This window comes from Eumetopias jubatus, unplaced genomic scaffold (assembly GCF_037043125.1).
Source record: "Eumetopias jubatus isolate StellerSeaLion01/CBP00866 unplaced genomic scaffold, mEumJub1_p1.0 scaffold_5, whole genome shotgun sequence".
NCBI classification, from domain to species: Eukaryota; Metazoa; Chordata; class Mammalia; order Carnivora; family Otariidae; genus Eumetopias; species Eumetopias jubatus.
The window spans coordinates 11043967-11188145 of record NW_028274811.1 but is presented as its reverse complement, the minus strand read 5'-3'; the positions used below and the strand labels follow the sequence as shown (position 1 = coordinate 11188145).

At 42.1% G+C, this 144179-nt stretch overlaps 2 protein-coding genes across 3 annotated transcripts; both read left to right on the top strand.

The window, feature by feature from the left end:
- The first annotated feature begins 34985 nt into the window (after positions 1 to 34985).
- CCDC112 (coiled-coil domain containing 112) lies at positions 34986 to 62648 on the top strand. The gene is made up of 10 exons (XM_028093024.1): positions 34986 to 35190; positions 44724 to 44845; positions 48397 to 48518; positions 51605 to 51694; positions 53662 to 53737; positions 54151 to 54541; positions 58298 to 58711; positions 60451 to 60546; positions 61294 to 61412; positions 62233 to 62648. The coding sequence occupies exons 1-10, from the start codon at positions 35074 to 35076 to the stop codon at positions 62273 to 62275; spliced, it is 1590 nt and encodes a 529-aa protein (XP_027948825.1). The 5' UTR covers positions 34986 to 35073; the 3' UTR covers positions 62276 to 62648.
- A 2821-nt stretch (positions 62649 to 65469) lies between these two features.
- Positions 65470 to 119309, top strand: PGGT1B (protein geranylgeranyltransferase type I subunit beta). 2 transcript variants are annotated; one of them, XM_028093033.2, is made up of 9 exons: positions 65470 to 65625; positions 74850 to 74968; positions 88281 to 88348; positions 93359 to 93510; positions 94878 to 95010; positions 100527 to 100572; positions 108186 to 108370; positions 113177 to 113285; positions 117786 to 119309. In XM_028093033.2, the coding sequence occupies exons 1-9, from the start codon at positions 65486 to 65488 to the stop codon at positions 117965 to 117967; spliced, it is 1134 nt and encodes a 377-aa protein (XP_027948834.1). In that variant the 5' UTR covers positions 65470 to 65485; the 3' UTR covers positions 117968 to 119309. The 2 variants fall into 2 exon arrangements, with proteins under 2 accessions (XP_027948834.1, XP_027948835.1); XM_028093034.2 differs by lacking the exons at positions 65470 to 65625; positions 74850 to 74968 and adding an exon at positions 86793 to 87020.
- The last annotated feature ends 24870 nt before the right edge of the window (positions 119310 to 144179 follow it).

Below are 144179 nucleotides of genomic sequence, written 5' to 3'. Positions count from 1 at the left end.
AATAATATATTCCCCAAAATGTGCTGTGTCTTCCATCTGTGTTTCTCATCAGACACATGTAGGACAAAAAGGCCATTTCATAAACCACCTACCCACCGGGAGCTTAGACTGGTCATCAAAAGGATGAGGCATCCCAGAGGCTCAGTGCCCCCTGTGCGCCACCATAAGGTCTCTCCGGGTAATGCATCTCTCCATTTCCCGGACTGTGCGTCTGCAGAGCCAGCTCCCAGCTGTCGGAGTGATCAAATTCTAGAACTTTGGGCATGCATCCCAGCTCCTCATGTTTTTGACTGTAAACGGATCACCTCAACAAGGATTTGTAGTGCTTAAACAAAACACACTTGTTTTCTTTTTATAAAAAGATTTTATTTGAGAGACAGCACATGCACGTGCACATGTTGGTTGGGGGAGAGGGAGAGAATCTTAAGCAGACTCCCCACTGAGCGCAGAGCCTGAAGAGGGACTCGGTCTCACGACCCTGAAATCCCGACCTGAGCCAAAACCAGGAGTCCGACACTCAACTGAGGGCACCACCCAGGCACCCTGAAAACACATTTACTTTTAACTAGCGCTGTTTCTGGCACATTTTACACACTCAGTAATTACTTATGCCTTTCTTCCCATCCCTATTAAAATAGAACAGATGTTTTTCTCCAAGAGCTTGTCAAACTGTCACTTTTGGGTGGCTAGAAAGGACCAACCATTTCAGCGAATCTTGAACTCTAACTGTTAGCTGCAGAATCACTTGAGAAGCTAGTTAAAAATGCATTTCCCCAGGCCCCATGCACAGAGATGTTGCACGAATAAATCTGGGACGGTGCCCAGCAGTCTGCATTTTTAGCAGACTCTCCAGGGGATCCTTTGGGTGTTGGGGATGTGTGGACCACAATTGGAGAAACGCTGTCTCCGATGTACCAGACTGTGCTGGGCTCAGCGGTCTCTCTAGTATGGCTAGTGTCTTTTTTTTTTTTTTTAACCATATTACACAATGAAAATTGGCTTTTCAAAGTGAAATGTAGAGCAGTGGCAGAGGGGATCCACCAGGGTCCCGGAAGGCAGCTCTGCATTTCTATTTGAGAATCTTTGTTTGCTCCTTGGGGACCTAGAGGTGACCCTGTAGATAAAAAGTGAATTTTCCCGTGATTAGGAGACTTGATCGTGGTTGGAGAGAAGAGCCATGGAGGAGTGTTCTCACTGTAACAGCACTGAAACACACAAAAGTAAGGGCTTGTCCAAGAATAACAGAAAGGACTTTATGAAACCAGAAGAACACAATCCGGGGGCACCTGGGCAGCTCAGTCGGTTAAGCATTGGGCTCTTGATCTTGCTTAGGTCTGGGTCTCAGGGTCGTGAGTTCAAGCCCTGCGCTGGGTCTGTTGCGGGGCGTGAAGGCTACTTAAAAAAAAAAAAAAGATGGAGAAGAAGAAGAAGAAGAAAAGAAGAAAAAGAAGAACACAATTCGCTAATGTGGTCAATGAGTATTCAGGTTATTATACAGATGAATTCAGAAGTGGTGTTTATAATTACTCGGGAATGAACATAGAGCCTCAGCTTCTTGCTCTGTTCATCTACAATGCTGATATCTCCTGTACTTGAGAAAACTCGTATGCAGGTAAAATTGGTAAGAAATGTCCCGCCCTCTTTCAAGATATAATATTGCACGTGAAGTGCCTGGTGGGGAATGGCTGTCACTCCTTCCCTACAACACGGGCCTTGGGATAAATGGGGTATCGTGGCCTAGTCCCAGCTGGCTATTTCTAAGCAATGAAGTATTTCTGTGACAGAGACTCCGTTCCTAAGGGAAGCTCCCTATTCATTATTCAAATCCATACACATCCCTGGAATGGGTTCAGCAACAGAAGATCCTTGCTTTAGGATGGTGAGGCATAAATAGTTCTGTAGAATTGAGTGCCCGTCTTATCTCATAATATTGAAGGCACTGGAATGTAGCTGTGAAGCAGGTTTCAAGCCGTTGTACTGTTTCTTGGGAGAAAAAATGACTTTAATTCATCCCTCCAAGGTCTAATGAATTTAATTGCTCCTATTTTGAGCCTAGCTTCCACCAGTCCGCCCAGTTAACCTGGCTGTATTTAAAGGAGGCCGGGGAGGATCATCAAGTCAATGAAGAAGTCAACACTCAGAAACACAAAACGGAAAAACAATGTTGATGAAATCGGCTTTGGACAGGAGTGGCGGACCTGGGGAGAAGTGTGACATCTCCGGGCCATCCTAAATTTGCGAGCGAATGTGGACACGGTGATGTGGAGGGACTGCTTTCCTTCACAGCGCCGAGGGGAGAAGCACCTTGCTCCTCAGGTTCTGAAGGAGACAATCTCACACCCCCCTGCCGTCCGTGGGGAGGAACGCCTTCCTCCAGCACCTTCCCAAATTCCATAGCAGAGGACAGACAGTGTGTGCGCGGTGCTGGAAACAGAACGCTGTCTGCCAGGCATTTTCCATCTCTGGAACAACCCTGACTTTCCCTACATACTACTCTGCCCTCGTCCTTACTTAGATGCAGCGGTCCAGCTGTCCGTCCATCTCCTCCTCCGGCCCGCTCAGCCTCGCTGTCCCGAGATCTCGCTCCCCGCCCTTTCCCCAGGGTCACTAACAGGTCTAGCTTCCTGTTCCCTCTGTCCAAAACTTACCAAAGGAGAGTGAGGAAGCCCAGGGAGCTTGTGGGCACCTGCATCTCTGTGTGTGTTTGTGAAAAGCCCTGGTGTTGGGAAATCAAGCAATTATCACCAGCTGATAAGTTAGGAATGCTTGTCATGTGCCCCGCCTTGTCCTAATGTATTTAATCCTCGCATCAGGCCTGCGTTTCTTTCTCTTTTTTTTCATTAAAGCTTTTATTTATTTTTTATTGGTCAGAGAGAGCGAGCACAAGCAGGGGGAGCAGCAGGGGTACAGGGAGAAGCAGGTTACCTGCTGAACATGGAGCCCGATGCGGGACTTGATCCCAGGACCCTGAGATCATGACCTGAGCCGAAGGCAGACGCTCAACCGACTGAGCCACCCAGGCGCCCCAGGCCTGCGTTTCTTAGGTCTTTTCCAGAGAAGTAAAGCAAGGAAGGGAGAGGGGACGTCGCTTGCCCAGGGTGCCAGTTTGCAAGGCTTGGAGCCTGGCCTGGATCCTCAGAGTCTGAGCCTTTAACTGCTCTCGAAATGAGATGAACCGACAAGTTTCGCTCAGCCCCCGTTCTCCTGGCCAGACCTGACATGGACCGTGTGACTTGAAAAAGGAAAAAAAAAAAAAAAGTAGGGGAAAGAGAGCACTGTGGCTGCTTCTTAGAGGCAAGAGGACTGGCTTGGCTCCCACCTGAGAACCCCTGCGGAGGAAGCGGACCTGGGGGTCTGGCAAATAGACATCCTTCTTTCCAGAACACACAAGGCTCTTAGAAGAGCAATTTTCACTGCACTGAGCAGAACTACATCTATGAAGAAGATTCCATTTCCCTTGGAAGGGTAAGGACCCCTGTCACATGTTGGGGGGTGGGGAGGAAGGTCATCATCTTATGTCCTGCACCTGTTCGGCTTCATTCCCCAAAGCAGAGGTGCTCCAACTACCCCCCCCCCCCCCCCCCCCGCCAGTGCCCCTCTGGCTGGGCAGTGGTCTGGAGGTGGGAGGAGGAGCTGCCGGGGGCGGGGGCGGGGGCGGATTTTCCTTCTGTGAGCACATGCGCCCCCCCGCCCCAGGCCCGGTGTAGCAGTGGGAGGGGGCTCCCCACGCTCAGGGCAGCACCTCCTGGCCCCCAGGTTCCCCTTTGTTAATATGTCCTGGGGTCGGATTCCAAGTGCAGAGGAACACAACAGGCTCTAAGTTACTTCAGATAGATACAAACGCTCAGAAAAAAAAAAATCACTACTTGTTCGTTGCCTTTGTCTTTTCTTCTCCGGCACAGGCAAAGAGCGGGCGCCTTCGGCTGTGTGCGATCGCAGTTCACCCCCTCCACGGTGTTTGTCACCATAGCGCTTCCAGTAGTTTCCAAACTGAAACACAAGGCAAAGCTTGCTTATTTGGGACAAGGAGAAAAGGCAGTTTTGCAGAAACAGAACCGAAGATAAAGTGCCTGTTTATGTTTTTTAGTACGTCTGCATTAACGTGGAGGAGCGGGTGATGAGAGCACACCAGGTGATGAACCGTGGTTACCTCGCAGCGGGGGTGACAACAGAGAAGCAGCAGAGGTGGAGGGTGTATGCATATTATTTAGGTTTTCTCTATGCTTCTTTTTATCGTTTCACTTGTCAGGGTAAACAGGTATTATTTTGTAAATTAAATCAAAATCAAGAACTTTTTTTTAAAGATTTTATTCATTTATTTGAGAGAGGGAGAAGCAGGCTCCCCGCTGAGCAGGGAGCCCGACGTGGGGCTCGATCCCAGGACCCTGGGACCATGACCTGAGCCAAGGGCAGATGCTCAACTGATGAAGCCACCCAGGTGCCCCAAAATAGAGAACATTTTAAAAGGAATAAGTGGACTTCCATGTGTAGGAAGCTGGAACAGACACGCCTTTCTCTATCCTTCCCACTAAATACAACTAAAAACTCTAGACATTATATATAAAACAAAGATAAAAGACTCTGAAAGGTGACGAGAGGAGGTGGACAGTCTCTGGGCAGCAGGGATCCCCCAGAACAACTTGGCATTGGATTAACTGGGTTTTTTTCCTGCCCTCCTGCATCTCTCTCTCGGAGCTGAAGATGCCATCCTGCCAGGAAAAGCTCGCAGGGACAGACACACAGAGGCCCAAACAAAGCCTGCTCTCTGTAGCCAGAGGATGGGGAAAAGGGCAGCCTAGCAAGGCAGAGAACTTTGACATAACTTTACCATTTTACCCCAGCCACACACCACAGAGAAAACTGGGGCCCCAGCGCAGCAAAGGTTGAGCGAGGGCTTCTGCCTTCCCCAGGCTATAAGAAGGTGGTGGAGACTCCCCTCCATGGTGTTTGTAATCATCATGCTTCCACTGATTTCCAAACTGAAATGGTGAGTTTTCACTCTTTTCTTATGGCTGAGTAATATTCCACTGTAGATACGCACCACCTCTTCTTTACCCATTCATCAACTGATGAACACTTGGGGCTGCTTCCATAATTTGTCTACTGTAGATAATGCTGCAATCAACATGGGGGGAGGTATCCCTTTGAATTAGTAGTTTTGTGTTTTGGGGATAAAGACCCAGTAGTGCAATTACTGGATTGTAGGGTACTTCTGTTTTTAAGTTTCTGAGGAAACTCCATACTATTAAAAACTTTAATTTTAAAAAAAATTTGCACAATACATGAGTGTATTCTAATCTGTTTTCAAAGTTCAAACTTGGAGTGCCTGGGTGGCTCAGTGGGTTAAGCGTCTGCCTTCGGCTCAGGTCATGATCCCAGGGTCCCTGGATTGAGCCCCACATCGGGCTCCCTGCTCAGCGGGGAGTCTGCTTCTCCCTCTCCCTCTGCTGCTCCCCCTGCTTGTGCTCTCTCTCTCTGTCCGATAAATAAAATCTTTAAAAAAAAAGTCCAAACTCTATAGAAATATGTAGAAGAAGGCAATCATGGCTAACATCCTTTTAGTTTGATATACATCCTTACAGACAATTTTATGTCCATTTATATAAATACATATTTATAGATCTACATTTAGAAAACTACCCATTGAAATTTTTTTAAATATAAGTGGCATCAGATTTTTGGATGGTTCTACTACCTTTTTTCAAAAGGTTTTATTTATTTATTTATTTGAGAGAGAGCAAGAGCACAAGCAGGGTAACCGCAGAGGGAGAGGGAGAACCAGGCTCCCCGCTGAGCAGAGATCCCAACGCAGGACTCAATCCTAAGACCCTGGGATCATGACCTGAGCCGAAGGCAGACGCTCAAACGACTGAGCCACCCAGACACCCCTTAAAGCTTTTTAAAAACACATTATCATGCTTCTACATGCTCATACATGATATTTACAGTCAGTACAGTTTTTTCCCCACTGTTATGAATATGTCACACAATTATATCATAAATCAATCACTCTCTTAAGGACATATTGTTCATACTCTTTTTACATGTGTACAACTATTTTTCTGGGGACAATATCTAGAATGGGAATTTCCTGATTGAAAATCATGCACCTTTAAAGTGTTGATCCTGGGGGCGCCTGGGTGGCTCAGTCGGTTAAGCATCTGCCTTCGGCTCAGGTCATGATCCTGGGGTCCTGGGCTCGAGTCCCACATCGGGCTCCCTGCTTGGTGGGGAGTCTGCTTCTCCCTCTCCCTCTGCCCCTCCCCCGCTCATGCTCTCTCTCTCTCTCTCTCTCTCTCTCTCTCTCTCAAATAAATAAATCTTAAAAAAAAGATAAAATAAAGTGTCGATCCGTTCTGCCACATGATTGTCAGTGGAGTGTGGACTGATGTGTCCTCCCAGTTGTGTGTCCCTGTTCCCACATGGGGAACCCAGCATCTCTGAGCTGAGAGCACTGGCCAGAACAGCTCCCACCCACCCCTGCAGCAACCATCTCCAGCAATGTCCTCTGTAGTCCAGTCCTGTCTTCTTTCTGCCTTCTGGGCGGTCCGCAACACGTCCTCCACGTCATGGTAACTCTTGTCTTCTAGCATGGCTGTATTACTTATTTTTTTTAAAGATTTTATTATTTGAGAGAGAGAGAGAGCGCGCGCGCGCGGCGCGCGGGGGGGGGGGGGGGAGGGGCAGAGGGAGAAGCCGACTCCCTGCTGAGCGGGGAGCCCGATGCGGGACTCCATCCCGGGACTCCGGGATCATGATCTGAGCCGAAGGCAGTCACTCAACCAACTGAGCCACACAGGCACCCCAAGTATTACTTATTTTTTAAAATATATATCCTGTTAATTGAAAGGGTTTGGGGAGGTGGGCACGTGGGCTCAGTCTGACATCATGTTTTCATCTTCCACCTCTCCCATATGGAGGGTGAGTGGTTCAGAATCATCAAAAGAGAGGCCCTGGCTCTGAATCTTTACATAGAAACTCTCTAGGAAATTTTCCTCTTTTGGAAATCTCTGACCCTGAAATCCACCCGTGGGCTCTGTGAAACATCATCTGTACTGTTAGTTTTTCTGGTGAATGCCTCTAGCTGTGGGTCATGGAACAGAGGATGGAGATTTTTATATCACCCTAATGGATTAATGGCTCGAAATCAAATCCTGGCAGAGTATCAAAGACTCACATCAGAAACACAAGGGTAAAAGTTCTCTCTCTTGAAAATGTAGAATTGTGAGCTTGTTTGTTTTTTTTTAAAACGCTGAGTATATTTATCATATTCTTTTAACCTAAGAACCCAAAAGAAAACCCCACAGTGCCAAGGAAAAAAAGCCTCCAAGGAATAAAAAATCATTTTGGAAGCAATAAAATATCCCTTGAAAGGTTTGCTTGTTTTAAAGAGCAGCTAAATGACCTCATGTTCCATACAAAATTCTCAAATCTGGACACAGGCATTCTGTTTTCTATTTAAAATCCTGTACAAGAATCCAAGCAAATGCTTTGTCCTGCTGCTGTAATACCTTGAGCTACCACAGGATTTCATCTGCTCAAATCAGCAGGAAGTTTCTGGCCACAAACCCCACCCTCAAGGTTGGATCTCAGCAAAGCTGTGAAGTAGAGAGATTATTATTATTATTTATTTTTTTTTTTTTTAGCACCTTGGTTTCCCAGTTTGGACAATCTTTTTCTTCTTTGTGTTTTCTTCTGTCTCCCAGCCCTTAAAAATGTAGATTCTTTATTAGATTTAGATGCAAATGACTGGCATTAGCTTCAACTTTTTACTGCTTGGAAAATACCTGCTTGTTAACATACATGCTATAGTTTTGGAAGCCTGGAGTGAGCGAGCAGGTGTGGAGCAGGTGCGGCAGGACTATGGGCACCAGAACATTCCAAGTGGGCAAGCAGGTGTGGAGTGCCTCCTTCATCTGCACCCCTGGGTGCCACTTCCAGCGTCTCACCAGGGCTTTCATCCAGTTGTGGCCGAAACAGGATGATACTTCTGTGCCTCTTAGGTTCAGAGACGAGGTAGGAGTCAGCTGGGCTTTGAGCAGTAACTGCTCAGAGATAAGCCTCTCAGATGCCTCCAGGGAAGGAAAGTGGTGAGAACAGGTGGGACCTTGACCCCTCCTCTACCTTCTTTTTAAAAAAATATTTATTTAAGAGACCGCGAGAGAGGAAACACAAGCAGGGGGAGTGGGAGAGGGAGAAGCAGGCTTCCCGCCGAGCAGGGAGCCCGACGTGGGGCTCGATCCCAGGACCCTGAGGATCATGACCTGAGCCGAAGGCAGACACTCAATCGACTGAGCCACCCAGGTGCCCCTCTCCTCTACCTTCTTCTTCAACCAAAACAATCCCTGTTTGTCCTTTTTTTTTTTCCCAGTGTAAAATGTTGAAGAAGGGAGTTCTGTGTCCCAAATAAAGATGGAAAACAATAGTGAAGGTGATCACGTTCTCTGGAATGGAAAAGGGCCCTTCTTCCCGCTTTCTGGAGCTCAGGTGAGTTCAGTATACAGTGGCCAAGATGAAGTAAGTCTCAGTCAAAGAAGACTTTGGGGCACCTGAGTGGCTCAGATGGTTAAGCATCTGCCTTCGGCTCCAGTCATGATCCCGGGGTCCTGGGACCGAGCCCCCCGTTGGGCTCCCTGCTCAGTGCAGAGCCTGCTTCTCCCTCTCCCCCTGCCATTCCCTCTGCTTGTGCTCTCTGGCTCTATTTCTCTGTCAAATAAATAAAATCTTCAAAAAAAATTAAAAATTAAAAAAAAAAAAAAGACTTTGGCCACAAGTCACATCAGGTCGAAGGAGATTGTGGCCTACAGCCATCCCCCAGCTCAGGCTGCACATTCCTAGGGAGGGGGCCTCGGGGGCAGGAAAGATAACATAGATGAGAGACATTTTCAGTGACCATGGAAAATCAGACTGTCGCAAAGGACATGTTGTATTTTAACCAACGCCCCGAGCCTCAGTGTCCTCATCTGTCAAATGGGAATGAGGATAGGCCCCTCACAGGGCTGTGGGGACAGTTGAACAAGTAATATGCAAAGCTCTCTGCCCAGCGTTTGGCCCGCGGTCAATGCACATGCGGGCTGTTGTCACTAAGCATATGCTGGCCTATGTCCATCTCCTTTCCCTTCATGGGGGAACCACGTGGCGCCCAGCTGGACAGGAAGTGCTTGGAGAGCATTATTCTTCTCAGCCCATGTCCTCCCATCTCTCCAGCCAGCACGGTGTCAGGCGGGTAGTGAGTTCTCAACAGATACTTGTCCGTTGACTCCTAAGCTCTGCAGCTGAGCTCAGGCACCCCCTTTCCTCCTGCAGCCCCTGAGGTCCTGTGGCTCCACCTGCCCTTGTTTCTCTTTGCTCTTTTATAGAGAATGCCACCTGCTTCTAAGCACTTTCTGATTTTTTTTTTTTTTTTTTTTTTTTTTTTTAGAAAAAGGCGTTTCTGTGATTTGATCTTTTGGTCTGTCTACATGAAGTAAAGGAAAAGAAAGGAGAAAAATCAAGTTTTTTTAAGTGTACCTTTTGAGTCCACCCAGTAAGAGCTTGTTTTTTTCTGCTCTTAAACTATAGGATATTAAGGGAAAGAAAATTTGGTTTCACTTTGCTTTAGATTCTCCACCTGGAAATAAGAAGGAGAGAAACACGTTTTTGAATGCAGTGGCGATTGTCTTGTTTTTATAAGATGATATCAATAAAGAGACACCCCATAAAATGTATTCAAGAGAAGGGACATGAAGAGGTTTACATTCTCCTCCACCACTGGGTGAATTTTAAGTTAAAGGTAGATCTGATATAAGATGAATTTTGTACTCTGTCAGATAGCAAAAGAAATCATTGAATTAAATCTTAAAATATGCATAATAGATATTAGTTAATGTTGAACTCACAAAGGAGTTTTCTTGTTTAACATATACTTTATTTTTTTAAGATTTATTTCTTTATTTGAGGGGGGAGAGACAGGGAGAGGGAGAGAAAGAAACCTAAGCAGACTCCCTGCTGAGCCTTGAGCCCGATGTGGGGCTTGATCTTATGACCCTGAGATCATGACCTGAGCTGAAACCAAGAGTGGGATGCTTAACCCACTGAGCCACGCAGGAGCCCCAGTTTAACATATACTTTAAAAATAAATAAAAATAAAATAGTACAGTCACTTGGGGATACCGTGTGTGAGTTTCCTGAAAACGAAACATGCACTTTGTATCATCTAGCAATTGTGCTTGTGGGTATTTATTCCAGAAAAAATGAAAATTTATGTTTATACAAAAACTTGCCCATGCATACTCGTAGCTTTATTCACAGTATTCCCAAACTGGAAATAATCCAAATGTCCTCCCTTGGGGAACAGTTGAACAAATTGTTGCTTATTGCTACGTCCATACTGTGGACCACTCCTCAGCCAGAGAAAGGATGAATGCCAGATAGATGCATCAGGAATTTTGTGGAGGAAAGAAACCAGTCTCAAAAGGTTACATACTGCCTGACTTTTTATTTATGTGACATTCTTGAAGGAACAAAATTACAGAGATGGAGAACAAATCACTGGTTGCCAGACGGGAAGGAGAGAGGCCTTAGCTATAAAGGGGTAGCACAAGGGAAGCTTGGGTTGATGAAGCAGTTCTATATTCTGGTTGTGGTGGTGGTGACACTCCTCCACACCTGTGATAAAATTGCAGAGAACTACACACACACACACACACACACACACACACACACACACACAGAACAGCATATAACACTGGTAACACCTGAATAAGCTCTGTGTCCTCGGCCAACATCAGTGTCCTGGTTTTGATGTTGAACCCTAGCTCTGCAAGGTGATACAGTTGGAGCAAGCTGGGTGAAGGGCACATGGGACCTCCCTGCACGGATATTTTGCAACTTCTTGTAAATCTGTAATTCTTCCAAAAATAAAAATTTAAAACAAAAATACGAAAAGGAAAAGTAGGAGTTCTGTGCAAAATAAATTTCCACTGCAGACATTAGTTTTTCTCTGTAGACATATCTAAAAAGGGAGCCGTGTGGTATTAGAAATGATATACAGAACGTGAGCCTTGGGGGCACCTGGGTAGCTCAGTCAGTTAAGCTTCTGACTCTTGATTTCAGCTCAGGTTGTGATCTCAGGGTCGTGAGATCGAGCCCCACATCCAGCTCCGTGCTCAGCGCAGAGTGTGCTTGAGCTCCTCTCCCTTTCCATCTGCCCCTCCCCCTCCTCATGTGCTTGTGTGCTCTCTCTCTCTCAAATAAATAAATACAACCTTTAAAAAAAAAAGAAAGAAAGAAAGAAAGAAAGCTTTGGGGCTCAAAAATGTAACCCAACAAACTTTCTCTTTGACTCAGCTTGTGAACACAGATGGGAGTCGGTTCGACCATAAAAACTTCACTCTCCAAAATAACAACTAAATTTGAACTCCCAAGGATTTTGATTGATCTCTTAAAAATCCAAGAGAGCTCCCAGCATATCTGTTAAAGAACACATATTTTCAGAGGAAGAAAACGAAGCATGAAGTTTCTCCCTGAATGCATTCTACACACTACAGACTTGCTGTTAAAATTCCTTATTCTCCAGAATTCTCTGTATTCCTTTCTCTTCTATTTGATCCTTGTAATAATTGCATGAAGTATGTAGAGGAAAGGACAGATGCAGAAAAATCCTAGGCTGCTAATACTGCCATTTTTCTATGAACTGCCGAGATGATCACACGTAGCCAGATGCAGGTGTCCCCAGTAACTCAGAGGCCACCTCCCGGGCATCCCTCATATATGACACCAAAAGGCCACAAAAATGTGAAATGACTTGACAACTCCTCCAAAGCGCTGGGCTGATGTAAACGTTGTACTGTTTGGTCCATTCCATTCCCCAACGTTTTATTCTCCTTATTACCCTGTGAGCTAGGCATCTGATAGGTAAAGAAACCACATCACTCATAAATGTGCAAGTGAAGCCTAGAGGTGACTGAGTCTGGGGCTTGTCCTGGCCCAGCCACACTCGTGGTGACTTGGCCGTCAGCTTCTGGAGCCATGATGCGTGGGTGTGAATCTCAGCTCCGCCACACATGAGCTGTGCCACCTGGGTCGGTTACATGACCTCTCTGTGCCACAAGTCCCTCATCTATAAATTAAGGGCGATTTTGAGGATCAAAGAACTTCGTGTATGTAAATCACTTAGGAGTCATCAAGCTTGTCCACGACTTTGGACAAGCAATAGCCTGCTGCCTGTTTTGGGAAATTAGGTGTTATTGGAACAGGCCCACGCTCATTCCTTATGTGTTACCTGTAGCTGCTTTCTCACTCCAACAGCAACATTGAGCAGTGGTGACAGAGATCATGGCCCAGAGCGCCCAGAACATTTGCTAGCTGGTCCTTCCCAGAAAAAAGTTTGCCATCACCTGATTTAGTTGAATACGTGGCAAAAGTTAAGTGTTCAGTAAGCATTAGCATTTTGTCCCTGTTGCTGTCAACGTTCACACGGAAGGCTTGGAGGACAGACTCCCCCATCCACTGAGGGCCCGGGCACAGTTCATACGTCAAGTGATGTGTGTTCCGATCATAATTCACTTAGAAAACCCATACAGCTGGTTGTGTCTCAGGCCTGTGTTATGAGGGCAGCCTCCTGGTAGAACAGGTTTCTCCTTACTGAGAAAACTGCAGAGTCACTTTAGTTAATCTTTCGGGTTTTTGTTTTGTTTTGCTTTGTTTTGTTTTGTTTGTCTTGTCAAAAAATCAGTTTGGGGCATAGTTGCAGCATGACTTTTCCAGGTCTGACCAACCCATGCATTTGCAAGACAGCATGAGACAGTGGACTGCGCCCCCACCAACCTGCCTCCCGGCCACCTGCTGGGTCCCCAGGGTCATGTTCTCTGCGGAGGGGAAGCATCATTACCTAAAAGGCCCTGCTGTTTAGGCAGTCCTCCCTGGAGGACTCCCCTGTCCCTCCCTTGAGTAAACCCCTTGAGTCACCCACTGAATTCTCATTTTAGCATAGGATCCAAATTCCATGACCCTGCTCCAACTTCTTCTCTGACCTTAGTCTGCCATTGCTCTCTCCCGCTCGCTCCCCTGGGCTGACCACGGAGGCCTTCTTTGGTCGCTAACCCTTGTGCCTGCTTTGCCCCCTCTTCTCCCTCGTTCCTGCTCATGTTTTTGGGTCCCAGCCCCAGCCAACTTTCTCTGGAGATCACTCACTCACATTTTCCAGCACTCCTTCCCACTTGAGGTCATTCATCACCCTCATCACCAGCAGAAAGGATCTCGTTGATTTGCTTGCTGACTCCCTGGCGGTCTTTCTGCGCTAGCACCTAAGCTCTGGGAGAGCCTGGAATTTCTCTTACAAAATCGATACTTGATAAATAGTTGTTAAGTGAATGAATGAACGGGTGAGATTTTTAACCACACAACTTAAAAAAAAAAAAAACTGGCTGAGATAGAAGATAAGAATGCTTCAGGGAACATTTATTTAGGTCAAGGAGCAGTATGTGGTTGGAGCGCAATCAAGGGACAGAAGACTGTGTCAGAACTATTTGGAATGTGCTTTCAAAATGTCTTCTTCTGATACACGCTTCCTCTCTCCTGCCATTTAGGCAGCTACTTGGAAAGTCTGCGGAAATATGTTTTAACCAGCAATTATACTCCTCCTTGTTAATCTTCCTCAAACTGCCCATAAAACCAGCAGGTGGATGCAGTTGCCCTGAGCACTGAGTCCCCTAAGTGCCTGCAGGTCATCATTCCCTTCAGTGTCTCTGGGATCATGGTCAAAAAGCCAAGTCCCTCCTTCAGAAGGCGAATGCAGATATCATTTATGAACACTCTTTGAACTTTCGGTTTATGGCTCCATTTCCTGTATTTAAAAAAAAAAAAACATATATGTAAAGTTGGGGCACCTGGGTGGCTCAGTCGGTTGAGTATCTGCCTTCAGCTCAGGTAATGATCCCAGGGTCCCTGGATTGAGCCCCATGTTGGGCTCCCTGCTCAGTGGGGAGCCTGCTTCTCCCTCTCCCTCTGCTGCTCCCCCTGCTTGTGCTCTCTCTCTCTCTCTCGCTTGCTCGCTGTCAAATAAATAAATAAAATCTTTTAGAAATATATGTAAAGTTATTAACATAGAAAAAAGACCGTTAAGGAAAATAACCTTGCACCTCAGAGTAGTTCTTCAATATTTTCACAAAAAGTAAAAGTAGGCTTGTCGTAGGGAAGAAACGATGTCGTTAGCCCTTGGAAAGCCCTCTAAGAGAGTTCTATTTTTTTTTAAGTTTTATTTATTTAAGGAATCTCTACACCCAACGTGGGGCTCGAACTCACGACCCCGAGATCCAGAGTCGCACGCTCTTCTGACAGAGCCAGCCAGGTACCCCCAGAGGTTTTTTTTTCACTAGTACTAAAATTAGACAAACATTCCACACAGAATGAGAGATCTAAACAGCCCCTTAAATTACCTACACTAGGTTGCTGTGAAAACAGGCATGGGGGGCGCCTGGGTGGCTCAGATGGTTAAGCATCTGCCTTCGGCTCAGGTCATGATCCCAGGGTCCTGGGATCGAGTCCCGCATCGGGCTCCTTGTTAAGCAGGGAGTCTGCTTCTCCCTCTCCCTCTGCCTTTCCCCCTGCTTCTTCTCTCTCTGTCTCTCCCACAAATGAATAAATAAAAATCTTTAATAAAAAAAAAAAGAAAAGAAAGAAAACAGGCATGGGGCCCTGCAGGATCCACTCTGAGGACCAAGCATGTCCAGTGCATTTGACCAACCATACATGGATATCATATTGAAAATGTATTTAAATTAACATACAACATAAAATGCACAACATAAAATGTGGAAAGCTCTGGAGGAGCTTCAGAAGTTAAAGGAAGGGGAGAATTTAAGATAATTCATTGGATTTGGAGGAAAAAAATGCATTTTGATGTAAGAAGCTCCTAAGTAGAGACCTTCATTTCTAGCTCATACATTGTTTTTTCAGTTGTGCAGTAAAAAACCTTGCTGCTTCATTCATTTGTTCATTCATTCATTCATTAAAAAATGACTTTTTTTTTAAGATTTTATTTATTTGAGAAGGAAAGAGCAGCAGAGGGAGAGGGAGAAGCAGGCTCAATCCCTCGATGTGGGGATTGATCCCAGGACCCCGGGATCATGACCCGAGCCGAAGGCAGATGCTTAACTGGCTGAGCCACCCAGGTGCCCTTAACAATGACTTCTTTTTTTTTTTTAATTTTATTCATAATGCAAATGAAGCATGGTCATCGAAGAATGCTCTGCATCAGAGGAGGAATTCTGGGCAGAGGTATGAGGCATTGACACTAAGGATTCTTCTTTTTTTTTAATTAATTAATTTTTGTATTAACATATTATTTGTTTCAGGGGTACAGGTCTGTGATTCATCAGTCTTACACAATTCACAGTGCTCACCATAGTACATACCCTCCCCAGTGTCCATCACCTAGCCACCCCTCCCACCCCCTAAGAATGACTTTTTTTTTTTATTAAAGATTTTATTTATTTGAGAGAGAGAGAATGACAGATGGAAAGCACGAGAGGGAAGAGGGCCAGAGGGAGAAGCAGACTCCCCGCTGAGCAGGGAGCCCGATGTGGGACTCGATCCCGGGACTCCAGGATCATGACCTGAGCCGAAGGCAGTCGCCCAACCAACTGAGCCACCCAGGCACCCCTAACAATGACTTCTTAACTACTGATTATGTACCAGGTGAAATTCTAGGCTCTCACAGAACTTATGTACTAGTGAAGCAAGACAGGGAATTATCAAATAAGCAAAAAAAAAAAAAAAAAAATTTCCAGATTTTAAAATGGAAGTTCTGAATGTCAAGCAAAATATCTGAAAGAATTATAGTCTTGACTAATCTTTAATATTCTTCAGGTAAATTTAACATCTCTCTGGACAGACCTAGGGAATATTAACTCTGGCGAGAATTCTGAATTTCGCACAGACACAGATTTGAGTGAGAATTTCAAAGCAGGGCAGGCGAGACGTGTGTCTTCTGGGAGGATTACATTTTTATTGCACCGAAAGGATTGGGCTCAGATTTTATGGAAGCAAATTAAATGTAGGGCATTCGTTCTCAACATGGAATGAAAGGTATTTTCTAAATGGAGTTTATCAAATAAAATAAAATTTATGTATTTGGTGCAATAGAAAGATTAGTGTTTCATGGAGTGGGACATTTTGTGTTCTCCACAGAACGCACACTGAAGGAGAGCCCACCTGTACGGGAAAACGTGGGGCCTTGTTTGCAGATTGCTTGGTCTCTGCTAGGTGCGGGGACCTTATTCACACCCTGACCTCACTTAAACCATGGATATGGGAAACAAGGGGCTGATTACCAAATGGAGAGGGTTTGGGGAGCAGGCAAAATATGCAAAGGGGATTGAGAGGTTCAAATCTTCCAGTTATAAAATAAACAAGGCATGGGAATGAAAAGTACAGCCTGGGGAATATAGTCAATAATATCGTAATAACTTTGTAAGGTGACAGATGGCGGCTACATTTACCATGGGGATCATTTTGTAAATGTGCAAAATAGTGAATCACTATGATGGACACCTGAAACTAATAGGATATTGTATGTTGATTATACTTCAATTTAAAAAAATTTTTAAGATTTATTTATTTGAGAGAGTGTGCAAGTGGATCCACAAGTAGGGGGAGGGCCAGGGGGAGAGGGAGGGAGAGAGAGAATCTCAAGCGGACTCCCCACTGAGCACAGGGCTCAATGCAGGGCTCCATCCTACAACCCTGAGATCATGACCTGAGCTGAAATCAAGAGTTGGACACTTAACTGAGTCACCCAGGTGCCCCAATAAAAAAATTTTTAATACATAAATAACCCTGACAAACAACCTGACCAGGCAGGTAGGGAAAGGGAGTTTAGCAATTTGCCCATGGTTGCCACACCTAGTAGGTCTGCAAGTTTAGACCTGCCTCTGGGGTCCATAAGCACTAAACCACTTTCCTGGGGTCTCTCTCTTAGTTGAGAAATGTCCATTAAACTTGAATCTGAATCAAGAGGGCGTTATGGTTCATTTGGCTGTTTCTTTAAAGCGAAGTGCTCAGAGCCACTGGCCAAAACCCTAGGGTCTTTGAAGGGCTCGTTTTGACAATGCCCAGCAAAGGTGTTTGGTCTTCGTGCCTTGGTTCCTCACTGTGGATCATAATGCAAATGAAGCATTGTCATCGAAGAATGCTCTGCATCAGAGGAGGGCTTCTGGGCAGAGGAATGAGGCATTGACACTAAGGATTCTTTTTTTTTTTTTAAGATTTTATTCACTTATTAGAGAGAGAGAGAGAGCACAAGGAGGCAGGGCGGCAGGCAGAGGGAGAGGGAGAAGCAGACTCCCTGCAGAGCAGGGAGCCTGATGTGGGGCTCGATCCCAGGACCCTGAGATCATGACCTGAGCTGAAGGCAGACGCTCAACCGACTGAGCCACCCAGGCGCCCCTACACTAAGGAGTCTTCTAACTTAACAATTTTAATTATGAAATATTTCAAATGCACAGAAGAGTACAGAAAATAATATAACAGATGCCTGTGTAACCACCTCCAGGATTAAGGAGATGCTAACTGCTGGGGAGAGAGTGGGTGCATTCTTATGCAGTCCTAAAATTTCCTCCTCTGTGAAGGATGCTGACGTCCTGACACATTCCTGGTCTCTGGCCCATGGGAGGTGGAGGGTCTGCCCTCACTGGCAGGTTTGCCAACGGGGACTACTCATGCTCAGGGTTGTTCCTTGCTCCGTCCTTCCTCTTAAGAGCATGCTTGCCCACCGAGAGCATAAGCTCTCCATGGCTTTCTGCCAGGTAACAAGCCAAGTTTCAAAGGCACCCATGTGGGGGACCCTTTGAGGGTCCAGCCATGTTGGTGACTGGATCAACACTTCTGTTTCTGGGGCTCAGTATTTAGAATTACAGAATTCCACATTTCCATCATTTGTTTACTTTAGTCATAAATATGATCTTTTGTTGTTGATTGGTCTGACTCTTTTATTTGACTCAGAATTTTGGTGGGAAGAGGGGTGCTGTTTTGAGGAACCCTCAAACCGCAGCATTAGAATCTAACCATGCCAAGAGCCCACCTTCTTAAAATGAGTAACAGTTACAGGTGCACTGGGTGGCTCAGTTGGGTGAGCATCCGACTCTTGATTTTGGCTCAGGTCATGGTCTCAGCGTCCTGGGATTGAGCCCCGCGTCGGGCTCCTCGCTCAGCGGGGAGTCTACAGGAGATTCTCTTTCTCCCTCTGCCCTGAAATAAGTAAATCTTTAAAAAAAATGAATAACAATTACAGTTACAGCTAAAGCTCTCCACCCACCTCATTTGCCTTTCCTTCCCTTCCCGGTGCTGACCCCTAACCGGAATGCTCCCTTCCCATACAGGTTTTTTTGTATTTTTACTATATTGGCATATGTCTGTAAACAATATTATGTTGTTTCATGTGCTTTAAAATTTTGTCAGATGAGGGTGCCTGGGTGGCTCAGTTGGTTAAGCGACTGCCTTCGGCTCAGGTCATGATCCTGGAGTCCCGGGATCGAGTCCCGCATCGGGCTCCCTGCTCAGCAGGGAGTCTGCTTCTCCCTCTGACCCTCTTCCCTCTCGTGCTGTCTCTCACTCTCTCTTTCTCAAATAAATAAATAAAAATCTTTAAAAAAAAAATAAAATAAAATTTTGTCAGATGATACCATCCTGTGCACATTCTTTTGTATCTTGCCTCTTCTGGTCATTATTGGTTTTGAGATTTTTCCCTATCGATATACATGGAGACTTCTTCGTTTCGTGTTTCACTGTATGAGTAAACTGAAGTTGTGTTCTCCCACTTATTTTCCTCGGAGTGAACAATGCTACGGTTTGTTTTAATTTGCAGATCTAATTGGCTTTATTAATTGATTCAGGCGCCAGGCAGCAGAGGGGAGCCCCTGAAACATTATCATTGATACGTTATCTGTTTCTGAGCACAAGAGATTTTCTAAGGCAGATACCTCTGTGAGTTAACACACGCTGGATGATTTAACAGACACACCCTGAAATCTCGATGATGTAACATAAGGGAAGTTTGTTTCTTGCTGATGTGAAGTCCCAAGTCCGAGGTGGGAGTGAGGAAGGCAGGAGAGAATTCTGTTCCAACAGAACCATTCCGAGACCAGGCTGAAGGACGTTCTGCCTGTTCGGCAGCATCCAGCCAGAAGACAGAGAAAGGGAAGGAGTGGGGAAAGTACACGAGCTCTTTACCCTCCTTGGTCCAGATAGTACACACCTGACTTCTACTTACCTCCCACTGGTGAGCACCAGTGCACCTGCCTGCAAGCTGGCCAGAAAATATTGACCCACTGCCTACCAAGCATGGTGTTTCAAATGCAGGATTAGAATCCAATGCAAGTAAACTTAGTAATTGTCACTTGAAATTAAGGGAGAAGGGAAGGCACATATGACAAGACCTATCCTCTATTTTTCCTAAGTTAATTCTGCTCGGTCTGGTTTTGGCCTAACGCACTGAGGGTACGATCCACGCCATTAAAGAACAGCCACTCCTCCTGAAAGTGATTCTCAGAGGGCTGCACACCCCACAGGGCCAGGACAGGTAGCCTTGAACTTATTCAAAGGGCCACGGGCAAAGAGGAATGGAGGAGCAGAATATTCCCAGAAATGTGATCACAGAATGGTTTCCTTTAGAGAAGCACCTCTTTATGAATTTATTAAACATACTCTTGCAAGAATGATTCGCTTGTATCCCCTCTTGTGACCAGTTTATTATTTTTTTTTAAATATGTCTGTGTGTTCTGTTTGGGGAAGAGTTCTCTGGCATAGGGCCGTCTGGCCAGCTAATGCATTACAATGTTTCTGAGTAGGGGCGCCTGGGTAGCTCAGTTGGTTGAGCATTGGACTCTTGATTTCAGCTCAGGTCATGATCTCAGGGTCATGAGATCGAGCCCCACAGGAGGCTTTGCGCTCAGCACAGAGTCTACAGGAGATTCTTTCCCTCTCCCTCCCCCTCTGCCCCTCCCCTCTCCCATCCCCGCTCATGCACACACACTCTCTTAAAATAAAATTAAAATAAAAGTTTCTGAGTAGCCTGACCTAAACCTAATAGAGTACTCTGTTTCTTTGCCATCCTAACGTAAAGGGTAGCATAGGAGAACCACGGGGAAGGAGTGTGGTGATAGTATCCTTTGGTGATTCTGAAACACACCCCAACCTAACACCCACACTCACTTACTCAGCCATCCTTGAGGAATCAATAACTCTAAATCAAAGATGGCTGGCGACGATTGGTCATGATAACCTTCCATTCAAGAGGGAAGTTAAACCAAATCAAAAGTAAATTTCACCATCTTCTTCTTAATGGGCAATAAGGGGAAAAAATTACCACAACGGTTTTAATAATTTGTGATCCTAGTACAATACACCTGGGATGCAAGTGGTTACTTTAAGGAGTTCTGCTCTCCAAAGATTCTGGTGGGTTTTGCCTTACATTTTTGTTTTTCCCACAAACTTACTAATCAGCCTTATCAAAAGGAAATTCGTGACATAGCTCAACGCTAAGAGACCAGGGAACAGACTTGGGGCTGGAAATAGTGACCTGGTTCCTCTAGATATTGCAGGAAAATTACGGATTTATAGGTCACTGTTGTTGTTGTTTTTTTCCCCCTACCAGAAGTGGCTAACTAAATTAGATTATGGCCTGCAGGTCCTTCACCTGTCTCTCGTACAAATAAAATTTCCTAAGAGTGCCCTTTCGGCCCTACACGTTGGATGACTGGCGCAAAAACATTTCAGCTGGAACAAATTACCTTGTTTTTCTGTTTCAGCAGAAACTCGGTTCTCTCAAGTGGGGGGCAGAGGGGTGGTGATGTGAAAATCTGCTCAAAGCCAAAGGTGAGTGATAAAATACAATAGTCTCTAAAAGGATCCCTCTGCCGCTGAGACCCCAGAATCCTATGATTATAGCATGTGGAATGGAATTCAGTGAGATCTACTCCCCGCAAACGAGCAGACCGAGGATGAGAGGTCTGTCGGAGCTCGAAGATAACCTCAGACTTATTTTTAGGTTCTGCGAATCTTCCAAGGTTCTCGATTTCAGAAACAAAACCCGCTCTAGCTAGTCGAAGCAGAACAAGAATGTCGTTACAGGTTTAAAGTAGCCATCAGGATCTCAGTGAGGGCCACAGAACCTGCTAGAACCCCTGGCCATGGTCCCGGGAGGCAGCGGCCTCTCCCCGCCACCTGCCACAATGGCTTCTGCATATAGGTCCCCATGAGCTGGCTCTCATCGGCAGAACCTGGACCCTCCATCCTCAGATTGAAGATGTCAGGAGGGTTTCCAACTTCTTTGGAGAGCAAATGCTACAAAATCAGGACATTCTCCAAACATAAAATGGGCTGAAAAGCAATGGGTGGCCAAAAAAAAAAAAAAAAAAAAAACATGTCAAATGCTCACTTTGGTAAAGTAGCATCACTCCGGCTTCTGCTTAGGTGCCTGGAGGGACTGAGGCACACCTTGCTGGGCAAGTTAATGACCTGCAGGGCAGACTCTCGACCCGTTGGACATAGGCAGTGGGAAAGAGCCGGCAGAGAAATTTTTTTCTTCTCTTGGGCACCTGGGTGGCTTAGTCAGTTAAGCATCTGCCTTCAGCTTAAGTCATGATCCCAGGGTCCTGGGATCGAGCCCCATGTTGGGCTCCTTGCAATGAGTCTGCTTCTCCCTCTGCCGCTCCCCCGACTTGTTCTCTCGCTCTCTCTCAAATAGATAAATAAAATCTCAAGAAAAGAAATTATTTTCCCTTCCTGTCTCCTGAGGGACTGCCTTGAGATGCTGTAGTTTCTTTGGTTTTGCTGAACCCATCCTGGGAGAGGGAGCATTCACCTCTTGCAACAAATAACAGACTGACCAGCCTCTCTCGCGTTTGCCTGGGACTCCTTACCTTTTCCTTCACTCTCGCTTCCCTGGGCTTGCATCTCCCTACAAAGGGGCAGCTCCTAAGCTTTTCCCTTAGGCTTTGGTTTCTCAGGGAACCCACGCTACTAGAGCGGCTTACGGCAGGTGCAACACATTCTCCCTACTCCTAGCTGGGTCTCAATGACCAGCTTCAATTATTTTCCCTAGAAAACTAGTAATAGACGCTCATGCTGATGTATACACGGGCATTCGCCATACCTGTCGCTCATGCTGGAGGCTTCCCTTCTACTCTCTCACTTAGTGTTGCCTTATGCGCAAAAAGAGAATTTCTTATTGGTAGATTAGGGTTGGGAGAGTGGGAATGGAGGAATTCGCTTGCCAACTCTCTCAGGGTCCCTGAGAGTCTCCTAGCTTGTGGTTGAAACAGCCTCTTGCTTTGTTAGAGACATGCTGACTTTCTTTAGGTTCCCTAAACCAACCATCGTGCCCTTCCTCAAATTGTTCTCTAAAAAGCTCTGCTTCCTCTTCTCTTATTTCTACAACTAAATGCTTCCTGTCCTTGAAAATTAAGCTGGGGCGTGTCCTGTCCTTAAGGAAGCTCTCCCAAAGACCCCCCCGACCATGACTCTACTTTCTGTTGAGCTGTGTATTCCTATAAGGCGCTGTGCAGCATAGCTATGTGGGCCATAGGGGACTTCAGTGATGGTTCTCATGGCGTGTCTACCCTCAAAGATGATCAGGTTCTTTGGGGCCAGGACCATGTCTCATTTGGCTTTGTAGCCCCAGCTTCGAGCAGCGTAACAGGCACATAATGGTTATTCAGGAAAAAGCTGTTCAATGAATGCCTACAGTTTATGAGATAACTGGCGGAGTAGTCCCAATTGGAGTCCCTGTGCAGCGTCATGGTGGTGCCTGGAAAAATCCCCTTTCTGAGCCCTCCTCCCGGTAGAAGAGCTGCTCCACTCTTCCACCCGGGTGTGAAATAGTCACACTGCACTGTTATATACTCATTCATTTATTCATGGATCCATTTAGCAACATTGACGCTAATAGTGCGTCTCTATCAGGTCTAGAGTTGCAAAAGTGCACAGAGCAAAGATCATCCTTCACGGAGCTTGCATTCTAATGGGCAAGGCACACAAACATTGTAATCTGTATTCAGGAATTGTTTCTTTCAACAGATATTTCTTAAGTGCTGTTGATTTAACTCTACTGTGGCTGACATGGCAGAGATACCAGGGTGCCCCAGGTAAGAGGCTCCCCTGTAGATCACATCATCACACAAATAGGTCATAACCAATGGCGGCATCTGTTATGAAGGAAAAGCAGATTGGAGAGACTCCAAATCTAAATGGCGCTGGAGGTGGCCAAGGAAGGCTTCCTCGGGAGCTGACGTTCAAACTGTGTCCAGAAGGTTCATGACTAATAAGATAAAGGGAGGGTGGGAGGCTCATTCCAGACTGAGTCCCTAATATATGCAAACGGATGCTGGCGTATTCTGGGATCTGAAAGATGCCCAGGGCAGCTGGAGAGCCAGGAGAGAGAGGGAAGCAGGAAAGGTGGCCTGGGCCAGATCATGCAGGGTTTGACAGGTCATGGAAGGAGTCTGGTCACACACGGAAGAAAATAATAGATTACAGAAGAGGGACTGGGGTTGGTAAAAATTAGTTCATGAACTTCAAAGTTTCTCGTCTCTATTCTTTTGTTTTACCTTCTGGTGTAAGTCGGTGAGTTTTGTCTTTTTTAGACCATATGGAAATTGGTGGCATTAAAAACTATCCCAGTGACTTCCACTAAAAAGAACTCTTAGATTTAGTATAACGTTTGGGAAACTGAAATCTATTTAAGTGAAACGTCAGTTGACTATATTTGAGAATCTGAATACGTGTAAATGTTTTTATTTATCTACTATGTTTCAACTGGCATGCACCTTCCTGCCCCTGTGGCTGATAGATATATCCTAATAAGGATATTCTAATTTTGTTGCCTAGAAGATGAAAATATTTTTCTTTTGCAAATTCAAGTGTAGACTCTTGCTTACTGTTTCTCAGGTGACATCTGGTGGTTGAAAAGTGAAATGCAGTTTTATGTAGTTAAGTGAGGTTCTCAAATTTGAGTAGGAAATCGTTAAAGAATTTGAGTTGAATTGGTTGAAGATTAATTTTGCTTAAATTTTTGGCATTCTATGATCCACAGTGAGTAGGCATTATGATAGGAGATGTGATGGAGAGAATGGTAGTGCTCCACTGGATTTGGATTTCAGTCCTGCTCGAACCTGACAATAGCTAGATTTGGATTTTGTGTTTGCTCTTCAAAAGCACTCGAAAGAGATGCTGAATGAGCCAACTGGGTGCACCCAACCATTTCCAACATAGTGAATTATGTTGAATCATTCTTGAAATCCTAGGGGGAAAAAAATCTATTTTTCTCTTAATTCTTCTAAGGTACCTCTGGATTCCGTTTGCTAAAACTCTGCTCAACATTTTTTGCATCAGTGTTCATAATTGATTTTCATCAGCAGTTTGCTTTGTGCTGTTGCTGTCTGTTGTTGGTAACAAGCATATGGTACTTTTACTACTAGAATTTGGAAGATTTTCTCTTTTGTCTCTGTCCTGAAACAATTTTTAAAACGCATCAGAACCTATTTGTTTTCTAAGATTTGGTTAAGATTAGCCTGTGACATCCTCTGGGCCCTGTGTTCTTTGGGAGTCTACCATTTTAACATTTTTTTTCCTTTTCCTTTTTTTTTTTTAAAGATTTTCTTTATTTATTTGTCAGAGAGAGCTCATGCACAAGCAGGGGGAACAGTAGGTAGAGGGAGAAGCAGACTCTCCCCTGAACAAGGAGCCCGAAATGGGACTTGATCCCAGGACCCTGGGATCATGACCTGAGCCGAAGACCTTAACCCACTGAACCACCCAGGCGTCCCACATTTTTTCCTTTTTCTTAGGTTTCTCATAGTTAATGTTTAGATGTTTCTCTTACCAATTTTTGTAAATTGTATTTTCTTAGAAAAATCATTCATTTCATCTGGATTTTGAAATTTATTTGCAGGCAATTGAGCAAAATTGTCTCCTGTGATTCTTTGACTTTCCTTTGCATTTTATATTATGTATATTTGTGCTTTCTTAATTCCCAGTCGGGTTAGCTAGTAGTTTACCTATCTTAATTGGTTAAAAAAATTTTTTTTAAGATTTTATTTATTTATTTATTTATTTGAGAGAGGGAGAAACAGGCTCCTCACTGAGCAGGGAGCCCAAAGTGGGGCTTGATCCCAGGACCCTGGGATCATGACATGAGCCGAAGGCAGCCGCTTAACCGTTTGAGCCACTAGGCGTCCCTTAATTGGCTAATTCACTGAAATCATTTCTCCATTTTAAATTTTATTATTTTCTGATTTCACATTTCTCAATTCATTTTTCCTTCTTTCCTTTTTTGGCTGTTGATTTTTCCCCTGTCTTCTTGATAATTAGTTTACTTTTATTCTTTCTTATTTACTAATATAACTTTTGGCACCATGAATTTGCTTCTCACAATTGCTTTAGCTGTATTCCATGGACCCTAATATGTAGCGTTACCAGAATTTTTAGTTTTGATACCCTCTTTGGCTCCAGAGTTTTATGAGAATTTTAAAGTTTCAGGTAACAGGGTCTTTTTGTCTTCTCAATCCATTTGCTTAGTGATCAGAGAATTATATCTGTTATTTCTGCTTTTTTGGCATTTATTGAGGTTTTTGTGGCCTAAATATATGGTCAGTTTTTGTGAATGTTTCTTGAGTGTTAAAAAAGAAAGTACTATCGGGGCGCCTGGGTGGCTCAGTTGGTTAGGCATCTAACTTCGGCTCAGGTCATGATCTGGGGGTCCTGGGATCAAGCCCCATGTGGGGCTCCCTGCTCAGCAGGAAGTCTGTTTCTTCCTCTCCCTCTGCCCCTCCCCCCACTCGTGCACGGGCACGCTCTCTCTCAAATAAATAAATAAATAAAAATGTAAAAAAAAGTATTACCTCTTTATTCAGTGAACAGAGTTCAATATATGTCAGATCTAGCTTATAAAATATATCATTTAGTCTACTCTATATCAAAAGCCCCTTCTCTGTGTTCTCCAGGTAGTCATTCCTGTGGCTTGGCAGCCTTAAATGAGGAGAGTGGTTTTGCTCTAGGTGTTTCACAGCTATGTCCTAAGAGAGTGAACATCCCTGCCTCCCAAGCTAAAAACCGATCGTTAACAGGGGTATTGATAGGCAGAGGAAACAAACCTATAAGAACTAGTCCTTCATTTATACTGACCAGCAGCCAGCTCAGGCAAACACTTGGATTTACATATTATACGAAACCAAAACCTTAGGGCGTCTGGGTGGCTCCCTCTGTTAAGCATCTGACTCTTGGTTTCAGCTCAGGTCATGATCTCAGTTTCATGGGATCGAGCCCCACCGTGGGCTCCGTGCTTGGTGTAGAGTCAGCTTGAGAGTCTCCCTCTCTCTGCCCCTCCTCCCACTTGCAGGTGCATGCCCACACTCTCTCTCTCTCTAAAGTAAGTAAGTAAATAAAATCTTTTTTAAAAAAGGAAACTTTCCTTTTTTTCTTTCTTTTTCTTTTGATTCTACCAAGGTTTCCACCAGCTACTTCACACAGACTGATCCATATAACACCCTCTGAGCGGTCACTCAGTACAACTTACTTTCTTGCCCAAATCGGGGTGGGATGTCCACCTCCATGTATTTCCCTGTCCTTGGCACCATGGCTTGGTGTCTACAGTCTTGCCTTGATAATGGCCCTAACATTTTATAGATTCTCCTTCCAGCATGAAGCCATAAAATGCTTCTGTGCACCGAGTTATGCACATCACTAGACGTTTACTTTTTGTTATATTTTATAGGCACCAGTTAATGTTAAATTGGCTGCATCAGGATTATCTAAGCCTATGTGTAATAAAAATCCAAAAAAAACCCCACAGGTATTTAAAAAAAAAAAAGCTGTGGTTTTAAAAATACATGATTGTTTTTTTCCCATCAAAAGAAGCCCAGTATACCTGCTGAAATTAATACATGATAATTATAAAAAATTTCCAACATCACGGAAGCCCCAACCACTACTTGATACTTTCTTTATTATTTTCTTGATGTACAATTTCTTAACTTCCACACTTATGTATAGGGAGATGCTTTTTATTCAAGCAAGAGTAAATACTTAATTGAAAAGGTATTTTGTTCCTATGAGCTAGAAGTTTCTGAAAAATTTCCTACACATCCAAGGAAATACAGAGATGACACATGAGTTTCATTTTCTAGCAACCTGTAAAAGAATGACCCTGCGATAACATTTTCTGAAATTCATTTTTTTTCGGAAATGATAAGTTTACGATCATCCCATGGGTTGAAATTCTCAGGGAAAAGTGTTCTTTGGGGACTAAGTGTTGTGGCCATCAAACTATCTATCAACCACACTGAAGATTTTTCATTTCCCTGAGGCTGATGTGAGGGATGCCAGCCTAGGACCCCCTTCAAACCCAACTGATGATCTTCTTTATTGTCTACCGGCTGCCAGGAACAAACTGATCTTCAAAAGAAGAAAAATAGACTTGGAGGTTATAGTGGTTTACAAAATTAAGTATTAATTGTAAAGGCAGGTCCAGGCTTTGTGGTCAACTCTACTATATTCAAAGCCATATTGTTTTTAAAAGTTTGTTAACTGGGGTGCTGGGGTGGCTTAATGGGTTAAGCGTCTGCCTTCGGCACAGGTCATGATCCTGGGGTCCTGGGATCGAGCTCCTCATCGGGCTCCCTGCTCTGCGGGAAGCCTGCTTCACCCTCTCCCTCTGCCTCTCCCCTGCTTGTGCTCTCTCTCTGTGTCTCTGTCAAATAAATAAATAAAATCTTTAAAAGAAAAAAAAGAAAAGAAAAACATAAGTAAGGATTGGTAGGGAATACAATGATGTGGAGCAAAATCGACTGTAAGATAAACTATTATTTTCACTATTTACTGTTATAATAATAATACCTATATAATATATAATAGTATATATAATATATGATAGTAATAACTAAAAGAGTTTTTTTAGTAATAAATACATTTAGAGGAAAAATATGTTTGCATTTAAAGACTGAACCAGGAAATACAAGAACAGTTTAAAAAGCCCATCAAGGGTGCCTGGGTGGCTCAGTCCTTAAGCGTCTGCCTTCGGCTCAGGTCATGATCCCGGGGTCCTGGGATCAAGCCCCGCATCAGGCTCCCTGCTCTGCGGGAAGCCTGCTTCTCCCTCTCCCACTCCCCCTGCTTCTGTTCCCTCTCTCGCTGTTTCTCTCTCTGTCAAATAAATAAATAAAATCTTTAAAAAATAATTAAAAATTTAAAAAAATTAAAAAATAAAAAGCCCATCAAGCTGGTGTGACAGGAGGTGCTAGTAACTTCTCATAGCAACCCAGATAAATACCTTTTCAGGATGTTTTGCAGGTAGGGGTGGCCCCACGTGACTCAGTTATAGTTAATGATACATAAATGGAAGGCACTCAGTAGGGCTCTTAGGGGACCTTCTTAAAGAGGAACGGATTGGGCGCCTGGGTGGCTCAGTAGGTTAAATGTCTGCCTTCAGCTCAGGTCATGATTCCAGGGTCCTGGGATTGAGTCCCGCATCCAGCTCCCAGCGAGGAGCCTGCTTCTCCCTCTCCCTCTGCACCTCCCTGTCCTCGTGCGTGCTTGCATGTGTGTGTGTGTGTGCGCGTGCACGTGCTCTCTTTCAAATAAATAAATAAAATCTTTAGGAAAAAAAGAAAGATTTAAATAAACATAAAGAGGAATGGATTCACTGTCATGCTCCTTTTGCTCTTTGCCTCTGTAGCAGACATTGCAGGGGTCGCACCTCTGAATTAACCCATCTACACTGACAGTTCCCACTTGGGCCCACACCCCTCTGCTTCTTGGCTTAATGGCTTTCTCTGGGAGCTTGTTTGGTCTTTGTGTGTGGCAGCCTGTAAATACTGAAGTTTAATACCCACAGAGAAGTCTTCACCCAGGGAGTCTGGGGATTTGTTAGGTATCTCAGCTTCTCCATCTCTTGGTGGAGCAATTGTGAGGAACGTTCTGTGAGCTTCCTTAGGAGGTCCCTAGGTAGAGTGAGTCTATGTGTCCCCAGCAATAACCACTAAAGCCTCTTTATAGGCTTTTCTCCCTTCCCTTACTTTCTCCACTTTCTCACTTGGCTTCTTGGGACCACCTCCCAAATAAGCCCCCTCCACTACCCAAGTCCTTGACTCATGATCTGATTTCAGGGAAACCTAAACTTGCAGTCTTTTTCCTTCTTCCTAGCTGGAATATAGTCATGAAAATTAGAAGGGAAGATATACCAGGATTGTAGATAATATAATAGCATAAGTGGAAACTCTAAGAGAATCACTATAAAAACAGTACCAAAACTAAGGGAGTTGATTAAAGTAGCAATATAAAAAACTTACAAAATTCTATCTTCATATATTCAAAGAATAACTAGTGAGATGATATGAAGGGAGGGGAAATCACGCTTATAGTTGCAATAAAAAACGAATAAACTTAAAGGAAAATATTTACTCTTCAAAGATGTGAAAGTAGACATGAACAAATGTAAAAGCATACCTTGTTCCTGGTTAAGATAACTTATACATATGTTAATTCTTCCCAAGTTAATAAATTTAATGTGATTTCAATAAATACCTGGATTTATTTTCCCCCAAAGTAGACTATTAATTCTAAATGAGAGGAATTAGGTCTATAATATACTAAAACATTTTATAGAGACTCTGTAATTTTAAAAGTGTATATTCATTGGTGCATAAATAGACACAGAATAATAGAAGAGAAAATTCAGAATAGGAGCACCTGGGTGGCTGAGTTGGTTAAGGGTCCAACTCTTGATTTCAGCTCAGGTCCTGATCTTAGGATTATGAGATTGGGGCCTGCATCAGGCACTGCGCTCAGCAGGGGTGGGGAGTCTGCTGGAGATTCCCTCTCCCTCTGCCCCTCCCTCCACTTGTGTTCTCTCTCTCTCAAGTAAATAAATCTTAAAAAAAAAAAAAAAAGACAATTCAGGGGCGCCTGGGTGGCTCAGTGGGTTAAGCATCTGCCTTCGGCTCAGGTCATGATCCCAGGGTCCTGGGATCGCGTCCTGCATCGGGCTCCCTGCTCCTTGGGAGCCTGCTTCTCCCTCTGCCTCTCTCTCTCTCTGTCTCTCATGAATAAATAAATAAAAATCTTTTAAAAAAATTTTAAAAAGACAATTCAGAATAGGACAGTTATATGTGAAAAGTTAAGTGACACCTAAAAATCAGTGGTGAAAATATACTGTTTTTAATAAATGTTGTTGGCATAACTAGATAGCCATTTGGGAAAAAGCAAAATTGGATCCATATCTCACACTGGATATCAAAATGAAATCCAAATAATCTAGATATCTACATGTAAAAAGTGAAACCACACAAGAAAACAAAAATTCATTTCTTTACAAACTTGGAGTGAGAAAAGCCTTTCCAACTATGACTATAAATCCAGAAGCGTCAAAGACAATTCTAAAATATTGACAAATTTGACTACATAAAAATAAAAAGAACTTGTTCAAAGCAAAAATCACAAAACCAAAACCTAGAAGAAAATATTTACAATTTATATCACAAAATTATATCAGAATCACCTAATTGATAAAAAGCTCTTTAAAAAAAAATGGAAAGAGAAGCCCAAATGCCAATGGGGAGAGAATGTGAATAGAGAGTTCAAAGAAAAGGAAAGTCGATATCCTTCCACTTGTGGAAAAAGGCTGACCGTCACTCCTAAGAGAAAGGCATATTAAAATTACTGAGAGATATCATTTTCCATCTATTCTGATTGTCAAAAATCCAAAAGGTTAAAAAAATAAAGTGATAAACGGGCATCCTCAGGCTTTGCTAGTGGGAGTGCAAAATAATACAACTTCTATGGAAAGGAATTTAGCGATACCTGCGTTGTGTTTTCGTTCATCTTTTGACTCAGCAATTCTACTAAAGATATGCTTCCCTGATATGAAATACTGATGAATCATTACTTTTAACAGCAAAAGATTGTAAATAACCCATACATCTATCTGTAGAGGACTGGTTGAATAAAACAATGGAGTATGATGCGTTAAAAAAAAAAATGAGGAAGATTTCTGTGAACTGATACCAAGTGAGTTCCAGTAGATATTGTTAGGTAAAAAACGTAAAGTGTGGAGGATTATATGTAATATGTGTTATGAGTTGAATTGCATCTTTCAAAGAGATGCTGAAGTCCTAACGCCGAGTACCTGTGCACGTGAACTTATTTGGAAATAGGATCTTTGCAGTTGTAGTCAAGGCAAGGTCCTACTGGATTGGGATGAACCCTAATCCAGTGACTGCTTGTAAGAAGAGGAAAATTTGGGCACCTGGATGGCTCACAAAACTGTCAAATACAGTAAATACTCTGATGGGCTGTCTAGTGCAGGACATAGTCTAAGGGCAAAAAGAACACAAAAATGGTTTTAAAATTTCACTCAGTAGGTTTACTGTTAGTGGACATATTAGAACTATAATTTGAAAGCACGCAATTGTTGCAAGAAAACGCGAACAAGTACTATGTTGATAGTGTAAGGAGCCAAGATTTTCAGTGCAAGAGAAAAGAAAGGCAAATACAAAAGAGGTTAAGGAAAGGCAAACCTCTGATATTAAGTTAAAATTGGTGCAAAATGTAAGAAATGAAACCATACAATACGAATATATTTTGTAGCTCTGATCTCTGAAAGGGCCTGGACGTGAGGACCCAGGCAGCTGCCTAACCTCGTTGCAGAGGCCTGCTCTGGTTTTCTGTTGGTGAGATTCTTAATCACTTCTCAGAATTTCCCATCGTAATACATCATTGAGAGTCTGAAACAGCAGATGTCTCGCTTGTGCATGCATTCCCTTAGAGTATCCATGCTGGTGTTGCCCCTTGCGGAGACCCCTGAACTGAAGTTCTTGATGGACTGATTTCCCCTGAGGCTGCCAGATGTTTCTAGACTACCAGTTACAGGAGCTCAGGCGGTGCTATAGCAACAGACCTCATTTTGGACAAAATGTGCGGCTATAGAGAGGTTTTACCTTCGCAATACACCCAAGCTGCCTACTTCCTCCTACTTAGTGGGGAGAGGAGAGGGAGCCCATCTTCTGTCTCCACATCTGCCAATGACCTTGTGCTGCAACTCTCCAGTCCAGAAGAACCCATGCCCCTATCAAAGATGGACATTTCCCCTCGTGTCCTGGACTCCAGGGCACAGACACCCTCCACTAGTCTTCACCTTGAAACCTGACACATCTTCCAGCGACCACCTCATGTGTCTGATCACCTGTATCGCAGAACCATGGAAATCCCTGTCATTTCTATTCCTCACCTTCGATATCTCCTCGGCCCTCTCAGCGAGGCTTTGGTCCTCACCATCCCACTGCCAGGGCTCTTGCCGGGGTGGCCGAGGCTTCCCTGTTGCCAAACCCTACCAGCATTTCTGTTTTCATCTCACTCAGCCTCCGGGCGGCAGACCACAGCAGGTCTGTGATCATTCTCTCTTCCAAACACTTTTTTCTTCCACAGACTTCTGGTTTTCCTCTCTTCTCTGGGACCCTTCCTTCTTTTTTTTTTAAATATTTTATTTATTTATTTGAGAGAGAGAGAATGAGAGATAGAGAGCACGAGAGGGAAGAGGGTCAGAGGGAGAAGCAGACTCCCCGCTGAGCAGAGAGCCGATGCAGGACTCCATCCCGGGACTCCAGGATCATGACCTGAGCCGAAGGCAGTTGCTCAATCAACTGAGCCACCCAGGCGCCCGACCCCTCCTTCTGAGCCTCCCTTCTCCTTCTCCTCCTCCTTCTCCCCCTGTCTGTGCACCTATGTTGGAAGGCCCTAGGACTCAGTTCTCAGACTTCAATTTATCCTCTGCCTGTGTGAGCTCATTCGGAGTTATGTCAAATATTGTCTGCACGCAGGGGCACCTGGGTGGCTCAGTCGGTTAAGCATCCGACTCTTGATTTCGGCTCAGGTCATGAACTAGGGGTTATGAGATCGAGCCCCAGGTAGGGCGGGGAGCCTGCTGCAGTTTCTCTCTCCTTCTCCCTCTGCCCCTCCCCTTGCTCGGACTCTCTCTGTCTCTTTCTCTCAAATAAATAAATAAATCTTTAAAAATAAAACATTTTCTACATGCAGCTGAAGACCAAAGTCACATCTTTAGCTCCAGTCTTTCTCAGGGCTCCAGAAGCATTTTATCCAGCTGCCTGTTCAACTTCTCTGCCGGGATGGTCTCTGGGGTCAGGCTGCCTAGGTTTGTACCTTCTGTGAAAAGGAGATAATTGCAGTACCTACTTCACTGGGTTACTTAGAACAGTGGGAACACAGTAAGTGCTCAGTAAATACCCTATTTGTTTACTTGTTTAAATTCCCTAGAAGTTAGGGGCGCCTGGGTGGCTCAGTCGTTAAGCGTCTGCCTTTGACTCAGGTCATGAGCCCAGGGGCCTGGAATCGAGCCCCGCATTGGGCTCTCCGCTCTGTGGGAAGCCTGCTTTTCCCTCTCTCTCTCCCCCTGCTTGTGTTCCCTCTCTCACTGTCTCTCTCTGTCAAATAAATAAATAAAATCTTTTAAAAAATAATAAATAAATAAATTCCCTAGAGTTAGAAAGAAGGAACCTGTGTGTGTGTGTGTGTGTGTGTGTGTGTGTCCGCGCATGTGCACGCATGTCTAACTACAATGAATTCTAAAGGCCTAGAACAGTGCCTGGCATCTAGTAGGAGCTGGGTATTGATTGAATGAGCGAAGAGTGAATGGATGAATCCATTTCTTTAGAAGAGGAAAAGGCGGTGCGCCCGGGAACCAGGCGAATTGCCACTGGTTGCCTGTGTTTTAACTACAGGAGTCACCTATTGGCTTTTTTCCAACCTCCCGACACAGTTATCTTTGAAATCTGTCTTCTTATTGATCAAGTGTGGCATTTCTGCCTCTGGTATCTGACAGGGTGGGGCATGCCCTGTTTCGTTTCTTTGAAAGTGTGAAATATAGTTAACTGTTCAAGCCCATAAATAAATGCTTTTTCACTTAGACTCGCTTTCACCAGCGCTTAGTAGGAACCTAGAAAGAAGTTCTATTACGTAAAATAGCTCTATGTATCTATAGAACTATATGTATATATGACACAAATAAGTTTGACAGTAACAGGTGGGTAGGGGAGCGGAGGTGAATGAGGGGTCTATAAAGATGTTGCTGAATAAAAGTAGACAAGTGCACGGGAAAAGTTTACACAAACCCGCCGCAGCGCAGTGAGGCTCTGGCTGATCGCCCCGCCCCGCACGCCGGCTCCGCCCTTGTCTGTACTCCGGCCCGCAATCCGGCCCGCAATCCGGCCCCGCCCTTTTCTGTGCCCCGGCCCCGCCCTGCCGGCGCTCTGGCCCAGCTCAGAGCTCGTTCCGGCCCCGCCCCACGTCTTGGCCCCGCCCCTCCCTGACCCACCCTGCACTCAGGTCCTGCCCAACATCTCGACACCTCCTGCGCTCCCGCCTCGCCCTGAATCCCGGACTCGCTCCTTGCTCCGGCCCCGCCCAGCACTCTGGCCCTGCCTAGCATCCCGGCAGAGCCCCCCGCTCGGTCTCCCGACCCCACCCCATCCCTGGGCCCGCCTGGCACTTCGGCGCTCCTCCACCCCTGCCCCGCCCCACATCTCGGCCCCGCCCCGTGCTCCGGGCCGCCCAGCCCCGCCCCACACTTCGGCCCTGCCCCACATCTTGGCCCTGCCCCTCCCTGACCCACCCTGCACACAGAGCCTTCCCCACATCTCTACCCCGCCTGCGCTCCCGCCTCGCCCAGAGCCCCGGCCCCGCCCCTGCTCCTGTCCCGCCCAGCGTTCCGGCCCTGCTTTGCATCCCGGCAGAGCCCCGCCCTGTCCCCCGGCCCCGCCCTACATTCCGGCAGAGCCCCGCCCTGCCCGCCCTGAACTCCGGCTCGGCGGCGTCCGGCAACTTGGCAGAGCCCCGCCCTGAACCCCGGCCCCGCCCCGCGCCCCGGCCCCGCCCCATATCTCGGCCCCGCCCTGCGCCTTGGCTCCGCTGTGCTCTGCGTCCCGCGGAGCTCCGCCGTGCCCGCAACGGTCTGCAGGACCAGGAGCTCTCGCGGCCGGAACCCCGTGGCCCCGGGTGGCCACTGCGGCCCAAGCAGCTTGGCGAGGAAAGATGGCCGCCCTGACGACGGTCGTGGTGGCGGCGGCGGCCACCGCGGTAGCCGGGGCTGTGGCGGGGGCGGGCGCGGCCACCGGGAGCGGAGTGGGAGCAGCGCAGGTGCCGCAACAGGTAAACCGAGACGGGCCAGAAGCCTCTCAGGCGGCGGGCGTGGGCCTGACTGAGGGGGATGTGGGTGCCGGGGGCGGGACGGGGTCCCGGCCCTCGCTGAACAGGTGTCCTCTGCGGCGCGGTTCCGCAGGCGGGAGGTGCGGCGTTCCCCTCCCTTTGCTCGCGGCCTGGCCCACCCAGGCGCTGTGCTTTGTTGGCTTGTGCGTTTAACTGCTCTTCCAGAGCCACCTCCATGTGGTTTTGGAATCGAGGAAAGATCTCGGTGGAAACCCGGGCTCTGCCGCTTTTTAGCCTTGTGATGAGAACATATCCTTTCCGCGACTTAGTGCCTTTTGCAAAAACTGGATCGGGTTAACTGCACCTTACGGAGCCGTGGTCCTTATGTCTGGGAAGGCCCTGGCACAGTGCTTGGTTGGAGAGAGATTCGGTGCCCAGTAATTTGCTGCTTTGTTATTGTACCTGCGTTGGGGTCACAAGGAGGAATAAATATGGGGTGGTCCGAGGCAGATGTGTTTCCAGAGATCTGCCTCGGACCCCTTTGTCTGGCAGCGTGAACCACAGGGATCCTCAAGAATGGTTGGATCCAGTGGCTTAAGCCAAGACCTTCACTGCTCTCATTGTCTCACAGCCCACACCCAAAGAGTGGGCAATTCCTCCACGTTCTACCTGCAGAATAAATCGGGAATCCCACTCTTCACACCTCCAGCGCCACTGTCTTTGGCCACGCCATCATTTCTCCCTGGCTGAAATACTTTTCTAGTTGGTTTCTGTTCTAACACTCTTGCCTTCCTAAAGTATTCACAACAGCCAGGGCGATTCAGTCCAATAATGACACTCTTCTGCTCAGAACCCTCATAGCCAAAACCAATGTCCTTACCATGGTCTACAGGGCCTATGAGCTACCCCCACCCTCTCCCTGTTAGCTCTTCTCCAGTTCCCTGCTCTAAGTCTGCTGCAACCATACCCGCCTCCTGGTTGACCCTCAGACAGGCCTAGTTCTCTCCTACCGTATAAGCTTTGTAATTGCTATTCCCTTTGCTTGAAATGCTCTTCCCTCCTGGTTCTATGGCTAGTTGTGTTTCTTTCACTTAACTTTGTTCAAATGCCATCAGCTCAGTGATTCTTTTCATGACCTCCCTAAACTGAATCCCCTTACTGAGCATGCCCTGTTCCCTTTTCTGGTTTTATTTTGCTCCATAGCACTTAGTACTATATGCTCAATTACATATTTTCATTTTTCTCCACACCTCTGCCTCCACCATGGGAATGTAAGCTGTAGGAAGGCAGAATCGTTTGGAAGTCTTATTCACTATTGTGTTCCCAGTTCCACTCTTGAGTTTAGTCCTGGAACATAGTAGGCACTCGCTAAATATTTGAGGATCAATCCAAACCTGAAGGAAGGCCGTTGTGAGCTGAGGACAGGTTCCATCTTTTTCTTCCTCTAAGGGAGTATAGCAATTTTTCTGTCTTTACTTGTATGAGCTCAGGAAATTCCACCTCAGGCAAATGTTTTCACACATCCTCTGTTCTCTTTATTATTCTAACTCTGGCCCAAATGTCTCAGGGGGGAAAAAAAGTAAAATATATAAAAATACATAATGCATAAAATATTTTAAAAGATAATTTTTAACATTTTGTTTAATGTATGATCCTAGTGGTTTAGCCATCTTTCTGGCTTTCTCCATGAAACCTTTCTGGCTTACTCTGGTTCAAATTCTTATAACCGTGTTTTGCCTCCTGGTTTGCATTCCTCACAAGTTGCATGATATTGTTATTGATGAACCTTTTTATCACTCCCTTCTGGTGATCCTCAGAGGTTTGCCTTTCCAGGGCTTGGACCAAAATCACCTGTGGAGCTGTTTCAAATGTTTTATCTGCTCCCGACATTTAGCAATGTCTGGAGATGTTTTTGATTGTCAGGACTGGGGCAGGGATGGGTTGTGTGGGCTACTAGCATCTAGTGAGTAGAAGCTGAAGGACAGCCCCCCACAACAAAAAAGTTATCTAGTCCAAAACGTCAGGAGTGTTGAGGTTGAGACACCCTGCTTTCTGCGCTCTCATCATTTTAAGGAAGGCAGAGCCTCATAGTTGATGACGACAACAGTAACAGAGTAGACTCTCGAGGGTGTTTGGACTTTAAACAAGGAATTAGAATCACAGCTGTACCATATTAAGGTTTTTGAGGATTTTAACTACATGTTATCCATCTTTGGACTTCCCTCAGTATACCACACACATACCTACACACTCAAATTCTCAGCCTACCGTTGAACTTGAATAATTGTCGTATGATTAAGTGAATGAATATTCCCACTGACTCTAATAGTGAAACCAACTAACGTTTTCTTGAGGAGAGATTTTCCTGATGACAACCTCATGATGTAAGAGATGTTCACTAAAGTACTTGAAAGTCCTGTATGTCTGTTAGGGTATCCATAACAAAATACCACAGACTGGGTGGCTTACACAATAGGAGTTAATTTTCTCACAGTTCTGGAGGCTAGAAGTCCAAGATCAAGGTGCTGCCAGGATTGTTTGGTGGTGTAAGGTCTCTCCTTGGCGTGTAGATAGCTGCCTTCTCATGTGTCCTCAGGTGGCCTTTCCTCTGTGCACGCATAGAGAGAGAGAGAGATCACCGATGTCGCCTCCTCTTACAAGGACACTAGTCCTGGTGGAATAGGACCTCACCCTTATGACCTCATTTAACTTTATTACTTTCTCAAAGGCCCTATCTCCAAATATAGTCACGAAGTGGGGATAGGGCCTCAATGTATGAACGGGGGCGGGGGGGACATAAATTAGTCTGTAACGGTTCTTTTAAGTTATTTTGGAGAAATTATCTTTGAGGTTTTAGAAACATTTTATATTTTATTTTATTCTACAACCTCCTTAGGGTGTGGAACCCTATAAATTTCTTACCCATATTGAAAAGTAATACCATGCCCTGTCTGTCCTTTCTAATATTTGCATATTATTTGTTTTGTTGTGTTGTGTTTTCTTTTTAAGATTTATTTATTTATTTGAGAAAGAGACAGAGATAGAGAGCACGAGCGGGGAGGAGAGGGAGAAGCAGGCTTCCCGCGGAGCAGGGAGCCCGATGCGGGGCTCAATCCCAGGACCCTGGGACCATGACCTGAGCCGAGGGCAGATGCCTAAATGACTGAGCCACCCAGGCGCTCCAAGTATATTATTTGCTGATAATCCCCCTCACTATTGCCTTTCAAGACTGAAGACCACAAATCTCTCTACCTTCCTCTCAAATGCCATTTCCCTCTTAATCATTTTAATACTTGAATTATGAGTTTTTAAAGGTATTTCTAACAGTGTCACACTAATGTATGGCCCTGCTTTAAACCATGATAGGGCTGTGTCTTCTGTTTTGTTTTGTTTGTTAAGTGAACTTCCCTCTGATGGCCTAAATGTTACGGCCCTTGGCTGCTTGGAGTAGTCCTTCAGTAATAACTACATTCTTTCTCCGACTTGACATGATAACTCACAAGGAATTTCCTCTAGAAGATCACACACATGCATAGGGTTATGTCCATGTTTAGGTGTGGTAGGCTGAATAATGGCCCCTCAAGCATATTCACATTCTAATCCCCAGTACTGTGACCCTGTGACCTTGCCTGGTAAAAGGGACTTTGCAGATGTGATTGAATTAGGTATCTTAACACGGGGAGATTATCCTGGATTATCTGTGTGAGCCTAATGTATTCACGAAGGTCCTTATAAGAGGAAGGCAGAAGGATCAGAGCCAGTGGTAGGAGATGTGACAACGGAAGAAAGAGGATGCAGTGATGTGAGGAAGGGGCACGAGCCAAGGATGAAGGTGGCTTCTAAGCTGAAAAAAAGTATGGAAGTAGATTCTCCTCTGAAGTCTCCAGAAGGAGCACAAACCTGCCACCACCTTAATGGTAACTGGGCCTCCAGAACTGTAAGAGAATAAATTTGTGATGCTTAAGCCAGCAAGGTTGTATTAAACTAACCTGTAGTAAGTTGTTGCAGTAGCCGTAGGAAACCAGTACACCAGGGAGGATCTGAGAAAGACCTAAGCCTTCATCTTTGGCTGGCCTTGAAGCTCTGCGCAAGTGACAAGAAGGCTAAGGTTGACTTGTAAACTGCCTGCCTCCATGTCGAGGCTTCACGTCCTGGTATGCACACAGACCCCCTCAGCAAGGGCTGGGAGATGTATTGGTTCACGGCAGCTAGGAAGACCTCTGACCAGTCAGCCATTAGGTGACGACTGAGCTAACCAAGCAGAGGTTTCAGAGCCACACAGACAAAGAATATAGACTTTGCAGAATCAGTGTCGGAAGTTGACTAAACAAACGGCAACAACAACAAAGCTTGGGGTTGGAAGAGAATCTCAGTTTCAGAGGTAAATTATATTTTCTTAATATAATTGTTATATTTATAATATAATATAATAATAATTATATAGCAATATAATATTTAGTTATATTAACAAAATTATAGTTTTTAACATCAAGTTTTTAACCAAAAAAAAAAAGAGACATGCAAAAAACCATGGAAGTATGGTTCACACACAAGAGAATTTTTTTTTTTTAAAGCTATCTCAAAAGAAGACTAGATGTTGGAAATAATAGAGAAAAACTTTAAATAAGCTGTTTTAAATTCATTCAAAAAACTAAAGGAAACCATGGCTACAGAACTGAAAGAAAGCATGAGGATGGTTTCTCACCAAATTAAAAATACCTATAAGGAGATTAAAATTGTTTTAAAAAATCAAATAGAAATTCTGGAGTTAAAAAGTACAAGAACTCAAATGAAAAGTTCATTAGAGGGCCTCAGCATCCGATTTGAGCTTCAAGATTCAAGGAAACTTGAAGATAGGCCAATTCAGATTATCCACACTGAGGAACAGAAAGAAAAAAAAAATGAACAGAGCCTCAGAGTCCTGTGAGACATCATGAAGGTCATACATACTGAGAGTCTCAGAAGGAGAGGAAAGAGAAATGGGGAGGGGCAGAATATTAGAAGAAATAATGGCTGAAAACATCCCTAATTTTTTTTTAAGTAGGCTCCACAGCCAGTGTGGAGCCCAATGTGGGGCTTGTACTCAGGACGACCCTGAGATCAAGACCTGAGCTGAGATTGAGAGTCAGAGGCTTAACCGACTGAGTGACCCAGCTGCCCTGAAAACTTCCCAAATTTGATGAAAAATATTAATCTACATATTGTTAGAGCTTGATGAACTCCAAGTAGAGTAAACTCAAGAGGTCATACCTGGACACTTCATAATCAAACTGTTGGAAGACAAAAACAAAAAACTTGAAAGCACCAAAAGAGAAGAAATTCGGCACATACAAGGAATCTTCAGTAAGATTAACAGCGGACTTCTCCTCAGAAACCTTGGATTCCAGAAGGCAGTGGGATGACATAGTGAAAGTGCTGAAAGAAAAGGACTGTCAACCAAGAATTCTATGTCCACCAAAATTATTCCTTAAAAATGGAAAAATTAAGACATTTCCAGACAAACACTAGCATATGCCAGCATATATGCCTTACAAGAAATATTAAAGGAAGTCCTTTAAACTGAAATAAAAACACTGCATAAAAATTCAAATCCACATGAAGAAGAGGATGAATAAAGAGTACTGGTAAGTAAATGGGGAGGTAAATATAGAAGTCAGTATAAATGTATTTTTTTGTTTCATAACAAACTTTTTTCAGAATATAGAGGAGGGAACATTTTTCAACTCATTTCAACATTTTTCAACTCATTATTTTTACCCTGATAGCACAATCAGACAAAGAAATCACAAGAAAGAAAATAACAAACTAAGATTTCTTATGAATATAGATGCAAATTTCCCAACAAAATACTAGCAACACAAATCTAATAACATATGAAAAGGATTACATACCATGATCAGTTGGGATTTGTTCCAGAGATGCAAGGTTAGTTCAGCACATGAAAATCTATCAATGTAATACAACTTATTAATAGAATAAAGGACAAACTACACGATCATCTCAATAGATGTAGAAGGAGCAATTTACAAGATCCAACACATTTTCCTGATTTAAAAAAAAAAAAACATTCAACAAACTAACAATATAAGGGAACTCCTCATTCTGATACAGGCATCTATAAAATGCCCACAGCTGACTTAATGACAAAGGATTAAAATCTTTCCACAGGGGCACCTGGGTGGCTCAGTCAGTTAAGTGTCTGCCTTTGGCTCAGGTCATGATCTCAGGATCCTGGGATCAAGCCCCGTGTCGGGCTCCCTGCTCAGTGGAGAATCTGCTTCTCCCTCTCTCCCTGACCCTCCTCCCTGCTTGTGTGCTCTCTCACTCTCAAAATAAAAAAATTAATAATAAATAAATAATTTTTTTAAAAAGCTTCCCATATAAGTTAAGGAACAAGACAAGAATGTCCATTCTCACCACTTATTCACTGGAGATTCTAGCAAAGGCAATTAGGCAAGAGAAACAAATTGGAAAAGAAGTAAAACTATTCTTATTTGCAGGTGGCATGATTTGTATATAAAAAATTTAAAGGATCCGTGTAGAAACTACTAGAGCAAATAAATTCAGCAAGATTGAAGGATAAAAAAGCAATCAATAAAAATCAGTTTTAATTCTATATACTAGCAATGGACAATTCAAAATGGAATTAAGAAAATAATTCTGTTTACAGTAGTAGTACAAAAATAAAGTACATAGGAATGAATTTAACAAAAGAAGTACAAAGCTTATACTCTAAAAATTCCATCACTGAAAGAAAGGAAAGAAGACTTACATCATTGGATATTTTAGGTTTATGAATACGAAGAGTTAAGATGGCACTACTCCCCAGATTGATTTACAGAGTTAAAATCCATGTGAAAATCTTAAGTTGTCTTTTTGTGCATACATTGATAAACTGATCCTAAAATTCATATGGGAAATGCAAGGGTCCCAAAATAGCCAAAACAATCTTGAAGAACAGAGTTGGAGGACTCATACTTCCTGATTTCAAAACTTACTACAAAGCTATAGTAATCAACTGTGTGATACTGGCATAAGGATAGACATATAGATCAATGAGAGTTAAGAGGTAAACCCTATGTTTATGGACAGTTGATTTTCAACAAGGGTGCCAATTCAATAAGGAAAGAAGATTCTTTTCAACAGGTGACGTTGGAATAACTGGGTATGTACATACAAAACAGTGAAGTTGGACTCCTGCCACACACCATATATAAACATTAACCCTAAATGGATGGAGACCTAAATGTAAGAGATAAAACTATAAAATTCTTAGAAGAAATGTAGATGTGAGTCTTCATGACCTTTGAATGTTTCTTCTGTAGGATATCTAATGCACAAGCCGCCAAAGATAAAATGGATAAATTGGGCTTTATCAAAATTGAAAATATTTGTGCTTTGAAGGATATTATCAAGAAAATGGAAAGACGGCTCAGGGAAATTGGGAATATTTGCAGGTCTTTTATCTGATAAGGGAGTTATATCCCCAATATATAAAGAATGCTTCCAACTCAACAAAAAGACAACGTGATTTTTATTTTTTTATTTTTATTTTTTAAAGATTTTATTTACTTGAGAGAGAGAGAGTGCATGAGCTGGGAGAGTGCTGAGCAGGGAGCCTGATGTGGGGCTCGATCCCATGACCCTGGGATCATGACCTGAGCCAAAGGCAGATGCTTAACCAACTGAGCCACCCAGGCTCCCCAACAACCCAGTTTTTAAAATGAGAAAATAAAACATAGAATTAACCTTATGATCCAAAAATTCCACTGTGAGTTGTATGCTCAAGAGAAAGCGTATTCATATTAAAACTTGTACACAAATGTTCATAGTAGCATTATTCATATTGGCCAAATAGTGCAAATAGCCCATTGTCCATCAACTGATGAATGGATAAACCACATACAGTAGATCCATACAATAGAATATTATTCAGATATAAAAAGAAATGAAGTACAGATTTATGGCACAATACAGATGAATATTGAAAACATTATGCTAAGTGAAAGAAGCCAGACACAAAGGGTTACACATTGTGTGATCCCATTTATATTAATTGTCCAGAGCAGGCAAATCCATGGAGTCGAAAATAAGATTAAATGGTTGCCAGAGGCTTGTAGGGAAGAGGGGTGGAAGTATGATGGGTATGGGATTTCTTTTTGGTATGATGGAAATTTTCCGGAATTAGATAGTAGTGATTTTGCACACATTTGTGAATATCTTAAAAACCATTGAATTGTACACTTTAGATGGATATACTATATGGTAATGTGAATTGTATCTCAGTGAAAAAAATATCTCCTGAATTCATTACTTTTTTTTTTTTTTTTAGCTTGCGCCTAGAAATGTAAAGCCTTGTTTCCTTTCTCTCTCATCTACATTAATCTGTCAGCAATTCCTCTTGGTTATAGATGCAAAATCTATTTAGTCTTACTTCTTTTTTTTTTTTTTAAGATTTCATTTATTTGAGAGAGAGAGAGAGAACGGGGAGGAGCAGAAGGGGAGGGAGAGGGACAAGCAGATTCTGCACTGAGCATGGAGCCAGACGTGGGACTCAGTCCCAGGACCCGGAGATCCTTCTTCTATCTGCGCCACCCCAGTGGTCCTAGACACCATCATTCCTCATCCGTACCAGCTACGTCCTTGATCCTTCTGCTTCCAGTCCTGCTTTACCTCTTCCCCCACCTCCCACCAATTTAGTCTCCAAAAATGGCCGGAAAGCGTTTCCTAAAAAATTACATGTGTCACGGTATTCTCCTGCTCAAAGCTCTTGAGTAAAATCCAGACCCCCTAAGTGACTTAAAATGCCACCGTGATGGGCCACATACCTGCCTGTCTACCTTCATCTCCTACCAAGCTCCCCGCCTTTACTAACATCGTGTCACCTTAGCTCTCTGTCTGCTTGAACCAGCCAAGGTCTTGCCTGCCCTGCGACTTGTGCACACGCTGCGCCCTCTGCCTGGGACCCCGTCCCCTACTGTTTTTGACATGGCTGGCTCCAGTCTTCCTTAAGCGTCATCCCCCTCGATAGAACCTCTGTGGCCATTCTTACTGAGAAAAGCAGTCCTTTAACCCATTATCTCCATCCCAGTCCTGTTCGTTTCTTAAGTAGCACTTATTGCAGTTGGTGTTTTTTTAATTTATTGTTTGTTTACCCTTTTCTTTGTAAATCTGTTTCCCTCACCAGACTTTCAGCCCGGGGCCATATTGATGTGGGTCATCACTGTTTCTGTGGTGTGTCTAGCGCACCACATGTCGTGTCGTAAGCGTCCCGATACATATTGCTAAATGACTGAAAGAATTAGATCTTTTTGTGAAAATCCCCAGAGACTTAATATTTCTTAATTCAGCATTTTAAGGTAGCTATTCCTTCTTCCACAAATATATTTTTAAAAAATTACATAAGACGGGCCCCCAGATTATCCCCCAAGAGACTTCATTATTATTACTGATGCTTTCTCTCTGAAAAAAAAGTCTGCCTTCATCTCTTGCCATTTTTCTTATTCATGGTAAATTTGTTTTTGTTCTCTGTGTAGAATGATAGCTGTTTCGGTAGTTCAGGTGGGATTCGTCCTTTTCAGCTTCAAAACTGGAAGCAGAAAGTTAGTCGGACAAAGAAAGCAGAGTTCATACGCACAGCAGAAAAATTAAAAAATCAGTAAGTATAAGAACATTATCTTCAATTAACATTACTAGCCGTGTTTTTGTGGACAGTATGAAGTTAATTCTACTCTACCCTCTCCAGTCCCACACTGAGTTACAAAATTCTAGTCACTGGCTTTCCAGAGATGAATGAGAAAGGCCGGGATATGAAAAAGACAAATGATAACAGACTATTTAATATAAAGGTTTAAGTAGAGTTATTTTCACATATTATTTTGAATCAGTGTGTTTGAAGGGAAACAAAACAGTTATTTCTTTAGATCGCATACATCAGTACATTTTCATTGCCCAACGTAAGCACTTGGTAACTGTTTTTGAGGGAGTCAGTAGTTTTAATGAAGAGTTTGTATCCTCAAGTTATTTTTCTTGAAATGGCCTTTTAATTGATCTCCCTCCCTTGCTCTCCCCTTTCAGATCTGTCTTGCACATCATGACTAGAGTAACTGAGAAGTTGCCATTTATTTTAACTTTTAGTGTATGTGTATGTTTTTTCTTTTAATAGCCAGTGATATCTGTTGAATGTTCAGTATTGTCAGCAGCACCGTGATATGATAAATAGTGTGCAGGATGATCAAAAGCATTAGAACTCGTACCACCCAACCCTACCCTGCAGCTGAGAGCTTTTTACAAACACTGCCTTGAATTTGTACAATATCAGTTTGCTAAAGAAATCAGGAGAAGTGGAGCCTGTTGTAAGAAATGGTCTCAGGCCCGGGATTAGTGGCAGTTCTGTTTAGAAAGTCTGCCAACAAAAAAGAATACTGTTTAAATTGTGCAATGTTATACCATACTGTAGCTTTGGGAGATTGAATGCTCTCCGCATTGATATAATACTTATATTTTTAACACTCAGAATTTGTGAAAATACAATTTTATTTTATTTTTTATTTCGAAAATGCATGACTTTAGGTAGGACTGGACTGTAGGTTAGGGGTCTGTCTTATGTTTGCCCCTAGATGGGTAATCGGCCAAGTGGTTAATGGCCATGTCTATAGCAAACCAGTAGATTATGGCAGTGTAGAGACTTTCTGTACCAGTATATGTTGGTTTTACAGCTCTGATTAGGCTTTCTTCATCTTGTTATAAAATCTTGGAAAAACTCATGGAAAGAGTATTAGAAAGAGCCGTTAATAGAGTGTCTCTGGCCAACAATTTTCATTGAATACAAAAAAACAAAGTTCAGAATATAATTCTGTTTTGTTTTCAGCATAGGTAATAATCTATTCACATGGTTCAAAAATCAGCACACATTGAGGGGTACACAGTGGAAAGTCTCTGTTTTACCCCGGGCCCCCGCCACCCACTTCTCTTCCCTTCAGATAGCCACTATTTTTAGTTTCTTATGTATCCTTCCACAGGATTTTTATGTGCTTAGGAGGAAAGAAAAATACATATTCAGAGTTTTCCTTTTTTATATAAATGGGAGCATACTGTACACACTACCGTGCATCTTGCTTTGTTTTGTTTTATTTTTAACTTAAGAGCATACCAAGGAATTGTTGATTTTGTCAGACAGGATCATGGCGTTGTAGCTAAGTATCCATAATCTCCAGAGATGCACACTCAAGTATGCTGGGGTGAAATTATATAATGCAGTGGATTTACTTTAGAATGCTTCAGTAAAAGGGAGAGAGAAAGAGAGATTAAAATAAGGAAAAGAGCTAGGTAAACCAAGAGAGGGCAAATTGTCAAATAAGAGTGGTGTGAGGATATGTAAGGGGAGTCATTAGATCACTCTCTACTTCTGGTTGTGTGTCTAACATTTTCACATAAAACCTTTGTTAGAAGAAGAGTGTATCTCGGGAGCTCTTTCCCTATCAGCACACAGAACCTGATACTGCTTCGCTGGGTCCCAGGGCATGAATGCACCGTAATTTATGTAACCTGCCCCATAGTGATGGACATTTAGGTTATAGTCAATCTTTGGCCATAACGAATCACAGTATCTACGTAGGTCCACATCATTTTGTGTATGTGTTAGTGCATCTTTAGGAAAAATTCCTAGAGGTAGAAATGCTCAGTCAAAGGCATATGGGTTTGCAGATGTAATAAATATTGCCAAACAGCGCTCCACAGGCGATTTGCAATTCCACGAATAACGTGTGAGAGGACCTATTTCCCCACAGTTTTGTCAACAGAATATGTATTTACACTTGTGATTTTTGCCAGTCTGATAGGTGTACGATGTTACTGTGGTCTAGTTTTACTTCGCATTTCTCCTGTTACGAGTGAGGTTGAGCATCTTTTCCTGTGTTTAGCTGTTTGTCTCCATTAGTACATATTGAATGTCTTTACAGGTGACTGTTTCTAATCCAGGAATCACAAAGCATAACTTACTGTCCTAGCGTATCCCCTGTACATGGAGACATTTCTGTCTGATCCTATCATTTCCCTCACCTGCAACCAGAGCCTGGATGGGCTTCCCAGTCCTCAGCACAGGACTCCAGTAGCCATGCTCAGTCCTTAAGACTTGACATGTAGACTGAGATCCATTTGACAGCTCTGTCCTACCCTTTGCTTCCTCTCCCAAGCCCACATACTACAGTATGATCTTCTCAGCCTTTGAGGCAGCCAGGTAGGGCCCATGGCTGTCCCATCTGTTTACCCCACTGAACTTTATAAATACTGACTTTTTCTTTCTTATGGATGGCAAATTGGAAAATATTGGGAAACTCTTAGATAGTTACTCCTCAGGTTGTATGAAATTAAGTCAATGGCCCGAGACATTCCATCATTCATTAAATCCAGGATTCCTGGAGAAGAATTTGTGTTGATTTCTGGAAAAAGAAAATAAATTTCTTTGTCCAACCAGAAACTCTTCTTGCTAGTATCTGTTTTGTCTTACCCCAGGGTTCAAGCTAACATTAGAACTCCGTACTGGTAGATGGACTAGATCCAAGGAGCAAAGAGGACACAGAAGAAGCTTTGAAGTCCTTGTAGACAATATCCCTAATTATACCAAAATTCCTGTCTATGGAGATCGTTTGCTTCTTGAAATTTTAGTTTTATTAATTATATTAATAACGCATTTCCGTAGTATGTATTTACTGCATGGAGGTGTGCCCTTATATAATTTAATCACAGCCTTGCTTAGGTAGTAGAGAGCTGCCATTATTCACATTTTTGTGAGGAGGAGGTTCACCGCAGGAGAGGTGAAAGGTCTTGGCTCCGTTTACAAAGCTAACTGTATCTCCTGTTGAAAGCAGCCATCAGCAATGGTGGCCGCTTTGAGGCCACAGTAAGATTGAGTTGGAATCAAGAGCCAAATTGCTATTGTATTTTCAAAGCCAGTGCATGACTGCCTTTTCTGAAACTCACATTTTGTAATTTAACCAGCAATTCAAATTACTCATGATTATAGTTGAACTTGACTCTTTTCTAACTACTACTTTGACTCCTTAGCCTTATTAATTCTAGTAATTATATTTGGGCTCCTTAGATGAATTAATCCATCCATAAGTACTGATTATAATGAGTGTCTTCATATTTTAAACAATTAAAAATATATTTAAATCACATTTATGCCATTTGTTTCTTTTCCTAAAGAGTTATTAACATAGAAAAAGATAAACACAGTCATTTCTACAACCAAAAAAGTGACTTCAGAAGTGAGCATAGTATGCTGGAAGAATTGGAAAATAAATTGATTAACAGCAGGAAAACAGAAAGTAAGTTGAGTTCATGATGAGCTACAAACTGTTGAGTGACATCAAGTTGTAGTTGTTTTGCTTTGTCTTTGTGCTTTGACTGTTATATTCTCCATCAAAATACTTTCTAGTTGGTAATGAGTCTGTCTTTTAGGGATTTGTATCTCTTTTTTCAGGTCACTATTTGGTCATCCAAACTGGATTGTTTTCTATGTACATTTCTTTGTCTTTAAGAGGAAAAAGAGGGTTTTGTTTTTTGGTTGCCAAACCAATTAATGCTATTAAAATTTCTTAAAATGAAGGGAAATCGGTTCCTGGGCTTTCTAGTCTTAGCTCATCACCCTGGTATTGTTGACTGAATAGGTCAACATCAGTGGATGCAGAAGCTAGATTTCGTAGTGGTAGGAAGTGGGGAAGGTACACAGCTGCTCAAACCTGAGTTCACTTGTCTGTGATAGAAAACCTACCATTTCCGCCTCAGGGGAGTGGTCTGTGCATCCAGTGAGGTAATATATGCGAAAGTACCGTGTAAAGTGCACAATGAATATGTTGTTTGTTACAAATATTCATCATTGTTAACAGTGTACTAAATGTTGCCCTTAAAAGAATTCTATAAAAATGTCTTGTTTTGTTGTAGATTTTATATGTTGCAAAATTTTTATGTTAGAATGAAAAAAAAAACTGCTTAGCATTACATAAAGGAAAAATAATGGTTATCAGCTAAGCCTTATGAACCGTTAAGACTTATATAAAAATTGCACTACCTCTACTCCTTTATAGTCAGTTAAAAGAAATTCTTAATAAATGTTTTCTTTCAGAATATACAACGGTAGTATTGTAAAAAGTCATCTTCTGTCAGGTAGTGGCAAGAATCATTCTTCCTCTTCTCTTGGGATGACAGCAGGACCTAATATAATTACCAAATGTCCAGTTCTCCTCTTTGATTTATGGAGACATCTAAACATCCCTAGTTTAATATTTTTTACTTTCTCTCAGTTCTTTAATAGATGACTAAGAAACTGATCTTTTTTTTTAAAGATTTTATTTGTTCACTTATTTATTTTAGAGAGAGAGAGCAAGAGTGTCAACAGGGGGAGGGAAGGAGGGAGACAGAGAATCTCAAGCGGACTCTCCGCTGAGCCAAAATCAAGAGTCAGACCCTTAGCTGACTGAGCCGCCCAGGCGCCCCAAGACTGATCTTTCTATCTCTTGATCATGCCATTATTGCAGTGTCTCCCTTCTGTGCATTCCCTTTTGTAAGGCAACTTTATTTCTGTCTTTTCATTTCCCATTATTGTACAGTTTCGCCTCTCTTTGTTCACACTTTGTGTTCATCTTATCTAGGAGAGGAAGGAATGCACTGTCCCAGTATAAGTTTATAGACGTTTCTTCTTGCCATATTACAACTTAGAAGTAGTAAATACCTTTTCCTTGCCTCAATATCACACCACAATTTTGGCCTGTGTTTGTGTGATACTGTATTTAAAGGATGGCCCATACATACTGTCAGTTCAAATGAATAATTAAGGGATCATTTGCCCTATCGCAGTATCACTGTAGTTGATCAAACGGTGACAAAAACAAGATAACAGAACTGTTTCCTACTTACTACACTTCTCTAGAGAAGTTGCCCGACCTACGTTTCCAACAGTGAATGAATGAAATCCTATAAAGTACACTGGACATATTTCTGCTTTTAGGGAACTCTTGAATTTTAATAGAAAGTAGAACAAATCCTGGGGCATCTGGCTGGCTCAGTAGGAAGAGCATGCGACTCTTGATCTCAGGGCTGTGAGTTCAAGCCCCACGTTGGGTGTAGAGATTACTTAAATAAATAAATAAATTACTTTTAAGAAAAGATAGAACAAACCAAAGTCACATATACATGTGTGAGGTTTGTTTTGGGTATTAGCACTGGCTCTGGGCCTATAGGTAAACTTAAAAAATAATAATTGGTTTTAAGGGGCACCTGGGTGGCTCAGTAGCTAAGCATCTGCCTTCGACTCAGGTCATGATCCCAGGGTCCTGGGATCGAGCCCCGCATCGGGCTCCCTGCTCAGTGGGAAGCCTGCTTCTCCCTCTCCCACTCCCCCTGCTTGTGCTCTCGCTCTCTCTCTGTCTCTCTCTCTCTCTCTGATAGATAAATAAATAAAATCTTTTAAGAAATTAATTGGTTTTAAGGACTTTGGGACAGCTGTTTGGTACTTCATGCTTATTTGTGGAAAAGTTGCAATAAAGGAAGAGGGGGCACATAAAGTACCCAAAAATGATAAAATAATATCATATGAATATATATGAATATATGATACTAGCTTAATAATTTAAATAAACATTAAAGTAAGATTATTACTTCAGAAAGAAAATAGAGAAGAATCCGGTCTTTCTGCTGCTGATACAGAACATCTGCAAATGTCTTTGAGACCTTCATCAGGCTCTTACCGTGGGCCTAGCATGTTACTTTAGGTTAGACCGTTGGTTGAGCTTGGCAACCTGTAGCATATAGGTACCACTGCATGGCAGCTGGGCACCTCCTCAAGGCCATGACCGTGACACCAGTGGGTCTCACCGACCCCTGTCATGGAGGATGTGGTTAGATGACATTAATTCTCATCAGGAAGTTTGTTGGTATGCATAGAATTAATATTGGGTAGACAGTTTTAATATTCCAACAGTAGAGATCAAATTCTGTTTCCATAAATTATAACAAAAAGAAAAAAAAACTTTTTAAGAATAAAACATGACTACATCTGAGCTCCTGTTCCATGTATTTAGAACAGAGTCCAATCATTCAATCTCCAAAGAGTTCAAAAAAGGAGAGAGAGAGAAAGAATGAACATTTCCTTTTATAGTAAGACTTAACCCATTGTGCTTTTAAATATTGGAGGAAACTGGGAGATGCTGCTTTAGTTAAGCGAGGTTACTTAAAATGTTCAGGCTGTTTTGACACAAATATCTTTTGTGATTTTTTTTGACCATCTTTTGTCCTTTATTTAATTTCTCTTGGCTATCTTTTACTAAGTGATAGTGATCAGCCTTACGTGTAGAACCCTGAGTTGTAACCACCTTTGTCATAGAGTTATTTAAAAGTACATACTTCTTCCTTGTAGGAGCAAAAATCCAGCAACAATTGGCCAAAATACATAACAATGTAAAGAAACTTCAGCACCAGTTAAAAGATGTGAAGCCTACACCTGATTGTGAGTGAATTTAGATTTCTGTTCTGTCTTATGTATTAGTATTTGCTGTTGCTCATTAGAAATATTTATATACTCTCCTAATAAGTGCTTGTTTTCCTTTGGCCTTAATGGAGCCAGGCCATAATCTATTGGTTAGGGATCAGGAAAGATACATTAATAATTAACTGTGACAGGTGGTGTTTATGTAGTTGCTTTACCTTTAAAATGCTATCACATCCTCGCAAATTATGAAGTTGACTGAACAGAAAATAGTGTCATGTACAGGATGGAACCTCTGGTTTGGAGGAGTTCAGATTCAGCTAATGAAGAAGAAAAGAGGGAATTTCCTGATTCCTAGCCTTGTGCTTTTCCCAACATTTGCTTTTTGAAATAATCGCCTTTCAAATAAATGCATTTTGAATACATAAGGAAAAGGTTAATAGTATTGGGGCAAATGCTAGCCATTTGGAAAAAAAGGAAATGGCATCCTTACCTCCCTGCGCACACCAACATTCATTCCTGAAGGATCAAATCACTTATTAGTTATGTGATTTTAGGCAAATTACTTGATCTGAGCTTTTATTTCTGTAGCTGTAAAATGGAGATAATCATAGGACCTCTGTCAGGATTCTTGGGGAGATGAAGTGAGACGATGCGTATAAAGCACCTGTCAAATGTTTATAACCTAGGAAGCACTAAGAAATGGTAACTGTGACTATCCTAGTTATTATTTATTAAATTAATACATGAAGCCATAAATATCCTAGAAAAGAACATGAGTTCATATTTTTATAATTGTATTCTAGTTTATAAGAATGACAATCAGAAGCCATAGAGCCAAAAGTAGACATAATTGACTACTTCACACACACACAAAAAACCCCAAAAACATAAAGTTGACAAACAAATTGGGAAAATATCAGCAATACATATGTAACTTAAAAAACTAATGTCCATAACATATAAAGAGTACCGACAAATTGGAGCAACAAAGGTAAATAACCTAGTGGAAAGATGGGTAAAGATTATCAGGGGCTCGTTTATAGCAAAAGAAATACAAAACACATATGAGAAAAATGCTGAGGCTCGTTAATGTTCGCAAAAATGTCAGTGAAATCAGTCATGATCCATTTCGCCTCTCATTTTGGAAATGGTTCAAGGTGCACGGGAAGGGGACACTCAGGAACCGTAAGTGAGTAGAGCCTCCAAGCACCGTCAGGACAGTGTGCCATTGTGGACCATACTGTAAAGCACATACACTTTTTGATTTGGCATTCAAATTTTTCAATTATTGTCTAAAAACACTTGAGCATGCAAAATCACTACACAAAAGTATTTACCACTGAAGGGTTCATCACTTGAAGAATTAATGAAATGACTTAGGGTAAATGTAGACAATGAAATACCATGAAGCCATGGGGCACCTGGGTGGCTCAGTCGTTAAGCGTCTGCCTTCAGCCGCTTGATCCCAGGGTCCTCGGATCGAGCCCCGCATCGGGCTCCCTGCTCCACGGGAAGCCTGCTTCTCCCTCTCCCTCGCCCCCTGCTTGTGTTCCCTCTCTTGCCATGTCTCTCTCTGTCAAATAAATAAATACAATGTTAAAAAAAAAAAAGAAAGAAATACCATGAAGCCATGAAAAAAATGAGGGAGGGACATACGTATATTGATATGGAAACTTAACCACATGTATTTAACCATATTTTGTTAAATGAAAACTGCTTGTCACAAGGCAGTATGTGTAGTATAAAACATTTCCGTGGGAAAAATAATGACAGTATGGTTTAATAATACATGTGCACAGGAATAAATCTATAATCAGAAAAAAACTGCCGTCATAAACACTAGCTTTATAAAAGCACAACTGTCTTATCCTTTAGGTTAAGAAATGTTGATAAATTAAGGCAACATTCCATTTTCTCCTAACATTTTATTCTTAGTCCTACTAAAATACGACATAACCGTCTTTCCGTGTTATTTTTTTTTACAGTTGTTGAAAAGCTCAGAGAAATGATGGAAGAAATTGAAAATGCGATTAACACTTTTAAGGAAGAGCAGAGGTTGATGTATGTTTTAAATTCATTTTGATATAAAATTATTGACCTTTATTTTTCATTGCCTCTCCACTAGGTTGTTGTACACAAGCCATTTTATTGTTCTGTATTTGATATTAGTCTTACACAAGAGCAATATAGCACCTCTCTTCTTTTGTTTTAGGTTTCAGATTGCTTTTCATGTTTCAAGTGAATTTTCACTTATATTTGGACAAGATAGAAAACCCAAATAAGAATTTGAAAGATGGTTTTTTTCCCCCTCTGAGGAAACTCTTTTAAGGCTTAGATTTGTAATGTTAATAATTTTAAGTCGAGAAGATGACACGTAAAGAGTCAGGAATAATGAAATTTGAGGGGAAAAAAGGCAAGGTCGATATGGATTGGTTTGTATCTCATTATTCAAAGTTTACCTTTAAAAATTTCAGATATGAAGAGCTTCTTAAAGAAGAGAAAACCACCAATAATGAGTTAAGTGCCATATCAAGAAAAATCGACATGTGGGCTTTGGGTAACTCAGGAGCAGAGGCAGCTTTCAGAGCCATGTCAGGCAAGCTTCCTGTAGACAGAGAAATGCTGAGCACTCTTCCAGAAGAAGTGGTAGATTTCGAAAAATTCCTTCAGCAAACAGGAGGGCGACAAGGGGGCTGGGATGACTATGACCACCAGAACTTTGTGAAGGTGAGAAACAAACATAAAGGGAGGCCTACGTTCATGGGAGAAGTTCTAGAAAACCTTCCTGGAAGAACGCAGGAGGAAGTTCAGCAGCACGAGAAATGGTATCAAAAATTTCTGGCCCTGGAAGAAAGAAAAAAAGAGGTAATAATCACAACAATAGCTATTACTTGTATGTTTCTGTCTTCCAGGCACGGTGCTAGACTCTTTAACATGGATCATTAACTTTACAGTCACTCGTGAAGTGTGTTTATAGTCCCCCACCCCACTGTCCTATAAAAGAGAAACTGAAGCAGCGAGAAGTTAAGTAATCTTACCCAACTAAGGGAGCACCAGTTGAACTTCTTCAAGGCCAAACCTTTCTACCCTAAGAAATACAACGGGCCAGAAAACTTCTGATGGTGGGCAAAAACCCCCCTGTGTCCACCTGAAATGTGGGAAATCCAGAACTACTTAGGCTTTTGGTAAAAGAAATCTTACCACCAAGGCCTGATTGTTTTCAAGAGAAAATAAAAAGGCAGTAGGGAAAGACTCTTTGATTCTTAAATGTTTCTTGGAGTTTTGGAGCTTAAGCCTCATTGTTTATTTTAAAAGACTCAAGATGTTGGCTACCCCAGAGGAAAGAGTAACTCTTACTGGTAGCAATACCTAACAGGTTCCATTTTCACAATAATGTTACTCTGGCATTGGTTTAAATCAGGACTTCTCAGCCTTGGCACCGTGAACTGTTTGGGCTGGAGTCTTCTTTGCTGTCCTGTGCATTGTAGATGGTTAGCAGCATCCCTAGCCTCAACCCTCTCAATGCCAGTAACACTCCCTTAAGTTGTGATCATCAACAATGTCTCCATACGTTACCCAGTGCTCCCTGGATGGCAAGAATTGCCCCTGGTTGAGTACCATGGGTTTAGATAGTCTGAGTCTGAGTCCCTTTTTTGTAGACTTCCACTATAATAAACATCAGCTAGCTTGGTTTGACAGCAAAAGTATGATTGTTCAACAGATGACATACCTGAGGAGCATTAAAGAAATGTCGATTCCACATTTAATTTAAAATTTTAGAGAAAATAACTAGGGTTCATTTGTTGTTGTTTTTTTCCCTTCGAAATAAGTTGAATGTAGGAAAATTGACATTTGGGACTCTAAGGAAATTTTTTTAAATAAGTTTTTTTTTGTTGTTTTTTAGAGTGTGCAAATGTGCACTCATGGAGGGGGTGGGGAGGGCAGGAGGGGCAGAGGGAGAGGGAGGATCTTAAGCAGGCTCCACATCCAGCACGAAGCCCATCACAGGGCTCAATCTCATGACCCTGAGACCGTGACCTGAGCCAAAATCAAGAATCAGACGCTTAACCAACTGAGCCACCCAAGCACCTCGAAACAAGTCATTTTTAAAAATTCAAAATAATGAGCTGTTAAGAATTATTTGGGCTTTTTTTCCCAGGATACTGAAAACATGGGGTCCCTGGACCAGCAAAGTCAGCATCAGTAGGACTTGTTAGAACTTTCTGGGCCCCAACCCCAGACCTAATCTGAACTCTGGGCGTGGGGAGCAATCTATGTTTTCACAAGGCCACTGGGTTATTCCGTTACGAGCTCAAGTTTGAGAGCCACCTCTCTAGGGAAAAGGAGCAGGCACAGTGCTTCTTGTAATAAAGGTGAACCACCTGGATTCTAGCTCACTCTTCTTCTCAGTCTGTTTCCTGTTGTTTGACACCTGATTGAATGTAGGAGTGAGGTAGGTGGGGTGTCAGGTTGAGGGGCTGTTTACTGAAGTAGGACATGTTGGAGAAGAGGGAATTTGCAGGGAGAGCCTCAGGAACGTAGTTTTAACTCTACTGAGCTTAAGATGAGTAGGAAGGTGCCTGGCTGGCTAGTAAGTGGAGCGTGTGACTCTTCATCTCAGGGTTGGGAGTTCGAACCTCACGTTGGGTCTAGAGATTACTTAAAAATAAAATCTTTAAAAAAAAAAAGATGATGAGTAGGTGATTTTCCATTTTTATCTCCCACTTCCCTTAACATGTCCTGTGTTTTGCCCAACTGAAGATAATGATTTTCAGACGTGCTCTGAACTTACTGGCCCGAGCACCCTTGCTTGTCTTGTTCCATCCTTCTGGAGCCTCCATTCTTTCTTCCCCCGCTCCAGTGCCAGCCCATCAAAATCTGCCCAATCAGATGCTACTTCCTGCTTGCCCACTGAGACACAGGAAGTCCCTGCAGAATTCACAGACACCTCGTGTATACCTCTCTTTTTTTTTTTTTTTTTTTGAGATAGAGTGAGTGTGAGCAGGGGGCGGAGGGAGGGCAGAAGGAGAGGGAGAGAGAGAATCTCAAGCAGTCTCCATACCCAGCACTGAGGCCAAACCCGGGCTCGATCCCACGACCCTGAGATCATGACCAGAGCCAAAATCAAGAATCGGACACTTAGGCAACTGAGCCACCCAAGTGCTCCTTGTTTACATGTCTTCTTTGACATGCTAGGGCACATATATGTGCTAGTGTTTATGCATGTACCTTATCTCACCTGGAGCTGTGCTACTCAAACTTGGTCCATGGACTAGATGTTAGTTCGTAAGCTGTTGCTGGTTTCCAGTAGGATAAATCGACTACACCAGAATCAGCTACTCAATAAGCACACTGTTTAGTTGAGTTCACTTTTTTTTTTCTGTAGAAAACTTTCTCATTGAAGGAAGTAGTACACTGATTTACATTCTGGCATGAATTGCTGATATATTTGTGGACCTGCACTTTGAGAGACTCTGTTCTAGATGGCACTTGGTACTGTTTTAATTATCTGTAGCTCCTAGCACACCACCTTGCATATAGTACACGTACCACAGGGATTTATCTCATGAATGTATGATACGCCATGAGAAAAGATGACGAAACAGTGTCCTCACTGGAGGGAAAAGTCATTCAATAGATGTATCCTTTGTGGCTGCTAGCAGGCTGCTAGGATTCTAAATAATATTTATATACCCATAAATGCAATATAGCAATTTTACCTTTTTTTTCACACTCGTGAATCAGTATGTGCCAGGCACTGATTCACTGAATCTTCACAACAACCCTGTTTGAGAGGTACTACCCACTGCCTTTACAGATGAGCAAAATGAGGTCAGAGAAGCTTCGTGACTCATGCAAGAGCACACCTACTAAATGGCAGAGCCAGGATTTGGTCCCAGACGGCTGGCTTCAGACCCATGCTCTCAAGCAGCCCACCTGTAATTCCTCTTCTGATATTTGACAGAGAAAAAGTCACTCAGCAAGTGTTCTAAGCCTAGACAGAGGGTTTGGAAGCAGAGTGAGATGATCAGAAGAAAGAGTTGTTCCCTAATGAATGCAAGTGAAGGGGGTACAGGAGAGGAGGCCACTTGATGAGGTGCAGTCTCTGTGAGCCTGGGGATTGAGAGAGGAAGAAGACCAAAAGGATAAACCAACACTCAGTGTTTAAAAGGTACATCATCGGGGCGCCTTGGTGGCTCCGTCGTTGGACGTCTGCCTTCGGCTCAGGTCATGATCCCGGGGTCCTGGGATCGAGCCCCGCGTCGGGCTCCCTGCCCCATGGGGAGTCTGCTTCTCCCTCTCCCACGCTCCCTGCTTGTGTTGCCTCTCTCGCTGTCTCTCTCTGTCAAATAAATAAATAAAATCTTTAAACAAATAAATAAAAGGTCCATTATTTAAAAAAAAATGAAGTAGGAAAAAAATTGCATTGGTTTAGGAAAAAAAATGCTTTAAAACCAAAGCAACCAGCATCTGCAAACAATATTCTTTCTTTCTTTTTTTTTTTTTACAATATTCTTTCTAGAAAGGTGGATTTGAGATTGCCTTTTCGAGTGCTCTTGGTTATTAAAAATGTTTTTCTCTTGCTGTCCTTCTTTGTTGTTTTTTTTTTTAATCATTTAGTCTATTCAGAACTGGAAAACCAAAAAGCTGCAAAAGAAGGAGGAAATTTTCAAGTTGAAGGAAAAGGCAGAGAACATCTCTCTGCTCCTGCACAATAAAAAAGAAGATAATCAGAAGCGAGAAGAGGAGCAAAGAAAGAAGCAGAAACTGGCAGTGGAAGCGTGGAAGAAGCAGAAAAATCTCGAAAGATCAATGAGGCGTGCCTCCCAGGTGAAAGAAGAAGCAGAGAAAGAGAAGCATCAGCAGAAAGAGCGCCGTCGCCAGTTTAAACTAAAAGTGCTCCTGGAGAGTTACGCCCAGCAGAAGAAAGAGCAGGAAGCATTTCTGAGGCATGAAAAGGAGATGAGGGAAAAGGCAGAAAAGGCCGAAAGGAGGAAAACCGCTGCCGAGGAGATCTCCAGGTTTCAGGAACGAGTGAGTCAATAATGGTTTCTGGGTAGCCTTCAGGGCCCCCCATAGGGGTGTTGCCTCCAGACTGAGGTCAGCGAAAACGGGAGACCACGCAGAAGTGGGGTGATGGAGGTGGTGGGCCTGGGACTTCAGGAGGTGGGCAGGCAGTGAGGGAAGCCTTCCAGGGCTGCGGGTGGCAGACCAAAGGTGATGCTGGGGTGGAGGCTTGGAGAAGAGAGGTGCGGGGGGTGGATCCTTCCTGGCAGAGGGAAGAGCATGAAGGGCAGCTCGCAGGAGGGTAACGGTGTGGTTTGGGGGGAAACCTGTAAGAACTGCAGGAATGTCAGGGCACCACACAGGAGCTGGGAAGCAGCAGGGGACGAGGCTGGAAAGGTAGCCATGGGCCGGGCCATGCTTGTCCTGTCTTCTCTGCCAGACCCCGCCGGTCCCTTCCCCACAGGTGATTTGCTTACTTGTTCACTTTTCCATCTCCCCACCACTGTGAAAGCTCCATGAGAGCAGAGGGTTTGTCCTTTTTGTTCATCCTTGTACCCTAGGGTCTGGTACAGTATAGAAACTCAGTATGGACTTAAGGGAATCAAGGTTACTGCAGAGAGGTAGGGGATAATAGGGGAGTTTAAAAAAACATATACAAGAAAAATGCTAATAGAAGAAAGAGTTTACAGTTTTACTATTAAAGTGGAATTCAGTCCAAAAAGTATTTAAAAAGATAAGGAAGGCTGTTTTTTCAAGATTTATTTATTAGAGAGGGTTGGGGGCACGTGCATGCACGCATGGGGGGGGCGGGTGGGCAGAGAGAATTTCCAGCAGACTCCCTGCTGAGCATGGAGCCCAGTGCAGGGCTCAGTCTCATGGCCCTGAGATCATGACCTGAAACCAGGAGTCGGGCACTTAACCAACTCTACCGCCCAGGCACCCCAGGGAAGGATACTTTAAAATGAAAAAGGGTTCAAATGAGATAGAACTAGGGGCGGCTGGGTGGCTCAGTCAGTTAAGTGTCTGCCTTCGACTCAAGTAATGATCCTAGGGTCCTGGAATCAAGCCCCCAGTCAGGCTTTCTGCTCAGCAGGGAGCCTGCTTCTCCCTCTGCCTGCCACTCCACCTGCTTGTGCACTCTCTCTCTGTCAAATACATAAATAAAATCTTTTTAAAAAAATGAGATATAACTGTTATGAAATAATTCTTACGAACTGTTATATGCATCAAAAGACATATAAGCAACTGTCATAAAGCAAAAAATAAGGGAAATACAAAGAAAAATAATAGACAAAAACACATTAATGGAATTTCCCTTAGTCCATATGTAAAAATCTTCCTAAATAACAAAAGATCCCATGCATTCTCCCCACCGCCCACCAAAAAAGGCGAGCAGTCCGCACAATAAAAGACCAAGAAAAAAAAGAAATCATGTAAAACAAAATATGTGAGAGATCTAAAACCAGACATACCTGTATCAATAAGTGAAAATGGGCTTAGCTCAACTATTAAAAGAAAAGGAGTTTTAGATTGAACTATAAAATAAAACAAGAGATAGCTAAAGTGATTCAGAAAGGATGTGCATGTGTTACATTTATATTCAGGATAAATACAGCTCTTAGCCTTTGTTGGAAAAGGTTAATATTGAAGTCTTGATATTTAGGGTAATTTAATTTTGCTTGCAACAAGCAACTGACCTTTGAAACAAATTCTGCTGAATTTTATTTTCTTAATGTTACTCTTCTTTTGTTGGTGTATTTTTTTAGGATTTACATAAACTCGAATTGAAAATTCTAGATCGACAGTTAAAGGAAGACGAAAAGGCAGAAAAACAAAGGAAACTGGCAAAATTAAAAGAAAAGGTGCTGTGTGCTAAGATTTATTTTTATTGTTACTATATCCTAACTCCTTGATTTGTAAGGAGACAAGCATAAAATCCATTTTCTTTATATCCAGAACTCTATTTCTGTATCACTTCCTCTAGATTTCGTACTTAACGGATTTACATATTACAAAGCACAGTTTAGTACAACTTAAGCAACTATTGTTGGAATTCTGCCATTTCACATTCTAAGCACCTTATTTTCTTTTACCCTGAATTAATTTTCTCTTCCTACTCTTCATTCTGTTTTTCATTTTTTTTTCTGTATATGCCTCTGTTTTAGACCTATGGCAGCTAGGAGCATTGCTTAATCTCCCTGGGAGTACACGGACTACAGATGTTGGTGACTCTCATGGGAACGGAAGGAACGAAGGACTTCTGGTGGTTATTTATCTTGGCCATCCCACTATCACACTTGGCGGCATTACATTTCCCTCAGAATAGAAACAAAAAATAGAACAACAGTGGAAGCAGAATAAAATAATTGAACTAGAAAAAAGAAGCTAAATTAACAGTTTATTAATAGATTGATGGAGTCCAGATTTTAGGTTAGCTCTCGGAACACAACCAGAAGTTTGCTGAAAAGGTTAACAGTTTTATTTCTGTTTAGCGAATGTCAAGGATGTTTCTTATAACTGCTTGCTGTTGTTACTAAAGATCTCACTCACTAGTCCAAACTTCATAGTTCATATAAAGTAACTGGCACTCATTTTCATTCTGATTACAGGTTGAAAACAACGTTAGTAGAGATCCCTCTAGGCTTTACAGACCTACCAAAGGTTGGGAGGAACGGACCAAGAAGACGGGACCCACAAGCTCTGGGCCACTTCTGCATATCCCACACAGGTAAAAAGGAGTTAGAGTGGGTGTCCACTTTGTAATAATTTAATAACTACGTATTTATATTTTATACAACTTCTATATGCATGCTAGATTTTACAGTAAAAAGCTGATAAAAGTTGCTAAGTAATGTTCAATTATATAGATGTTCTATCATTCCTTTTTTTTTTTTAAAGATTTTATTTATTTATTTATTTGACAGAGAGAGAGGGAGAGCACAAGCAGGGGGAGTGGCAGGCAGAGGCAGAAGGAGAAGCAGACTCTCCACAGAGCAGGGGGAGCCTGATGTGGGACTCGATCCCAGGACCCCGGGATCATGACCTGAGCTGAAGGCAGTCGCTTAACCAACTGAGCCACCCAGGCGCCCGATGTTCTATCATTCCTATACGTTGAAAACTTGAGCTATTTACACTTTGTACCTAATAACATAGAGTGGCATTTTACATGGGTTAGATTCTGACATGCATATGTCAACAATCTTGTGTGGTCAAAGTCACCCGTGAAAAGCCTTTTACTTATCTAGGAGGCATATTATCTCTCAGTGAGTCCACCGTAGAATTTAATTAGGATTTTTTAAAAATTCCCTTTGTATTGGGCGCCTGGGTGGTTCAGTTGGTTGAGCGACTGCCTTCAGCTCAGGTCGTGATCCTGGAGCTCCGGGATCGAGTCCCGCATCAGGCTCCCCGCTCAGTGGGGAGTCTGCTTCTCCCTCTGGTCTTCCTCCCTCTCATGCTGTCTCTTATTCTCTCTCTCTCAAATAAATAAGTAAAAATCTTAAAAAAAAAATTCCCTTTGCATTTATAATTGCCCTTCTTCTTCTCCCTAGGGCTATTCCAACCTGGAGACAAGGACTTGACAAAAGAATATGAGATAATGAAGTTGGTATTCAGTTGATGAGAATGTCAGCATATTCATACCAGGAGAGAGTCACTAACCATGTTCTTTAAATAGTACTAGCCCCAGTCAGATTGATAACTGTGTTGTATGTGAATCGACAGGTACTGAGTTTCATGTGGCATTATTGTAGCTCATGTTTATACTCAGAGGGTATTTAATGTGTATGTTGGTCTATTATTGATGTAAACGTTTTTTGAATAAGTGTATGTTACACACATGATTTCATTTAAATACTAGAACATTTCAAAGATATTTTGTTTTTGTTATGGCATAGCAAAATAAGTTGGGACAATCATAGAATAACTTTTTTTTTAAACAAAAATTTTTTAACATTTATAACTTGGATGTGAATTAGCTCAAGTAACAAAATGCAAAGGTTTTCCTTTTTGGGGGGAAGTAAGTTAGTACTTTTCTAAGTTTAACAAATTGGTAGTTTGTCAGTTGTTACATTTTTGTGTAATAAATATTTTGTATTTGTTGGAAGCATGCTTTGTTTTATATAGAGAATATTTATTTTAAAAATATGCCTCACCTCATATATATATATATGCTATTATTTGTATTATCGATATCTTTTTGGTTTCCTTTAGCTATTCCCAATTTCCCTTTAGCCTTCCTGGATGTCACACATTTATAAAGCCTTTGTGTCTATCACATCTTCCTAGCTGGTACAGTTTTCTTTACTGCTTCTGTTTGGCTCAAAATATTTAGTCAAAAGAGTTAACTTTAAAATTTCCAAACTTTTGTACATGAAAACACAATTTAACTTAATTTGACTCAACTTTTCATATTATAAAATCTTAGTTCCTAACTTTAATCAGTTCCCATCTTATAGGAAAGATACCATATACGTAATAAATATAGAAAACTCGTTTCTTTTAACTTTTATCTTAGAATATCTTTAATTTATAACTTGATACATCTAGGTCAAATGACTCAGAAATTTACTAATAGTAGTAACCTTTACTTATTTCACAGTTAATCACCAAAGCAGATGGCTTCCAAATTTTGTAAACCAAATTCTGATTATACAATTATTGGTGCAAAATGAAAGAAATAACATAAAACATCCTTAATCAGGAATGCCTGTTTTATTTGTAGTCCTTGTTCTCTATAACTTTTTTTTAAATGATTGGAGGCAGTTTAAGAAATAAAATATTGAATTGGACAACAGATTTTAAACACAGAATGGAACTACTACAAGATAGAAAAAAGAAAGGTTTCTTACATATGGCTTTTGAACATGTTGCTTTTTACTGCACAGAAAGGCAGCTATCCATTTCCTGCATCTAAGGGAAGCATACTGGGTAGTGTGATTTTATGGCTTTTTGTGTGGTTTTTGGTTTGTTTCTTAATAAAAGTATGGAGTTTTCTTTGACAAAACCAGTCCTTCTAACTGAATCTAAAATAAATGAGGGATTTATTATATGGATCCTCTATATAAAAGGTATAGAATAAGCAATAATTAATAGTATCTTCAGATATAGGCTCATAGAAGAGATAAACATTTCTTATACTGATTTAAAAAGGATATGAGTAAGAAATTTAGAAAAAATCCCTAAAAGGAAAATGTTAATAAAGCACCCATAATTCCATTACTCCAGGGTAACTTTTTCCAAAAATATGCCTACATATTTTAAAATAGCTACAGTCATAGAGTACATTTTATTTACTATACTAAATTACATTATACATACTTTCCTATGTTTCTATAGAATTCAAACATTATTGTTTAATGGCTAAATAATATTCAATTATATAGATGTTTTATCATTCCTATACTTTTTACATGGGGGTTGGATTCTGTCATGCATATGTCAGTAATCTTGTGTGGTCAAAGTCACCCATGAAAACCTTTTTTACTTACCTAGGAGGCATATTACATTATTTCTCTGTGAATCCATCATAGAATTTGGATCAGATTGCTGCTTCCTGAGCTGAGAATCAGATGAAAATATTTGAGTTCTCTTTAGTGGCCCAGTTGAACAGGATTGTCTTTCTGAGCATATATAGACTGCATTGTTCATCCTAATAAATTAAATATGTGTGATATGACTCCACTTTGAACATGCTCAGACATTTGGTGGTGCATGTTTGTGAGAGAGTAAGATCTTAACTGTAATAACAGAATGAAAACTCTAGACGGGGCATACCTGAAAAGCAAGGAGCGCGGCCTCCCTGTTTGTAAGGGAGCCTGAAGAACAGCCCTCCGTGCGTACCCAGCCCTTTGGTAATGCAGCATTTGTTAAAGACATACAGGAATACCTATGAATAAGTAGTTACTAGTACCTAAAATTGGGCGCTCTGGATTACTGAATAGGTAGAAGATAACTCCAGCCCACACAGTATGTATTTTAAGTAGATTTTTCTAAGAAAGCTAACAATTAAAATCATACTCAAACTTAGCCTAGCTGACTATAGAGAACCTAGGTTTGAGCCTGATCTTTGGGTGGATTTTTTGCCCAAAGACCGCCTCGTGACGCAAATTAAGTTCCTCTTAAAAAAAAAAAAATAGCCAGAAGCATGTTGTTTCATTTTTTATATACGGGTAGTTGGTGAACGTTTGAGCTTGTTTGCTTGGAAAATTGATGCAACGTTGATGAACACACAGACTCAAGCATTAAGAATACGATCTTTTAAGACTTGAAAAAGAAAATGATGCAGTCACACATATGAATATGTAGTAAGTCTATATTGTGTGTATATAGGTATACTGTGTATATATACAATATACGTATTTTAAGTGATTGCTGGTATCCTAGAGAGGACTAGGAACGTCTCTGAACTTAGGAAGCGTCAATAATTATTTAATAAACATTTATCTCCACGGCTTGATTTGAAGGTCTAGCCTCCCTATCCATTCAGTTTAAAACTGGGGCCTTCCAGAAAGGACTGATTCTGATCCATCCATTTTCACATATACCATCGTTTAGGGCCATGATTGTCTCAAAGCGAACTAGAAGCTTTTGATCGTGCACTTCCTTTCAAATATCTAACGAGAATAAAAAGTTCTGGAGGGATTTGTGGGCTGAATTTTACAAGGCTCGAGAGGGGTCTCCAAGCCTGCGGGGCACTGCCCGTCCCCGCGCGCCAGGTCCGCGCGCCAGTGTCGCCCCTCGGGGTTCCTTCACGCCGCGCGCCAACTGCTTCCGGGTCGCGGCGGACGTCGCTTCCGCAGCAGCATGGCGGCCACGGAGGATGAGCGGCCAGCGGGGAGCGGAGAGGGAGAGCGGCTGGATTTCCTGCGAGATCGGCACGTGCGGTTCTTTCAGCGCTGCCTCCAGGTCTTGCCCGAGCGTTATTCTTCGCTCGAGACCAGCAGGTAACTGGGGGCCACGGCCAACGGGGGTGGGCACGGGGCTCCGGCCCCAGCGGAAGGGCACCGCGGAGCCGGCCGGCTGACCCGGCGCCTGCGGGGCCTGCGCCGCCGCCCGCCCGGCACCGCCGCCCGCCCGGCACTGCCGGGTCCCTCTCCTCTCGGGCGGGTCTGCAGTCACCCTCACTTCCCCGAGCTATGGCGGGAGGATTGGGGCAGCAGTAAGTCGAGGGCTTGTGGAACCTCCAGTTTCTGCCTTTATCACTTCCCAACCATTTTTCCTGTCAAGTCTGAGCTTCCTCTTTATTCCCACTACGAGGCTGTGACTCACTTGGCCTCGTTACTTCCGAGGATAGAAGGAAAAAGACAAATCATTTTAGGTAAATAGCCTCGCCTGTGCTACCCTTTCCTCCAAAACGTTATTAACTCTTAATTGAATATCTGTATGGCGTGTCACGTATAGGAGCGGCGCAGAGCCTGTAAGGTTTGAGTAGAAATTAACTTTCCAGGAATTGTAAATCTAAGGGTAGGAGAAGGTTGGCGGAAGAGGTGCAGTGTTCCGTGAAGCAGCCTGTTAAAAGTGTATTTGCTGTAGCCTTGTGAGTTGGAGTTGGCTGAGGAGTGTGATTTGGCTGCGGCTAAAAAACTGTGAATTAGTCATTCAGAGTAAAAGTCTGGGGATGAGAAAAAGAAGGAGGCGGTCCTTGCTCTGCAGTGCTGTGTTTTGAAGTGAGGCTCCAACGCCGCATGGGACTGGATAAGGAGAGAGCCGATTGGTTTTGCTCTAATCTCCGTATTTTTTGAACTCTGATTCTCTGGTGTATATTTTGAACATTGCATGGCTGGGTCAGATTTGTAAGTTTTATAGTCTAGAAATTTAGTATGAGAGGTGCTGGAGTACAGCTGAACAGGACAAGTGGTTTCTATAGAGTTCTGTGCAGCATAGGGTTAATGTGTTTTAGCATAGGGTTAATGGGGGCGTGTAGAAAGGGCAGATATCTAATCCAGACTTCTTTAGAGAGGCCTTCCCAAAAGAGATCCATCCCTTCCAGTCACCACCTTAAATTATATATATATTGGTTTGTTTAATATTTTTCTTCCACGCGGGATTGTAAACTTCACGAAAGATCTTTTTCTAGTTTACCTCTAGAGCTGTCCTGTCCGATGTAGTAGTTGCTAGCCACATTTGGTTTAAATTTGGATTAATTAAATCACATGAAAAATTCAGTTCTTCTGTTTGCAGTCGCCACTGCATTTCAAGTGGCCAGTCACCACATTGGCCAATAGCTTTTGTTGCTATTTCACCATTTCCATCATCCCAGAAAGTCTATTGGGCGGTACTGCACTAGGACCTTGAATAGTATCTGGCATATAAGAGGCAGGAAGTAAATATTTGTTAAATAATGTGAGCAGAGCCCTGAATAATGAACACATTCTTGCTCAAGGAAGAGTGAAGCATTATTCCTTTCTCTGTCCATAGGTGTTGATCAGCAGAGCACATCCCTAGACCTAAATTAAGGTTTTCCAAAACATACCCCACTGAGTAGAACAATATGCTCTGAAACAAAGGATGTTAATAGATCACACATTTTATGGGGATTAATTTTATGTGAATTTGAAGCGTTTAGATAAAAAATCTTCCATCTTGTGCTTGTTAAACAGTTGAACTTTGCTCGTAGCTGTCATTTTAGGTCTGTGGTTGTATTTTCAAAGTGCCAGTGTTTGCTCTATTTAAAATTCCAGCATGGACAAAACCATGTATACTAATGCATGTTGGTAAACTGTGTAATGGTGCTCATAGCATAAGTAAAACTGCAAAAATTGTATGATTGAACAACGGATTTCATAACTTCAGTATAATCTTCGAATCTACACCAGGCATTATATAGTAGATGATAATGTATGATGTCATGGTGTATTAGTTAAGAAATATTAGTTATGTCCTTTTTGTGCCTAATGTTTATCACTTGAGTAGAATATTTTTTATTTCCTGTTTTCTTATGGCACACTTAATAACCGCATTTAAACTAATGCGCACATAGCAGTTTTTGTAGTGATTTTTTCAAGTTTTTCAGTTTTTCTCTTTCCTGAGTCAGTCTTTGCTTTGCTTAGTTTAGCGTTAAGTCCTTTTGTGGTGTATGTGATTTATAATTGTATGCTTATGAAGGAGCAGCGAGCTTTTAAGCAAAGGCGACTGATCGCAAAATTTCTACTGATACCAGAGTTTTCAGATAAAACGATGTGTTTGCTAAGTCACAGTTCTTAACCTGGTATTGCTGTTTAATTCCATAGACAATTGTTGAGTGCCTACTGTTTGGGTACAGGGATGCAGTGCAAAACCGGTGATTTTTGGTGTGCCTTTCTTCTTACTGATCGATGTGACAAAGGAGACTCTCAGGAAGGCTGATAACGGACTAGACATTTAGATACTTATTTTTTGACCCACCATTTTGGCAAAATTACTTTCATTTCCCTTTTGCTTTTAGTTTGACAAATAGGACTGAATAATTTTTATTTTTCTAATAACAATGGCTTTATGAAAATAAAGTGTGTTGTTTTGCCTGTGGCTTTTTTTCATATTAACTTCTGAAAGGTGGTAGTTATTAGTTACCTCATGTGAATATTAAACCTTGGGTTGTGAGCTTTGTGCATTAACAGGCTTCTTTGTGAGTGGTTTAGAGAGTTTTTTGGTCATAAGTTGTTATTGCCATTTGTATTTGGGTAATGGGAGTTAAAATAGGTTTTTTTAATCGGAGAACAAATGACCATTTTCTATGTATGTTATTTTTACAGATCCACCTGCTCTCAAAGAAGGGTTTAGATGTTTGGTTTTTATTTTACAGGACATCACAATCTACCTAGTCTTACCTAGTCCTTCCATATTCCCCTGTGTAGCCTGTGTTGTAACTGCTCAGCTGACTACCATCTAGCAACTACTCTGCTCTTTCATTCCCTCCCTTACCTGAAATATATTGCAGTCCAGCAGTGTGTTTCTCAAAGCGTGATGGCGACGACGGGAGGCTCTAAATCAGTGACATCCTCACATGCTTATAAGATGCAAGTATCTGGGGCGCCTGGGTGGCTGAGTCTGTTAAACGTCTGCCTTTGACTCAGGTCATGATCCCAGGGTCCTGGGATCAAGCCCAGTGTCAGACTCCTTGCCCAGCAGGGAGCCTGCTTCTCCCTCTCCTCTCTGCTTGTACTCTCTCACTGTCCTTCTCTCTCTCTCTCTCTCTCTCTCATATAAATAAATAAAATCTTAAAAAAAAAAGAATGCAAGTACCTGGGCCCCTCCCCGGTTCTGCATCAGACTCTTTGTGGGCCTGCCAGTGTGCATTGTGACAAGCATCCCATATAGTACTCATGCACCCTAACGTTTGAGACTGTTTGCCTGATAGGAGAAACAGATGTACAAACAGATTCTTAAAACAGTGCCTTCCAACTCTAATGTGCATATAAATTACCTGGGGATCATCTTAAAATGCAGATTCTGATTGCATAGGTCTGGGAGGGGTCTAAGGCCCTGCAGGTCTAACAGGTTCCCAGGTGATGCTGATGTTGCTGATCCCCTGACCACACTTGAATTTGTTTGCACAATGATTGTGGATTCACAGGATATTATGGAAGCACCTTAGCTCAACCTGAAGAGAGACATGTCTCAGAGATGGCTTCTTGGAAGAAGTAACCCTGGAGCTAAATACTAAAGAATGTGTTTAGTTTGGGGGCATGGGGGATGGATTATAGGCAAATGGAAAAGACAATAAAGGTAGATAAGTGAATGTTGAGCAGAGAAACTGCAATCATTTGTCTAATAGTGGTTCGAAATGTAAGGCAGGTGGTGGTAGGAATTTAGTCTGGCGGGCAGACATGGGCCAGATTACAGAAGGCTTTGTGTGCCAGGTCAGGAAACTTGAATTTGATATCACGTAAGTGATGGAAAGTTGCCAAGCAGTGGATCTTCCTGGTTAGATATGCATTTCAGAGTGATCGTTGAATTTGAGATTGGTTGTTGTAGTAGTAAGTGGGACCAGACCAGAACCAGGAAGACCAGTTAGGGAGCCAGATGCTGGGGCAGAATGGATAGGATGAAGGGGTAATAGGAAAAAGGCGGAGTTCCAGGATTCTAGGATTGGAACTGCCATCTGGTCTAGAGAACAAAGGGCAAAGGAGTAGGTTTAGAAAGGAAGATGATTCCTTTCCTTCCTTCCTTCCTTCCTTCCTCCCTCCCTCCCTCCCTCCCTCCCTCCCTCCCTCCCTTCCCTCCCTCCCTACAGCGAGAGCACTAGTGGCCTGGGGAGGAAAGGTGGAGGGGAGAAAGGAGAGAGAGACTCTTAAGCAAGCTCCACGCCCAGCACCAGGCGAGTCAGGGCTGGATCTCACGACCCTGACGCTTAACCAACTGAGCCACCCAGGTGCCCTGAAGAAGATTTCTCTAATAGTACTTATTATATACTACTTATTTTTCCCCATAATTTAACCTGCTTAAGATTAGGAGGCTTGTTTTATTCTTTTTCGTCATGACATCTAGTCTGTAGTAGATGTTTAGTAAACATTTCTTATTGAAAAATTGTTTTGCATGTAAAGTAATTCCAAAGATGTGTGACTGTCCTTAAAAATACTTACCATCAAGCCAGCTGCTGAAAAATATTAAAGATAAGAGTAAGGCTTGGGGCGCCTGGGTGGCTCAGTGGGTTAGGCGACTGCCTTCAGCTCAGGTCATGATCCTGGAATCCCAGGATCGAGACCCACATCGGGCTCCCTGCTCAGCAGGGAGTCTGCTTCTCCCTCTGACCCTCCTCCCTCTCGTGCTCTCTATCTCTCATTCTCTCTTTCTCAAATAAATAAAATCTTTAAAAAAAAAAAAAGAGTAAGGCTTAAAATTCTAGCATTCCTGCAGTGTTTCAGTCATTCATTCCGGAATGTTTTTGGGGCCTCTGTGTGCTGTGTATTTTAACTTCATGATTAATTTCCATCTGTCCTCTAAGGCTCTCTCATCATTTCCACTGTTATCAATTTTATTGATCAACTGTGTTCCTATTTCTAAATATTTCCTGTTTCTAAATGCCTGTTCATAATTCTAGAACTTTTTGCAGTATGATTTAGTTATCGCCCCACCTGAGATCTAGGCAGGAATGCAGTCACCTGTTAAAGACACTTGGAGATGCCGGTAAAGAGACTGTACTGGCAGAAAGGGGCAGAGCAGGTGATCCAAAGTTTGGGAATCTAGTCAGTGCCCATATATCAGTGTTTCCAGTATACTCGCAAATGGTCACTTACCTGCTCTAGCCTAACGGTACACTACTCCTTTATTAGCACAGGAAAGTTATTACTATTGCTCAATTCTTTTTTCCACTGCCCAGACTGGTTTTTCTTTTTATTTTTTTACCCCTGTGTAATCCTTGAGGGTTTTTGGGGGGGTGCTGTTTTTTAAGCCTGAAAATGTTGTTCTTAAGCCTGAAAAATTGGAGATCTTCTGGAGACATTATTTAGTTGATGCCTCCCATCTGTGAATTGATCCAATGGGGCAGCAACTTGATTTAGAGGAGACAAGCTTTACTACTTCATCCATGTAAGATACACTTTCATATGTGTTGTTCAGAGTGGAAGAAGGGGCAGGAAGATGTGCCTGGCTTACTTTGCTTTTTCAGGTTATAGTTTCAGAGTTCAATTCTAGGGAAGAGAAGAAAGGAAGAGAACAAACAAATGCTCTCCAAAGTAACAAAGTCGAAATACCTACACCAGCCTGATTTTAGGCACGTGTCTTCGCATGACTTCCCCTCTAGACACCTGCCCCCAGGTGGGTTGCCAGCAGTCCATACCCCAAGTAGCCCTCACTGGGGCACCATAAAACCCTCCATTATTTCCTTCAGAGACCCACAGCCCAAAATTGCTTTTTTTTTTTTTTAATGACTTATTTCTCTCCCTCTCAGAGTTTTAGGACTGCTTAAGAACTCTGGTGTGCTAAGAAAGGAGTATTTTCCCAGCCTATCTTAGAGGGGAGGCCAGACATTTGCTCCAAATTGACTTCTTGGTTCTGTCTGCTAGCCGCTGCTGGGCGCCTCACTTCATAAGCATAAGCTTTTCACTAGAGCTGTGTTAATCCTATAAACCTTGGTCTCACCTGCTAGGAGTTGAAAATACCGGACTCTCATAAGCCTTTAATAATTAAGTAGGCAAGATTTTAAAGTAGTTTACCAGCAACTGACTTGATTTTTGGTATTTGCACCCATATTCAGGAGCAAATAAAATGAAAAACAGATCATTCATATAACACTTATATGTAGGTAACAGTATGACTTTGGAGCAGGGTTACTTAACCTTAGCACTGTTGACATTTTGTTGAATGGCGCAGTCCTATTCTTTGTAGGTGGACATTTAGCGGCGTCCTTGGCATTTACCAGCTAGCTGCCATTGGCACCCTCCTCTGTGACAACCAAAAATGTCTTTAGAATGTCCCCTGGGGCATCACTGCTCTAAAGCGGTGCCCTTTTTTTTTTCTGCAGATTTTATTTATTTCACAGAGATAGAGCCAGAGAGCACAAGCAGAGGGAATGACAGAGGGAGAGGGAGAAGCAGGTTCTGTACTGAGCAGGGATCCCGATGTGGGACGTGATCCCCTGGGATCATGACCTGAGGCTAAGGCAGATGCTTAACCATCTGAGCCAACCAGGCGCCCCCCCCCTTTTTTTTAAACAGGCTCCATGCCCAGCATGGAGCCCAACACAGGGCTTGAACTCACGACCCTGAGATCAAGACCTGAGCTGAGATCAAGAGTCATACGCATAAATGACTGAGCCACCCAGGCTCCCCTAGAGCAGTGCTTCTAAAGCCTGGCTGCACATGACCCTCACCTGGGAAGCTTCCCACACGCCTCCCCCCCCCATACCAGTTACGCAGACCCCACCTTCCACCTAGAATTTCCATTTCATTATCATAGAGTAAGGCCTGGGCCTCTCTGTTTTATTGGTGGTGTTTTAATGTTTTTAAGCTGATTCTAACAATGCAGCCAAGTTTGAGAAACATCCCTGTGGAGAACACCACCCTGCAACTCAGCGTTCCTAAGTAGTTTTCATTGGTTATCTAGTGTTGAAATCTCAAGCAAATTACTTGAGTTCTTTGGACTTCATGGTCCTGAGCTAAAAAAAATTTGAGAGTACTTAACTTAGAAAAGAGTACCGGCTTATCTTTATAGCCCTTTCAATGTTTTCTAATCATGTTTTTTTTTTATTGACAGGAAGATCTTTGATTTATCCAGCCTCTGTAGGTTGTCTTATCGACAACCTCATGTTGTCCTCCACTTTTGTCTTTGTCTTCCTTTTGGTTTTTTCTATAATGCTTTAATAAACTAAATTACTAGATAATTTTAATTAATTATATCTGACTATAACGATTTATAGCAAAACCGAAAACCCTAGTGAGAGCTCTCCGGGGGGTTAGATGAAATATTGCAGGCCTTTTATCTGTTGGTGACTTCAATAAATATTTTGAGTATGTATCACCACAAGGCCGACTTATCTCCTGAGACATAATTGTCATGAAAAGCAGTGATTCCCAAACATGACTGCTGTTAGATAGAAGTTCTTCCCATTTCTAAAGTATCATTTTGTTTTGGGAAAGAGCAGGGTTGTCAGAGGGGGAAGAAGGTTGCCAACCAGTGACCTGAGAAAAGGCCTGTAGTGTGACAGCGTGTGTAGATCCTGAGGTGGTCATTGACTCCTGTCAAATCAGGGAGATGACCAGTATTGATAGCTTCTGTTTGTTGAGTGCTTGCTTGTGGGCAGGGAGGGCAGTAATGTGAGGTGTAATGATTTATAGATAAGGAAGCGGACTTAGAAAAGATTTAGAAAAGGGCCTCCCCAGGTTATAGATGGCTGTAAATCAGCCAGCCTAGGATTTGAACCTAGCTCATTTGACGGGAAAGTCTGAACTCTGAACTGTAGCCTCCCACATAAAGGGGTTCCACTGCTCTTAATTTAGTCCTGATCGTGCTCAGATAAATCACCTCCCTAATTCTGGTGGATATCAGTGGTTTGTTAGAATTAAACTGAGATAGTATATAAGAAATTTTCTAGCTCAGTGTCTAGTACATAGTAATAGTCTCTCAGTAATGTAAGTTTCCCAAAATATGTTTTTCTTAAGTGTACCAGTATCGCATTATTTTTAGTTTTTGCCTTAAGCTTTGGTTAGAATTACTCTCTGATTTCTCCTGCTGTTATCTAATGTATGCCAGTCTTTTTCAACCAGGAATCAAGGAGAATTATACCCTTAAAAAAGAAAAAAGTGACTTTTCTCATTTTTCCTTAAGTTGGTAGTATTTTTCTAGATGCATGGGAAAGAAGTTAATTTATTACACACAGTGGATGCTTTAGGGCGTTAAGATTTATTTCTCTTTTGGAATCTTAGTTGAAAAGGTTATAGAATGTGTCCAGTGGCTTTGCTGTCAGATTTTAGACCAGATGATTTAAAATATTAATTTGCTATATTAGTTATAGGGATTGTTAGAGTACAGAAATGAGATAACCATGCTCAGACAGCAGTATGGAATGCATCTCAGCCTGAAAAATAACAAATTCTTTATGTAAAAAGTAATCACTAAAGTACTAGTTTTTATATAAAATCAAAGTTTACATTTCTCATTTAGCATACAGTCTTGGAGGGGAGTGTGTTGCCTTACAGTTTTTCATTCCATCGAAGAATCCTCTCTGGGAAAATGGAGTTGAAATGCATATGTATTTTTTAAAGTATTATTTCCCAAAATTCATTTTAAGTTTTTTCCAGTCACATTATTTGTAAACAAATTTGAATACATAGATGGACTTATTCTAACATTCCTTAAGAATTACACACAAACTGTAAGTATAGTTGCTCTTGGCAAATAAGTGGAAATAGGGATTTTATATATTTTCAGCCTTTTGAATTTACTTGTACTAATTAGGTGCAGGAAATTCTTTTTTAAATCTGCTTTAGCCTTCAGGTTGCTTTAGTGAATCCACGCATGTATCAGATGAGTAGGACTGGTTTTTTAACCCCTAAATGTTCCTTTTACAAATGAAACAAAGGTTTGCTTGATATTAAACTCTAAGTATACATAGGGCTTTTTGGCTTTTGTAAAATGAGATTACTGTTTGAATTAAGTTTAAAATTAGAAAGACGTTATTATGTTTTGAACCAGAAAGACTTCAGTGTTTTGACAGTTGAGATGGAATTTTACTTTTTTTTTTTTCTTTTAGGCTGACAATTGCATTTTTTGCGCTCTCCGGGCTGGATATGTTGGATTCCTTAGATGTGGTGAACAAAGATGATATAATAGAGTGGATTTACTCCCTGCAGGTCCTTCCCACAGAAGACAGTGAGTGAGTTTTTAGCATTTTATTTTTAGTGTGGCTAGTTAGTTGTACTTGGCATAACATGTGTCAGACTAGCAAATCTCAGTATTAATTCATAAACTATTAGCATATTTTATTCATCCGTGTTTTCCTTGCAATGCTGCACTCCCATCCCTTTCAAATACGACCCTTGAAAAGTCTAATCATAGGGGCACCTGGCTGGCTCAGTCAGTGGAGTGTGGAACTCTTGATCTCAGGGTCGTGAGTTCGAGCCCCACGTTGAGCGTAGAGATTACTTAAAAAAATAAATAAAATAAAAAATTAAAAAGTCTAATCGTTAATCTCTTGAGAGAACCACTATGCAGTTGTCTGGAATTCAAGATTTGCAGTTGAAGCCACATGTTATGTTCTGCACTTCCGTGTGGATGACTACTTGTCAGTTATTTGTACTTGGTATTTTTGTTGGATTAGTTTTGTAGCATTTGCTGTATTTTTCATTCTCAGCCATTCTTTTTGCCTTTTCTGTGAACTCTTTGCCATCAGAAAGTTTCATTTCAGTCTCCTGTTGGTTTTCCTTTTCGGATTTCATTAGCGTTTCTCTGATGGTTTCTTAGAACTCTTACTAGCACTGCAGTCCTTTTCATGCTTATAAACTTTATAAATTTTGGTCAGTTAAGTTATTTTTCTTTTTTTTGTAATTAGTTTTCAAAATTTATACGTTACCTGATCAACTAAATGCACACAAGCTTTATACACCTTATTGTTCACTCTGTTCAGTGTAATATACCTAACATTGATTTAACTTGCAGGTGTTAGAAATTCTAACCTTGAAAAGAGAAGCAGATAAACTCCTAGGAAATGACACAGTTTTTATTATGGTTACCTGGCTTCTAAGAGCCAATATTTATAAATTGACCGTGTGTTTTGTTGGTTGGAATAAACATTTATAAATGTCTCACTTAGATGAACTTTAGGGAAATAATAAGCTAAAGCTTTGTTTAGAAAGAAAGAGGTTTGATCTATTAGCAGATGTTCTTGGACATAATTTTGTCTTTTTACTTTATTGTTCTTGGATTTCATAGTGTTTCTGTTTATATAATTTTTAAAATCTGCCTGTTGATGAATTCTTGTTTAAAAATGATTAAGCATTTTGGGGCGCCTGGGTGGCTCAGTCGTTAAGCGTCTGCCTTTGGCTCAGGTCATAATCCCAGGGTCCTGGGATCGAGCCCCACATTGGGCTCCCTGCTCCGCGGGAGGCCTGCTTCTCTCTCTCCCACTCCCCCTGCTTGTGTTCCCTCTCTCGCTGTGTCTCTGTCAGATAAATAAAATCTTTAAAAAAAATGATTAAGCATTTTGAACTAGGTCTGTTATACATAAATATCTACTCACTTTTCACCAGCTGCATAAAGCAGCATACGTGATATTATGGTCAATAGTTAGAGATTATAGCATGTTGGTGAGTAGGATTTATTGAATGCCCTAGTAAACCTGTGGAGAAGGGCTGTGATAATTACAAGATATGCTGCTTATTCCCTTGGAGCTTGTGGCTGAGGTGATGTCATAGTTCTAGACACCCACAGAGTCAAAAGTAATTTGTTTCCCCTTTTTACTAGATTTTTTTTTTTTTTACTAATTTAAGTGAGTCTGGGATTTTTTTCTTAAACTTTAAAAGTTAAATATTAGATATAGTAATTATAGATTCTAATTTTTGATTATTAAAAATACATATCCTGATTAAATTATACACTGTAGTTTCTTAAAGGGATGTACCTCACATAGTACGCATAGGAAATTATACAGTGTTAGTCATAGGAAAGCTATTCTGTATGTTTTTTGCTAAAATATATTTTATATTATTTTTAGAAAGAATTTACTGATACTCATTTCCCTGAAATAAAATAGCCATCACTACTCTAGAAAAATATGGATCATAACATTTGAGTGAGAGAACTCATAGGTTTTAGTTATCAGTAATTTGTCATGTATTCACTATGCTTTCTACTTCCTGTCTTCATATTTCTCCCCACTCTTGAGGATTCTTTGCTGGCCTCTGTGATTGAGCTGTGCTAATGTCTTCTCTTAAAATATGTTTATTTTCTTCTACCATTTTATTGTAAGATTTTCACAACCGCTTGATATCCATTAATACATGTATTCTTTTTTAAAATGCAACTTACAGAATGGTTAAAATAACTGGTTAATTCTTCTCCCATTGGAAAAGCAGTGCCACAAAATAATAGGCTCCTGTTTTTACGCTCTTAAATGTGGACTTTATACATGTCATTTTGTTATCCCTTGGGTGTGTGACTAAACAAGTCCGTGAACTTTTTTTGTGCAGTTAGTTTAATTAAAACCCATATTCTTGGGGCATTTGGGTGGCTCAGTCAGTTGGGCATCCAGCTCTTGGTTTTGGCTGAGGTCATGATCGCATTAAGCATGCGATCAGCTCTGCGCTCCATGGGGATATCTGCTGGAGATTCTCTCCCTCTGCCCCTCCCCCCTCCCATTCACACGCGCTTGCGCGCGTGTTCTCTCACTCTCAAATAATCTTTTTTATTTTAATTTTTTTTAAAGATTTTTTATCTATTTGACAGAGAGGCAGCGAGAGTGGGAACACAAGCAGGGGGAGAGGGAGAAGCAGGCTCCCCGCTGAGCAAGGAGCCCAATGTGGGGCTCAATCCCAGGACCCTGGGATCATGACCTGAGCCGAAGGCAGACGCTTAATGACTGAGCCACCCAGGTGCCCCTAAATAATCTTTTTTAAAAACCCATATTCTCTCTAAAGACTGCTTTGTTGTGAGAGATTTGCTATTATCTGAACTTTCATATTATAATAATTGCATTTGCTACATACTCACTAGAATGGCTAAAATGGAAAAGGTAGAAAATAACAGTTGTTGGTGAGAATGTAGCACAACTGGAACTCTCATGGGGAGCTGAAGGAAAACTGTCCAAGAGTCAGAAAACTGGCAGTACTTACTAAAGCTGAACATCCGTGCAGTCCATGACCTAGCACTTCTGCTTCCTAGTTCATACCCAACAGAAGTGAAAATGTATTCACCAGAAGATACGTACTAGAATGTTCATAGCAGTGTTTTTCATAAGAGTCCAGAAGTAGGAACCATAAAAACTACCCATCATTGGTGGTAATGGATGAATGATGTATTAAAATATTCACACAATGGAATACTATATGGTGGAAAATGAGAAAGAACAGTCTAACTATAAACAAAAATTTTGATGAATGTCACAAACATGTTTTGAGAGAAAGAAGTACCTAGTGTATTATTCTCTTTATACAAAGTATAAAAATAGACCAAACCAATGGGAGCTTTTGGGGAGTGAAGGAAGTATGAAGAAAAGAAGGTAGGAACGAAGTAGGAGGGGGGCGTCTAGGGTGCTGTCATGTACTTTTCTTGAGCTGAGCACTGGTTATGTGGATAGTTTACTTTGCAAAGTTCATTGAGTTGTTTCATTATAATAATATGCTTTTCTTATGTTTATTATAGTTTGATGGAAGTTTTAAAATTTTTCTTTGAATTCCTATTGGTACTCACCATCTCTTTTGAGACCCATCAGGATTCTCTTTCTCATTGTACTATGAACTCCATGGATTTCATTGATTTGAAGCCCATTGCTTTTTTTTTTTCCATTTGTCACTCCTTAACTATTACTTAAAATATTTTTGCTTGCGTCTGAATTGTAAACTTCTAGCAGGGGAGAGAATGTGTCCATCTTAGATTTTTCTTTCAGTGCCTAAAGCTTTGTTGTGTCTCAGGAGTTGTTGGACTATTAAATCATCCATACCTCTTCCAACTTAACTGTTCCTCTTCTCTTTATTTTCACATTTGGTCTATAGCATCATGATATTGTGATTTATAAGAAATGTATATTTGGTCTTCAATCACAGTTCCAGGCTCACAGCTCCCAAAACCCTTGGCATTTCCTAAGCGTCATTGAGAGTGTTAAAAGATATCTTTTGTTATGTTAATGAGGTAACTTTTGGAAAGCACCTAAGGTTGAGGGCTATTGGTCCTTGGAGCCAGCCAGTGATTAGATGGTTGGAACTTTCAGTCCCACCACCTGACCTCCAGGGAGTGGAGAGGGGCCAGAGGTTGAAGCAATTGCCAGTGGCCACTGATTTAATCATTCTTGCCTATGTCGTGGAATCTACATAAAAACCCAGAAGGACAGGGTTCAGAGCGCTTCCTGGTTGGCAAACATGTGGAGGTGCTGGGAGAGCAGGGCAGGGCTCCTGGAGAGAATGGAAGCTCCCTGCCCCTTCCGCATACCTTGCCCTAAGGATCTCTTCCATCTGGCTGTTCCTGAGTTACATTCTTTTATTGTCAAGTAATAGGTTTCTCCGAGTTCTGTGAGCTGCTATGGGAAATTAATTGTACCCAAGGAGAGAGGCTCATGAGAACCTACAGTCCATCACCAGTCGGTCAGAAGCAGCACAGCTAATGGGGCTTGCATCTGGTGCCTGAAGTTGGGGGTGGGGGGGTAGTTTGGAGTCCTGACTGACTGAGCCCTCAGCCTGTGCAATCCGATGGCTATCTGTGCATAGTGTCAGAATTGAGTTGATGGCATTGAGTTGTATTCAGTTGAGTTGAATGAATGGCTCGTGTTCTAAGAATTGCTTGTTGGAAATTTCATCTCAGGACACCTAATTTAAGCATCCTCTGGCTCCTCAAATATTTTCTCATTCATAAGGCATTTGCAGACTGAGTAGAAGGTGCTTTCTGTAACTCATAGGTCTGTATTTGTCCTACTTTGTGATATCACATAAAATCTTAGGGAATTTAAAAACCTAGAAATATTAAAAACCCAGGACCATAAAAGAAAAATTTGGTAAGTTTGATTAAATAAATGCTTTTAAATGTTGTGTAGTAAGAGGTAAGGTTGAATAAGTGACAGGCTTGGAAATTGTGGCAATATATATAATAAAATATTAATATCCAGACTGTGAAGAATTCTTAAAGATTGAGAGGAAAATGACACATCACTGTTTAGAAAATGACAAAATTTAAGAATAAGAGGATCTCAAAAGAAGTCAATAACGACGTGAAAGAGGATTAACCTTAAGAGAAAAGTCAGGGAGATACAGTAGAAACAATGGTGCATTATTTTTTATCTAACACGTCAGTTTAGCCGGAAGTTTTGAAAGTTGGCAAGAATACAGGGGAAAGAGCACTTTGTTTTGTTTTTGTTTTTGTTTTTTTTAAAGATTTTATTTATTTATTCATGAGAGACAGAGAGAGAGAGAGGCAGAGGGAGAAGCAGGCTCCCAAGGAGCAGGGAGCCCGATGCAGGACTCGATCCCAGGACCCTGGGATCATGACCTGAGCCGAAGGCAGACACTTAACCATCTGAGCCACCCAGGCGCCCCTTGTTTTTGTTTTTTTTTTAAGATTTTACTTATTTATTTGTCAGAGAGAGCACAAGGAGGGGGAGCGGCAGGCAGAGGCCGAGGGAGAATCAGGCTCCCCCCTGAGCAAGGACTCTATCCCAGGATCTGGGATCATGACCTGAGCCGAAGGCAGACTCTTAACTGACTGAGCCACCCAGGCGTCCCGAAAGAGCACCCTAATATCATTTTGGTGAAAGTGAAAATCATTGTAACCTTTTGAGAGGCATTTTTTAGTAAAATCTTTTATCGCATCTGACATATTCTCGTGTGTGTTGTAGTGGGTTGAATAATGGCCCCGAAAAGATAGGTCCTCTCAGAACCTCAGAATATGACCTTAGATGGAAGAAAGGCCTTTGCGGATGTAATTAAGGTAAGCATCTCCAGATCAGTGACTGGCGTCCTCCTAGGAGAAGGGAAGAGGGAGATTCCAGGCCCTGAGGGGAAGGCCCTGTTAGGGTAGAGGTGGAGGTTAGAGTGATGCTTACTACGTAGAGGAATGCCAGGATTGTCCAGAGCCACTAGAATTTGAGAGAAAAGCATGAAACGGTTTCTCCCTCAGAACCTCCAGAAGGAACTGGTCCTGCCAACACCTTGATTTTGGACTTCTGGTTTCCAGAACTCCAAGAGAATAAATTTCCATTGTTGAAATCCTCCAGATTTGTGAGAATTTGATACCTCAGGAAACTAATAACGTGCACAAAAATCTGTGTAGAACATGTTTTGGCATTGTTCGTTACACTGACCAAGTAGAAGGGGAGTAAATGTGCACGGAAGTGAAACAGTTAACTAAACTATGGTCTACCAAGAATACTATGCAGTATTAAGTGATCGAGGTAGATCTATGTATATACCAACATGAAAATGTTCATATATGGTTAAATTATAAATACCAACATCTACAGAGATGTTTCAACAATCTTTGGCTATCAACATACAGCGAAAACTCTGAAAGGACGCATAGAAAATCTTGGGAGGGGGGAGTTGGGAACAGACTTGGGACGGCAGGATAAAGTAGTACTTAATTTTAATCTGCATACCTGCATTGTTTGTGTATTCACAGTAGGTTTCCATATTTAAAAATTCAAGTTAGAAAAAGCTTGAACCTCTCCTCAAAACACAACAAAAATAAAAAATTTAATGTTGCAGGGTTATTATGCACAGCAAATACATTGATATTTTGCTAATGCAGAAATAATGCTGTATGTTAATTAAAATTTTATGATTTTTAAGGCACTGTCAAATACATTGTCAAATTTGTTCTTCCCCTAATCTGCCTTCCCCAGACAAGGAAAATGAGAGACAGTGATTAAGAGACCTGCCTGAGGCCACACATAGCTATTAAGTGATAGAGTCAGACTGAAATCCCAGGCTTCTGAGAGTCAGACTGAAATCCCAGGCTTCTGACTCCCAGGCCCCAGTGCTGCTTTACTGGTGAAGTGTATAGGTCCCTTGTGGAGACTGTCATGTGTGACACTTAAGTACATCATGAATATTTAATCAGAGTTAACCCTGGCTTTTCACTTGACCCCAGGGTTGTAAAGACCCCAGTGGTACCTTACTATAAGTATGTGGTCAAACCATTGGAGGGTTGGGGCCCTTCCCGTCAACCTCAGAAAGTGTTTAGGGAACAGGGGATCAGGCTGGGAGTTGTGTGTTCCCTTCTCTCATCAAGGACACAGCCAGAGAATTTTGGAGCTAGAACAGAGCAAGGAATATTATAGTCCGTCATTGTACACATGAGGATATTAAGATCCAAAGGGATGAATAATTTGTCCATGATAATATAGCTCATTAATGCTAAAGGCAAAATTAGAGTACAGTTTTCTGTTTTCTGGTCCTTTGAGATTCCCATTCCTGGAGATTTCCAGTACTGATTCCATACAATAGGTGCTCTGTTTATCGTGTGTGTTTTCCCATAAGATTTTTTTTAAAGTAGATTTTTAAAGTCCCATTGCTGCCTTTTTAAAATAACATGCCTACAAGTGTAAGTATAGTTGCATGTGCCTAAACTGAGCATGTTGCACATTTTAAAAATTATAGCATGTCTATTTTGGAAGAATTATAGATCAAGAATTTTTTGCATAGAGCCCGGTAGTGATTATGTGCCCAACTGTCCCTCATCGTGTGTCTGGTAGGCCACACCACAGATCTTGCCACAGTCCAACTGCAATCCTCAGTTCTCCGTTTACTGTTTTGTTGCATGAAACTGTTAAGTCTCTATCTATGAAAAGAAGTCTCCCACCTGCCTTTTCCTTAGTTGGCCTAGGTCTGACTCTGAAACTAATCTGTGAAATTTAGAAAATAGGTATACAAACCCATTTTGTAGGCTCTAGAATGTTTTGTTCACCTTGTCTAGGTCTCTTGACAGTCTGAAACAAGGAGTTGTGTAAGGTGTATCTGGATGCTTACGATATATTGCTATCTAAACGACTTCCCCGTAACAAGATAAACTAGTTTGACTCTGTGCCTCTGATAGTAGAGGATACATTCACCACATCAGTGGCTCTCGATTCTGACTTGTCTGTCAAACAGGGATTGTTTTTATTTTTATGTATGATTGTCCAGGCCCTACTCTGAGGGTTTTGATGTGGGCCTGAGATAGGACCCAAGAAGCCTGTATATTTTTTCAGACTATGCAATTGATCCTGTTGGGACCCAGACCCACCCTTCCGTTTTATTTCGCCGCTACTGAATTAGGAACACTAGATGGCGCCATCTAACAACCTCCAAGGAAGCTTAGTCTATCGGGAATATGCATCCCGTTGTAAATTGGGAATGAATTGTGCGTTTATACTTAATAATTATCATGGGAAGCTAACTAGAATTATAAAGGAAAGCTAACTAGAATTATAAAGGAAAGCACAATAGCAGACAAATCTTGACAAGAATCAAAAAGGATTGCCTAATGAATTTTTTTTTCAGTGACAGTATACAGTCTTGAAAAGGGGGAAGAGAAGGCATTTTGATTTTACAGAAACTTTTCTTGGGGTTGCCTCGGTGGCTCAGTCAGTTAAGCGTCTGCCTTCGGCTCAGGTCATGAGAGCCCGATGCGGGCTCTGTACTCGGCTCCATGCTCAGCGGAGAGCCTGCTTCTCCCTCTCCCTCTCCCTCTGTTTCTCCTCAGTGTTCGCATGCACTCTCTAAATAAATAAATAAATAAATAAATAAATAAATAAATAATTTTTTTAAAAAACTTTTCTTGATCAATTACACAGAAGCTGTTACTTTCCTCCTATTTCACTTTTGTAAAAAGCTAATGAATCTGTTCGAACTGGTTACTGTTGACTATGCCTTGGTTACTGTGCTGAGCATAATCTGCCCGTGTCCTTTAAACCTTACAAGAACCCTGCAAAATACTGCTTGCTCTACATGACTGTTCCTCATTCAGAAATGGAAGGAACTAGCTCAGAGAGGGTGTTATTTGCCTGTAGAACACAGAGCTAGTAAGAATGGGATCTTGAGTTTGACTCCACATGGCCATGCCGCAGTCTCCTAACCTTTGATGATGTTTTTGAACATCAGTATTTTTGATGCTGAAATTTTCAGGAAAGTTATTGATGTAAATAAGCTAAAAACATAGAAATGAACAAATAGAAATACTGTTTAGTCATTTACCTGTAAGGAAATATTTCATTCAGAAGGAGATTTTTTGTAACCCTAACAGGCGTTCCTCATGTTATTGCACTTCACTTTAATATGCCTTGCAGATACTGCATTTTTTTACAGATGGAAGGTTTGTGGCAACTGTGTCGTGCAAGTCTATTGGTGCCATTTTTCTAACATTTGCTCACTTCAGGTCTCTGTTTTACATTTTGGTAATTTTCGCAATGATTCATACTTTTTCATTATATTTACTATGATGATCTGTGATCATTGATCTTTGATGTTGTTATTCTGATTGTTTCGGGATACGACAAATTGTGCCCATATAGGATGGTGCACTTAAATGATAAATGTGTGTGTTGTGACTGCTCCACTGAGCAGCGGTTCCCCTTCTTCCCTCTCCTCAGGGCTCCTTAATTCCTGAGACACAGCAGTACTGAAATTAGGCCAATTAGTAACCCCACAATGACCTCTGAGTGTTCAAGTGAAAGGAAGAGTCGCACATCTCGCTCTACATAATAAGCTAGAAATGATTAAGCTTGGTGAGGAAAGCATGTCAAAAGCCTAAATAGGCTGAAAGCTAGGTCTCTTATGCCAGTTGGCCACGTTGTGTATGCAAAGGAAAAGTTCTTGAAGGAAATTAAAAGTGCGACTCCAGGGGTGCCTGGCTGGCTCAGTTGGAAAAGCATGCAACTCTTGATCTCAGGGTTTTGAGTTTGAGCCCCATGTTGGGTGTAGAGATTACTTAAAAAGAAATAAAACTTAAAAAAAAAGTGATACTCCAGTGAATACACGAATGGTAAGAAAGCAAAACCACCTTATTGTTGATGTGGTGGAAGTTTTATTGGTTTTAGTGGTTGTTCAGACTAGTGTCTGAACACTGGACTTTGAAGATGAAGTTAAGGTTACTAATCAGCTGACGTCAGAATAGGGAGATTACCTGCAGTTGTTTCATGTGCGGGGGGGGGGGGGGGGGGGGGGGAGTGTGCTAGGTGTTGCCCAGTACAACCACATGAGCCCTTTAAAGGAGAAGGCGGTACAGGGGCCCAGATGCAAGCAGTGGCAGGAATGGCCTCCAGGAGTGAGCAAACACTTGGAGCCCTCAGTCCCACACCCGCCAAACAAGCTGAAGGAACTTGAGGGGCATTGTTCCCCAGAGCCTCTAGCAGGGAGTGCAGCCCCTACCAGCACCCCGGTCCAGCCTGGTGGACCTCACGGACTTCGGAACGTACAGAACTGCGCGACAATAAATGGGTGTGGTTTCAAGGTAGTAAGTTTGTGATAATTTGTTAGGGCACAAATGACTCATACAAAGAACAAAATTCACTCTCCTGTCATACCACATAATTTTCTTTTGTTTATTCCCTTCTGGGTTTTGTTGATAAAGCATCCTTTGCTTAATTATAAACATAGGCACGGAAATGTTTGTGTCCTACTTTTGATCATTTCTCCATATTGCTACATAGTTTTCCCTAAGTATTTTAGCAGCAGTTTAATGTTCCTTTGAGGAGATAGAGTGTTGCATTAACCTGTTGGACTTCTATTTGCTTCCGGATTTTACCGGTGTAATACTACATTGCGTGTTTCTGTGCATGTGACCTTTCTTATATTGGAAGTTACTGGAGTAAATTCTCAGATGTATCATTATCCAGTCAGAGTCTGAGCCTTTTTATTATTCTTACTGTATATTGACAAGTCTTAAGTGGCTTACCCATTTTTTAGCAAAATCTTTAGCAAAGATGGGAGAACTGTGTTTCTTAGTATCTTCACCATTAGACAATACCCTTTTTCGTGTAAATTTTTTGTTAAAGGGGGAAGGTGGTTAGTGGAAAGTTTTACATTTAGTGGGTAAAGTTCCCTAAATTGTTCAAGAAATTAATGTTTAAGTTACTATTCTAAGTGTTATTGGAGATAAAAAGCTGAATAGAGTACCTGATTTGAAGAAAAAGAAGAGTGAAAACTAATTAGTATGAATTAGTCATGTTCCAGTCATAAGAGATATGAAACTAGTTTCTCACCTCAAAACCTATTTATAGGGGCGCCTGGGTGGCTCAGTTGTTAAGCGTCTGCCTTCATCTCGGGTCATGATCCCAGAGCCCTGGGATCAAGCCCTGCATCGAGCTCCCTGTTCGGCGGGAAGCCTGCTTCTCCCTCTCCCACTCTCCCCGCTTGTGTTCCCTCTCTCACTGTCTCTGTCTCTCTGTCAAATAAATAAAATCTTTAAAAAAAAGAAACCAACCTATTTATACATCTACTTGATTTTTTTTTAAGATTTATTTAGTTTTAGAGAGAGTGAGAAAGCACAGGGAGAGGGGCAGAGGGAGACGGTGAGAGAAACACAAACAGACTCTGTGCTGAGCGTGGAGCCAGACGTGGGGCTTGATCTCATGACCCTGAGATCACACTTCATCTGACACCAAGAGTCATGCAGTCAACTGACTGCACCACCAAGGCACTCCAAATCTACTTGACTTTTTATTAAAATGCATGTACATTCTGTGGATACTTCACTTCTGTCCTCTACATCTGTCATGCTGATTTTCTAATAGCTATCAAAACCATAATTACTTTCTTATTGTGGGTGTAACTAATTTTTCATTTATAGTTATTTTTTTCCAGCTTTATAGAGGTATTATTGACATATATATGAGTGTAAGGTGTACAACATGATGATTTGATACATGACTGTATTGCAAAATGATTACCACAATCCCCTCACATAATTTCCTTTTGTGTGTGTGTGTGTGTGTGTGTGGTAACAACATTTAAGATTTCTCCTTATAACTTATTTTTTTGAGATTTTATTTATTTATTTGACAGAAAACGAGAACACAAGCAGGGGGAGCAAGAGAGGGAGAAGCAAACTCCCCGCTGAGCAGGGAGCCTGATGTAGGGCTCCATCCCAGGACCCCGGGATCATGACCTGAGCCGAAAGCAGACGTCCAACAACTGAGCCACCCAGGCGCCCCACTCTCCTTATAACTCTCAAGGATATGATACAGTCCTATGAATTATAGCTATCATGCTGTACATTAGATCCCCAGAATTTACTCATCTTACAGGTAGACGTTTGTACTTTTGCCCAACATCTCCCTGTTTCTCTCAGCCCCTGACAGCCACTATTCTACTCTGTTTCTGTGAGTTCAGCCTTTTTAAATTCCACATATAAGTGTGGACATAAAGTATTATAGTATTTCTTCTCTCTCTGACCTGCTTCATGTGGCATAATGCCCTCAAGTTCCATGTATTATGTCACATAAGGCAGAATTTTCTCTTTTATGGATGAATAACATTCTGGTGTTGTGTGTGTGTGTGTGTGTGTGTGTGTGTGTGTGTGTGTGTGTGTGTGTGTGACGAACAGAGAGAGAAAGAGAGAAATTTTCTTTATCCACTCATCTGTCATTGGACGCTTAGGTTGTTTCCATGTCTTGGCTATTATAAATTATGTTGCAGTGATCACAGGGTTGCAGACATATCTTCGAGATAGTGATCCTGTTTCCTTTGGATATAGACCTGGTAGTGGATTGCTGGATCATATGGTAGTTCTAGTTAAAATTTTTTGAAGAACCTCCATACTATTTTCCATAATGGCTGGGCCAATTTATGTTCCAGACTCAGAATGGAGATTTGTCCGATACTAAAATACTAAGTACGTATATTTTTTGCAACTAGAACAGCTTATACCTTTAGTTTGCTCACATATAAAGAAGCAATGAGTTAAAGTAAAAACACACTGGATGGGAAATGAGAATTCCAGATTCTGATGTGTTACCTTGAACATGTCACTTAACCTCTGGGCTTCTGCTTTCTCTCCTTTAGCATGGGGTTAAATATGTTGATCACATGAAACATGATCATATGGAAAAGGTATGGAAGCATTTTGTATGCACTGGGGTAGGCTATAAACTGAAGGTACATGGTAGGAAATCATTTTGTCTCTGACTGGTTTGAAAATGAGAAGGGCATCTGGCTGGCTCAGTCGGAAGAGTGTGCGACTGTTGATCCCAGGGTTGTAAGTTCGAGCCCCACATTGGGTGTGGAGATTGTTTTAAAATAAATAAACTTAAAATTTTTTTTGAAAGTTAAATGAGGAAATTCCCACAAAAAGAGAACAGCCCTGGCTCATGGTGAGCATTAACCAATGAAAATGGACACAGTAACAAAGCTTTGGTACTAAACCGTTAGCTAGAATGAAAATGGACACAGTGACAAAGTTTTCATACTAAAATGCTCAGTTTCTGAAAGAATGTTTAATTGAACTGCTGTAGAGTCCGAACAAAAATAAAGTATACTCTAAATAAGTACATGTATTTATTTTCTAGGATCAAATCTAAACCGCTGTGGTTTCCGAGGCTCTTCATACCTGGGTATTCCATTCAATCCATCAAAGGTGAGTTACTGTCTGGGTCAGGAGGAAGAAGGAGGGAGGTGGCTGATAAAATTAGTGAGAAAGAAAACTAAGAAATTACCCAGACAGAACCAAGCGTCCATGTTTTGATATAGCTAGATACTGTCTACTAATGTACATTATACGTGCAGCTCCTGAAAGGAGTGTGGTCCGCACCTCACTTCCTGGCAGAATGCACAGCCCATATGCACACACAGATCCCTGCTGTCCCAACTATCGTGACTCTCCTCCTGTCGTTTGTATAAAAATTATTGGTGATCTCCTGGAGAATTGGAAATCACTCATGCTTGGTGCTTGCTCTCTAGGAAGCCAGAGAACTTCTATGTTAGTGAAAGACTACATTCGACTCACGTTTCTTAGGAATAAAAGAAAAAGCTCTTGCCAAGGCAGTGAATGAAGACCTGAGCAGTGATGAATTTGAGGACATTTGTGGCAACAAGCAGGCTCTCTTCAGGGTTACAGCCAGAGGCTTTGGTACCAGCACACACTGTGTAGAAAGCAGGGACTCCTCACAAAGGGAGGAGCTTCTGTCTTCCTCAAAGCAGCAGACCCAGAGCCAGCTCTGAAGGTGTTTGCATCTCGGCACAAAATCACTATTTTTCTATAGTAGAAGCAGAGAAAAACTTCCTCATTTTTTTCGAAAGAGGGCCACGCAGCATAGAAACTTTTCCTCTGATGGGGTCACTCTGCTTATATATTGGTTATAAGCTAGTGTCTAGCAACACTGAGTATGTCAAGATTTCTGTCCGGTTGCAATCTGAATGTAAATGTCATATTGCCCATTTTTTCATGCTCTGCTTCAACATTTTGGAATAAATAGCAGTGATTTGGGAGAAGGCAACATGATTTCGTAGAGGCACTGCTTCAGCTTTCTTCCTCTGTCTTGGGCTGTAGATCTGCCTGCCTGTGTCAAGGTCCTGTGAATTTGCCAAGATGTCTCCAATCATGTGTACCCATTGCTTTTAGCAGGGAGTCTGCAAACAAAGGATTCATAAACTATGTTCCCTTTTTCCTATGAATGCAATCTTTTCCAGCTGATGCTGGTCCTGAAGAAGATAGCTCTCCCTTTACTCCTCGGGGACAGGCTATCTGAGTGCCCTGACGAGTGGTCATGATGACCATTCCCTAGTGCTATCCCTTCTGTGTACCCACCCTGGTTGAAATAAAATCAGGGCTTTGATACTTTTTTTTTTTAAGATTTTATTTATTTATTTATTTGAGAGAGAGAATGAGAGAGAGAGAGCGTGAGAGGGGGGAGGGTCAGAGGGAGAAGCAGACTCCCTGCTGAGCAGGGAGCCCAATGCGGGACTCGATCCCGGGACTCCGGGATCATGACCTGAGCCAAAGGCAGACGCTTAACCAACTGAGCCACCCAGGCGCCTAGGGCTTTGACACTTTTGACAATCCCCTTGCTCTTGTCTTCCCTCACGACATTTTTAAACAGGAATAAAATTGAAGAAGAAACCATTTTTGCCTTGGTTGGCAGAGTCTCCTGACATCCGTTTTTGGTGTCATTCACCTAGACGCCTGGCATCTTCTGGGGAGGCCAGGTCCCACTCTATGCCACATTGTGTTCATCTGAATTTGAGTGGTGGAAGGAGCAAGAGATGCCAGGGGGACTCATATCAGCCTCCCAGGGGTTGTCACTGAGAGTGGTTGGCTTAGAGTCCACAAGAATCTGAGGAGGCACACAGGATTGTCCGATAACGTATATAAATACAGTAGTGTCATTAGTTTTTCTTCCAAAACCACCAAACCACCTGCGGGCCATTGCCTTACCTGATACATGCCCAGGACCTTCCATGGCCATAGAGTATTTTTTGAGAAACACTGATGGATCCTCTCAACCCACTTTTCTCACTGTTTTCCTTCACAAATGCTATATTCTCTGTTAAATTATGTGTTGTCTCTAATACATGCTAGATGCCCAGAATTTTCTTTATCCACTTTGCTTTTGTCTTCTACCTATAAAGCCTTCTCGGGTGCCTGGGTGGCTCAGTTGGTTAAGCGACTGCCTTCGGCTCAGGTCATGATCCTGGAGTCCCGGGATCGAGTTCCGCATCGGGCTTCCTGCTCGGCAGGGAGTCTGCTTCTCCGTCTGACCCTCTTCCCTCTCGTGCTTTCTATCTCTCGTTCTGTCTCTCAAATAAATAAATAAAATCTTTAAAAATACATATATATATAAAGCCTTCTCTCCTTTCCACCCACCAAGCTCCTCTTCTGCTGCAGAAAAAAATCCCTTATTTAAGTCTTTGTGTTACTGGGGCGCCTGGCTGGCTCAGTCAGTAGAGCATGCAAATCTTGATCTCAGGGTGGTGAGTTCAAGCCCCACATTGGGCATGGAGCCTACTTAAAAAAAAATAGAGTGAAACAGTCTTCAGATTTGACTAACAGAAGATAAGATGACAATTTAAAAAAATAAATCTTGGGGTGCCTGGGTGACTCAGTTAAGCGTCTGCCTTCGGCTCAGGTCATGATCCCAGGGTCCTGGAATCAAGCCCCGCTTTGGGCTCTCTGCTCAGCGGGGAGTCTGCTTCTCCCTTTCCCTCTGCCTGCCACACTCCCTGTTTGTGCACTCTCTCAAATAAATAAAATCTTTTAAAAAAACAAAAAAAAAAGTAAATCTTTGTGTTACTGTATCTCCCTCATGACGCTTATTACATTCTACTTTGTATTGTAATTACTTGACCAGACCCTTTCTTCTGCCCTTAAGGTTAAGCTTCACATTTGATTTCTGTTTGGATTCCCCACGGTGCTTTCCCCCCGCCCCCCCACGGTGCTTTTAACATAGTAGATGTTTAGTTTAAGTACCAAAAACTGAAATATGCTCTAGGAGTTCTAGGCAGGCTATTATAAATATGGAATAGAATAGCCAGGAGTACCAGAGTTTGAGCTCTAGGGAGGAACTCAGAACGAAAGGGTTAGCAAGATGAAAATGTGTTTGGCATGTTTGTGAGACCACATAAAGAATTGCATATATAAGGCCAGATGGGTGGGGTGGGTTCCGATTATAGAAGGTATTGAACACCTTGCAAGCTTGTTCTGTGAGGAACCACAGAAGGTGGGTGAGTAGGAAAATAATGTGATTCACTCCCCACTCCCTGGTGGGTCCAGGAACCTAGTTCAAGACTCCCAGGAAGTAGTGGCCCTTTGGATATTTGCCTTGTACTTGCATCATCATCAGGATAACTAGCATCTTTGTCACGGTAATTTTATTTAATCCTCACAGTAACCCCTTGAGGGAGGTATTAATATCCATTTTCCAGAAGGAGGAAGTGAAGCAAGCCAATGAGTAGTAAGAGGCAGGATTTGATGCATTTCAGTGGTTGTAGAAGTTAACATTTATTATAGTGGGTAGAGGAGTCTGCTTAAACCAAAACCTTGGTACAAGTTTCACTTTGACCTTCTAGTATGATGAGTATTATTCTAGGATTTGAAGCAATTACTGATGAATCCAAACTAAAATAGAAGGGAAACCTATGACAGATGAATTTTAAAATATGCTTGTATTCTGTCAAAATTAAAACGTTCTTCATTGTGTGTCAACTGTTCTTCAATTAAAAAAAACCTTAAAAACTTTTTTTTTTTTATTTTAAAGATTTGTTTATTTGAGAATGCCTGGGTGGCTCAGTCCATTAAGTACCTGCCTTTGGCTTAGGTTGTGATCACCAGGGTCCTGGAATCGAGTCCTGCATTGGGCTCCCTGCTCAGCGGGGAGCCTGCTTCTCCCTCTGCCTCTGCTGCTCCCCCTTCTTGTACTCTCTCTCTGTCTCTCTCTCATAAATAAAATCTTAAAAAAAAGATTTTATTTGGGGGCGGAGGAGCAGAGGAAGAGAGAGAATCCTGAAGCACACTACCACTGAGCAGGGAGCCGGACTGGGGCTCAATCTCAGGACCCTGGGATCATGTCCTGATCCGAAATCATGAGTTGGCCATTTAACCAACTGAGCCACCCTGGTGCCCCAAAACTTAAAACATTCTTAAACTGACAGATTTGTACAATGTGAAATTTTACATTTTTCAAGTGAAATCTTTTTTAAAGAATAATTGATTCAGGGCACCTGGGTGGCTCATTTGGTTGAGCGACTGCTTTTGGCTCGGGTCATGATCCTGGGGTCCTGGGATCGAGTCCCACATAGGACTTCCCTTGCTTTGCGGGGAGCCTGCTTCTCTCTCTGCCTCAGCCTCTGCCTGCCAATCCCCTGCTTGTGCTCTCTCTCTGTCAAATAAGGAAATAAAAATCTTTAAAAAAAAATTGATTCATAGGATTGGCTGATTATTTGAAATTAATTATAAAACTCTAAATGCTTTGTATATTGTGGAATGTCAAGTTACTTGGCATAGTAAACACTTTTTATATCCAATTTTACCATTGCCGGTGTCAGCGCCTAGATTCTTTAGGTCCTTTTAGATTCTTTCCTACTTTGTCACGTATTTTGTAACATAAGAGATCTTTGATAACTGTAGTTAATCCAACACACAATGTGTTGATGGTTATTCTAAGTGCTAATGTTTCCTAGAAGCTCAAATAATTGTATATGAGAGCAGAATAAGGTTTTTCAACTGTATAATATTTTTATACAGTGATTACTGTGGTATTGAATTTGTTCAGTAAAAGAATTTTTATTTCTTTTATAAATCTTTTTTGATTGAAAGGCTGTATGCTTTTCTAACTTCATTGAGACTTAAGTTATAAATAATACGGTTGACTACATACGGAGTTCAAATAATTTGGTTTATTTGTGTATCAGAACTGCTTCCATAAAGCTTGAGGTTTGCGGGATAAATTTAAAAATTGTGTAGCCTGGAAAGCATGCAATTGTACTTACATTGAGACCTACAAAATGAAGGTTTGTTTTTTTCAATCAGGTATTGGTATAAGTCAGTGCAAACATTTAATTTTACTAGTTCCTGAAACCTAGTGTCAGATTACTTAATGAAATAAATTTTCAGTTTACTAGTTAATTAACATTATGTTAATTTTGAATTTAGAATCCTGGAACGGCTCATCCTTACGATAGTGGCCACATAGCAATGACCTACACTGGCCTTTCATGCTTAGTTATTCTTGGAGATGACCTAAGCCGAGTCAATAAGGAAGCTTGCTTAGCAGGCTTGAGAGCCCTTCAGCTGGAGGATGGAAGGTACGGGTCACTCTGGTTTTTTCCCTTTTCTTTTTTTTCTTTTTTGGAAAAATTTTATAGAGCTGAAAAATGGGTATAATACTATACTGGAACTTTAGAGTTTATCATAAACCCTTTTAGAATCCTTTAGTGTTCACTCTATGTACAATCCCTAATCAAAAAATAATCCAAGATTTCTTATTTCAGTAAAAAGAAATCTTAATAGCAGAGCTCCTTGTTTTTTTCTCTTGTTTAAACTGAGACAGTGAATACATTCCTAAGTAAGTGGTTGAATGGTTTTAATATTAGGATGGACTTTAATTTACCTTCTGGGTGACAAAAAAAGGATATTTTGAAGTAAGCATACACTACTCTGAACTTCTAGTGACTTAAGACATAGTGACTGGGGGAGAAAGGAATGAACATTGACTATTACGTTCTAGTGGAGGTAGATTCAGTGACCTTTGTAAAGGACAGAAAAAGAACTTAGTTCAGTAATATTTGGTGGTTTGTATGGTATGTTTAAGGACTCTTCCTAGAGTTTTAAGGTGAAACCTCCCCCCACTGCACCCCAAATCTAGGAAATGCAAACTGATACCATCTAGAGAAAAGAGTTTGCAAACCAATTCTGCTGTATTGTTATGTCAGTGCTTCATCAGCTGATATCTCTGGTTTCCTTTCAGTGTTAAAAAAACACTGTTCTTAATGAGGGGAAAATTAATTTAGACTTGTAAGATAAATTATCATTAATTGGAAATACTGTAGAACTTAATCTTTACCTCAGCCAGCGTATGTGACTAATATCTCAAAGTTTCCATATAGTCTTGATTACTGCCACCTTTTCCTTGTTTACAAATAAAGGAATAGATATCAGACTCAGACTGTTACCTCTCTAAAACTTAATGGAATAGGTGAAAAAAAATTACCACACAATATTGTGTTAGTTAGTGGTTATCTACATATACATTTAGGAGAAATTTCACATGTCAAAACTTGGGTTTGGAAATTTCTTACTGCCCAGTGGGTCCCAGGTGCTTTTCCCCCCATTAATTCTCAAGCTAGTGTGCCATGACTGTCCGGGATAGGGAGCAAAGAAACTTCAAGTGGTGCCATCTGGGAAGGAGTAACTGGTAGTGTATAAAGCTACCCAGAAATCAGAACTTTGAAATGGAGTGGTGATTTAGAGATCATTTTATATTATTCAAGTTAATAGTCCTGTTCTTTATTGACTAATACAAGTAGTATATGGTTTTTAAATCCATATTTAATCATAGGTTTTTCTGTGAGTAAAGACATGAAGTAGGTGTTTCTCACCCCTCCCCCCGCAAAAAAATAAAAACTGTATTATAGTGCGATGGAATCGTAAATCATACTGTTATTCCTTTCAGCTTCTGTGCAGTCCCTGAAGGCAGTGAAAACGATATGCGATTTGTATACTGTGCCTCCTGTATTTGCTATATGCTCAACAACTGGTCTGGCATGGATATGAAAAAAGCCATCAGTTATATTAGAAGAAGTATGGTGAGTGATGTTGATAAATGACCATTTTAGGTTATTATTGTTGCTATATGGGGACTGCACTGTAATGCACGTCTCATCTCTCCTCCGCCAAGCATCTGGAAATAAGGGCAGTAAGGTTGCTTTTGGTACGTTGTGTAATCAGAACGGCCAAATAGAAATAATTGTGAAGGACAGATTGATTAATTGGCCGTTAAAATTTAAACGTCATTTGATTGTATCTAAGGAAACAAATGTCTTTACTAGAAAGAGATTGGTCAGCCTTAGAAGGAAAGAAAAAAAAATGTAAAATCTCACAGGCACATGTTTGATAGCGTTAGCTAAGCAGGGGTCAGTGTAGAGCCCTGGCCAAGTGTAATGGAAAATTATGGTTTCCTAGGTGAGACTAGTTCTATTATTTGGTGTGAGGTGGGAGTTCCGTAAGTCATTTGACTAGCAAGAACCACATACAGCAAGATTGACTGGGCTAACAATAGATTTTTGGATCTTTTTGTTAATACTTGTGTGTGCCCCCCCCTTTTTTTTAAAGATTTTTTTATTTATTTGACACAGAGAGAGAGAGAGACAGCGAGATAGGGAACACAAGCAGGGGGAGTGGGAGAGGGAGAAGCAGGCTCTCCTCTGAGCAGGGAGCCCGATGCGGGGCTCGATCCCAGGACCCTGGGATCATGACCCGAGCCGAAGGCAGACGCTTAGCGACTGAGCCACCCAGGCGCCCTGTGCCCCCCCCTTTTAATCTAAGGTTTATTTTAAGGCAAGTATCAAATAGAAAGTGCTATTCTTTCACAATACAACTTAATCTTTTCATTGGCAGTAGTAAGGAAAGCTTAGTCTCAGCCGGAATTATCCTTTGCTCTACTTTTTTGTCTTTTATAAGTAACTGAGGAGTGAAATTTTTTTTAACTGAATGTGTGAATATGGGTCAGATTTTGTAGAATCTGCAATAGCCCAAACTTCGGAGAGCCCGTGGAGCAGAAAGAACAGGCCCTTCAAGGAGCTTCAGAGGGAAAGGAGATTTTTGTTCAATAGAAGGATGGGTGATGTGTGTTTTGGCGTAACTGCTACGGCGGCAACGCTGTGTTCTTCTTCGTGTGTTGTATGTGGAAATACAGCGTATTGGTTTGCCCTGCTACCAGTGACGGTGACTTTGGAGCGCCGGTGAAGTTAGCATTTCTCTGCTTGTTATTATTCACTGTCTTGTGGTGAGGGATTTGGAGACTGTTAAATAACCTGTTCCTCATCAAACTTTTATCCGCTGGTGGTGGTATGCAGTTGAGGATTTTCCAGCTCTGTCGTTCCTTCTGTGATTTTCAGTTGAAATTCTGCTTTTAGAAAAAGCTTTCTCTTTACACGTGTCTGTATCACTTTGAACTCTAGATTCTTGCTTTATCCAGTGGGCTATCACCTGTTCCTGTCGTTACTTATTTTGATGGTCAGATTGTCCCAGATTCAGCCAGTGAGAGCCCCTCCAAGCGGACGCTTGTGCCTTTTTTTGTCTCAACCTCTTCATTCTTTGAGCAGCAGTGACTTTCTGGCGCAAGATTTTCCAGGTTCATCTTGTACTTTCCTAGCCATAGCCCTGGAATCCGTCATTTTGGCAAGGAGCCCTGGTTCCTACTGAAGGATGGTGTGTAGAAACGAGAATTTGGGCCAATCGCTGTGCTCACTGGCGTTGGGATATCATGGCGTCTAGTCCCTCTCTCAGCAGGCCGAGCTAGGAAATGTATGTATGCGTGTGTCTATGCACAGAATCCTCCCCCGCCCACTTACACGCACCCACTCCCCTCTATTTCCTTATCTTTGTGTGTGATAAAAACCATGAGTCCTACTGATACCTCAAATTTCAGTCCAGCGCCACAGTTCTTTTTTATCTTCCTCCTTCCTTTTTGTAACTCCCTTCGCAGACAGTCACCAGCCTGGTTCCCATTATCCAGGATACATTGGCTCTTTTGGTTTTGAACGTGAGGGTATGTAGTCAAAATACCATATTTAAGAGATACTTGAGGGGCTCCTGGCTGACTCAGTTGATAGAGCATGCCCCTCTTGATCTTGGGGTTATGGGTTCAAGCCCCACATTGGGTATAGAGATGACTTAAAAATTAAATCTTTAAAAAAAAAAATGCTTGTATTACTTCTTTTATTCCCCCCCTTTAGTATGGTTATGTTATTTATTTAAAATACAGCTAAGTGTGTTGGTGTTTGAGCTTCATTTTAGGGTTTTCCCCCAATGTTGTTAATTTTTAAAAATTTACTCAGTTTGTGAAATAGTGACTTGGTTCTGAAAGTCAGAACTGTACAAAAAGGGATATTCCAAGATGTGTTACTCCTCACGTCCCTGTCCCTTCTGTGTCACCCCTGTCCTCACTCCCGTATTTGCCACCTTGTTCCTTTTACACTGCAGGGAACCAACCTCATTAGCATTTGCTTTGTCCTTCCTGTATTTGATGAGCAGATACGTACATTTCTGTTTCTCCTTCCTTCTTCCTCACAAAGCAGGACACCACAGATACTTAGTTTCATAGTACTCTATTGTGTGCGCGTACCTAGTAGTTTTATGGAATGCATATTTTCCAAAGACATTGTTGAAATTAACCACCTGCATATGCATTTACATATTTCTGGAGATAGATCTTCAGAGTGAATTCCTCGTAGTGCAGTTTGCTTGATCAAAAGGTAAATGCATATGTAATTTTACTAGTTGCGCATTTTCTCTCCAAAAAGGGCAGACCAGTTTCTCTTCCCACCAGTGTAGGAGAGTGCCTGTTTCCACACCACCTTGCCAAAGCAATGTGTCGTCATCCTCTTTAATTTTTATCAGTCTGGTGGGTGAAGAATGATCTTTCAGTGTATTTATTTTTAATTTGTATTTCTTTTATTATGAGTGAGCTTGACCACTTTCTTCACTCCAGGACGATAGAGCACCAGGCCACACACAAGCACCGGTAGCCTGCAGCCCAGTTTGCTAACCCGAGTTCGAGTCCAGTAGTTTGCTTTTCCTGTAGGACTCCAGTTTTGTGTATGCTCTTTCTTCTTTGCTTATCTTTGATTTCAGTCACTTTTTCTCTGACCCTTTTTACTGCTGTGTCTTAGTTTTAGTCTCTTGGCTGTTTTCTGCCTTTAGTCAGTATCCCTTACTGTCTTTTGAGACTGTCACTCCTTGGTCTTACAATTCCTTATTTTCTTCCATTCCTTTCCTGAAGTCGTTGAACTCTGTATATTTCTTCCTACTGTTTGTCCTTTCTGTTTTTAACTTTTAGTTTCCTTCTCATACTCCCAGGTGCTTGCTTGATAATCACAGTTGAGTTTGGGCTGCTGTATTACAGTTTTCTTCTGCTTTATGTCCATTTTGGGGAGGCCAGGGGCAGATTTTCATACACCGAGATGTTTTCATTCCATTTGCTGTGTTTTCAGAGTTACATTATTTATATAGATTTGTCTCTTTGTTTAGTCATTTTGTCGATGTTCTTTCTTAGAAAAATTTCTATTTAAGAGTACACTTTTCAATCAACAAAATATGATTTCTTTAATGAGTTTTTGTGGGGTTTGATTTTGTTTGTTTTCATGTTGGGGAAAGTATGTGTTTCATGATTTCCTGGCAGGAGAGGGATTCTCTTGTTTCTCGTGTCTCTAAGTGTTGCTCCTTTGGTGTCCTTTATGACCTGATCTTCAGAGGGCCCGTCTCTCTTCCTTGTTAACTTGATTCATCAAAGTCGTGCCCTCTGAGCAGTGCACCCTCTGAAGTCCCTTCCCAGCGGTCAGCGCTCTATTGTTCCAGAACTCACGTAGTCCCGGCAGCGCTCACCTGGCACGGTGGGGCCGGCCCGTGACAAGGGACGGTGACCATGCGGGCTGAGTGAGGCCCAGGGATCTGAGTCATCAGGGGGAGATCACCACTGCTCTGGGTCCTGTGCAGCTTTTTGCCGTCATATCACAAACTCTCTGGGAGTCATAAGTGTGCGTACAGAGAAGTTTTAAGTGGTAAAACCAGTATTTATTTAGTACATTGTAATACTAAAACATTAGAAATATTGAGAAATATTGAGAGTTAAAGTGTTTTCTTTGTAAAAAAAAAACATATATATACACACATATGAAGTAGTTTGGACAGTGTTTGCCTTGTTTCCTTGTGTAACTTAGGACAGGGAGGGAGCATCTTTTCTGTCTCGGTAAATGATCAGACTCCTTCCTAAGTTCATAGCAGCTTCCAACACTTTCTCCTTTGTGTTTTCGTCGTTGTGAAGCATCCCCAAGGATTCCTTTCCCGTGAAGTGTTATGGCAGCATCTTCACCCTTTGTGTCACGGCCGCGGTCCTCACTCATGCAGGCCCCTGCCTTCACTTAGTTCTTCCGGCGGCAGCACCCGCAGCCTTCCCGGGGCCAGCCGTTTTTTTCTGTAACTCTGTGTTTGAGCTCAGTTTCACTTCTCGCAGTGCTGCTCCTCGTTTCTTGATTTGGTGGCCAGTCTGTTCTTTTGGTTCTGTCTTTTCAGAGACCATCTTGTGGGTTTACTACTAAGACAAAGGAAGAGACAACAACACAACCATACGTTTTGCTGTCTGTGCATGAACTCAATATGTGCAGTGACCAGTTACTAACAGACTCTGAAAAGGTGGTGGGACTAGTTACTGATTATGCTGCACATCTGTCATTTATGTAGTGACTTGTGAACTGAGATGCTAGCAGCAAGTTTGTACTCTGTGCAGTTGCTCATAGTTAATGTACCATGGTTGCGGAAATTGGAACCATATTGTGTTGTTTAGCTGAAGGATGGTACGTGGAATTTGTGCGTATCGGAACTGCACAAAGCAAGGACTACCTGTATTTCGCTTTTAGGGTGGACCTTCTCCCTCCAGCGGTAATTTTAGATCTGTCTCATGCCTACCATTGGCTCCCCCCACCTCCCCGATTTTCGACAAACTTCCCTTGCTCCCTGCAAAAGGGTGACAGGAGTGGGAGAGGCAGCTTGCTGGGATTTGAGGTTTCTCTTTCTATAGACAGGTAATTTAAAGCTTGCACACGTCTTCCAGCTTTGCTAAGGTTTCAGTTTTACATAGTTGTATTGTTCTTCTGTTTTGATTTTGTAGGATATGTGGGGAGATCCACATTTAGGCAGGTGCTGTTACCCTCAGCTACCCACAGCCTCAAAATAGAATTGTTCCATGTTTATAATATTTTATTAGTATAGCATCTTTACATTTTCCTTAAACTTGTATAGTCTTGCAAGTAGGAAAAGAATAAGGGTTGGGGCTTTTTATTGGGTAGAAATCAAATATGTAGATGCCATCTTTGAACAATCTGTCTCAGAACGTGCCTGCTCTATGCATTTAGTGATTTGACTTGATGAATAAGCCAAGACCAGGTACTTGAAAATGCCTACAACTACTCCTTTGTGGGAAAGAGTGAGTATTTTGGAGATATGAGGGAGAAACCAAAATGGATCAAGAGACCAAAAATTAGCATAACGAGGACTTATTTATTATCATTTCCCTATTAAACTGAATAATGTTTTTCTTTTTCAGTCCTATGACAATGGGCTGGCACAGGGAGCTGGACTTGAATCTCATGGTAAGACATCTTAAAGTAAATGAACATGTAGTTTCTTTTGTTCCTTTAAATAACATAATGGCATCTGCGACATGGAGAACCCCAGATGTTTGCCTCAGCCCGTGGTTGTCGTCTTTCCTACTTCTCTCTTTTGACACTTTATGCCACTTTGAATGCCTTCTAGGTCAGCAATAGGTCAGAGAATGTACAGACTAGGATATTCATACTTTCCTAGTATTTTCAGGTTACCTATTTGACTGTCAGCTGTATGATAATATCCTGGGGTGATTTCTTAAGATAGCGCCAGAAGCCAGCAAGTTTTCTTTTTTGGCATAACACTGAAAAGCTAGATGCAGAATATGAAGCATGAATCAATGAATTTGTGAAGAAATGAAAATGTCTTTCTCAATATAATAATCCTTAGTCATTGCCATAAAACATTTTGCTGCATAGCATATGTTCAGTGTATAAATTAATAGAATTTCTCCTTTCACCTTTCCCCACTTGGGGCAGAATCAGAATAGGGAGATGATATACTTAGTGTGTCAGCACATCAGTAGCCTGAAGTTTTTCAAATTGAGTATTTCCATGTAAGAGTAAGTAAGCGCCATGCTCCTTTTTAATTTTTTTTTAATTTCTTTCTTTCTTTCTTTCTTTTTTTTTTTTAGATTTCATTTTTAAGTAACCTCTACAGCTAGCGTAGGGCTCGACTCACAATCAAGAGTTGCATGCTCTACTGACTGAGCCAGCCAGGCCCCCAGCAATGTTCTTTTTTTTGAAAAGAAAGGGCCTAGATCAAGGAGGCTCTCTGAGTGAACTCCTTAAGTTTCCTCTTTATTACGGCAATCTCTTTGTGCTCGCCCTCTGGCAGCATAACACAGTGGCAAAAACAGGTCTCAGCCCTGATACCTGCTTGGGACCTGGCCCCTCACTTAATCACTCTGAGGGTTTCCTCATTGACCGACAAGAAATAATTGGACCTTCCTTTAATTTTAAAAGTGTTGCTAGGATTATAAGAGGTAGGGGGAAGGTGGTTTGTAAACTATAAAACATGTGTAAAAAGATATTTTTAACATCTACTCCTTGAGCCCATCTCCTTGTACTTCCCCTGAGACCATGTCCTGCTGGTCTTCTCCCTCTCACATATCTTCACTCCCTCCTTCAATGTAGATATTTGGAGGGTGCGTATCACGAAGGGCCATGTAGAAGACTGTCTGTGTTTCCTCTGAAGCTGTACTATAATCAGGACACCATAATTCCTGTGTGTGCCTACATTTGGATGAGATTGGGCTTGGGGCAAGCTGCAGTCGCAGTTCTGTCACTGGTCATCAGCACTTGGTGAGGAGGGATATGTACTCGTGGGTGCAAGAAGAGGAAATCTGGTGTCTGAGAATTTCCGAGAAGCCAGGGCCTCGTGCTCGGTGTTGGAGAGGGTATTAACAGGCACTCTGGCTGAGGCGACACATTATCAGTACGGGAGACCTGTGATACAGATGCCGTGGGTCCCAGGAAATTGTGATTGCGTTTGCCGGAACATGAAACAGAGGGCTGCTCAAACATGAGCCTCTCTGACAGCTCCTGTCAGGAAAGCATCTTGTTGAGTCACACTTAGTAGTGATTTTAAGTCTGTATGACTTGAGTAGGATTACACCCAGTGAGATCATCAGTCATGGCCTGTGGTTCTTGCAAAAAGCTTAGATCTGTCTTCCTTTTCTCTTTGAATTTGTTTGGTGGGCTTGAGACCCAAAGCTCTAGAGAAGGGTGTCCTACTGAGGGTGCCACAGTGGGCTGGTGTCCTGCTGTTGGGCTCCAGGAACGCTCAGATACCGCTCCCTCCACCTTGGGGGCAGCCAAGCAAAGCTGTGGGTCTGGAGCCCCCGCTCAGGGCGCCACAGAGTGCTCACGCAGGTCAGGCATCCTGTTCTCCGGGTGCTGTGAGGTTAGGCTGAGGAGACTGCTCTGGAGGCCCTCGGCATGGCCTTTCTTCCATGCCTTCTCTCCTCTCAGCGCTGCCAGGCGAGACCTCCTCCTCAGAAGTCAGCCTGCAGTTTGGCCGCCCCTGTGAGCCTTTGTCTTCTCCCTTCTTCTTCTTTCTCTGGTTAATCTTTTCAGAGAAGCAGTCCAAATATACTCTTGGCCCTTCTCCACAAGTGGCTTATTCTTCAACCTTCTATATAAGCCTCAGCAGCTTCGGGAGTTTCTCTTGTAAAGTCACCAGTGATCGACATTTCAAACCCATTGTCACCTTCTCGCTCCTCGCCCTGTGTTTCCTGAAGCACTGGAAGCTGTTAGCCTCTCCCCTGCTTTCTGGAAGCGTCAGGTTCCTCTTGCCCCACTTCCTCACGAGTTGTCTCTGGCTCCTTCACCATGTTTGTGTCTTCCTCTCACCCCCTTACCTGGACCCACCTTTTTCTTGCCTTTGGGTGGTTACTCTTTCTGAATCTCAGGGCTCTTCCTGCACTTGCTGTTCTGTGTATGGAAAACCCTCCACCCTCACCTCTAGCTTACACTTGGCTCTGTTTCATATCCCTAGGTCTTGGCTCCAGTGATTGCTTTTAATTATCATTTTTGAGATTGCAAATCACCCACACACACTCCATTCCCTGTCCTCTTTTCTGCCCTTTTCTCTGTATTCTGTTGATCATGTGTGTGTTATCTGTCTGTCCACACACGGGAACAGAGATCTTTACACGTTTCAGTCACTCTTGTATCCCCCACACCTAGCACATGCGGCGCGTGCTGAGATGAACTAATGGATGGTTTTATTAGTCCCCCCTGTGCTGGTGGCACCAGAACTCTGTTCCAGATCTGTCTTACTGCTCCGGAGCTGCGGAGTACCCTTCCCACCTGCCTGCCAGGCCGATCTCCCTCTGGAGCCCTTCAGCGTCGCAAGCTGCACCTTTGTAAAGCCATCGTGTTTTCGTTCCTTCCTCCCACGCCTGAATTTGCTCCTCAGGAATGTGGAGCAGCTACTTCCGGACCTGCTGGTTTTTCAGTCCATAGAAGCCAGAAGTCTAGAATTCAGGGCATTTGATCTCATGTTTGTTTTGTTGTTTTTATTTGCACTTACACCAGTGTTCTCCTGTAGGTTGCCTGTTTATAATCCTTGATCTCCAGACTGAAAGGACTGGAATTTATGATGAAGCAGCTGCCCTGTGCCAGCTACCAGTTAGTCTCTAATCCTCACACCAGCCCTCTGGGAGTAGGTATCTGTGTGTGACTTGGATTCCCTCAGAGAGCGAGACCACCATGAGTAGTAAAGAACTGGGATTTATCGTAGGAATAAGATTCTACACAACTGTGGAGGAATATGGAGAAGGAAGGGCCTGCAGGGCAAGTTGGTGGATCGGGGGGAAGTCACTGGCAAGGCGTCCTGCGGCCCTGGCCCAGGTGGACAGCGACACCTGGCAGGTCAGGTGCATCCAGCGACCGAAGCAGGGCTGTGGTACAGGAGTCTGGCAGGGGCCGTTGCTCCAGCCTCTGACTGGGTCTTGGGTCACCAGGGCAAGAAGTAAAGCGGACTTGCATTCAAGTGTGTGAGAGAATAAGGGCAAGGTGCAGTCTCCTGGCACCTCTGCCTTTGTCTCTCAGCTCCTTGAACTGCAGCTGGGGTAGTGGGTGCTGCTTCTCTCCTTCCAGCGGATCCCACGCAGACTTCGCGGGCTGCAGACCATACAGGGAAGCACCTCTGGCCCTGGCGGGTGGACACGGAACCAAACCACTGCAGTAGCCATTGTCATTTTTCTCAGAGTTGTGACTTCCCCAGTAGGCTTATATATCATCGGGCATGTAACGTAGCCCACTGGAAACCCTGTGCGTGCTCAGCAGTGCCCCTCATTTTAGTTCTCTGTGTCCACTTCCATCCTTGCTTTGTAGGCGCTCCCGTGGGCCACCCCTTCCGTGCATCCCGGGCTGCAGAGAACGTGTGCTCCCCCCATGTTCTCAGGGGCCTTTTCCCCGAGGGATGGGGCCGACATTCTTCCCTTGCCCAAAATGCTTCCCCTCCCACCTGCTTCTCCTCTTTACCCTTTTCCTAACCTTCCGAGTTTTGCCAATTGTCTTCCTGTGGCTGGTTTCGTTCTCTCTCAAACTCTTCATCATCTCTCGTCCCCTGGACTTAAGCAATGCCTCCCTTTTCTGTATTCCAGCCATACTGGGCTCATACTGTCTTCACGGCACCTCCCTGTTTGCCTTAGCGTCCCTGCTACATTGTGAGCCGGTAGGTCTCATTCGTGTCCAACTCCACTTGCCCTCATACCGTGCACTTGTCCAGCAAATATTTGAATTGGCTGTCCTCTCTCCCCCTCGGCATCCCCAAGTGCGGGAGGCTGAGTGTGGGCTGCGTCCTTCTGCTGCAGTTCATCGGCTCTTCTCCCACGACTGCTTAGCCAAGAGCCCATTTGTCCTGCAAACCAGACAGGCACACAGTACCCTTCTAAGCCATGATCATCAGATGTGAGGATTCCTTTTTATCCTAGTGAGTCTCTTAAGCACTAGCACAGTTGTAGGGTAAAGTGTTCTTGAGTTTGGAAGAATTGGGTTTTCCTGCTCTGCTAGGATTAAAGCTATTTTTTCCTCTCAGGATTCATGATATAAAAGTAATAGTTCACATAAATTAATTTGATTCCATGGTTCTTCAAAAATCTCTCTATTCCTTAATCCAGAAGAGAAATTTTCAATTCTTTGGCCTAATTTCATGTAAGCATTCAGCTCCTTGAATTTTCCTCACTTTACCTTTTCCATGGGGTATTTTAAGTGTGAAATGGTGTACTTTTATTTTTATACCTATTTTTAGCTTTCTACTTCATCTCTAGCTATATGATTGTTAACCTTCTTAAATGATATATTTCAGAGCACATGGACTCCTTCAGATAACTGGGTACATGCAAATAAATACAAGAGAATGCTTAAAATTGGGCTTTAAAACCTTATGGGAGCAGTAAGTTAGCTTACACCTGTTAAACACTGTTAAAATGTAAGTCAGTCCTAGCATCCAGGACTAGAGGCAGGAACACCTCCTTCACCCTGCCCCAGGAGCACTGAGGTCGGCTGCTAGAACCAACCTCGGTGGTCCCTTCCATCTGTGGTGCCCATGACTGTGGTATTCTGCACCACACCTAAATGATCCATATGACCAAAGCATCTTACTTCGGGTGACAAACTCAGCAGGTGTCGTCTTTCTCTTGTTTGCACCTGCCTTAAAATGTCTTACTCTAAGAGCCTTCAGTACAGAAGGTTCTTTTCATACCTTCTTCAACCAGGGCATAATGAACACAACTTAACCTTTTCTTGTTGAATTCAGAAAATTATGAGAAGCAGTTTTGTATTGTTCTCTAATGATGTAGAGAGCATGAGCAAGCGGGGGTGGGGGGGGGGAAGAGCAGAGGGAGAAAGACAAGCAGACTGCCCGCTGAGCACAGAAGCCCAGGGCGGGGCTTGACTTCCTGACCCTGAGGTCATAACCTGAGCCTGATCAGCTGCTCAACCGACTGAGCCGCCTGCGTGCCCCTGAAATTATGTAATATTCTTGAAATGTTTTGAAGCTTGTAGGAATCATTGATGTAAACTTTTTGAGCCCCTTTTGGTGCTAACTAGAATATGAGTTCCTGTGCCCACTTTTTTATATTTCTTAGTTGATTGCTTTCCTGAGACGTTGCCTGTCTTCTCTTGCTCTCTGTGTCCTGTGTGTCTGTGTCCCACAGTCTCCTAAGCTAATACCGTTAGCCCAGGTTTTTAGAATTAGTTTTTAAGAATTTTGTATAAAATAAGAACCTCTCAGGGGTAAGTGTTGGTGAATGAATTTTAGCTTAAAGCGTAGACTTTGCAGTAAGTGTTTTTGGCTACTCAGAGCTCAAACTTCAGAAGTTATTGTGCAAAGCTGGTGATTTGGGCAAAGTAGAGAGTACTTTGAATTGTGCCAGTTGGCTTTAAAGAATCCTAACAAGTAATTTGGAGAGTAACAGTTCTTAAATGCCTCTTTTTACCTTTTGGTAGGTTTTTTTTTTTTTTTTTAAGTTTGATTTATTTAAGTAATCTCTACACCCAATGTGGGGCTCGAACTCACGACCCTGAGATCAAGAGTTGCATGCTCTTCCAACTGAGCCAGCCAGGCACCCCTACTTTTTGGTAGTTAATGAGTACCATATTATCTGTTGGAGATTTTATATTTAATGAGGTAATAATACCTGAAGTCATGGCCACGTTGTCACGAAAGAGAAATTGAAATTGGTGGGTCACTGAAGAGGAAATAAGATTGGTAGTTGCTTAATAGGAATTATTCTAAAAGGTTATTATAAATTTATTTTCCACTTTTTATTAACTCATGACTGCCATAGATCTCCCAAATCACTGGGAAAAATTCTGAAGATTAAATAGTTCTTACTGACAGTGACCTTTTTAATGTGCTGACTGCCTTGAGTTTTCTAGAGGGAATGCTCACTTTTCTTTTGCCAGAGAATGCATCCAAGGCGTGTAACAGTAAAAGGGAAGTTGTAGGATGAAGCGTATTATAAATGCTCCATTTCCATAACTGAAATTAATCAGTAGCGGAAAGTGTTGTTTCTTTTCCTTTCTGGAAAAATAAGGACTTTTCAGTTCCTGAGGAAAGGAATCACTTTTGCAAGTGTACTGGTTTCCTGTTGCCTCGGACTTAGAGGTATAAAAAAGTACAAGTCTATTCTCTTACAGTTCTGGAAGGCAGAAGTCTGAGCTGCACTTTACAGGGCTGCTTCCTTCTGGAGGCTCCAAGGGAGAGTCTGTTCCTTTGCCTCTGCCAGCTTCTGGTGGCTTCCGACATTCCCCACGTGTTGCCAAGTCACTCCAGTCTCTGCTTCATAGTTTCATCGCTGCCTCTTTTTGTCATCCCCTTCTGCCCCTTCATAAGGACACTTGTGGTTGCATCTATCCAGGAAAATCTCTCCGTCTCAAAATCCATAGTCACATTTACGCAAAGTCCCTTCTGCCGTAGGAGGGAACGTTGCCGTGTTCCAGGGGTTAGGACCTGGACTTGATTTTTGCGGGTCATTATTCAGTCTGCCACAGGGAATGGATTCTCCCCGCGTGTCTCCTTCTCATAGACCCTTTTCTCCCTGCCCCCAACATGATCTCTCCTTCATCCCTCACTCAGACTTGCCTTCCTTAAATTTTTTAAGCTGAGTAGGTATCATATCTGCATATCTGCTTCTAGCTTGTCTGTGTTATATGTGAAAATTAGTCTGTGGGGGCTCAGGCAGATGGAACCGCAGTTCATGAGCGCTGTGTGGTTTTAAGGGAAAGAAATCAGACTGGGGCAACGGGGAGGAGGAGTCCTAGGTTTTAGTGTCAACTCTTCCATTAAACCATGTAATTTTGAACATGTTCTTTAACCTCCGAAGTCTTTTTTTTTTCCCCCATAAGTAAAATATTTCTTGAGCTTTAAATTATTTTAAATTCCTGCCTGTTTCATCAGATTAATATTGAAGACTCCAACACCTCCTGGTTATTTTAAAGGTATAATTAATTGTCTTCTAAATTTACTTTATTTTACTGATTTCCAGAATTGTATAACCATTGTTTTTTTTTTCTCCAGCCATTTCATGCTATTTTCCTAGGCATCTGATTTGACGTTTGAAGTATTGTGTGGTTTCGATTAACAGGAGGATCGACTTTTTGTGGCATCGCATCACTGTGTCTGATGGGTAAACTAGAAGAAGTTTTTTCAGAAAAAGAATTGAACCGGATAAAGAGGTGGTGTATAATGAGGCAACAAAATGGTTACCATGGAAGACCTAATAAGCCCGTAGACACCTGTTACTCTTTTTGGGTAGGAGCAACTCTAAAGGTAAGAGAAAGAATAAAATTGAGAAACCTGTACTCTGTGTTGATACAAACTGTGCTTTAAAAGTTTTGGTCTTTGTAATGGTCACTAAATACTGTTCAATTTAGGCTGCCCTCGGAGTTTTTTCTGTTGCTCTGGCAAAGCTAATCTCTGTATGGTTTTTCCATAGAATTCATGTATCTGTTGTGCTGCTTGAAAATTGCCATTCTTATAAAACTTAAGTGGCCTGGAACATAGATGAGAAAGGATAAGGTATAAGGTATAAAGGTTGTAAAAATCTTGTTACCAAAACTGACCGACCGGTAGTCTATCTAGAGCAGGGATCTGTCTGAACATGATAGCCATAAAGGCTTTATGGGAAGTTACTAATCTTAAAAAGATAAACCATGGGTCATTCCCTTGAAAACAGTTTGTGGTTTTTAATTTTTTATTGATTTATATGCCTAACCCTTCTGAATAACTTACTGATTGACACTTTTGCACATTTCTCTCCATTTCTTACCTTTTGACATGCCTAATTTCATAAGCTTATTAACCACTAAATACCGTCAAGTTTGCTCTGTCTTAAAATTGCCTTTCCCCTTTAAAATGTTTCACCTAATTCTGATATTCTGAAATCTAACAAAAGTCCGTGTTCATCTTTTATATAATATCCTAATTTTTTCTCTTAAATTCTGAAATGCTGAAAACAGAATGATTAAAATGAAGGCAGTATATCTCCCTCTCTCTCCTCCTAGTGCCATTCCTCGGGTGTACTGCTTTAATATTTTTTTAATTATGGAAAATTCCAAACATTCTTCATAAAGTAGAATAGTGTAATGAACCCCTGTAAGTCCACAGCTGGACTCATCAGCTTTTATCCCAAAGCCAGCCCCAGTCTTATCCATATTCCAACCCCTTGCCCTTCCCCTCACTGTATTATGTTAGGGCGGATCCCATATACCATTTTTTATATTATCTGGAAATTTTTTAGTACAGTTCCTAACCAGAAATAACTTTCTAAGTAACAGAACTGTGGTGTTATTGTCAGATCTGGAAAAATCAGCCATAATTCCTTGATACCTTTAGGTATCTAGTCATTGACTATGTATATTTCCTTTTGCATCACATCAAGAAGCACATAATCTTTGGTTATCTCCTTTTGATCAAAGGGCTCCAGAGCCGTCAAACCGGATTTATCCACTATAAAGTCCCCCATCAGCTTTTTATTTTATGATGGCAAAATATACATAATGTAATATTTATTAACTATTTGTAAGTATATAATACAGTGGTATTAATTATATTCACAATGTTATGTAACCCTCACCAGTATGTGTACCCAAAACTTTCATTATCCTCAGTATATACTCTGTACTCATTACCATTCTCCTCTCCCTCTGGCCCTTGGTCATCGCTCTTCTTTCTGTCTTTATGAATTTGCCTATTCTTGGTACATCATATAAGTGGAATCACACAATATGTGTCCTTCTATGTCTGGCTTATTTTGCTTAGCATAATGCTTTCAAAGTCCATCCACGTTGTAGCCTATATCAAAATTTCATTCCTTTTTATATGGCTGAGTAGTATGCTATTGTATGTTTATACCACATTTTGTTTACCCATTTATCCGCTGATGGACACTTGGGTATTTCCATGTTTTAGCTGTTGTGAATAAGGCAACTCTGAACATAGATGTACAAATAACTGGAGTTTATGTTTTCATTTCTTCTGTATATTTACCTAGGAGTGGAATTACTGGATCATATGGTAGTTCTCTGTTGAACTTTGTGAGGTACCGCCATGCTTTCCACAATGAGAGTGTGCACCATTTTCCATTCCTGCTAGCAGCGTACCAGGGTTCCAGTTTCCCTATACCCTCAGTAACACTTGATTTTTCTGTTTGGTTTTGGTTTTTATGATAGCCATCCCAGTGGGTGTGAAGTGCCCTCTCATTGTGGTTTTGATTGCATTTTCCTAATGATTAATAATATTGAGCATCTTCTGATGTGCTTATTGGCCATTTCTGTATCTTCTTGGGAGAAGTGTCAGTTCAGGCCCTTCACCCCTTCTTTAATCATGTTTTTTGTTCTTCAAGTGTTTGGGATAACCCCTTATCAAGATATACGGGGGCGCCTGGGTGGCTCAGTTGGTTGGGCAACTGCCTTCGGCTCAGGTCATGATCCAGGAGTCCCAGGATCGAGTCCCACATCGGGCTCCCTGCTCCGCGGAGAGTCTGCTTCTCCCTCTGACCCTCCCCCCTCTCATGCTCGCTCGCTCGCTCGCTCTCATTCTCTCTCTCAAATAAATAAATAAAATCTTTAAAAAAGAAAAAGATAAACGGTATGCAGATAATTTTTTCCCATTCTCTGGTTGCCTTTCACTCTGTTGGTAATGTCCTTTGATGTACAAAAGTTTTTAATTGTGATCAAGTCCAGTTTATCTGTTTTTCATGAAATCATTGCCAAAGCCAATGTCATAAGGATTTTCCCCGGTATTTTCTTCCAACAGTTTTTGTAGTTTTAGCCCTTGAGTTTTAGGTCTTTGATTCATTTTGAGTTAATTTTTATATATGGTATAAACTTAAGCGTTCAACTTCATTATTTTGCATGTGGATATCCTGCTTTCCCAGGTTCATTTGTTGAAAAACTGTTCTTTGCTCCATTAAATGGCCTTGGCCCCTTGTGGAAAATCAACTGAACACATACATGTGGGTTTGTTTGTTTTTTTTATGGGCTCTCTATTCTGTTCCATTACTGTTCCATGCGTCTGTCCCTATGCCAGTACCATACTGTTTTAATTCTTGGAGCTTTTGTAGTAAGTTTCAGAGCCAGGAAGTGTGAGTCCTTCAACTTTGTTCTTTTTCGTCATTGTTGGGGCTGTTCGGGCCCCTTGCAGTTTCATAGGAATTTGAGAATTGGTTTTTCCATTTTTTACAAAAAAGGCTATTGCATTGAATCTGAAGATCACTTTGGGTAGTATTGACTTTTAATAGCTTAAGTTCTCCTACAGTGAGCATGGGATGTCTTTCCATTTATTTAGATCTTTATTTTCTTTCAGCAGTATTTTGTAGTTTTCAGCATACAAGTCTCTCATGTCCTTGATCAGGTTTATTCCTAAGTATTTAATTCTTTTATATGCTGTTTTAGGAATTGCTTTCTAATTTCTTTTTGGATTGTTTGTTGCTGTTGTATAAAAACCTCATTGGTTTTTTTTTTTTGTTTTTTACAGAATCGTTTTAGCAGCCATTGAGGTTAACATATGTTTTAATCCATTATATTGTTCTTTTTGATGCTCAGAATATCCCATTTTTAGCCAAAGACCCTTCACGTAGGCTCTTGAGTCTTTTCGATATGACCTTGGTAGTCTTTGACAATTTTCTGAAAGCAACCATTTTTAAACATTTTAAAAATTCTTAATTCTTATGGATATCACAAGTTTAACTGATTTTTTTTATTTTTAGAAATATTTTCTGTTTTATTTTTTTAAGTAAGTTCTCCACCCACCGTCGGGCATGAACTCACGATCCTGAGATCAAGAGTCGCGTGTTCTACTGACTGAGCCCGCCAGGCACCCCAACTTTAGATGATATCTTAATTTCTCTTTAGACATTATCTTTGATTCCCAACTATGAAGAATGAAGATTTAGCCTCCCTTTTTTCAAGCAGATTATTAGTGGTTATATATTTGTTAGTCCTGAAACTTTCCCTCGTGCACCTTCTAACTCTGTCATATTACCTTTACTTTTATAATGTCGAGTTAAGTAACATTCATATTTTATTTAGTAACAATATTCACATATTTTATGCTTTGCCTGTAGGTTGATTCTAAAATTTAAAAACCGAGAATCAGCACTTACTATGATCATGTAAATATTGTTTATTGCTGAACCAAGTACGTCTTAAGATTATAGTTTCTCCTTATGTAATGACCCATCGGCCACTTGATGGAAAATGTTTCTAGCTGATGGATTCTAAAGAGTCTCTTTCCTTTTTATTGTATTGACTAAATTAAAACGAACAAATGTGTTTCTTCTTTGTATCATAATTCTTTTAGGCTTTGTTTCTCTTTTTGAGAAATAAAGGTTCTTTAATCACTCATATCTTCTGTGGCTCTTTGATTCATTAACATACTTTCAACTGCTTTGTGTCTTAACAGAAATTTTTTGAACTCTCTTGTCTACTACTCCACCCTCCCCAACACCCTCTTTCATAGTTTGAGTTATTCTTTATTTTTTCTATTTAACGGGATCTTGAGAGAGAGAGAATAAACATATGTCTTAAATCTTAAAGCTACATAGTTTTTTCTGGTAAAAGTATACTTGTCTCACCTTTTACCTTTCCTGATTAAAAAGCTACAGTTTTTTTTTACTAGTCTCAAAACTGTCATCTGGTTAATAATTATTTGCTCTGTTTTGAAATATTTTTGGTTCAAGTTACTAACGGTTTGTAAGTAATAGTTCAAAAGCCTATAATAAGAATTAGAATATGGGTAGATAAAATTGTCCTTTTTTAAAATGACTGACTAAGTTGAACAGATTGGCAGAGTTGTGTTTTGGAACCTAGCTAAATGTGATGCAAAGAGATTAGTTGGGCGTGGTTCAGAAGAGGGAAGTAGCGAGTAGGTCAAGGAAAGGAGAGTAGTTGTGATCAGATGACAAAAATTATAATAATGTGGTTGACTGATTCTAAGTGCTCAGGTCTCCAGAGGCTTGCTTTGAGAGCCTTAGCTACAGAAAAGCATATTTCATTGATGTATATCTGAAAATTGAGCCAAAGGTCAATATGAAAGTTTGATGTCAGTAAATTTATATTTGTCCTGTCATTTCAGCTTCTGAAAATTTTTCAATACACCAACTTTGAGAAAAATAGAAATTACATCTTATCAACTCAAGATCGCCTAGTAGGGGGATTTGCCAAGTGGCCAGATAGTCATCCAGGTAATTTATTTTTTGTATGACTCTAGAACAACTTTCTTTTTTTTTTTTTTTTTAAGATTTTATTTATTTATTTAAGAGAGAATGAGAGACAGAGCACAAGAGGGAAGAGGGTCAGAGGGAGAAGCAGACTCCCCGCCGAGCAGGGAGCCCGATATGGGACTCGATCCCGGGACTCCAGGATCATGACCCGAGCTGAAGGCAGTCGCTTAACCAACTGAGCCACCCAGGCGCCCAAGAACAACTTTACTTCTTGAGTAGACCCTCAGGCATCTTTGTCAGAAAGGGCATAAGAGAAAATTCAGCTACAGTTGTAAACTTAAATAATATGTTTATTAAAAAGATAAATTGTTTAAGTTTAGGGGAAATTTAGCATGTTGAGGGGTGTAAAGGAAGGGTTGGATTATCAAGGTGTATTGCTATAGTATGCCTTGTTTTTCATATATGTCACTTACCAGTGTTTTATTTCATTTGAGGCAGTGAGGCAGATGGTCTCAATGGGCCCTGTCCAAAATAGAGGATCATTTGGTCCATCCAGAATCTTTAGGATTATTAGCTGTCACTAGAGCTAAGTAGAATGAATCATCAGGTCCAGAAGGGGAACCTGTTCTTACTCTGTTCAGAAGCCATTACATCACATATCTCTAATTCTGGAGGTAGCTGTCCCTCACTGTCCACACCCTTGTTCTCTGAATTTCAGCAGATTCAGGGTAATTTTTTTAGATGGGTACTTGGCTATCTGAACTCTTACCATTCACTGTCTAAAACTCAGGAGCCAAATAGATTCAGACAGTGTGATATTCATTGTTTTCCAAACTCAGGAGTGGCAGAGAAGAACAAAAGATTCTTGGATTTAGTAAGTACAGTCAATCCTTGAACCACATAGGTTTGAACTGTGCCTGTCCACTTATAAATGGATTTTTTCGATAAATATTATATTGTACCATAAATGTATTTTCTCCTCTTTAATGCTTTTAATTTCTAAAGCCAAAGAATATTTTTTCTAGTTTTATTGAGAAATCATTGACCTGCATCACTGTGTAAGTTGAAGGCATACAGCGTGATGGTTTGGTGCACATCTCTAGTGAAATGACTGCCAGAGTAGGCTCAGCTAGTGCCCACCTTCCCATAGAGATGCAGAAGAAAAGGTGGTAAAGGGCAGGCAGTTTATGTTTGTGATGAGCAGTCTTCGGGTTAACTGCCCTGCGCATTTCCGGTATGTGACACAGCAGTGAGCTGTAGCCCTCATGTTGCGTCCTATGCCCCAGTACTTACTAGTGGCAGTGTGTCCAGTGTGTCCCTCTTGAACCCCTTCTTCCAGTTCCCCTCCCCCTGCCCCCCTAAGCACAGGTCCAATCTCTTTTTTTCTATGAGTTTGGTTTTTTGTTTTTGTTGTTTAGATTCCACATATAAGCAAGATCACACAGTATTTGTCTTTGCCTGACTTATTTCACTTAGCATTACACCTTCAAGGCCCATCCATGTTGCAGATAGTAGGATTTCCTCATCTTTGTGGCCGAATCATGTTCTGTTGTGTACGCATATACCACAAATTCTTTATCCACTCATCCATCGATGGACATTTAGGTTGTTTCTGTATCTTGGCTGTTGTACATAATTCTGTGAACGTGGAGGTGTAGAAACCGAGTTAGTGTTTTCATTTCCTGTGGGGATATTACTGGATCGTATGGTAGTTCCATTTTTAATTTTTTGAGGCTTCTCCATACTTCTTTCCATAAGGGCTGTGCCAATTTACATTCCCACCAGCCATGTACAAGGGTTCCGTTTTCCACTTACACGCCAGCATTTGTTACCACTTATTCTTCTGATGGCCATTCTAGCAAGAGTGACATAGTATCTCACTGTGGCTTTAATTTGCATTTCCCTCATGGTTATTGATGTCAAGCATCTTTTCATCTACTGGTTGGCCTTTTGTATGTCTTCTTTGGAGAAAGAGCTATTCAGATCCTTTGCCCCTTTTTCAGTTGGGTTACTTGTTGTGGGGTTTTTTTTTTTTTTTCTGTTGAGTTGTAGGAGTTCTTTCTGGGATTTTTTTTTTTATGTTCTAATTTCTAAAGCAAAATAATATTTTTAGATTTTGGTATGTGTAACCATAGCTATAAATATGTTAGAGCAGTACCTCAAGAAAACTGAGAATTGTCTTAATGACATTATTTTTCATCAGAGCTTGTACTATTTTAACAAATATACATTTTAACAAATGAGAATAGGGAAATGACAATATCTTGGAAAGCATGTCTGGCGTAAACATAACTTGAAATACATTTGGAGTATTTACAGTAGATTTTTTTTTAAGATTTATTTATTTGCCTTAGTGAGCAAGCGTGAATGGGGGGACGGCAGAGGGAGAGAATCTTCAAGCAGACTCCCCGCTGAGTGTGGAGCTCACTAAGGGCTTGATCTCACAACCCCTGAGACTATGACCTGAGCCAAAATCAAGAGTCGGATGCTTAACCAACTGAGCCACCCAGGCGCCCCAGAATAGATTTTTTTTTTTTTTAATTCTTGAAGGTTTTTTCTAGCACTTAGTTGCTAACTTTAATATTTGTGTAAATACTTGGATGTAATACTTTTTACAGATATGGTAAAATGTCTTCAGAACCTGTAAACTGCAGAGCATAGAAAATCTGTGTATCATAAATTGAATTTATGTGGAAAGACCTGTTTCATAGGGCCTTTGGGAAAATCATTTTTTAAGAGTCTTTAAAATTAGCATGTTCTTAGTTCTAGTTAATTTCGTAGCAGATTTGACACAGAGCAATTTTATACACATTTACAGAAGAAACTTATGAAACTAATGAACTTTTATTATGAAGAAACTGTATATTTCAGCATTTGATATGCTTGAATATACCTACAGATAAGTTTTTTAAAAAAAGCTTTGAGGGCACCTGGGTGGCTCAGTCGTTGAGCATCTGCCTTCGGCTCAAGTCATGGTCCCAGGGTCCTTGGATCGAGCCCCACATCGGGCTCCCTGCTCCGCGGGAAGCCTGCTTCTCCCTCTTCTACTCCCGCTGCTCGTGTTCCCTCTCTCGCTGTGTCTCTCTCTGTCAAATAAATAAATAAAAAATCTTTAATAAATAAATAAATGAAGCTTTGAGGTTTGAAACAATTAAGTTCTGGTTCATTGGCTTTTACAAAAAGCTTTTTGAGAAAAAAATGTTTTATTTTTACATTACGTGGAAAGTAGAAGATCCTATTTTATGTTATCCTGGATGGATTTTATTTCTCTTTCATTTGCATTTTTTCCTAGAAAAGTTTCCTTATTTCTAGTCAATAAAATATGATGTTGCTTTGTGCCTTCTGTAATTTTAGAATAACTAAAAGGAAAATTTCATAGTACAGGGGAAATCAAATTTATTTTTTGTGGTCTGAAAATGAGAGAAAAGTGAGCCAGAAGAAACCTAAGCATTCTCTTGAGAAGACATGAAAGGAGATTGACATGGGCCTCCACTAGTGAGATAACATTTTCAGAAATAATCTTGAGTAAGCACAATTATCTGTCCCTCCGTTTTGAAAAGTAGATGATACTCATGTAAGTAAAACTTTCTAATACTTCTGACAAAGTTTGAGTCGGTAAGGTGTTCTGAACTTCAGTAGCTCTTGAGGCCATAAATGATGGCCAGTACAAAAATAGGAAAAATGCCTGATGGCTACAAAATCTGTTTTTTTGTAGTATGCCCCTAACTGCAGAGCTCTGAGCTCTTCAGAGTCCGTATAAGGCTGTCCAGCAGGCAACAGCCATGTGATTCCTGTGGCCACTGGAATGGAAGAGGGTCGCTGCCCCCAGAAGACGGGAAATATTAGTGAGGCCAGTATAGAAGAAAGGTTATGTTATTTATAACCACAGAGAATGTGAGTTTGTTTTCACTGTCAGGTCAGACATTTTTTGGATGATTGACATTCCCCTAAATAGGAAAACTAAATTTGGTACAGCATTCCACAGCGGATTATTCTGTTCAGGCATCTTTCACTGAACACAGTACTGAGGTCGTATTGGTTATGGAAATGTCAGAGGTAAAACTTAGTGGGGAGGGGTATTGCTACTTAGAATCAGAGGTTTATTTTCGTTTTTCAGGAAAATATTTCCTTTTATGATACAGAGCTAAAGCCCCTTATTTCGGTATTCTGTAGGAAGCAAAGGGGAAACCCCCTAAGTGAGAGGTCTTATATTACTGCTACTCTACTTTGTTTTTTTAATCACAGAGGATGTTGGGAGTGTCACCTTTTCATTTGATACCTGTTTTCCTTTGTTAATGATATTTTTTTCGATAAAATATCTGATTTTGATCATCTGGTTTTTTTTTTAATTGGTGTTTTGACAAAGACTTTGAGAAAGTACATGTTTCAAAACCTGTATTTAACATTTTTCTAAATTTAATTTTAATGTGCTGGACTAATAGATATGTAGCTATAGTACTTTGCAGCATGTACGAACAAGAATGCCTGTCATGATAAAAAAAAAAAATACCTTGTTTTCAGATGCTTTGCATGCATACTTTGGGATCTGTGGCCTGTCACTAATGGAGGAAAGTGGAATTTGTAAAGTTCATCCTGCCCTGAATGTAAGCACACGGACTTCTGAACGCCTTCGAGATCTCCATCAGAGCTGGAAAACCAAGGACTCTAAACAGTGCCCAGAGAATGTGCACATCTCCACATGACTGACTTCACTTAGGTTGGGAGGGTGGGGGGATTTGTAGCACAACTGTAGCTCAAGGTTAAAAGCCATGTATGACCAATGTGCTCTTTTTTTAAGAGGTAGTCTCACAATCAAATCTCGTGCCGATGTCACTTTGGAATATGGTCTTGAGCCAGGAACCTTTGTACTGGGTTTCAAGAAAATCTTTGTTGAAGTCTGAACCACAGTGGACTCTGTTGTGGTTCTTAAATGTTTATACTGTATTTCTAAGAAGTTCTTTGAGGCAAATTAACTATATGTATGTAGGTTATATTTTTAAAAAACTCTACAAATTGTATCATACTGTAAAATGGACACAAATCTTCAAAACAAGTTTACGGTTCACATAGCAATGATAATCCTTGGGTGAACACTTAGTGATCATTTAAAAAGCTTGATAGCTGATGGTAGGAAATTGCTTTAATGAATTAAGTATTTAGGATTCTTCTTTGAAAACAGATGATTCCATAATTTTTAAAAAGAATGACTTACTTTGTCTTATTAAGTGTGCCAGTTAAACTTATGAGGCCTACATAAATGAAATTAACTTCATAGCAAGAATGAATAGGCTTAACTAATACAGTAATTTTCTAAAGGGACATTGATCTAAGAAGATTATTATGTAACTGAGGGAAAAATAATTTAACTGTATGTGATTGTGAATGAGAAAGTTTTGTGCTGTGTGGGTCACTTATTTAGATGTTGTGAGGGTGAATAACAGTTGTGTTTGATTTTAATTTCATTAGTTGCTTTTTCTCTCTGGGGAGAAAGTAGTCATCTAGAAGGAAAGACGTTGAGTGCTTTGGTTTATTTTTCTGAAATATGTGATACTGTAAATTGTACTTTTATAAGGGAGTTATTTTTAGCTATTGGTTTTTTTTTTTTTTAGTTTGTTTCCTCCAGTGTGTTAGTGGTTCTGATTTCAAAATGACAATTTTCTAATTTTTTCGAAGCAAATAAGTAAAACTCAGTAAAAAACCAGAACCACTGAAGTAAATTTACTGGTGCAGCTCCATACATGGTCATTTATATTTTTATACTTTCAGGTAAGTGGAAGGGAGATGTTCTGTTTAGTTGTTAAAGACTGGGGTGTCGCTTTTGTTCTTCTTGTTTTGTTCATTCTGTGAACTAGCTAATTGTAAAGGAAATAGTGTAAAAACTCATCTTCATTAGTAACCAATTTATCAATAAATCACATCCATCACTATTGTTGGAATGATGTTCAAAGATGTGAGACAAGTACTGAAATGGAGAAGAAAATCTCTTCACTGAAGGAGATAGGTGAAAGTTAAAGTCTTGGTGATAATAAATGTTGAATTATTCTACACCTATCAGTATAAAAAATTACTAGTATTTCTGTTTAGGAATTATATTTAAATTTTAATTTCTTTCCTAAATTTGAGGAGAAAATGCCCTTAAGTAATGGTCCTTCCAAAGGGAAATCTGGTATGTGCTTAGAGAAATGATTCATTTGTTGTTGGCATCCTTAGTTTTAAAACTCCGCTTGCCCAGGTCAACTTTATTATTTTTTTTAATTAGAAATAAAATCCGTTTTCTGGTTGTGGGGGAAAATATAAGCTTAAAAGCAGATGTTATCTTTCAACGAGTTATTTTAGTTGCTTCTATTTAAATCCTGGCAAATTAAGACATCCCTATCTCAAACTAAGTCACTTCCTAGACATCGGGAGTTAAAATAGCATATATGAAATGGCTTTAGGGCTGTTATAAAAAACCCAGGTTGTTTTTCCTGAACTGCCACTAGCAGTTAGAAGGTAAGAAAGTTAGTAATAATAGTAACCGTATCCGTAAGTGGAAGAGAAGTCCAAGTTTAAAAGTATTTCATAAAACTATTAAGAAATATTTCCTAACTCCTTGTATAAGTTAATGGCATAAGATTATAAATTACAATATGATTCTAAACAGTACACGTGTGAGGGCCCTTTTTGTGAAATCTTGTGGCCCAGTGAGTGTTCACCTTCCATCGTGATGTGCTCACCAAAACACACAGGCCAGGGACCTGCAGAGAGACGACTCTTGTTTCTAAACAGTTATTTACAAGAGCAGTATTTATTAAATAAACTAAATTATAAGTAATATTTCACATACTTATTCTTTGGCAGTGGTATTATAATGAGCAGGGAAGTAGGAAGTCCAAAATCTCAAATAACTCTGTGTTCTGCCCCTACCCTCATTATGGTATTTTTCAGAACTTAGTAGGAGAAGCTTTTTTTTTTGATCATCTGCCTGAAAACAAGATTAATCAGGTCATACAACACAGTTCAGTGTATTCATCATCTACAGTGTTTTTAGATTTGACCTGTAATATGTATACATTTTTATCAGATCTTTAAATAGTTAATATTTCATTTCATTTCACATAGAGGTTTTGCTTACAGTGGTCCAGAGTTTGGAAACGGTCGGACCTGCTAGTATTTGAGAGTCTGTTAAGTAAGGAGGTGCTCTGGAGTCTCATGACTTGAGTTTAAATCCCAGGTCTGCAAGTTCAGCACTGTAATCTTGGACCCTGACTTCCCCATCCATAAAATCAGGGAGGGAGGGCTAACTCCTCAGGTTATCCAAGGATGAAATGAGATAATGCATATAAAGCTTTTGACATAGTACCTGAAATACAGTAAATTCCTAATTATAATTTCTGTCCTAACCATCATAAAACGATTGTTATTAAAATCTCTCTTCCGTAATAGAGACCCCACAGGGGTTAAGCTCGGGGACGATGATGGCAATAGTGTACTTTCTGAACCTTCCAGAAAGAATACAGAGTAACCAGGGTAGCCCCAGACCCTGTTTCTACAAAACGAGATGACCGTTGTCCTCATGAACTTCAAAGTGCAAGTAAGGAAGGACAGACCACTGGCTGACATAGTTTCAGCATCTGTGGGGACGGCGAGAGCAGGCAGCTGTGTTTCTGACAGCCCCCCATTTCTCAGCCGACTGGCAGGGGGCCAGTCAACAGAGGCTGGAACTGTGCAGGCTTTGACAGGTTCCATTTGCAGGGGAGCATCACAGGAGTGTACCAAGGTCTGACCAGTGTGCCAGCGTAGTCTGGACCCAGTGCTGTGTGTGTCTCAGAGCTGATGAGACAGAGCCTAGCGCTGAGGAGAAACTGCTAGAATTAGGATTCCAGCTTGACAGGTATGGTAGGGCAAAGAGAGGAGAAAGTCCAGGTGGATGCTGGGAAGGAAGGTCAACAGTGATGTCCTGTCAACCACTGTCAAAATGAAAATGGAGCTTTAGGGCAGTGGAGCTAAGAAAAGTCATCGTAGGGGGCGCCTGGGTGGCTCAGTTGGTTAAGCGACTGCTTTCGGCTCAGGTCATGATCCTGGAGTCCCAGGATCGAGTCCCACATCGGGCTCCCTGCTCGGCAGGGAGTCTGCTTCTCCCTCTGACCCTATCCCCTCTGATGTGCGCGCGCTCTCTCTCATTCTCTCTCTCTCAAATAAATAAATAAATAAATAATCTTTAAAAAAAAAAAAAAAGTCATCGTAGAACACGCCCCTCCTAAAAAAGTACAGGAAAACTCTCTTCCAAAGAAAGAAACAAAACAAAACTGTGAGAAGGATTACAATCAAATCTCACTGAGAAGTTAGAGGAATTATTTTTTTTTTTTTTAAATTTTATATATTTGACAGAAAGAGACACAGCGAGGGAGGGAACACAAGCAGGGGGAGTGGGAGAGGGAGAAGCAGGCTTCCCGCGGAGCAGTGAGCCAGACACGGGGCTCGATCCCAGGACGATGGGATCATGACCTGAGCCGAAGGCAGATGCCCAACAACTGAGCCACCCAGGCGCCCCAGAAGTTAGAAGAATTAAAAGAAGCAAGCCAGGGCGCCTGGGTGGCTCAGATGGTTAAGCATCTGCCTTGGGCTCAGGTCGTGATCCCAGGGTCCTGGGATCGAGTTCTGCATCGGGCTCCCTGCTCCTTGGGAGCCTGCTTCTCCCTCTGCTTCTCTCTCATCTCTCTCTCTCTCTCTCTCTCCCCCCCTCCCCTTCTCTCTCACTGTCTCTCATGAATAAATAAATAAAATCTTTAAAAAAAAATAAAAGAAGCAAGCCAGCATCCCCAAAGATCGTGAGAGCACAGCAGAAAGATACTACCACAAGACTGATGAAGGCCTCAGTATTTTTTTAAAAAACAGTTATGACAGGAAATTTATAGTATTTAGAACTGTATCATTAAAAATGGGAGAAGCTGAAAATTATACAACCAAGCCTTAAAAACTGGAGGAAAAAAGCAAACCAGAAGAAAACAGAAGGAAGGAATTCGTAAAAAGGGAGAGAGGGAGGGAACTTAAATACACAAGCTACCGGCGAACCCCTTCCAAGGAAAAAGGGAGGACGCAGAAATACACATTGAAATGACAATGGGAGAAATAACCACAAAACAGGAAATTTTTCAAAATTCTAAGACTTCCATAATTAGAAAAATAGTTCAGAAATATGCAGATTGCCAGGATTTACCCTCATAGACACAGAAATTTAGAACAAACCAATTACCATAGAAGAAACTAATAAAGGACTTCTTACACAAAAAAGTGTCAGGCCTTGATGATTTCAAGGGATTTCTGCTAAACCTTTAAGATTAAATAATCCCGATGTTGATACAATTCCAGAAGCTAGAAAAAGAATCCTGAACATCAAAGTGCCAAAAAAATTTTTTTTAAGACTTCTGAATTGATTTTATAAAGTGAATACATTAGCGTTTCCAAAACTGGACAAAAGAGCATACCAAAGAGAAAATTATAGACCACTCACAAATATCAATGCAAAAACCTTAACAGTGTATTAGCAAACACTCCAACAGCACTTTAAAAAGGTAATAAATTGTGACAAAGTTGGGTTTATTATAAGAATGCAAGGATAATTCAATAGTTGACAATCCATCATATTAAAAGAGTTAAGGAGAAACTCATTCCATTTTTCAGAAAAGGCATTTGATGGAATTGAGCATTCAGTTCATGCTGAATGTACTCAGAAAACAGAGACTGATGAGTAATTCATTCACACTGTACCTCTGCCCAAACGCCAGCATCTCAATGTCAAAACAAAAGAGGCTTTCCACAAAGTGAAACAAGACATGCCTCTATCCCTCTCTACCACTTAACGTTGGGTTGGTTTTAGCCAATGCAGTTTGACAAAACAAAGCCATGTGCATTTCATGGACGGGGAGGTTATTTGCAGATACGCATTTATATCTGGAAAACCCAAAGAAATTTGTTGAAAAACTATAGGAATTTACTAAAGTAGCAATTACAAATATACATTCAAATACCATACTTGGATATAAGTATCAGCACTCCCCAGACGTAAAAGAGTGTACATAACTCTGATTCCATTTAAATGAAGTTCAAAACAAGCAAACTTTATAGGTGTCAAAAATCAGCATCCCATTTCAGTCACTACCCGTTCCACAAAGGTAAGCACTATCATGACTAAATCACCAACGGTTTTGTCTGTTTTTAAACTTTATATAAGTGGAATCATAAACAGTATTTTTCATCTGGCTTCTTTAGCTCAACAAGCCCGGGAAGAGTACAAGGCAGCTTCTATGGTGCTGGTTACGTAGGTGCATTCATTTTAAGACTACTTATCAAGCTGTATACTTAACGATTTGTGCACTTTATGTATAATTACAATTCAATAAAAATGTTTACTAAAAAGGATAAAAGACTTTATGTAAATACACAAACCTAGGTAGAAGGTGCCGTTGAAGAGAAGACCCCTTTCGTGATTACAAAAGAAACTTACGTGTAAACCTTTTTTAAAGTTTATTTTCAATCTCTACGCCCAACGTGGGGCTCAAACTCACGAACCCGAGGTCAGTAGTCACACGTTCTCCCGACTGAGCCAGCCAGGTGCCCCTATGAGGAAAACTAAAAAATACACTTTTGATCGAAAATTAGACTTTAGGGCGCCTGGATGGCTCAGTTGGTTAAGCGACTGCCTTCGGCTCAGGTCATGATCCTGGAGTCCCGGGATCGAGTCCCGCATTGGGCTCCCTGCTCGGCGGGGAGTCTGCTCCCTCTGACCCTCCCCCCTCTCATGTGCTCTCTCTCTCTCTCTCTCTCTCATTCTGTCTCAAATAAATAAAATCTAAAAAAAAAGAAAATTAGACTTTAACAATTTAAAAAGATGTATCCTATTCTTAAGACTCAACATGAAAACATGTTTTTCTCCCAATAAAAATGATCATGTTTGCTTCTGTTTGAGAGAACATCCTAGAAAAGCTATGGAAACTGAAAAAAAAGAGAGGGACTAGCCCTACCAGACATTAAAACACACTCTTATTAAATCCTCCGAAGTTTGGTATTGGCACATGAATTAGGCAGGACCGTGGAGAATTTCCAGGAATAGACCCAATGGTAGTCATATTGTAAAAGCGTCTCAACTCAGTGAGAAGAACTTTTTTCTTTTTATTTTTTTAGAGATTTTATGTTTAAGTAATCTCTACACCCAACGTGGGGCTCAAACTCAAAACCCCGAGATCAAGAGTTGCACGCTCTACCCACTAAGCCAGCCGGGCACCCCGAGAAGGTAAACTTTTAAAATAAATCGTGTGGGAATGACCAGTGATTGATTAGTTGGATATCTACATATATTGTTAAAGAATTTATAGCTTCTTGGGGCGCCTGGGTGGCTCAGTTGGTTAGGCGACTGCCTTCGGCTCAGGTCATGATCCTGGAGTCCCGGGATCGAGTCCCGCATCGGGCTCCCTGCTCAGCGGGGAGTCTGCTTCTCCCTCTGACCCCCTTCCCTCTCGTGCTCTCTATCTCTCATTCTCTCTCTCTCAAATAAATAAATAAAATCTTTAAAAAAAAAAAAGAATTTATAGCTTCTTTAATTTCTAACCTTTTTTTTCTTTGTTACAATGAACATTTATTCTTTTAATTTAAAAAATACGAAAAACAGTGATAGTCCTCACCCCACCCCACCCCCATCCTATAATTCCTGAAGTTAATAATCACCACTGTTGTATCAATCCTCAATCCTTTCATCTCTCTCCATACACATGTATGTTTATGTATCTGTATATTTAAACACTGGTCATTCCAACACTACATATATACTTACAGAGTTACATATGGGTCGACATATAAACACGAGATATTGTGTATTAGGTATTGCAACGTATTTCCGTTCAGTGATACGAATGTCTTTCAATATCCATACTTTGTTTTCAACGGTGGTGTAATAGTAGTAGTATTAGTATTATTAGCATTATGTTGCATAAATGTATCATGATTAGTATCTTATTTCTCACAATTACGAAAATATTGTTGCAAGATCCTTGAAAATGTATCCTCGCCTACCTGGGTGACTCTTTTTTTTTTTTTTTTTAAAGATTTTATTTATTTATTTGAGAGAGAATGAGAGAGAGAGCACATGAGAGAGGGGAGGGTCAGAGGGAGAAGCAGACTCCCCGCCGAGCAGGGAGCCTGATGCGGGACTCGATCCCGGGACTCCAGGATCATGACCTGAGCCGAAGGCAGTCGCTTAACCAACTGAGCCACCCAGGCGCCCCCTGGGTGACTCTTGAAGCTAAATTTATGGATGTGGAATGGCTGGGGCAGAGTATGCACATTTTAAATTCTGATAGCTTTTCCGAAAAAGACATGTGATTCGAAGATTGTGCTGGGACATGCCTCTACCTTGACACTGAGATTTTAAATATCAGGAAGTAATCTTCCGATAATAAAATACCTCTTTGTAATTCAGAACTGTGGCATTGGAGAAGACCTTAGTGGCTTCATTCCTCACCCTCATTTTACAAACTATAAATCTGAGGCCCAAGATGAAAAATCTCATGCAAGATCATATACGTACCATATGCTTAGATAGGAATGTATCTATATACATATCCTATATCCACATATAAATAGAGACATGTAAGACAGAGATAGATGTAGTTTCTAACATACATAAAGTTTGTGGCAGAGCTTTCCATCTCTAGGACAGGGATTCTGCTCCCCGCCCCCAGCACGTGGCATTCCTTTGCCCGAGGTATGCGTCCTCTTGCCCATTGTCACATTTTTCCAGATGTTCAGTTCTAATAACTTTTCACTGAGACTCCCAAGGCTTTGACCAAGGGTTGCCATTAAAAGTGTACGTGGGATTCCCTGAACTGATACGAGGCGCTGCCGTTCTACACCATTGACGAAGCTGGATGATGGGTGCACCGGGCCTCTTCATAGTTCGCTCACAACCTACTGTGAGTCCCTAAACATTTCAAAAAGTTTTTAAAAGCGTCTGTGGGAACACGAAAGGCATGTAAAATTCACTAGAGGAACTCCAAGCCCCTTTTGTTTTCCTGTAAACCAGATGTGCAAGCCAGCAGTTTGGTAGGGCTTTATTATGAAGTCCCTGAGGAGTGAAAGAAAATCACTAAAGGAATCAATTTGATAAAGTACAGAAGTCACTCGCTCAAATGTTAATGGATTTTCATCTTGCATGTGAATTTCAGCAGTTGACTTCCACACGAGAATATCCACAAGCGATATTCTGCTACAGAGTATCTTCCTTTCTGCTACAGAACATACTGTAGAAAATTATTCAGTGGTTAAATTATAGAGACATGCATAGAAGAATCATTCAGGTAAGGGCGCCTGGGTGGCTCAGTTGGTTGGGCGACTGCCTTCGGCTCAGGTCATGATCCTGGAGTCCCGGGATCGAGTCCCGCATCGGGCTCCCTCCTCAGCAGGGAGTCTGCTTCTCCCTCTGACCCTCCCCTCTCTCATGTGCTCTCTCTCTCTCTCTCTCTCTCTCTCATTCTCGCTCTCTCAAATAAATAAATAAAATCTAAAAAAAAAAAAAGAATCATTCAGGTAATACCTTTTACTTTTATGACTCTTGGTACTGATTTTAATATTTCTCATTCAGGGACATCTGATTATTTCCAACTTACAAGTGTTGCTGTGAACATCATATGTTTTCCTGTGGGATTTCTAGCAGGCAATTTCTGGATTAAAGGATGTGTACTTAAAAAGTATTGGTAGTTGCCAGGTTGTGGCACCAAAAAAAAAAAAAATAGTATTGGTAGTTACTATTAAATTGGATCCAAAAAGAGGGTAGCCATTCATAATAAGCTCACCAAGAGGAGATTGGAATACCTCTTCCTCATATCCTCTGGAACACTGGATATTATCAGTATTAAAGTTTTCCCATTCTGCATACAAAAAAAAATTGGCATTCCCTTGTTGATAAACAACACGTGTAGTCAACAAGCCCTGCCAAGTCTGGGGGAGGTTGATTTGTGCTGTATCAGTCAAGGCTAATTGTTTCATGTCTTTGAGAGTGAAATCAGAATAATGTTTCTCTGTTCACGTAGGCTTTTAGCAATAGCTTTCAAAGTGTGTGGCCTGCAGACAGGAGCACTGGCATCATCTAGGAACTTGTAGAAATGCAAATCCTCTGGTCCCACTTGAGACCTACAGCATCAGAAGGGGGGTGGGGTGGGGGGGAGGGGCCATCTCTGTTTTAACAAGCCCTCTGAGTGGTTCTGCTGTGCTGTCAAGTTTGAGAACCAGTCACTGATGTAGAAGCAGCAGCTTGGGCAGGAGAAGCAAATGAGAACCCCATAAGTAATGGCAAATATAATTTTTAAAAGACAGGTTTTGGTTTTGGTTTTTCATTGAAGTAATCTCTACAGTCAATGCGGGGCTCAAACTCACGACCCCGAGATCAAGAGTCGCATGCTCCTCTGACTGAGCCCCCCAGGTGCCCCTAAAAAAGATAGGGGTTTGAGTCGACAGTAAGCTCAGCATGTTTCAACAATGTGATCTTCATTCCCAGCCCCAAAAGTTGATACTGTCTTTGTGTGTAGTGGTAGGGTTGCACATGCAGTCAATGCTCAGATGTGCAAAGAAAACATGCATTTTCTCAAACGGACCCGGGCTTCATTTGCCGGTAACTTTGGCTCTCGGGGTAGGGCAGGCCCAGGGGTGGGGCCGTTTAAATTCGTCAACTGACCGTTTCAGTGTTGGCCGGCATCAGTGGCCGCTTCTTCCGCTCCCTGCTGTCCCTGATGTGTGTGCCTCCTGGCGGTTGATGGGGTCTCTCTTGCAGGTTGCTGCTCTGATCTGGTCCCTCACCTGGTACCCACTGAGCGTCTGCCGGTCTGATGTGTCCATTCCAGGTGGGTTACTGCCCTTTGCCTCTGATGACACTGTCTCAGCACCAGGGCCTCTTTGCTCTTAGGCCAGTCCTAGATCTGTATGCCCAAATCTCTGTCTCCATTTGGTATTATCCAGCTACCTCCCCTCCCACTTCCGTGCTGGACGTGGAGCTAAGCTAAGTATGTTTCTTCTAGGACTCAGCCTCTTGGGGCCTATGCCTAGACAAGCAGGTCACAAGGCCACCCCATTACCCCATGTGTGAATATCTAAGAGTTATGTTTTCCTGTGGGATTTCTAGTTCCAGCAGGCAATTTCTGGATTAAAGGATGTGTACTTAAAAAGTATTGGTACATGCCAGGTTGCGGCACGAAAAAAAAAAAAAAATAGTATTGGTAGTTACTATGAAATTAGATCCAAAAAGAGGGTAGCCATTCATAATAAGCTCACCAGAGGAGATTGGAATACCTCTTCCTCACATCCTCTGGAACACTGGATATTATCAGTATTAAAGTTTTCCCATTCTGCATACGAAAAAAATTGGCGTCAAACTCGAAAAGGATGATGGGTCTTCCTGGTTGACAAATACACATAATGACAGATTTGGAAAAACAGGTCATACAAATAACTGTGAATAACACAAATCCATAATTAACTTCATTTTCCACCCTAGGCCACGATCTGGCAGTGGCGGTTGCTGGCCTGGAACAGAGTGCACCGCATGCAAAGCTTTCTCCCTGGGGTGCTGGTTGGCCAGTCCTGGCTTTCTGCAGCCCCTGGGGAGATCCACAGAATGAGTATCGGCTTTTCTCCTCTTATTTCATCTATTTATTTTTTTAGTAAACTCTGCCCAACATGGGGCTTGAACTCAGAATCTCGAGATCAAGAATTGCACGCTCTCGGGGCGCCTGGGTGGCTCAGTTGGTTAAACCGCTGCCTTCAGCTCAGGCCATGATCCCAGGGTCCTGGGATGGAGCCCCACATCGGGCTCCCTGCTCATGCAGGAAGCCTGCTTCTCCCTCTGCCTGCCGCTCCCCCTGCTTGTGCTCTCTCCCTCTCTCTCGCTCTCTCTGTGTGTCAAATAAATAAATAAAATCTTAAAAAAAAAAAAAAAAGAATTGCACGCTCTACTTACTAAACCAGCCAGGTGCACCATCTCTCTCTTCTTAGAGGGGGTATAGGGGCAGCTCTTTACCCACCTGCACCCTCTCCATCTGAAGTGCCACACGGCCTGAGTCAGGCCATCTTTGCTCACATGTCCCCAGCCTCCTACCTCACCAACATCACCCTTTCGGGTGCCCTAGAGAAACGTAAGCCTGGAAAGCCGGGCTCAAATTTAGAAATCTTGGCCTCCTCAAGGTTCCTGGCCTGTGTCCAGCCCTCCTCTTCACCCCCTAGGCGCCCTCCCACACCTTGAGAAGCTTCCCTCCATCACATCCTGGACCTGGGCTGTACACCCTGACAAGGACGGTCCAAAAAGGATGCAGGGAAGAAGCCCATGCAGAGCCGGGAAGTGGGTTCAGGCGGGAGCACCAGGATCTCTGGTACCTGGAGCATGGTCTAGGAAGGGGCCTCAGCGATTCCTCATCTTACGGGGAGTGTTGGGATGGGGTGCCCTAAAGTGCGGGGGTGTGGGGGGGTTTGATCTCAGGGCCGTACCCGTGTTCATTCCTGTCGGGACCTTGGGCATCCTGACACCTCCCCTCCTCTGCCCCTGCCTTCTGCCCTTTCTGCACGGTCCCAGGGCCGGGGCGGGGGGGGGGGGGGCGGGTCACAGAATTACCCCCTTGGCCTGTGGCGGGGCCTTGCCTTTCTCCGCTTCCCAGGTCGTCTCTGCCACTGACCTGACGTGTTCATTGGGCTTGCAGGAAATCTGGAAAGTCCTCTCCCACGTGACCCAAGCCTGGCTTTAGGATTCTTGTTTTGCTATAACCTCAAAAGCTGCCCCTTTCTTCGCCTTTCTCCCTGCCAAAATACTCTAAACCTTTGGAGGCAAATGAGTGCTTCTGGAGGAACGGGAAATGCCAAGGCAAATACATTAAAATTTTTCAGAGTTGGCTAGAATGAAGGGAGGAGGAGACACCGGTGTGCTCTGAACTTTCAGGACACCACAGTCCGTTCAAGCCGCCACACATTCAAAAGGCCGGAGGTGGGAAGATCAGGTTTTTGGGGGAAGGGTGGGGGGGCAGGGAAAAATAGCCATTTGTCATATTCAGGGGGCTTGAGCTCACAATCTCAAGGCAGGGCCATCAGTAAGCAGGTGAGTCCTGGAGGACTTGCCTGGAAGGAGATTTGCATAACATTTGCAACTCCTTTTATTTATTAGGCATTTATGTCAGGTCACTTTAGAGGGAGCAGGTGAGGATTCAGGAGAGTCTTAACCGCACACCCCTGCTTAGGCACACTCTGGCCCCACCCGTACCGGGCTGCTGCAAACCCGAAGCACACACAACAAATAACACGTGGAATAATGGAATTAATCCAGGAATAGCTATGTGAGAAACCTACAGAACTTGGGGACACGGGAGCCGCAGGAAGCTGCCCCCCGCCCCTGGGAAGCCCCAGTAAGTCCCCTGGTGCTGGAAAAGGGGAGGCTTGGCGGGAAAGCAGGGATGGAGCTCAGGTCCGCAGGCTGGGAGGGCACAGCGAGACCCACTTGCAGACGGCATTCGGGCAGGACAGGGCGGTGTTTAATGCAAAAACAAACACATGCTTGTTTTATTTATTTATTTTATTTCTTAAGATTTATTTATTTGACAGAGCACAAGCAGGGGGAGTGGCAGGCAGAGGGAGAGGGAGAAGCAGACTCTCCACTGAGCTAGGAGCCCGATGCGGGACTCAATCCCAGGACCCTGGGATCATGACCTGAGCCGAAGGCAGTCACTTAACAGACTGAGCCACCCAGGCGCCCCGCACGCTTGTTTTATTAACCCATTTCCCTAAAAAGCAAGCATTTAGATCGCCTGTTCTGAACAAATTGCATTTTCAGAGCAAACAGATTATCCTAATTGGTGAGGGGAAGTTCCATTTATTTCAGAAAAATGCTCAGGTCATACACGGGGGGAGAACGGTGGGGATAAAAAAGAACTCTTTTGCAAGCGCTAATGAGGTCTCGGCAACAAGCATCAACGGATACCAAAGCCTTTCGGAAAGAAGTTGATGGAGAGCTTCATGGTGGAAGGCCAGGTGCCTGCACCCGAATCCCTCAGCTTCCAAGAGAACAAATGGACCCCACGTGCCTCTCGATGAAATGCTCTGTGAGGTAAAGAGTATTATCAATGAAGTATCGCTGCCCGCAGAAAGTTGACACTGAATCTTAATCAGTCGGCTAGATCTAACTTCTCACAAGGGAAATGGGAACAAGTGAAATGGTACCACACAGAAGCCATCAGCCATACCCAGAAGGTAGGACATCCGAGAGGCGAGCCTGGTTTCTTCAACAAGTCAAGTAGCATAAAAAATACGGAGGGCCAGGGATAAGGTAGGCAGCTCTAGATTAAAAGAAATGCAAGAGAAAGAAAAGCAAATGCAACAACATGTGGGGTTTTTGGGGGTCCTAATTTGTACAAACTAACTTCTTTTTTTTTTTTTTTAAGATTTATTTACTTGAGAGAGAGCGAACACGAGCCGGGGGAGGAGGAGGGGGAGAGGGAGAGAGAGGAACTCCAGCAGACTCCCTGCTTAGCTGGGAGCCTGACTCAGGGCTGGATCTCAGGACCCTGAGATCATGACCTGAGCTGAAATCAAGAGTCAGACGCCTGACTGGCTGAGCCACCCGCGCACCCTGTACAAAGTAACTTTTAAAAGACATTTCTTAGATGGTTAGAGAAATTTGGTGTTATGAACTAGATCTTAGAGAATATTAAAGAATTTTTAATTTCGCTAGTTGTGACAATGGCTTGTTATATAAAAAATTTTCTCTTGGGGCGCCTGGGTGGCTCAGTCGTTAAGCGTCTGCCTTCGGCTCAGGTCATGATCCCGGGGTCCTGGGATCGAGCCCCGCATCGGGCTCCCTGCTCAGCAGGAAGTCTGCTTCTCCCTCTCCCACTCCCCCTGCTTGTGTTCCCTCTCTCGCTGTGTCTCTCTCTGTCAAATAAACAAATAAAATCTTTAAAAAAATTTTTTTTCTCTTGTTTTAGAGATATATACTGAATTTGGATTGACAAATTCAGAACTTTGCTTTATTTTTTTTTTAGAGATCTTATTTACTTATTTGAGAGAGAGCATACTCAAGTCGGGGGAAGCACAGAGGGAGAGGGAGAAACAGACTCCCCGCTGAGCAGGGAGCCCAGTGCGGGACTCGATTCGGGACTTGATCCAAGGACCCTGTGATCGTGACCTGAGCCAAAGGCAGATGCTTAACCGACTGAGTCACCCAGGCACCCCCAGAACTTTGCTTTAAAAAAAACCATGGGGGGTGGGGCAGGTGCCTGGGTGGGGCAGTAGGTTGGGTGTCTGACTCTTGTTGGTTTCTGCCCAGGTCTTGATCTCAGGTCTGGGATCAAGTCCTGCGTCGGGTTCCATGCTCAGAGGGGAGTCCACTTGGGTGGGACTCTCTCTCCTTTTGCCGCTCCCTCCCCCGTGTGCTTCTACGTGCTCTCTCTCTCTCAAATAAGTAAATCTTTAAAAAAAGAAAGACTATGGGGCACCTAGGTGGCTCCTTCGGTTGAGCATCTGCCTTAGGCCTCGGATGGTCTCAGGCTTCCTGCTCAGTGGGGAGTCTGCTTCTCCCTCTGCCTCTGCCCCTCCCCCGGTTTGTGCTCTCTCTCTCTCTCTCTTTCTCTCTTTCTCAAATAAGTAAACTCTTAAAAAAAAAAAAAAGAAAGAAAGAAAAAGACTATAGTGGAGTGCACCTGGCTGGCTCAGTTGGTGGAGCATGAAACTCTTGATCTTGGGGTTGTGAGTTTGAGCCCCGTGTTGGGTGTGGAGACTACTTAAAAATAAAATCTTTAAAAAAAAAATTAAAAATAAAAAGACTAGTGGGACTCACCTCCAAAGCTTTTTATTCACAAAACTATAGTAGAGACAAGAATCTTTTTGTGTTTTTAAGCTCTGTGGGCAATTTTGATGAGAAGCCAGTTTTAGGAATCACTACATTAAATAATTCAAAAGGTCCCCTCTAACAAGGAGAGTGTATGGCCTTAAGGTGACCTCAAGCTGGTAAATGCACTGTCTCTTAAAATAGCGGTTGGGAGCCATGGCTTTAGGAGGCTGTTAACGTTTCTAGCAAAAAGATCCGTTTCCTGGAAGGGGCATCAATAGTAGGAAGCCTGGAGATTAAAAAAAAAAAAAAAAAAAAAAATCAGAAGCCCAGAAGCTTTTACTTTTCCACTTCAGGCCTTGCTGGTCTAGGCTATGTCCACCACTGGTAAAGGAAGATGCTGTTATTGAAAACATTTCACAGTGGGGGTTGGCTCTATGATATTTGTCAACAGAAAACATTTCTATTTTATCTCTACATACCTCATAGATGAAACCGGCAAGAGAAGGAAGCATGTCTAAATGTAAGGCCTATTTAATACGTAAATAGACAAATAGAGTTTCAGGAAGCATGGCTCTCAAGCGTCTTACCCACCAGGAGGCGAGGTGATAGGGGACAGCATGACAGAGCTTCAAACCCAAATTATTTCGGCTCCTGTTTTTACAACGGGAACAGACTCACATTACTGTCGAGTCTAGAGTTCATGAAGCTCACTCCAGTTTATTAAAATGAAATTGTATTTAAGTCATAGAGGATTACAAAAGTGGGTTATAGCCGGTGAGTGTTTAATTGTAGTATTTTTTTTAAGATTTTATTTATTTATTTAAGAGACAGAGAATGAGAAATAGCACAAGAGGGAAGAGGGTCAGAGGGAGAAGCAGACTCCCTGCCGAGCAGGGAGCCCGATGCGGGACTCGATCCCAGGACTCCAGGATCATGACCCCAGCCGAAGGCAGTCACCTAACCAACTGAGCCACCCAGGCGCCCGTTATAAGAGACACAATAATGCCTCTTCCCTGCTTATAAATATATAATAACATAAAGCAGGTTATCCATTCAATGGTAAGAGCAAAGATGTCTTATCTCTGGGCCGTGCTTCTCCCCAAGGTTCTGTAATAGTGTATTTGGGGGCAGAGAGAGGGTGGTGGGGAAGGGCATCGAGGAAGATGCTTACTTGTGTTAAACACAAATATTTTCCCTCCAGTTCCTTTTTATGTTGTAATATTGTATCTCCTTTCGCTTATGTTTCACTGCTGTCTGAAGAGAGGGCAGAAGGTGTCAGCTGGGGACGGAACTAAAAACAATTCTGACTTATGGGGAATTTGTGATGATTTCAAAGGTTTATTTCCTCACGAACAGACTCCGGATAATGCAGCAGTGTGGGTTCAAAAACAGGAGACATAAGGGCTTTCCCCTGAAACCCACAGAACAGGAAGAGTCTCCAGGAGGAAAGTGAATGTTCTACCCAAACCAGCCCAGCGAGGGGGTGCTGCGAATGTCATCAAGCTTTCCACACATGCAACACGACTCTGACTTTCTGGGGTTTTTTTGTTTTGTTTTGTTTTAAGAAAAGGTAAGTGATCATATCAGAAAAATTGTGAGCAGGACAGAAGTCATTGTTGACAAGAAGGCCTCCGGGGTACCTGGCTGGCTCAGTGGGCGGAACATGCAACTCTTGATCTCAGGGTTGTGAGTTCGAGCCCCACGTTGGGGGTAGAGATTACTTAAAAAGAAAATCTTTTTTAAAAAAAAGTTGGGGAAATGCCCGCGTGGCTCAGTTGGTTAAGTGTCCGACTGTTGATTTCAGCTCAGGTCATGATCTCAGGGTCATGAGATCGAGCCCCAGATCGGGCACTGCGCTCAGCATAGAGCCTGGTTGGGATTTTCTCTCTCCCTCTCCCCCCGTTCTCTCTCTCAAATAAATAGAATCCTAAAAAAAAAAAAACAAAAAAACAAAAAAAACAGGACCTCCCTCCCATTCCTTTTCTAGAAATGGACCCGCAGATATAACCAACTATGTGTGAATACGTTTATACTCACACACTTTCTTACAACAGTGACCCAAAGGCCAACAGACTCAGCAGAAATTCAAATTGGCATTCATTTGACACAGGTTGGCATTTTCCTATGCTGAATGGATGTCTATTACTGTCATTAGGAGAAATGGCCAAACTAATCATCTCAGTTCTGTTTTGAGGATGGACAAAGAAATGACTTAAGGGCCCCTGAGTGGCTCAGTCGGTTAAGCGACTGCCTTCAGCTCAGGTCATGATCTCAGGGTCCTGGGATCGAGCCCCACATCGGGCTCCCTGCTCAGTGGGGAGTCTGCTTCTCCCTCTGGCCTGCTTGTGTGCTCGCCGTCTCTCTCTCTTTCAAGTAAATAAAATCTTTTTTAAAAAAAGAAAAATGACTTAAGATAACATATAAAGCCATAAATATAATAATGAAACACTAAGAACTGGGAGGTCGCAGAACGCGATTCTGTTTTCAGTCCATCATTCCTTGGCTGCCACCACATAACAGAGTCTTGCCACTTTGAGAGACGGACAGAGGGACAGTGACAGAAACCACCGCAGGCTGGAATGAACTCAGCCCCACCAGCAGAGACGATTAGGAGTTGAGGTTTCAGTCTTCAAACGCTGAATGCTTGAGGAGACAAGGCTGGGGGCCACGCATGTTAACAGACCCTGTCGGTGTCTTTGGGCAACACTGTGGGTTCTTAGCAGAAAGCCAGGTTGTGCCTCTGAGAGCACACACCTGCGTGTCTGAGCCGGCCTTGCTTCCCCCTTTTCTTCCCATCACAGAATGTATGGAAAGTACTACTTGTAGCGCACCTGCCGTAAACCCAGGACGCAGCTTGTGGGCTCACGGCACAAGCTCCACAGCCTGGAGGCTCTGGTGGCCCAGGTCCCACTGCGCACCCCTCCTCCCAAAGGGCAGAAGGTATCAGAGCTTAGCACACACAAGCAGCCCAGTCCTGCTGCTGGAATCGTAATGAACGGCTCCCTCAGTGAGGCCTTCAGATCACGGGGTTGCAGCCCCAGAGCACCTGGGGCTTGTTAGAAATGGCGACACTCAGACCCATTGAACGTCATTTTATTTATTTTTAAAAAAATTTATTCATTTTAGAGAGAGAGTGAGCAAGCAGGGGGAGAGGCAGAGGGAGAGAGAGAGAATCCTGAAGCCAATTCCCTGCTGAGCGTGGAGCCTGATGCAGGGCTCAATGTGGGGCTGGATCCCAGGACCCCGAGATCATGACCTGAACCCAAATCAAAAGTCGGCGGCCCAACTGACTGAGCCACCCAGGTGCCATCGAGTGTCGTTTTATTTTATTTTACTGACTTTCTTCGAGTATCATTTTAAAGGAGCTCCATAAGGGTGCCTTGTGGACACTGAAGTTTGAGAAGTGTTGGTCTACAGGGTAATGTCTAATGGCCTCCTCCTTTGCATGCTACATCAGGCGCTATATAAGGAGAGCTGCGCCCTACCGACCTTCCCAGCCACATCTTTGGTCATTCCACCTCCCCAGCCCAATCACAGTGAAGTGTCTATAGCCCCTGAATGCACTCTGCACTCTCTATTCTTTGCACGGCTGATTCTCTGCCGAGGATGCGTTTTGCCTGCCCTTCTGAACTCTTGCTTACACTTCGCTGTCAGTTTAAAGGTCAGGTGTCACCAGCCCCAGCTGACTGAGGCAGAGCAGGACACCGGCCCCTTATAAAGCCATCCTTCCACCTGGTGTTCCCATGGTCTGACTATGTGACTATTATAGAACACGTCATATCGGACAATAATTTTCTGTTGACTTACCTATTTTTTCAGGCAGACTGCGAGCTCTTGGTGTCAGCAGCTCGGATTTACTCATCTTTGAATTTGTGGGAAGTAACACAGCACATGGTAGGTATGAAAAGTCATGCTTATTGGATCCATCAATCAGGGAATCTTGCTGTCCGTTTCTTCCAGAAAACCATTTCCTCTAAAAGCAATAGCGTCGTGTATGATACGTATAAATCCGCTAAAAATAATTCTCTTTGTATTCCTCTGATTTGCAGCCAGTTTCATAAAATGCAAAATAACATGTAAACCCATTTCTTATCCCTCAGGCCAGATGTAAAATTATGGCCTATCTTTTCAAGACTGAACCTATTTTAACTGTAATAAAGGTTTTGCAAGGAGAAGTTAAATCACATCTAAATAAGTTATAGAAGAAAAACATCTTCTGATATGACCTCTGTCTATTCCATCACTGTTCAGTGCTTATGTTTCTAAAAATGTAAGCCTAGGGGCGCCTGGGTGGCTCAGTCGTTAAGCGTCTGCCTTCGGCTCAGGTCATGATCCCGGGGTTCTGGGATCGAGCCCCGCATCGGGCTCCCTGCTCGGCGGGGAGTTTGCTTCTCCCTCTCCCATTCCCCCTGCTTGTGTTCCCTCTCTCGCTGTGTCTCTCTCTGTCAAATAAATAAAATCTTAAAAATAAATAAATAAATAAATAAAAATAAAAATGTAAGCCTAAATATTGATCACGGTTTCTCTTTCCTTAAAGATACTAAGAAATCCGGGGTGCCTGGGTGGCTGTCGTTAAGTATCATGGCAAGCCTGCTTCTCCCTCCCCCACTTCCCCTGCTTGTGTTCCCTCTCTCGCTGTCTGTCTCTGTCAAATAAATAAATAAAATCTTTAAAACAAAAGATGCTAAGAAATCCTTATGATAGCTGATCTGTATCCGCTTTAAAAATCATATTCTCAAAACAAAACAAAACAAATCATGTTCTCCTATTACATCCTTTTTCTTCCTCAATAATTGTAAACATCTCCACATACATCCTCAGCTGGCCTCTACACACACCACTTTTTTTTTTTTTTTTAAAGATTTTATTTATTTGACAGAGCATGAGTCGGGAGAGGAGCAGAGGAAGAGGGAGAAGCAGGCTCCCCACGAGCAGGGAGCCCGACGCCGGGCTTGATCCAGGACCCTGAGATCATGACCTGAGCTGAAGGCAGACCCTTAGCCAACTGAGCCACCCAGGCGCCCCAAACACATACCAGCCCTCAGGAAACATGGAAAGAGGGAAGTAATTTCAAAATGTATGGAATAAAACTTAGCACAGATGACTGGTGGAGAACCCCCAGTTTAGGCAACTGCTTCTTTTAATGCAGAGACTTACTATTAAAAAGAAAGAAAAAAAAGAAAAAAAAATCTTTTTTTTCTGTACAAGCAAAATGGGCTTGTACAGAGCTTTGACCTGAGGCCGAGAGGCCCAACGAGTAAAGAGAATGAGAGCAGGGAGAGGGAGAAGCAGACTCCCTGCTGAGCAGTGAGCCCAACTCAGGGCTCCATCCCAGGACCCCGGGAGCATGACTGAGCCGAAGGCAGATGCTCAACCGACTGAGCCCCCAGGCGTCCCTGAAATTACCTATTGCTACTATTATTTGCTCTCCAACTGTAGCACAAGGCCCTCGAGCAGGCAACTGAATCTTCCACGGTTTCAGATTTCCGGTGCTTCCAACACATAAGAGGGGCTAGTTCACTTTTGTTGAATAGAATTGTTCACTTTTGTTGAATAGAATTGAATTCCTCCCAGTTTCCCTGCACAGCCTGCAGTGGTCCTAGGAAAGGTAAACAAACAGGGCTCCCCACCCAGCTATGCCCTCGTCCTGGCAACTTTTAGCACGCCCTTCCCTGTGTCAGATCTCATTACTGTACAACACAGGAATCATAAAAGGTGCCACCTGGCTCAGCAGAAACAATAAAAACCGGTGTGTCGTTGTCTGGAAAGTGCCCCAAGCTCTTTAGAGTTGAGAGGGTGTTGGTTCAGGGTTTTTACAATAAGAGGACAGCCCGTCAGCTAGCCCAGGCAAATCTCAGAGAGAACAGGACTTTCGTCTTGCTTTTTTTCAAAAAAAAAAAAAAAAAAAACAACTTTTTATTTTGGAAGTTTTAGATTTATAGAAAAATTGCAAAGGTAGTACCGAGTTCCCAAATACTCTGCACCCAGTTTCCCCTATTTTTAAAGATTTTATTTTTTTTTAAGATTTATTTATTTATTTTGAGAGAGTGAGAATGAGAGAGAGAGAGAGAGTACACGAGAGCAGGGAGGGTTAGAGGGAGAAGCAGGCCCCTCGCCAAGCAGGGAGCCCGATGCGGGACTTGATCCCGGGACTCCGGGATCATGACCTGAGCCGCAGGCAGTTGCTTAACCAACTGAGCCACCCAGGCGCCCAAGATTTTATTTTTAACTAATCTCTACACCCACCGTGGGACTTGAACTCGCAGCCCCAAGATGGAGAGTCGCACTCTCTACCGACGGAGCCAGCCAGGCGACGCCAGTTTCCCTATTATTAACATCTGCCATTAGTGTGGTACATTTGCTCCAATTAACTAACCAATATCAGTGCATTATTATTAACTATATTCCGATCTCCTTAAGTTTTACCTGGTGTCCTTTTTTCTGTTCCAGGATCCCACGCAGGACAGCATATTACATTTAGTTATCATGTCTCCTCTCGGTTGGGACAGTTTCCAGACTTCCCTTGTTCTTGATGACTGCAACAGTTTTGAGGAACGCTGGTCAGGTATTTTGCAGAATGTCCCTCAGTTGGCCTGTGTCTAATGTTTTTCTCCATATTAGATGGATTATGGGCTTGGGGAGGCAGATCAGAGAAGAGGACGCATTTTTGTACCTTTCTCCTTTTTAAAAATCCTGGGTCAATCCCCACCCCCACGGCCCATCTTTTCCTCCCACCTGCCCCACCCCCACACAAAGCTGTTATTGCTTTGAGGGTGTCTGTTAGGACCAAGGAAATGAGGGTTTATTCTAGGAAGTATTCCAGGGAGTCATTCTCGCCCAGTCGGATGTCCCTAGCAGGAATGGCTTTCGGAAAACAATTTCTTGTGGAGCAAGGTGGCCTCAGAGCCACAGACCAGAGGCCCTCGTGGGCTTTGGACAGTGAGCTCAGCTGAAGGACCAAGAAAAGGCAAGAAGCCTCTGGCATAGAGAACAGACTTCTTCTTGTGGTTGCCAGGCCTGGCGGAAGACCCTGCCTGATGGATTTTATAATCCTTTGTAAGCAACAAGAGAGTGGAATGCAGAGCGACAAGCGATAAAAAATATGGCCACCGTCAGAGGCACCTGGTCCCAGAACCATCCCCGCTTTCTCGGGAGTGTCCGAGGCCTGAAGGAGAAAGACAGAAGGTGGAGAGGTTATGAATATGACAGATCCCGCATGGTGGTGAAGAGCCCGGGCCCTCTCCTGGCCCTGCGGCTACCTCCCCAGGTCACTTTGGGACAAGTCATCCCACTGTTGGTGTCTCAGGGTGCCCGTCTCTGTAGGGAGGACGGAGCAGTACAGACGGAGCCTCGTCGAATTCTGCCAGGACCCAGCTGGGTGACGGAATTGATGGGTCGCCAGGGCCGGGAACAGAGGGTCAGGAAATAATTCTTGAGACATTTGTGGTGCAAAAAGGTGGTTTTATTAAAGCACGGGACAAGGCCCCGTGGGCAGAAGGAGCTACACTGGGTTTGTAAGGAGCGATTGATGATATACTTTTAAATTTGGGGGGGGAGGGTGGGGTAGAGATAAAGGAAGTTTCCAAAGGATTTTCATATGTAAAAGAAAACTTGAGCAGGACCCTGGAGGTCAGGTGATTGGCCAGCTAAGGTTGCTTTTTGCCTCTAGCAGAGCATTAGCAAGAAGGCAGTTTTGAACTCCTCGAGGAATATCCTGCCTGTCTCAAGTATTTGTCGATGGGCTGCAAGGTGTTTTTTTTTTAAATATTTTATTTATTTATTAGAGAGCGAGCGAGAGAGAAACAGCACGAGAGGGGAGAGGCTCAGAGGGAGAAGCAGGCTCCCCACCAAGCCGGGAGCCCGATGTGGGACTCGATCCCGGGACCCCAGGATCACGACCTGAGCCGAAGGCAGTCGCTTAACCAACTGAGCCACCCAGGCGCCTGATGGGCTGCAAGTTGTAAGGAAACTTAATTTTATCTACATTTCTTTGGCCTTTGTTCTCCCCATCAGTAATTACTTAAAATAGTACACAACCCATAGTGAGCGCTCAATACGTATTAACTCTTACCATTATTATTATATGAAGATCAGAATGGAAATAATCTGGCAGTCATCCTAAAGTTGAAACCCTAAGGCTCAGAAGGCTTCTAAATAAACTAGCTGGGAAAAAAAAAAAATCAGACTTCTGGAAAAGATTCAGGAAGCTGCTCTCTTAAAAAGAAAAAAAAAACAAAAACGGCTCTACTTACAACCCACCTAGGCACCTGTGGGCAGGGTTAGTGTTTCTCCAGAGCATGACTGAGTTATACTTCCTCATGTCCCCTCCCACATGATTTAAACTTGGAATTATGTTCAGAGGGCAGTTAACCAGGGCTGAGTACACTGCACTGTGTAGGCCGTGAAATGGAACAAAGCCAACTGGCCCTCGTTGGAACAGCGAACTTGGATATCAGCCCCTGAGCCAGCAAGCGAATGACCTGCCAACGCAAACAAGCTCCAACCTTCGCTTCATCCCAGAACTCTGGTAAGGATGAGAGGAACTGTGGTTTCTGAAAATCGCTCCGTATCATCTGTAAAGTGCTTTTATTTACTTATTTATTTTGAGTATATAATTTCTTTATTTTTTTTAATTCCAGTGTAATTACTATCATGAATTGGTTCACATTGTTCATTAACAATGTTACATAGTTTCAGGTGTACAATACAGTGATTGGACAGTTCTGTACTCATCACAGTAAGTGTGCTCTTGATGCCCTGCACCTGCTTCCCCCACCCGCCCCTTCTGGTAATCACCAGTGTGTTCTCTAGAGTTAAGAGCCTGCTTTTTGTCTCTTTTTCGCTTTGTTCATTCATTTTGTTTCTTAAATTCCACATATGAGTGAAATCATATGGTGTCTTTCTCTGACTTATTTCACTCAGCATTATATTCTCTAGATCCATCCATGTTGTTGCAAATGGCAACATTTCATTGTTTTTATGGATGAGTAATATTCTACTGTGTGTATGTATATATATTTATATATATATCTCCTCTTCTCTATCCATTCTTCTATCAATGGACACTCAGGTTGCTTCCATATTTTGGTTATTGTAAATGATGCTGCCATAAACATGGGGGTGCATATATCCTTGAGATTTAATGTTTTCTTACTCTTTGGGTAAACCCAGTCGTGGAATTACTGGATCATATGATAATTCTGTTTTCAACTTTTTGAGGATCCTCCGTACTGTTCCCCAGAGCGGCTGCACCAGTTTGCATTCCCACCAACGGTGTAGGAGGGTTCCCTTTTCTCCACGTTCTCGCCAACACTTGTTGTTTCTTGTGTTTTTGATTTTAGCCATTCTGACAGGTGTGAGGCGATATCCCATTGTGGTTTTGATTTGCCCTTCCCTGATGATGATTGCTGTTGAGTTCTTTTCATGTGTCTGTTGGCCATCTAGATGTTTCTTTGGAGCAATGTCTGTTCATGTCTTCTGCCCATTTTTTAATTGCCTTATTTGTGATTTTTTGGTGTTGCGTTATATAAGTTCTTTATATATTTTGGATACCAACCCCTTATCACATATATCATTTGCAGATATCTTCTCCCTTCAGTAGGTTGTCTTTTTGTCTTATTGATTGTTTCTTTTGCTGTGCAGAAGCCTTTTATTTTGATGTAGTCCCGGTAGTTTTTTTTTTTTTTTGAGATTATTTTCAAATCATCTCTACACCCAACGTGGGGCTCAGACTTACACCCCCGAGATCAAGTGTCTCATGCTCCATGGACTGAGCCAGCCAGGCCCCCCTCAGTAGTTTATTTTTTATTTTGTTTCCCTTGCCTCAGGAGACACCTAGAAAATGTTGCTACCACCAGTATCAGAGACATCACTGTCCCTCCTCTCTTCTAGGATTTTTATGGTTTCAAGTCTCACATTTAGGTCTTTAATCGTTTTTTAGTTTATTTTTGTGTTTGGTATAAGGAAGTGGTCCATTTCATTCTTTTCCATGTAGCTGTCCAGTTTTCCCAGCACCATTTATTGAAAAGACTGTCTTTTCCCCCATGGTACATTCTTGCCTCCTTTGTCATAGATCAATTGACTATATAATTGTGGGTTTGTTGCTGGGCTCTCTATTCTGCCCCATTGATCTGTATGTCTATTTTTTGTGCCCGTCCCATACTGTCTGGATGACCACAGCTTTGCAATGGAACTTGAAATCTGGCATTGTGATACCCCTCCAGTTTGGTTCTTCTTCTTCAAGATTGCTGTGGCTATTTGGGGTCTTTTTTTTTTTTTAAAGATTTTATTTATTTATTTGAGAGAGAGAGAGAGAGAATGAGAGATAAGAGAGCACGAGAGGGAAGAGGGTCAGAGGGAGAAGCAGACTCCCTGCTGAGCAGGGAGCCCGATGCGGGACTCGATCCCGGGACTCCAGGATCATGACCTGAGCCGAAGGCAGTCGCTTAACCAACTGAGCCACCCAGGTGCCCTATTTGGGGTCTTTTGTGGTTCCATACAAATTTTAGGATGTCAGGTGCTTTTAAGTGAGAAGTATTATCAGTGTTCTGTTAAGCTCTTTGCCCAGGTCCCTGCCTCTGAAGAATATGACAGGAAAGAAACGCAGTGATTTCTCCTCTTCATATGCTCTTTCCTTTCACATTTATTCACCCGGGGGTGTTATCCCGATGCAAGTGGATAATAATAACAGAGAGGATTCATTGAGTCCTCTCTGCTGCTTACACTGCTAAACTCTTTACATGTGTTAATTCGGGTAATCCTGACAACTCTCTGAGCCCATGCTAGGATAATATGCCCATTTGTACAGAGGAGTAAACTGAGCCACGGAGAAGTTAAATGAATTGCCAAAGACCAAATAGCTATCACGTGGCTCTATCGGTAGGGACTAGGTTTCGTTGCGTGTAACAGAAAACTCAAATAAATGGGTGAAGGGCAGTAGGAGGTACAGGTTTCCAGTTATAAAATGAATAAGTCGTAAGGATGACAGGTGCCTCATAGACAAGACAGTCAGTGGTTGTACGGTGACCCATGGTAGCCGATGCCTGTGAGCACAGCGTCACGTATAAAGATTTTGAATCGCCGGG

Excerpts from the sequence above, each read along its gene's own strand:
- PGGT1B (XM_028093033.2), top strand. The coding sequence starts at position 65,486 with ATGGCGGCCACGGAGGATGAGCGGCCAGCGGGGAGCGGAGAGGGAGAG. Across the intron at positions 100,573-108,185 it reads AGCTGGACTTGAATCTCATG|GAGGATCGACTTTTTGTGGC; the intron begins GTAAGACATCTT and ends TTCGATTAACAG. Across the intron at positions 113,286-117,785 it reads GTGGCCAGATAGTCATCCAG|ATGCTTTGCATGCATACTTT; the intron begins GTAATTTATTTT and ends CCTTGTTTTCAG.
- CCDC112 (XM_028093024.1), top strand. The coding sequence starts at position 35,074 with ATGGCCGCCCTGACGACGGTCGTGGTGGCGGCGGCGGCCACCGCGGTA. Across the intron at positions 44,846-48,396 it reads GCAGAAAAATTAAAAAATCA|AGTTATTAACATAGAAAAAG; the intron begins GTAAGTATAAGA and ends CTTTTCCTAAAG. Across the intron at positions 48,519-51,604 it reads TAACAGCAGGAAAACAGAAA|GAGCAAAAATCCAGCAACAA; the intron begins GTAAGTTGAGTT and ends TCTTCCTTGTAG.